At 38.1% G+C, this 144,179-nt stretch overlaps 1 protein-coding gene across 3 annotated transcripts; it reads left to right on the top strand.

Moving 5' to 3' along the window:
* The first annotated feature begins 18,396 nt into the window (after positions 1–18,396).
* On the top strand, positions 18,397–95,657 carry TOX3 (TOX high mobility group box family member 3). Of its 3 annotated transcripts, none has more exons than XM_005152217.3 (7): positions 18,397–18,762; positions 69,718–69,783; positions 73,687–73,941; positions 88,251–88,520; positions 90,404–90,631; positions 91,844–91,924; positions 93,808–95,657. In XM_005152217.3, exons 1-7 carry the CDS (start codon positions 18,661–18,663, stop codon positions 94,543–94,545), a joined length of 1,740 nt encoding a protein of 579 aa, XP_005152274.1. In that variant the 5' UTR covers positions 18,397–18,660; the 3' UTR covers positions 94,546–95,657. The 3 variants fall into 3 exon arrangements, with proteins under 3 accessions (XP_005152274.1, XP_012985286.2, XP_030907684.1); XM_013129832.3 differs by having other exon boundaries at positions 73,690–73,941; XM_031051824.1 differs by lacking the exon at positions 18,397–18,762 and adding an exon at positions 69,429–69,497.
* Positions 95,658–144,179: the final 48,522 nt, after the last annotated feature.

Raw genomic sequence — 144,179 nt, forward strand, 5'->3', positions numbered from 1 at the left:
TGGGACTTCTGCAGTTTTCCAGCTGTGTAATAGGTACCTGGGGAATCCTGCCTCAGACAGATAGTCTCTCTCTCACATACTGAGTTTTTAGTTATACTGGTCCTCAAGATCCATTTAAAGTCCAGAAGTAATGAGATGGACTTTGTTTCAGTAAATGAGATGGAGCTGACTGACAGTGGTGAGGCCCTGTGCATTGGGGAGGAGCTTGAAAACCAGTCCCTAATGAAAGTTAGGATGTAGGGGATCTCTTACAAAAAAATCTGAAAGCCTGTGGGCAGTTTTCTTTCCCATAGGTAACAGCACAAAGCACAGGAGCATTTTATAACTTTTCTACTGTGAAGCCTAACCTAAAGGTCTCTGGACTCTTCATAAAGGTTACAACCATCCTCACTGTGGTTCAGTTTTGCAGTAATGACTGGTGTATTTCAGCAGCTTTGGGTTTTCTCAGAGATAGGCAAACCCAGAGATAGGCAAACCTGAGTAGGGAGACATGGGACCATGGAGGACAGGGCATCATTTAGTCTGCCTCTCACAGAATTCTGGGCTTTTTCCACAGCAATACAAAATTTGTTACAGTGGATTATGCCTTCAGAAAATCTAATTAATATGTCTCAAGTAGAAACGGACCGTAAGTGTTTTCTTTTTTTATACAAATCCACTGCTATCAGCCCACAGAGCAAATCCAGGGAGGTTTCTGTTTTCCATTTACTATATTTTTCAATTGATTGGTCAGTGGTGTGTATCCTTTTTCAGTTTCTTTATTCCCTCTCTTTCAGACTTGGAATATCGCATCTGAAATCCTGAGGGTAACAATATAGATTTCTTTTTATTTCACACAGAGACCTTTAAACACACAACATACCTGAACTGCCCTCCATCTAGCTTTAATTCAGTCTGGGTATGTAACCCACATCACAGACTGAACACTTTAATACTGCTTCTTTACACAATTTAAAAGGTTATACTAAAAAGGGAACAATCCTAGTCATAGTTGTGCATAGTAGATATAGCATGACTGGAGATGTAAGAATGGGAGAGTATCTTGATATGAGGTGTTATAACCAAGTTAGATTTACAATTAAATCAAAAAGAACATGAAGAAAGAAAAGCTCTAAAAAGCATGAGGATAGTGGAAAGGTTTGTAGGGAAAAGAAAGAAAAAAAAAAAAAGAGATTTTCAAAGGTAAAGTTTTGTAGCTAGAGAATTGTATCTGCCATCCAGCATGGATATTTATTCGGGATAAATAAAATTTCAGTTGAGACTGCCGAAATGCGTGTATCACTCATCTGTGAGATAATGCTGGTGGGGAAGATTGAAAGATTACAGAACAAAGGAAGGAGTGTGAACAAAATAAAAGAAGTTTGTGGAAAGGCTAAGATAAATAAGAGATTTTCTGAATAAAAAAAAAAAAGATGAAGTCACTGGAGAAAGCAGTAGAGTTTTAAACACTGTAAAGGTAACTTACCTTCTGTTGAGAGAAATGTATTTTTCAAATATTAAACATTTTGACTCAGTTTTCTCAATAAAGATAAGGATAGTACAAATAAGAGAAACAGAAACAGAAAAACTAATTAATACAGACTCTGAATACTGACAAAATCTGAGACTTCAAATAATCAACCCATATTTCTGTGGGAAGTTAAAGCAGTCAGGAGGAAACATGAAGATGCTGACCATGTCATGAGAAATAGTGTGTGGTTGAAAATGCCTGATGACTTAAAGTATAGTTAAAGACTCTTAATGCTTGGTAGACTTTATGACACACATTTTGAGTAGTCTGTGGTTACAGGAAAATAGTTTTGCACAAAGGAGGTTTGCATGTAGCAATTTCCATTATCCTTGTGTACTACATGCTTTTTTTCTAGCTTGCTGTAGAGAGGGCACCAAAAGGAGACCAAGTAGAGGTTGATGCAGAGGAGCAGTGATGAGAGGCTACATCCTCAATTCTGTCTGAGTAGGGTGTTTAATGGTAAATTTAACAAGTAGAGCAGTCAAAGAGAAGAAAGAATCTGCCAAAGCAAGGTCTCATGGTTCTTTGCTAGTGCTTGTGTTCATCATACCATACATAATCTAGCCCAAATTCTTCTATTATAAATACAGGAAAGAAAATTAGACATACGCAGTTTCTGTACAGCCAATACTCTTAAGTGATATATATCCTATTCATTATCATCATTCCATATAGTTCTAAGCACAAATGTAAATCCTCACTAAAAGGAGAAAATGCTGAGATATACAATGATATTTTTAGGTGAAGTACAGGTAATTTTCAAAAGCAGACTTAAAAATCTGAGATAACATAATGAACAGTAATTAGATAGAAAAGACCATAATCTCACAATCAAGTAAAAAATATATAAAATGTGTTTTCAAAGACAGCACAAACCAACAGACAGCAGGAAAGCTTATGAATTTTCAATAACAAAAAAGAGTGAACAAAAAGAATCACATCAAACTGTAAAATGCAAATACAGAGGCTTCATATAGCCTGAAATTGGTGAGAGATGACAGTATTATAGTAATGCTCCAAAGACTCTGGTTTTAGTTATTTTCACAAAAATGTTATTGTACAGACAAGGTTCAAAACTGATGCTAGTATGGTACAAGGGCAAAGAGACCTTAATTATTTCAAGTTAGAAATATGTTCAAGGTAGAGAAAGCAGGTCTGTAGATGAGTATAAGAGGTCATCTCATTGAGTCAGAGATAATTCAGAAGGGAATAGACAGGATAAATGCTATCACGTTAGTTGAACTCTTCTGAGAAGCAGGAACAAAGAAGTGAGAACTAAAATAAATCAATGGCAAAAATATTTAGTTGGAATTTCTTATACAAAGAGGGAGCAAGTGCATGAAATATTTCACTAATGGCAGCAAGAGGAAGAAATAATTGAAACTATAGTTTAAAGGGTTAGTGTATCTAAGGTTTAAAAAATACGGGCATTTAACATTACCATTTACAGTGAGCTGTTTTCTTTGCAAATAATTGCAAATGTTCTCTCTGCAAGGCAGCTCTAGTTTAATAAATAGTAAAAGAAGGGAGAAAAATGTTGAAATAGAAATTTAATTTAGAGGTGGTTATAATTCTGGTTATTGGAAATTTTTCCAATGGCTCCCCAGTAGGACAAGTGTGCATGTGGAAAGGGAGTAAAAATTGCTATTTACCCTGTTTGAAAACATGCATAGCAGGAGGGATTGTGTGATCACAGGAAATTTTTTGTTTTGTTTGTTTGTTGTCTTTTTTTTAAAAAAATGGTTTTACATCTGTGCAGGGTATACAAATTTTACACACAACAACTAAAAACCCAACTCAGGAATTTGCCTGTTGTGGCTCTGAGCTAAAATTGTGAGAGCACTTCAGGGATGGGTGCTTCCCAAGAGCTTCCCTGTTTAACCAGAAACTCCTCTTACACTTCATCCATGGTCCTCTTCTGCAGCACAGGCTTTGATGGATAAGTGCTAACTGAAATGTGAAGTAAAAGGGACATACCATTTTTTTTTCCAGTGGCAAACTCCTGTTTAAATTGCAAAATGGAGAATTCTGTCTGTAGGTGCCACAGACCAATGTGTGCTATATTTGTTGCTATGCTTAGTTGTCACCCAAAAGCTCAGAAGAGGCTGTAGCATCCTGCCTGGATATGGGAACTTTTCCGCCAGGGTGGTGATGGGTCATCAGATTCACTCTATCATATAGAAATCTTAATCTCGAAAAACTGAAGCTCAGATATCATGCAAGACCCCATCTATTCATCCAAGGATGGCCATCTGTATAGAAGCTGTCAGCAAAGGTCTCTATGGGCTGCTGAAACCTACATAGTCCTTTTTCTTTGAGGATATGATGATGGGCAAAAAGGTAAGTTAACTGTAAATGATGAAGCAAATTGAAGTGTAGAGAGTGACATATGACTGTAAAAGTGATTGAATATTGAATTGCTGTACATTGAAGCACTTAGGAATGTGGATTACTATGGATTTTAAACATTGGAGGGGGGGCATCTACTATCCAGGCCATGAGCTTTTGATATGTGTGCTTGACAAATTGAAATGTATGTGCATAACCCAAAAAACCTCTAAAGACTCATAACCATTCCTGAAACATGCCTAAATTGGGTTTTGCTTCAATAAGATCATAGAAAAGATAGGATTCTCCCTCTTCCTTCTCAAAGTGGGTCACGAGTTGGTTCAAATCCAGGTAACGCAGCCTGAAGAATGAGATATTCCTTGAAGAGGAAGTATGCTGTTTGCAGTACAGATCTACATCAGGGCTGCTATAGGCACATCCAAGCTGGCTTTAAATGCAATTGCTCAGCTAGTAATGTAGCAGCACTGAGCCGGCACAGGGACCAAGCTGTTTACCCCGTTTTTCAGCCATGGAACAACATTCACATCAATGAATGCAGTGGAGACATACTCAGAATAAGAATGTGGTTTATTCTTTCAATGAGAGAAGCAGCTATATGTTCAACAAAGGCTTTCCTTAGACTAATGGCCAAAGTAGGCCCCAGAGCAGCTCCTCTATAGACATAGAAGAAAGGATTGTTTGTTGAGGCCCAACATCCCCAGAAACCAGTCTGCTGAGTGGATTCCATCATGTATGAGTTCTCTGCTCACTTCATTGTCACGGGTGTTTCCACAAGCCTGCCATGCACAGCGTAACTGTAGCATTTACTACAGCAGCTGCTGATAGAGCAAATAATTCAAAGTCCTGTCACAGCTTGAAAAGAACAGATGACTACTATAAACCAGTTTAACATATATACGATATTGTTTACCAATGGAGTATAAGACAATGTGATTTTCTATAGAACCTCTCATTCTCAAGGAATGGCAAAGCATTTAATGAAGGAATGAGTTAGAGTTGTGGTTGTTCAGTCCAGAGCATGGCTGGTTTAGTGTTTCAATACAGAATCATTATGTGCTCAGCAGTAGCTCACAGGGCTGTGGCCAGTAAGGGCTGTTGTGCTGAGACAGGGACACTGGCCGTGACACTGTCTTTGTCCTCTTGAGCTTTTCGTGGTGTTGCTTACCCTCTCCTCATACAGGTACCAGAGGCAGAAAGAAGGAAATTTTTGTTAGTTCTTAGCATTTACCCAATGCTAGTGACAATAACTTTGACCGTGTGGCACCTTTAATAGTTTTTGCAAGGGCTGCAATTGGGTGAGCCCTAGTTTGTGTGTAGGAATTCTACTCCCACAACTCTTTTCTTGGTCAGCATGTGCCTCTTGTATTCTTGTGAAACAAATACATGGTCTCAGGTGGGTAGCTACCCTTCCTGAATAGTTGAAACAGCCTGGAAGTACAGTATTTGCTTTCCAGGGCAACTTGATTTAGTTGAATTTGAGAACCATTTATGCATCTAATTCATGTAAACTAATGCTCCTGAAAATTGCTGCTTTTTAAATCCAGTTTATAATATCAATCATTTTGGATGCTACTCATTTCCAGCCTTTTGGAATAGTGTTTTTATTTGCATATCTCTAGCTCTGATTTTTGGATTATAACAGTGCTGAGTTCTTTATATTTCCCAGTATTAGGTTTAGGGTATCATTATAGAAAAGCAAGACTGCTCTTCCCAGCCATAAGGTGTGTCTCACCCATGTGTTGCAAGGACATTCAAGCATGTAATGCTGAGCAAATAGTTGTGCTTGCACAATCATCTTGCATGTTTGAGCTGCACATTAGTGTGGCTTTGTTGCTTGCACAATTTGCAATAAATGTGCCTTGAAGTGCAGGGTGGTAGTAATTGCTCTAAAATACAGGTGAACAGCCTAAGGAGGCAGTGTAAGTCTGGGAAGCTTGCAGAGGGGAAATGATGCACATATTCAGTTGTCTTAGGTGAAATTTGGTTATAAACCACATGCTAAAGCAGGAACTAGTCCAAAAGGGGCTAGAACTGCTGAGTCAGAAGATCACACTGCTCATGCGACATAGAAAATCATTTTGCTCTGTTCATCTGCCTCCCATCTCTAAATAACTCATGCAAGTTTTCCATTAGTGGAGGAAATTTATTTAGTTGGGCTAATATTATTCTTCTTCTGTCTGTAAATAATACTGAGGTGGTGCTGAAATTAAAGCTTTTAACCTTTGAGATCAATATGGCTTGAAAACAATGGAAATCGCTTTTGTCCTGTGCTGTTGTCATCAGGGACACTCAAATCCTTCCCTTAGTCTGCAACAGACAGTATAGTTTTTATAATACTCTGGGTATCTGGGCTACAGTGTGTTAAACCAAGCCTACTGAGGCCTGCTGGGACTATGCACAGCCGTGGATGTTGCAAGCAGTGTGGCTCATCTTGGAATTGCAGGTGAAACTGGCATTTAGCAATGTGGCAAATGAAACAGAGCTCCAGGGGCAGTGTCTCTAACCCTGTATGGGCACTTTGGCTTTATAGCAGCAACCTGCTATAGGTGAGTGACTGTTGGGTTTCTGATGGTGGTAGCTGGAGGCAGAGCTCCATTCCAGAACACCCTGCAGTTTCTCTTACAGCGCAGCTGTCAGCACAGGCTGATGCCCAGACTTTACGAGTTCCTGACTTGTTTTTTGTCACATGCATGATATACTATGGAGGCACTGGCAATGTGCAGCTGGCAGGACACAAAGGTGCCATGGCACCATGGGAAGAAATGGCTGGAGTATGATGGAAAAATACAAAAAACCTGGAAAGACCTGAGAGGATGATTCCTCAAGTGACAGTAAAGAGCTCATGGAAGTCATCGGTTACCTAGCATAACTACTTTGGAGCTGCTGGGTTCTTAGTGCATTATTAAAGATGGGCACTGAGTGCCTTTCATTGGGGTCAGTTTTCTGGTATTTAAATACAAATGAAAAAAAAAAAGGAGGAGGGGGGATTGTCCATTCTGTTTTTTCTAATATTTCCACACCCTGATTGTTTAGGTAGCTTGCAAGTGTCTGGGAGCTTTGTCTTGAATAAATACACAACAATAGAATATTTGCAATACTATTTTCCTGATTTAAGACATTGAGGTTGTAATGGAGTCAGTGCTGGGGCACTAATAGACTTTTCCTGAAAGCCTCAAATTCCCTCTGCCTGGAATGATATATTTTTTAAGCTGAATTGTCACAAATCCTTCAGTGAGAGAATTTCAGGGCAAATAATAAACGTGAATTTTGAGATACTTGTTGGAAAATAGTAATCTATATTCTGAATTGATCAAAATGAGATTTTGTAGAAGGTGATCAATTATTTCCTCTTATCCCTCACAAAAAAGAGGACCTATACATACTGACTTCTGAAGCCAGTAAAAGCCAACCAAAGAAACCAAGTCTAGGCATTTCACAATAGATATTCACATAAACACAATTTACAGGCCAGTAAGGTCTCATGCTTGGAGCATGAGACATATTAATAGATCCTCATCTTTGCTTTCTCTGTTTTAGCCTTTTCATATTATGAGCAGAATAACAGCCTCTCTGCAGCCCACATATTTGCTGGCCAACATGTTCTGGAGCCCTGGAACAGGACAGAGATCACAACTTTGTGCTCCACAAAAGCAGAATTTCTTCTGGTTGGTCTCAGCTTTCAGAAGGCTGTTTGTTGCACAGGTCTTTCTCAAATGTGGCTTGTCATACCCCGCCTCACAGATCTGAACTTAGAAATCTGAGCGGTCTGGTTTCAATCCATGTGAACAAATGCAGATTCATCGAGAAGAAAATATTCTTAAGGGCTCTGATTCAGTCAGACACTTACTTAAGCATATCCCTACCTTCAGCCATGTGGGCTGTTTAGTTTTTAATGATACATACCTTTGGAAAAAACACAAGCTGTTCACGACACTTCATGAACAGAAAGGCTGTGTTCAACTGTTTTTCTGCTGCGAATGATTCATTCAGGTCACCCTTACACTGTAAAAGTATGGGAGCAGGATCGAGTCATGCTGAGTCCTTAAGGGGGTGGAGCTGCTCCATCACATACAGAATGTGGAAGGATGGGTGAGGTGGTGGGGAAGAAAAGGGTTGCTGCACCCTCATGCTCCAAGTCCGCAGAGCATTGTGTTGGTCACAGATCCTCCATGCCATAGCACAGCACAGGGGCTGTGCTCACATCTTCCAGTTGCTGTTTCAGTACTCCTCAGTTCTTCACTGCCCCATGGCATTGTTAGCCCTTGCTGTCACTGATGATGTGCCCTTCAAGCCATGGGCACTGCAAGTAGAGTTGACCCTATGGTCGCCTATCCACCACTCAATTCACGAAGAGTGGAAAAGAAACTTGCAGAGCTGATGCCCTGATTGCTATGAAGGGCCCTGCAGTTACCTCAGCAGTTGGATGGTCATCATTCAAAGAGAAGGGAAAAAGCCCCCATACAACAAGTTTTGAATAAATCCTTTTAAAACAATATCTGTTGTAGGAACTGCTTTCAGGGAGATGCAAATATGTTATTCATTCATTTCTGCAACAGTTCTGAGTTGCTGAATTAATAGCAGACTTGTTTTGGAGGGTGACAAGATGGGAACCAGCACTGTAATTACACACTGCTCTTTTTTGTGAGAACTGCCATAAAACCAACTGTGTTTTCTCATTACCGTCAAAGACAAACAGTGAAACAAATTTCTAGCACCTTGCCCTCCATTACATCAGGACACTGTTCCAGAATGACATGAGTCATTCAAAGTGAAAATGTAACCTGTATAAACATTATTCAGTAGACTTTGTACAGAAGAAGGCATTTCTGCTTGCCTAATTAAAGGATAATGAAAAAAAGGTATATTTTTGGCAGTAGTTGCAGAAGTACATTGCTTTTCCCTCAGAAGTCAGATCATCGTAGCACAAACAATTCACAAAAGAAAAATGTTTCCTTTCCCTCGAGATGGGTAATTAAAATCTTTCTCCCTGATCAATTCACCGAACACTGAAGGAGACATTCCATGGCTCTTTAGTACCTGGAATATATATATATTTTTTTTAAGTTGAAAAGCTGTATTATAGTGAGCTACCATGTACAGGGCTTACCTGTGCTCTTTAAATACAGCAGTGATAATCCTTATCACTGCTCTCTTGACTTTGTTTCAACATGCTTTTTAATGCAAATTTCCTAATCTAACTTGTAAAACATTTAATATTTAGAATATACTCCTTTAAGATCCATCAAAAGAGGCAAAGCTGCATAACAATGCCTGGTGCTGAAGCATTGTGAGCCTGCTACAAAGGAATGAGGTGATTCTTTCTTTCAGGTCAGAAGGTCAGGCTTCACTGCATTAATTTTGCTGAGTCTCTTTGTTATTTATAACAAACAAGGTCATTTATTTTCATTTCCTTGTATCTAATTGCATGCATCTCCTTTGGAGTATGAACTCAGTAAACAGGTGGCTGAAATGCTGGGGAAAATGCTTGAAGCTGTTCCAGAAAAAAGGGCATGTCCCACACTGGTAAAGCAGTTTGATGAGTTAGAGATTTAGTCATAGCAGGATGTGCACCTGCTTGAAAGCAAACATGCTTCTCTCTGGCACAAACAGATACATGCAAATTAAAAGAGATTATTTCACTCTGAATGGTGGGTTGATATTTAATCAAATTTAATATTGTATATTTTAAATAAAGCCTTGGTGTATATTAGTGTGAAATACAATCTCTTTCAGCTGCTTTTGATTTTTTTCCCCCCACTTCTCTTTGATGAGTATTACAAATGAATGATATTTCTGCACTAGCTGAGCCTACAAAAAGAGTATGTCTCCGGAGGAGAACTTTATCAGAGAATCTTTCTGCTCAGAACTATCTCCATGCACTGAAAAAAAATGGAATAATGAAAAGCTAGGATGTTTGACTGACAATGAATAAACTAGATCTTATATTTTTAATTCTAAAATGAATTCTCACAAATTAAAGGGCATTCATTGGAGTGATAGCAATGCGTCTTTTTAATCCAGTAAGACCCATGTTTCCAGGCAGCCTAACTGGAACTTCTAAATGTATTCATGGCAGCTTTTGCATAGGTAGTTATAGAATTTGCATTTCAAAATACAGGCACTATATGGCTAAATATGTGGCTGCTTTGTCCTGAAAGATGAGATATCTTATGGACTACCTTGATTTTAGGGGCAGTACAGAATACAGCAGGAAGCAATAATTGTCTGGCATGACAGAGCTTTTGTTGATAGCTGAGAACAGGTCCAGGGCTGAATCCATAACAGAAACAGAGGGAGCTTTTTGAGCAGGATTTTCTGTTTCCCCAAAGAACAGGAAGCACCATGCTCTGTGTCCATAGGCTCTGCAGCAAGCTCTGGGGTTTAAGAAACGAGCTCTCCGCAAGGAGAAAATGTGGGATGAAAGTTGCAGAGATGGACGTGCCATTCCAAGGGACTATTGTTTTGTCTATTTTCTAAGATTGGGTATATAGGAAGTGTTTGGAGGAGGCTCTGCAAGGTCATGTTTCTTCCTGCTCTTCCTGTCATTTGTCTGCAGATTGTTTCCTAAGAGTGGGGCAGGAAAGGCAATTTGGTGGTAAGGATTATGCTACAGCTTTCATTATTTAGGATGCATATTGTAGCCTTTCTATGAGAAGATTAGTGTCCCTGGCTTCTCTTTCCATGCATATGAAAATACACTTGGTAATTTCAGGGAGAAAATATCTTTAAATGGTATGTTGGACGAAAGAAGATATTTTGTATCTCTAAAAAAGATAAAAATCCCAAACCTTTCTTTAGCAAAATATTTGTTTCTTGAATGTAATTATGAATGTCATTGTACATTCTTCCTGACTTCAATGCTTATCTTGAAGAGTTCAGTGAAAATAAATTGTTTTCATGAAAGCAGAGAAGTCATTTGATAAATACACTGTCTCAGAAAATTGTTCCTGAAGCAGAGGTCGTTCTCTCGCTTTAAAAGAAAGAGAATATGCTTTAGAAAACAAGCCAGGGAGCATAAATAAGCATTTTTTTGTTTCAGTCAATTCATTTTAAAAACAATGTGTAAATCACATGGAAAATTCTGCATTGATTATTTTGACTGCTGTAGAACCCTGGAATAAACAGAGTTGAAATAGACTTTTATCAAAGAACATTGCATTTAGTAGCAAGTCAGGGTGTTATTTTAATGATTTTTTTTTTTTTAAATCAGGTTTTGTGATCAGATGTTTTATTAAATATTATCCATTCATGTAAATGAGGGCTGATTCTTTAAGAACAGCTTGGTACATACTGTTTATGAGCTTGGAGAAATAGTCTAGAGAACTGGATGAAATCTGTTTTCAGCTTTTCAGTGTTGAAAACCCAACCCATTGACGTATCAAAAAAGAGAACTCAGCTCTATAAACAGAAGTCTCCCAAATGAAAGTAGAGTACTTAATTTTGGAGATGATATTGTGATCACACTTCTAGAAATCTGTTTGTTAATTTTTAATCTGATGAATTTATGCATGTGTCTATTACTAAGTTCCAAACTCTATTGTACAAGTACTTATAAAATACTGGATTTTTTTTTTAATTCTCGGCTAAAATTATGCTATTAATACTAGAGTTATTAATATGCTCTCAGAAGACTACATCATTAATTAGGAGACCTAAAGGACAACTAATGAGTCCTTTGGAAGACTACTCCCACTTATGGTATGGATGTGTTCTATCCAAATAAAACTGTATGTCTACAGTCCTATCAAATGTGGATAATTATTTGTGTTTTTCCATTTATTCTCTAGAATTGGTCACTAATTATTTTATAAGCTATGCTGGTGGAAAGTAACATTAATATCATGGTAGGTCACAGTAACATTTGAAAGGTACTTGAAAACAGCAGCACTCTTAAATAATGACTTCTATTTTTATGGCATGACTGTGAAACTATACATGGCTTTTTACCTTAAACCTTGGCAGTGTCTCATGAAGTCCTTCAGTGGCTTCCAAGTGATGACCAAAAGCCCATCTCTTCCACACCCACTAACAAAAGATGTGCACTGCGGTCACTGAGAGCTTATGTAGCCCCTTCCATGGCTTCCAGGGACAGGCAGGGCACTGCTGCTCATGTCTTCCCAGGATATCACACAGACTTTCAAGGGCAAGTGTGCCCTCTCCTTTGGAAAATACAGTATTATTGCATTAAGCACAGCAAGTCATGGAAAGATATTTCCTTTATCACTCCAGGAACATCACCACATCCTTGTTTAGGTACTTCATAATGAAATGTTCATCTGAAATATATTAGAGGCTATATAGCTATTATGCTGTATATTTCAAATTACTACCTAATAGAACATTGGATGAAATTAAAACTGAAAAACAGGTATGAGTGAACCCCCTGCAGATATAAAGATTAAATGTAACCTTGATCATCTGGAAATACTCTTCACCCTATCTCACTAAGACTTTTCAGATAAGTTTCATTAAAATAATTATTTCAGTAAGAAGATTTAGTTCTACTGTAAAGTGAAAGTTTCTGCCTGAAAAATTCCTCTAGACTAATACAGAAATGTAAAGAATTTGGATTGCTCATGATGAACATGTTTTTCTTTCTGTACACACTGTCCCCGTAAATCCCCTTTAAAAGGCAGATGCCAACAGCTTTTTTTTCATCCTCTTTTAATAATTCTTTTAGTTCAAATTCAACACAGGAATGAATGTGGAAAGGGCTGGAGGGGAAAACCAAACAGAAACATACTACACAGCTTCCACAGCTTTATATCAGAAGATTATATAATTAAATTTACATATGTATATATGTACGTACATATATGTGTATGTATATATCTATCTATCTAGGTACCTACATACCTACCTAACTACACACACACACAGAGATCCATCTTTAACGAAGTTTTCAGGTCCTGCTTTAAAATAGCATCCCTGGAATAAAGGAATACATCACAACAATTTCTTGGTTTTAGTTAAAGCTTTTATTCTTTGATGCTAATCTAGAAATGGCACTGTCCCAGTCATTGTTCTCTGAAAGAAGTAAATTTTTATATTACTGGACAGTTCCTTTTTTGTTTTCAGTACTGCAATCAGTTTGTTTTTCAACGTGGTCTTTATCTCACAATGACTGTATACTAGTATGTCAGGATACTGTAACACTGCAGTCAATAGCAACAGGATATTCACTCTGCCAAAAAGTAATCCTATATTGTCCATTACACACAGGTTATTTTGGAGGGTTGTGGAATACTTTAAAGTGGCAGAAACCTTTTTTGCTGTAACATAATAACATAGTTCATCAGTATTAGTGGTTGTCTCTATTCTGTAAGCAAACACCTGTTTTTCTGTTAGAATATGGTTTAAATTGTCGTAGGTGAGTGATTTCACCAATCCAGAGAAACATCAAAGCAGGCATGTTATTTTGTTTTTCCCAGTTTCCCAAGGCAATGCATTTCCTGACTTGGGCCTGAAAGAAACAGAATATACACAAACCAAAAACTTTCAGTTGTGATTTCCCCACCCCCTGCAACACTCCATATTTGTATTTTGAAGTAATTATTTGTATTTTTTAAGGAATGACTACCGAAACTGCTTTGTATGTTGCTGTTTTTTTAATCCTTTGATCTATAGTTTTCTAGATGCAGCAACTGAGACAAAGAGAAGGTAAATGATCATCTGGCAGACAAACAGTAGACTCCAGCTCCCCTGATTACTTGGCTGCTCCCATCTGATGGCTGACATTCCCTCCTTTACTGCAGGAAACATGGTCAGTGACTAATAAGTGTTTATTGATCTCTGCCTGAGATGCTTGCTGAGAAATGTAGATATCAATGAATATTTGATCTGAATTAATGCTAAGAACAAAAGTTTTTTCTTTGCTGCCTCATTTACATAGGATATTCATGCCTGCATGATAAATATGCCAGCTGCCTCTACAATCTGATGAGAAGGGTCTGCAGTCAGATAAACTCTAAAGAATTATTATGCTGTTAATAATACTTCTTCTTAGCCAAAAGTTACTTGTGTAGTTGCTGCTTTGAGGGGTAAGTCAAAATATTATTGATTCTCAGCGGCTGTACTTGTAAGTAGAATATAGGTCTAATTCAAAGCCCTTTGCAACTAGTTAAAGGGACTTCTGATTGATTCGAGGAGGCTTATCTTATTTTCTAAACTATACCTGGTTGTTACTTCATCTTTCTTTTCTATTATATTCCCCTCTTTTTATTTTGTGCCCTTTCATCCTCCACATGTGCTCTGGTGGGAAGGGGCTAAGACACTGTTCCTTATCAGGTGACAGTGGGGATGTCGTATTCTTCCATCTCTTCTAGGTCCTGGAAGTTCTTAAGTCAATAGACGTGGGCCCTGCACTATGAAAATGAATGTCATGTCTTCTTTTAATGTTGATTCTGCATTGTGAAATTACAGCAAAGAGTCCTTGGTCCAGCTTGGTTCATTCCATCCCTTCTCCTCATTTTCCTGCCCCTCTCATGCTTGCTCTTTGCCAGGAGGGAACTGTTAGACCAGGGACATGGGGGCTGCTGAGTTGCAGGATGACTTGGCTGGCTATCTGAACATTTGGATGTCAGCGAGTCAATGTGTCTGCTCTCATCTCTGAGGTTTCTTCCTGAATGCTATTTGCTGGAGTAAATCTCCCAGTGCCTTTGACTTCTGCATAGCAAAAAGAAAGCATTACTGAGTCACTAGTACTGTATCCACATTACAGTCAAGGAGATGAACACAGGGCTTGCAGAAGATTTTGCAGAGGCTGTAAGGGTACCAGTTAAATGATAAAGCGTGTAAGTCATAACCGTTAAACACATTCTTGTGCTATGTCCTAGTTCAAAGAAAAGGACTCACCAGGCTTGTGTAGGAATCAGCTAGGCCTAGAACATTAGTATTTACCTGTGCAAGTTGAAAAGTTTTTGGTCAGCAGTAAGAATATGTGTATGAACTTTTAAGTTTGTAGGCAACTGATTTACTCCAATACAATTTCTATTCTTACATCAAAAAAGCAGTTTGAGTGCTCCTAATGGCTTTTAAGATTGAATTGCCATGATGAGTCAGAAGAAAGTGTAGCTGAAGATTGAACAAAGTCACAGTTTGTGTGTTACTGCCTGAATCATAATTGTTGACATCTGTAATCATACATTCAAACCTTTATGGAAAAATGCTTTTCAAAAAGTTTATTCAAAATCAAGGTTACCCAGGACCAGGGAAAATACTGTAGATAGATGCTTATTTTTATTAAACCAGCAGAAATGAAGGGGAATATTTACTCAAAATTGCAACACTTCATAATTCCAACTGCTCTCAAAGAAAGAAAAAATAATTAAAAGAATGCCAAAACCAAAGTTCTGCTGAGGGACCTTAAAGAGAATAGCTTAAGAGAAGAATGTGCTGGATTCCTTCCAATTGATATGCACAGAAAGATGTAAATACTTTGGCTGATCTTTAATGAACTCCTGAGATAAATATATTGTTACTAACAAACAGGTTTGACATCATGCAGATGGATTTAAAGTGCACAGTGATTACTCCAGTTTACTTATTTAATAAATTACATTGAAGAGGTGTTGAGAAAGTAAAACACACACTTGCCTAATATTTTGGTTAGTAAAATTCTCTCTGGCACAATATCACATTAAGCCTAACTTTTTGTTTAAAATGAAAACCAAAGTACCATATCTTTTCTGTTTTTCTTTAAATCACTCATTAATTTCACTGCAGTCTTACTAGCTCTGTGAAAGACTTAATTTGTGCACTGGGTGGAGGTGCCAAAAATGTGCTGGGTTCAGCTTAAACCATGACACAAAGCTAATTTATAATCAGAAACTGGATTTTGTTTGTTTGTTTTTTGTTGGAAATATCAACAAATTTCTATATTTTTGTTTCATAATTGTATGAATAGACAGCATTTCAAAACTTTTCACCAAATACTATTTTGGGGATAAATGTTTTGCCTGGCTGGAATTTATTTATTTATTTCTGACTTGTTCCATTTCAATTTTACATTAACTTTCTGTACCAGTGAGGTCAAGATGGAACACTCTGGGCTTTTCCTATTGTGCCCGTTCTTTTATTTTCAGAAAAAAATGTGTTGGGTACAGCATGTTCCATCAAAGCACTTAAAATCGCCATTATTTATGGCACCATATTTGCTTCTCTTCTGATTTTAAGACTTCTAACACAGAAGCTGCCACTACAGCACACTGTGTGCCTCCTGCCTGTTACCCCCTACTCTGCAGGCTTCTTCCTGGTTCTGGAGCTGAGGCCATGGGACAGGAGAGGTGGGATGGGCTGTGATGTGCCCCTTAAGGCAGCCTCTCCTGGGGCATAGCAGGAGTTGTGAAGAAGCTGAAGCATGCCATAGGCCACACACTGCCTGAAAGTCATGTCCTGTACAGGCCTGCAGCCTTGACGGAGGTCCTTCAAAATGACAACAGGGCCAACTCTTAAACTTGGAATCGTTTGTTGTTTCCTCCTTGCTTAAGCAACATCCCTCTGAATTCAATAGGGATATGCTCTCAGATTTATTTAGGAGTGAAGAGAACCTGAGGAGGCAGTCTGGAAATACCGTTACTTACATAGCAGAGCACCTCCAGACTTGGTGCCAATGATCTGTGCCTGCACCCTAGAATCTGTTATTGACATGTACATGTGAGGTTATAGAAAAGTTTGTCACCCAGTGAAGAAAACAAAGCAGGTATTACTTTATAAACCTCGGTTTCAGTGAGTTTGTTCTGCTCATACACCACCACTTTTCCATCCCTGCTTTGGAGGAATGCTCTAATGCAAACTTGCATTCTGAAACAGACTCAATGTCTTTATTTCTGAATGATTTTTCTCAGAAGCAGAAGAAAATTTTTGCCACAGCAATGGTGTGTGCCTGTGCGAACCCTCTGGACTTTACACTCCTTAACCACTTCCCTTCTAGCAATAAAGATTTTGCAGTTTTTCTCCCTTTGGTTACAAATTGCTTGACACAATGAATATGAAACTGGATTAGGTATTTGACAGAATATGCTGTTTTTCTTTTATACTGAGGAATTTCATTTACCAGTGCACATACATTTTCCTAGAAAGTTAATTGTAAATACCCATGTATATCTGTTTTACGTGTAACTCTGCTCTTAGTGCAGAATGTCAATTTACAGATCTTTCCATCCTTCAAACTGTGACACTTTAGGATCAATACTCAGAATAAGGATGTCCTCTGTACTAGCAGGAGCTATCTGTGCCTGCATTTACTTTCTATTTGCAAGTACTGCAAATAAGATTTCTAGGAACAGACTGGGAAGATGTACTCTTTCATATGTTGTAGCTATAGTACTGGTTTATGGTTTGCTCACTCTCTATCAGTGCACAATCATGTTTTGGAACATTACGCCCCAAGGCAGGCTGTGTCCTGGAGGGCCTGGAGTCTCTGTCCTTGCAGCCATGGATATGATGCACAGACCTTAAAGTAAGGTCTTGCAGCTGTTCTACAGTTAAACCTTGTATCCTTGTGTTATCATTTCTATTTATTTTTTCTATAATCAAGTGGAGTCAGACATTGTGGGGGGTACTTGCAGCTGTGTTACAACTGTGTAAGAATCCGCTAGACCTGGAAGACCATTCACTCCCTGCTACAGAAACCTTGAGTCAAGGGTGTGTTTTCATCCTTCCTCGCTCCTTGTATGCAGGGCAGGAGTCATGAGGTTAAGCTGCCTTTGTACTGCTTTAGTGTTTTGAGCAAAAGATCTGGATCAAGATTTTGGGTCAGGAAGGCTTTATGCAGGGTAGCAGGTAGAGCTGGGCAGCACCTGTGACCAACTAACCAAGTCTGGATCATTAGTGGCTGTTCTTGGAAGCACCATCCAGCGACTCTGAGGGCTCAAAGAGGTTTCTGTGGTCCAGGTTACTGTGTTTTAAAGTCCTGCTCTGGACAGCATGTTACAGGAATCTCTGTTTTTCTGCCACCAACCTGACGCACCAAGGCAGCAGTGCTGAGCAACGAAGTGCGCTGCCAGAAAACCATGGACAGAAAACTGGTGCAAAAAGTGGAAGTTGCTCACCTCGACCCTCCCAGGGAATCGCGCAGCCCCGCCAAGACCGGCCCGGGCGGGCGAGCACCGGTCCCGGTGGGAGGGTGGCGGGGAGGGGTGTGTGCTGGGGGAGCAGCAGGCGGGGCGGGGCGGGGCGGGGCCGGGCCGCCCCTCCCGCGGAGCGGGGCCAGAGCGGCTCGGGCTGCTCCAGCAGTCGGCCCCGAGCTGCACTCCTGCCCCGGCCGGCAGTGCCCTGTTGCACCAGCCCCGGGGCGGCCGCCCCGTCCCCGGCAGCCGCGGGGGGCTCTGCGGCTGCGGTGCGCGGCTCTCCCCATCCCGGTCACCGCCTTTGTCGGTGGTGCGGGCAGCGGCGGTCCGGCCGGTCGTCCGCGCCGGGCGCGTGGTTCCTTTGTGTACAGCAGCCGCTCCTGAATGCGGAGGCAAAGCCCATGGCTTGCCACGGAGCTTTTTAAAAATCAACAGCGCTCTTTTCCCTCCTCTCTTGCCTTTCCTTCTTCCCCCTCCCGCCGAGGCGGACGGGCACCCACCGCCTGTCTCACCTCTCCTATCCTCTCCTTGTTTACCTGCACTTTTCAGCAGCCTCTTCCCCGTCGCCCTCCGACCGTCTCTCATCCCGCTCTTCGGTAAGGCTCGGCGATACGCAGCTCCGATCCCTCGGCAGTTTGCCCGCGCCCCAGCCCCGGGGAAGGCTCCTGAAGGTGGATCTATTAAACCTCCCGGCTATCTCTCAAAGTGCACTTCTCGGACCAAAGCACCGGCATGGATGTAAGATTTTACCCGGCTGCGGGGGGCAGCTCTCTTCCCGGAGACCCCTCCAACCTGGACTTTGCCCAGTGTTTGGGTTACTACAACTACAACAAGGTGATTATTCCCGCGCGTGTTAAATTCCTCCTGCTGCTGCCGGGTCGGTTCCCGGGAGCCGCACCTCGGGCTTCGTCGGGGCGGGGAGGCTCGGGGCTGGGGTTGCCCCAAAGCCGAGGCACCGGGGTCCGCCTGGGGGCCTCCGGTCCCGGAAAGTTGGGCCCAGCGATTGCTCGCGTGATACGGGAGCAGCGGGGCCGGAACAGCGGGGCCCGGTCCCGGGGGAGCCGCTCCGCAGGCCGCTGCCTCGGCCCGGCGCTTCGGCCAAGCCCGAACCCCGACCAGCCGGGCGAGTGAATCTGGTACGCGGCCGGGAAACAAAAGGCAGCGGGTCTTCACTGTGGGCAGCCGTGCGCGGCTTCAGCTGGGACCGGCAGAACTTTTCCTCGCGTTAGAGCCGGGGCTGGTCGGGACGAGCTTTGGGGGGCTAGGGTGGCCCTGCTGGGGCGGGAAGAAGGGAAGGGACCCCTCCCTCCGCTCCGCTTTTTGGGGTGATCTAGTCTCTGACGGCCAGTCTTTAACTAAAGGATTATACCAAACAGGAGGGTTAATGAGAAGTACATCAGCTGTTAGCGCGGGAGATAACAAACGGTTTGGTGTGAGATGATTGTCAGAAAAGTTACAGTACCACTTCTACCTATTCGCACCTTATCTGCGGCAGGAGTAGTTCACGGAGTGAGCGTTACAGTCAGAAGCGATAGTCGTTTCCCAGGGGCTACCTGCATTTACAGAAATATGTTTTAACAATACGGGGATGATTTGTTTCACAAATCACCCAAATCTGGGAAAGGCAAAGTTCAGAATGACACTGTGACTCACGCTATTTTGAAAAAGACTTAGCTGTTTACACTGGGATGTGTCAATGGCACATTGAGCTATTAGCATTGGGCCCTCACACAGGCACATAAAGATCCCTTTCACACTGTGGTTTTCCTGGTGCTCTGTTTGTCCAACCTCTGGGGCCTTTTGTGAGGCACTTACGAGATGCTGGGGAAAAGAAGGGTGCTGCACGAAGTCTGAATTTCTCTTAAAGCCTGCTTTCTAAGAATCCTTTCTGAAAGAGTAGATAAAGTTTGATGAAACACGAGGATCACTTTGAGAGAGAAGTAACATGTTAACAAAAAGAAGAGGTTCAGTGGCTGAAAAAAACTTTCTCCTAGAGAAATTGCTTCTGAATGGACACCATGGGTGTACACCTCTGTAACTCTTTCCGACCACGTCCACCATGGCTGATGAGAAGTTCAAGTGAGTCAGTTTGTCAGGTGTGGGGGCTGCTTCTGTGTTGGAAAGCACAGAACCCCTTCCACTGGAGACACAGCAGTGCTGCGCTCACGGCCCTGCTTGCGCATGCTCTCTGTGTGCAGGCTGTTAGCATGCTGCTTTGTTAGTAGTTAATATAGAAAGACACAGGAGCATGAATTAAAGATGAAATGTCAGCCTTAACTTAGAATGCTGTTAAGGACTTAGCTCTAAAATCCATAGTAAATGTTCACTGTTGTCTGATATGCAAACTAATTTGGGAAACATGCAGCACTGTTTGGGAAGCAGCATGTTTACTGTAAATTTCACTTATGGTGACTTTATTGTGTTATGCATGGCAGGCATTTTTTTTCAGGCTCTGTTACAGGTTATTGTACGAGTTCTTTTTAAAATTCATTTTTATGTCCAAAATCTTTTATGTCCTCTGGAAACCAGTAGTTTGTTGTGTCCCTTAACTTGCTGCAAATGCACAGTTATATGTAACCTTTTGACTGTATTTCCCTTCATCATACAATGAGAACAGAGCACATATTCAGAAGAAGTCCAAAGTAACTAACTTTTGACCTGTTCAAAAATACATTTCAGTTGCTGTGCTTCTGAACGTAATTTTGGCAAGTCACTTATAGGTCAGGCTTCCAATCTGCAGCAGAAAATATTTTAATTAACAGAATACAGCTCATGATGTATGTGTCTTAGAATAGATATTTTTGTATGCAAATGCCTGATCGGGAGCAGGCTGACACAGCTGAGGTTGGATTGCCGCTGCTGTGAGCTCTTGTCTCCACCAGGAAAGCAGCAATGTGGTATACAGGGGTTTCAAGGAAAGAAGAGGAATTTGTGAATGAGTTCCTAGAAAGTAGGATCTTACCTGTGTTAATCTAATCTCATTTTCTGCATTGTTTATAATCTGTTAATACAGGAATCATTATAAATTGTTGGGGCTATTTTTTTTTCTAATCTGAAAGAAAGAGTATATTTATTTTGAAATCTTCTCTCCCTCCCTCACTTCCCATCCATTCCATCCTTTTTCCAGTGTTCCTAACAAAAATAAATGATCACTCTGTTAGGCACTGAGATGACAAGAAGGCATAGGAAAAAATGATTTGAAATATTTACTCTGTTGAAGTAAATGGAAGAACTGTTATGGATTTCGCTGGGGACAGTATTTCACTTCAAGTCTTTCTGAAACTCATTTGAGTATCCCTACCCACTTGTCCGTGCCTGCTTCATTGTTAGGAGCCAAATCCATCTTCTCCTTGTGACAGTGACATTGCCAGTGACAACTGCTAGGAAGCTGGAAGTGTGATGGCAAGAGTAAACAACCTGTGTGGTTGTATGTATGTGCAAAGGCAGAATTATTTATGTCAAAATATTCTCAGGATTATTAAACATAACATTGATGGCATATGGCCTACCTGTGGAAAACTATCTCATATGACAATATCTAAGAATACTGAACATAAAGCCTTTTAGTGTAAATGCATTACACCTTGTGTAGACTATGCTGTCTTCCACCTGCATGCTTTAAACAGATTTTCCCATGACTGTAGAGTCCCTTTTGTGGGTACAGTACTGGCAAAAATGTAGCAGACTGACCCTTGCAGCCCTGGGCAGGACTGGGGATCTTATATTGCCCTGCAAGCAAGGAACTAATAGAAGGAGGGAAATTGCAGCGTAAGTCCTGAACTTGTAGCCACATGTGCTTGGGAGCTGCCCTGGCCCATATCTGCAGGTCCCCTTTGCTTGGATTCCTTCTCCACAACTGCCTTTTAAGAGCAGTGTCATGCTTTTGGCGTTGGTTGTCAATACTGGGTAAGTAGACCGAAGGGTAAGGCATGTCATCTTGGGGTTTTTTTGGGAGCATTAGTTGTGAGTATACAATAGCCATTTGAAAACAGACTAATGTATGTAAGTATCCCTGCTGTTATTGGTAGCACAGCAGTTTCTAGAAGATTCCAGGTTGGGATTTTGTCTGGTGAGAGGGTGCGCAACATGCTAAACACATGTAAAGGGCAAAAGAAGGAAAGACACAGAAATACGGTGATTTGTCTAAGGTTACACAGTCAGTCACTGACATAATCAGGGCCACAACCAAGGTATTCTGAGATTCAGTCCAGTGGTTTGTGCTGAATCTCATTCACTCTAATAGGATTACTTACATGTTTAAAGTAAAGCACGTGCTTAAGTGCTTTGCTGGATCAGGGCCATATTTGATAAGTTTTCAGTTCTGGTGTGAGAGTACATAACTCGACTCTGCATGTGTCTGGCTGGTGGTGGTGGTTTGGGATAGTAGTGATGCACCTCTGCTTCATGGAATTGCCCTGGGGAAATCATGTCCGTTTCTAGAAAATTCCTGGTGTGGTGTAATGAAAAAAACAACAAACCCCACAAAAACGTAGTTATAAAAATTTCTGAAAGTTGAAAGAGACCAGCTGTTGTAAACCATTCTGCTTCTGTTTTTAGCCCTTTTATGGTTCTGCAGATGGAGAATGATTTTGGACATTCTCTATAGTTTAGTTTTTTTCTAAACAGACATTTTCACTTACTGAGTAAATTACATGTCTTGTACTAAAAATATTTGGGAAACTGCTATTCATCATAGCCAATACATTTTTATTATTATTATTATTACTATTATTACTAAAAGGACCATAATTCTTAAAACACAATTTGAAAAAGGGAAAACTCCAAAACCTAAAACGTTTACAGCTTAGTGCTTGAGTTACCATTATATTAAATTCCAGAATTCTTACTTCATTATTTGGCTGTCTACATTTTATAATGTTTATCTCTTCTACACAGATTGTCCTTGAAGGATACAAATTTCAAACGTACATACCTTAATTTAGGCACTAGCATACATATGTGAATGTCAGAGCTTGATGTTTTTGGCTGAAATATTTTGCATTTTACAAAGGAAGCTGAGGAAGGTTATCTTGTTCTTCCAGAGGTAAAGCAAAGACAGCAGTAGTTTAGTAATGTACTAAGCTGGGGCTGTAAGTAATCTCTGTAAGTATGTGTTGTTAGGAAAAAATGGATTAAAGTTATGCAAATGATTGAAAAAATTCTCTTCCTGCAAATTTGGTGTGGCTATATGTATGCATAGTTTTCTCTTTCATATAACAGATGGTGAGAGGCAATGGGTGCATGTATGCTGGTAAGGTAGAAAGTGTTGTGCTCACTCATCATGCCCTGGATATATGTTGGTTTATACTGGGGCTCTGCTGTACTACTGCCAGGGTAGCCTGTGGTGACTGGAAGCTGATGGATGCTATGGTCACTCATGTACCTGCAGTCTGACCATGGCAGAGGCTGCCCCACGTGGTGGGACAGTGCCAGAGAGCACCAAAGAGGTCACGCAAGGTAGAGAGTAGAGATGCGTAAGCAGAGACACAAATACTGGTTTTGCTGGAGACAATTTAAGGAATTTGGAACTTTCTGTTACAGTATCAACTCAGTAAATGTCATTTTAGCCAGTATTTCCAGTTGATCTTCTTGCAGAACTGCTGCTTTCACAGAACAACCCTCCCCTGCCTCTGATGTCTTGAAATCTCAGTACTGTGCAGGCAACTTCTGTGGGAGAGCAAAATAGTTCCCACAGTACTTGGCTGTCCAGTCCAGCACCAAAGATGTTGAATATGTGTGATTCTTAGTACTTGGAATCAGTACAATGATTGATGAGTATGTCCACAAGAATATAAATTATAATTTGTATCATCACCATGGTTTGTATGATGCTATTTTTCAGGAACAATCATCCCACAGGTTTCCTGATGTACTTGAAGAGCTAGCTGTGAAAGGAAGACCCTGTATGTCAAAGGTAGCAACTGTGCAAGCACCTGTGCTGCTCAGAACGAGCAGGTATAATGGCAGTATTACTTGGATTGTGCACTACACAGGTTTTTTTATTGCTCAAATAAGCAACTTCTATATCCAGTGTACCATTTGTTATCAAGACATAAGGTGTTGGTTGTATATAAAGTATACTTAGTTGATTTTTAAAAATATTTTTAGATATTCTTATTACAATGTGTTACAATTGTATTAGTAAGATATATGTAATAATGTATGGTAATATATGATGGTTGAGTTTAATGTGTAGAGATAGTCTGGAGTACTTACAGCATGTGTGGAAGTGACCAGTGGGCCTGTTTAAAATAATGATAATTTGCAGCAGTCAGAGCTCTGTATGCATGCTGTGGACATGGACAACCATCCAAACCTCTGCTCTAGGGTGAGGAATTAGTGACTGAATTCACTGGGATGACAAGAGCCTCATTCCCATAGCATTGCCTGCACTGTTGTTATTCATCCAGAGCAACTGAGTCCAGCTCAACCCTATAATGAATTATTATTAATTTTTAATAAAATCTAAAGCAGAAACACAGGAAATAACAGTTTCTATTATTCAGCAGATACCTGAAATGAGGGTGGCTAGTATCAACTGGAAGTCACTGTGGTTGTGTGTGGTGTGTGGCAAGGTGAGGCCAGTCAAATTATGACCTTTGGTTTGTGCTGCAGGCTTTTATTAAATTTACAGTTAATACATACATATATATTTGTTGAATTCCGGCACTTCCTAAAACCCTGCCTAATGCTATTGAATGATGATAATCTAATTTAAGAGAAGAATTTGTACAGCACTAATTCTATCTTTTTATCTGTAATCACATTTCTACTGCCATAAAATTGAGTACTGTTATACACACCTAATGGCAGGGTTGAGTTTTCAAATGCTTCAAACTCTTGCTTGATATCAGCCTTCAATACTGTTACCTGTCTGTGCGATATATTCATAGAGTGCCAGTCACCATAGTATCTTTGTGATGATTGCTACCAAAATTGAGAACTCTGAGGTGAAAATCTAATCAGGACTTTAGATGACAATGTCACACAAGAGCCTTCTGGTCTTTGCCACTGTGCTCCCTTCAGATGAAGACTTTGATGAGATCATGCTTGTTGCTGTGTTATTCGTTATTTATTTTTATAACAAGATTTCTATTTCATATCTTTTTTTACTGCATGTTAGCACATGTCAAACCAGTCCAAAATCCGTTTTGTTTGTATTCTCCCTGTTTGTACCTGAAACAATATATTGAAAAATACAGGCATTGCAGGGGTGCTGAACTAGAAGAACTAAAAGGAGAGACTGTTGTAATACAGCTGCTTCTGCCACAGGTACCTCAGGTATCTGAACAGTTTTTTCCTGAACATTCTGAGACATTCCATGATAATGGGCAGACAGACTGAAAATACTATTTTCATCGCATTAAAAAATGAGTTTAATGAACCGAGTGCTGGAGATCTGACTCACTCAATTCCGTTGGAATAGGTGTTCTACCAAAACTAGACAATATTTATTATTGAAAATGAAAAGTGTTTTAAATGAACAGTTCATCTAGTTTTCAGTTTGTATAGTTCATGTGCCACTTACTGGCACAGTGTTCTCTGTTTGCTCCTGCATGGCCAGTTTGCCCGGTAGCTCATGCTTTGCCTAATAGCCTGGTATAGGTATCAGGAGGGAAAAGAAAACGGTCCTTTCTTGAAAACTGGAAATTGAAAGCTTCCCTTAATATCCCTTTAAGCTTAATTAACAACAACAACAAAAAAATAAACCCTCCCCCACCCTCGCAGTGCTTGTATCTGTTTTGTTTATGTTCCTTGGAGGCTGATCAATGTGGGCATCTTACATGGCCATTAGATCATGCCTGCCTTTGGCATTTCATGGGGAGAAATTGTTATTTATACAATGTTTTATTTTTTCTCTTGTGAAGTTGCAGCCTTACTTACTGTCTTGCTCACTATGACTGTGTATCTTATCCCTCTGAGCCAAAGACTTGTAAGAGCTAAGACTAAATCATACGGAAAAAAGTGGGTTGTGACATGGTGAAGTTAAAAATGGAGGGTATATTGGGCTGAAATGCCAGGATTTGGACTGGCAACCTCTAAAGTAAGGGATCTGTTTGTCTTCTACTTTTTTTTTTTGATATTTTTGGGGGTTGTTGTTGGCATGACCTTATCTGCTACTGGCTGAAGTGAGAGCTGCAGGGCCAATAGCATGGGTACCTTCTTACTGTCCTCATCCGGTTTGCAGAGTGCATAATTGATTATGTAAAATCATTATGTTAAAGCAGAATACTGCTCAAATAGACACATTTACATTTGGATTTTCTTTTATCTGTATTTAATGTTTGAAGAGTTCTGATCAACTGGGCAACCTAACAAAAAGGCAGCAAACATGTAAAATTACCACTGTGGTAGGATTTGTGAAAAATGAAGTCTACGTACAGAGATGGTTTTGGTCTTGTTTTTTTCATTTCTCCATTTCATTTTCTTAAGAAATTTTTTCAAGAGAAAATCTTTTCTGTTCATGTCCACTCAAAATGGATATAGTTTACATTGCAAATCTGTAAATAGCTGATAATGAGAAAAAATTAAATATGGATGTATAAACACTAGTAGGTTTTTAGGTCTAGCCTGGGTTTTTTTTGTTTGATTTCTATTGAATCCATGTATGAAAACAACCTGAGCTGTATAAATAATCCTTTCTATCCCAGTGGGACAGCTCTTATATTTAAAGTCACATATAGAGGTTTGTAGGTTCAGGACATGTTTGAACACTTCAATATTGATTAACTGTCTAATTTTGATATGAAAAATTGTGTTAAGACCATGCAAAAATCAATTGCTGCATAGCAGAGTAGCTTATTTTCAGAGCAGATCATATTTATCTACTGTTCTTTTATGCCACTGTCTTTATAGTCATATGGCTTATACAAACAGATGAGTTTTGAGTGGTTTAGGATACTGTATTTCGGTATTAGTTTGCTATTAATAAAAGTGCTTTTGTTAAACTACTTTTATCAGTAAACTTTTACTGATGGAGGATTGGCAGTCCTAGTTTTTCAGCAATTTGCTTTCTTAAATAAGAATTTGATGAGGTGTGGGAAAACAGTGATTGTGTTTGCTTTAGCAGGTTAATGTTGCTACTTTTATGGGTTCTTGGTAAGCATGTGAATGCATGGTAATGATAATAGGTGGTCATGTAAATAGGGGATATCCTGGTATTGACTTTTTTTAGTGAAAAACTTGATAGTTGTGGTTTCCTACCATAACCCAACATGGTTCTCTTTTTGCCTATTATTTTGTTCGATATGGTTTGAGATACATTAACCTTACCTAAAACCCCTCTATTCTATATGTGGCAAAATAAACAGAATATTACAGAACCACTTTAAGGGGAACCAGTACTGCTCTCAACATTGTTCACAAATGTAAATACTTTGTTGGGTGCAAACAGGATAGCTTAATTAGATTTGCACTACAAAGTAATCATTAAAGTAAGTATACTTTATACCTATGTGACTTTCTGTCTGTGGTTTTCTGAGAGTGTGCAGTAACTGTATTTCAAAGAAAATGAAGTAATTTGTATAAATTTATTTTGTCCTGCCAAATCATTTACAAATGCAAGATAATATTAAATAAAGGGACTTAACAGATGCTTCTGCTGTCCTTTGCTTCTGACATTTTTAAAACCTACTTTAAGTTCTCTTTATGCTCCTGTGGTGGTGCAGCTGAGACCCGAGGAGCGCATGTGGTGTGGTAAATCAGATGTCATGTCATGCAAAGCAGCCTGGCTTCCTAAATGGTGGCTTGCATTATTGCTTCTGTGATAGAGATCTACCTGTTGTTTATGGCCTAGCAGAACTGCTGGTGAGGAAAGCTGCATTTGTTTTGTTCTCGAACCTTGGTCTAAGCCTTTTTTAACATAATAGCTTTGTGCTAGGATCTTGGATGATGCATGTAAAGCATTGAGTGGCTTGTTGTGACAACATGTAATTGTTGTTTCAAGGATTTTACAAGCAGAGATTACCTGCATTCTCAGTTTTGATGGTTGTCTTGCCTTAGTCTTCTTAAGGTAATGTTTGAATTGAACATGTGGATCTTTGGCTTCAGTGAAGTGTTTCAGGACCCCATCTCCCAGTCATCATGCCTTATGGGGATGATGACTTGCTTCTGACATTTTGCCTTTGTGAAATCAGGTTTGTGGGTACCTTATTCGTGAGAGGACCTTTGGTGTGAGCTCTGCATCAACACATTCCTTGGGTGGCTTTCTCTTGTCCCCCGGCTCTTCTGCCTGCTTTGACTTGCACCTGGTGGCTGATGGCACATAGCAAACACCTGAAATGCTCTCAGGTGGGGGAGACACCCACAACTGGGACAACCTCAGTAGATGTGCAGCTCTGACTGAACAAGGTGAAAGGCTGGCAGCATAATCTAGGGCTAAGTATAATTTAGATTAATCAAAGATCATATGAAAAGAAAACATATTAGTTCTGTTCATAAAATATGTACTCAAGCAGGCAAACCCGTAGCACTTGAGTATTTCACATAAATAGATTAGTGATAGTGTGCCACCTAAAGCTCAGTCTTGCTGTTCTACATGTAATTATTCTCAAAAGCCAGCTATAAAACTGCATTGTGAGCTTTCGTGTTCATTTTACTGCAATCTGCAACTGTAGTTTGACCAGTTTAAGTAGCAAACCCCTTTTCTAAATTTAGTTGGCAAACAACTTGTGATAGGATAGCAGCATTTTTGTGTCTTCTAGATAGAAAGTGTTTGAGTAAGGATGGCAAAGATTGGCTTTGACGTCTACCAGCACAAATATACTGCTGGTGATAACGTGTCATACAAGCATGCTGCCTATGTTCTGGTATTCTTGTCCCTAGGAAATGGCAGTTTTTCAAGGGAGGTCTCAGACTTTGCCCTTTTGTTAATAGTCTAGGAGGGAGTTTACATACCAGAGAAGAATCCCAATTCTTCACTAGATAACAGAGTGTGGGGTGTTTTTTTGATCTATATGGTGTTTTTTTGGAAAGAAAATTGGCAGCTCTTACTTCTGGGCTGCATCAAAAGGAGCGTGACCAGCAGGTCGAAGGAGGTGATCCTGCCCCTCTACTCTGTTCTTGTGAGACCTCGCTTGAAGTATTGTCTACAGTTCTGGTATCTTCAACATAGAAAGGAAATGGAACTGCTGGAGCAAGTCCAGAGGAGGGCCACGAGGACGATCAGGGGACTGGAGCACCTCCCATATGAAGACAGGCTGAGAAAGTTGGGGCTGTTCATCCTGGAGAAGAGAAGGCTGTGTGGAGACCTCATAGCAGCCTTCCAGTATCTGAAGGGGGCCCACAGGGATGCTGGTGAGGGACTATTCATTAGAGACTGTAGTGACAGGACAAGGGGTAACAGGTTGAAACTTAAGCAGCAGAGGTTTAGACTGGATATAAGGAAGAAATTCTTTACTGTTAGGGTGGTAAGGTACTGGAATGAGTTGCCCAGGGAGGTTGTGAATGCTCCATCCCTGGCAGAGTTCAAGACCAGGTTGGATGAAGCCTTGGGTGATATGGTTTAGTGTGAGGTGTCCGTGCCCATGGCAGGGGGTTGGAACTAGATGATCTTAAGGTCCTTTCCAACCCTAACTATTGTATGATTCTATGATTCTAATACATGTAACCAATAAACATTAAATCAAGAACACGACTCTTGTACAATCACACATTTTTAAAGCACAAACAATGTGTGTTGCTTTGCATCAGTTGCAACAGTCTTTCACCACTTGGAAAAGGTGGGGAAAGGCTATTTGCTGCTGGACAGGATGCATACATCAGGATACGTACAATTTCTTTGGAGATCATAGGGCCCATTGTCATGGCTAGTAACTTTTGGGTTGCTAATTAATTCCACTATAACTCTTTCTGCATCATATTTCATGAATTTGCGTGTTTATGCAGAATTATTTCTAGATAAAAGTTTTTAACGTTACTCCATCATGAGGCATAAGTGAGATGGTGATGATAAAGAGCTTATTCATATGATGACTAATTGCAGGTGAATGTTATGCTGTTATGCCTCATTCTCAGTGTTTCTGTGACTCAAAAATGATAATAAACTCCATTAAAGTACCATGGCATCAATAGGGTATTTAAAATGCATATGAAAAGTTAAAGTCTAGAAATCATAACAATATAATAGCTATTCATATGATTTTAGACTGTATAAAGTATTTGTCAGTCTTCTGAGTTTCATTTATTCTCTGTATGGGTGAGAGCTCATATGAAGCATACATTTGGTTTCTGTCCCCTCAGATGTAACCTTTTTCTCTTAAAATAAATGTGAAAATAAAAAAGGAGTGATTTCCATGGAGGAAAATCAGTTCTGGTCCTTCAGAATCATGAGCTGAGATTGATGCTTTGCAGCTACAGTGAGTACAAGCAATGCACCACAAATCTGGCACAGAATTTTGTCAGTGAGAAATCTTTGATCTTGTACTTCATTTTAACTGCAGTTTTCCCATTTCTTCTTACTTCAGTCTTACTGTTTTACTTCATATTCAGCACTGCTGTGGTACGAAGCAGTCATTGCATTCTCTGCTGCCAAAAAAGGAAATGGCTATTTGTCTGTTTAGAAAAAGACTAGAGAAATGGCAGTGAAACACCGTGATGAGAAAGAAGTGATGGTGGCTAGGGAGCACAGCTAAATATTACAGTTTGAGGGTTAAGTATTTCCAGAGAAGAGGGTGATAATACATGTTAAAATACATGTTACTGTGTTTAAAGATTTCCTATACATTTTGGAGAACTGATCTTTGGCTCTCATTTGATCACAAGAGAGAGACAGGTTCATCCTTGCTCCTCTGTTAGGTTGGCTGGTGGCATTAAAGCAGAGGAGCTCCTATCTGCAGTCTTTTTTTTTTTTTTAAATTCTAGTTGCTAGGGATCTTTGAATGTAGAAATAAGAACGCGATTTTAGATGATGAATCTCAGTATGTATTCTAGAGCTAGGCCAGTTGCTTTATTGATCCCAACTACTGAAGTTTTCCGTGTGAAGATGATTTATGATTATCTTTTAAAAAACCCCAACCAAACAATCAATGAGACAACCTGAACTTCATGTAAGAACTGATTTAAAACATACTCAGCTTTTTCTTTCTAGTGCTTACTTTATAAGATATTCCGTGGATTCAAAAGAAATTAGTGCAGTCTTGCTCCTGCACAGAAGCATGTATCCTCTTTGAAGAAGAGAGACATCTCTGGCTTTGAGTTGAGCTTCATAAACTTGCTGCAAAAAATTCAACTCAGAGGATGTATTTTGAAGAGTAGTTGCTTGGGCACTGAGCTGTTCATTTCCGAAAAGGATAAAACCAATTCTTTGTACCTGCTGACAAACCAGAGGACTCAGTACTGGTAATATGTTATGTGAGGACAGGCTGTAATGTTTAGAAGTGTTTCTTTGGCTGCTGAAAAGTATCAGTTCTACCTGCCCTCTCATCCTTACCAGAAGTAATACATCTGCCTCACTGGAAATCCTAAAAATGATCTTCTGTTGATTTTGTTTGAACCTTTATTAAATAAATGAATCACTAGTATGTTTTCCCCAGCTTAGATACCAAATGAAGCAAAATGCTACATTCAAGTTAGGAAGCTCTAGATAATCTTCATCTCTGAAGTGTGAAAGAACTGACACATAAAATTGCAGGTCTGGCGGCAGAGATTTTTTTTTCTTTTTTTTTTTTTTTTTTTTTTTTAAAATAAGTACCCTACAGTTGGAGAATTAGTTTTCTTAAGAAAAGAAGAGATAAAAATCCTGAAGCCTCTATGCTTTAACAGTAATACTGGAAACAGCAGGGTGAGAGAGAAGACAGTGTTATTACAAGTATGGCTTTATAAACACTGGCTATGAGCTTAGACTGGGAGTGAGAAGAAAGCCGTTGTCTCTTCCTGAGAAGTAAGGTCTGAAGGCATGGGGTGGGGAAAGGGGTTAGAGCTTATACTAAATATCATATACTGTGGTTCGCTGAAAAAGGAACCAGGGGGTTAATTGTACTTTTAGTTTTGCTTAATGTGGTTCTTTTAGGCTTCATGTTCACATTGCTAAACTTATGATGTTGAATTTTTGCTATGTGCACTGTGATCCCAAGTGAGGCTGATTTGGACAAGGTAAGTATAGATACGATAGTTACAGACTCAACAACAATCTTGGAGATGTGCATACAGCTAGTAATGAAAATTCATGTCTGAAGTGTGATTTTATAGTGGAAAACATTTATAAATGAGATTTACAGATGCTGGGAGTTATCTAATATCTGTGGACACAGAGGGATAACTTAATTCTTCCTTTAGAAATGATGTGTTTTTCTTTGGAGGTGTGAAGGGCCTTGAAGTGTCTGAAGGAGTAAATGGAAAATCTGTGTCCAGAAGTTTTTGAGACTGTGGTGGATGCGTTGTATCAAATCATTAGATATTTTGTCTTGAGGTAGATGTCTTGAAAGTGTCTGTCTTAGTGCCCATTCATATTCTTGAGCAATGCAAGTATGTTTCTCTTCTCTAGAGGACAATAATAGTGGATATCTTTATTTTGTCTTTAATCAACAAAAACAGATTATGTAGTCTTGTTTGTGTATATGTGATAAAAGTGGAATTACAGAATTAAGGGTTAAATTATAGATTACCCTAATACAAGTACAGCATAATTTCATTCTTTCGATCTTCCCTTGAAAAGAAGTTTATAATCCTATTTAGGTAGGAAATATATGCATTTTATACAGCTCCTTTTATCATTGAGAGAGCATTTGTGCAGGTAGACATAGTGATGAAATACATATTTTGGCTAAGTTGTAAGGATACAAGTATTTAGCTTAAAGTTAGTAAATCAGTAAATTAATTTAAAAGAATTCAGTTCTAAAAGAACTCTTGTATCAATATCTTTGTAAATAAATTAGAAGTTTTTGAGAATGCAGTGTTCCAGGGATATATGCTTTATGGTTTATCCTGTGATGTTAATTGATACCTGGTTTTAGTCCAGTACGCAACCATAACAATGTAATTTCTTAGCTACTCATACAGGGAAATGTCTCCTGTCCTCTGTTACTGATATTATTTGTTATTATTATTTATTAATAGTTATTATATCTTTCTAGCTGCTCTTACGATTTTTCCTTTTCCTATTATATGATAGAAAAATGTAAGTGGCATGTTTGTTCTTTTTAAAGATTATCTGGTGACTTCCTGAGACAGTCCTTTGATTGGAGTATGTAAAATTGAAACTTCCTTCAACTAATTTTCTTTGAAAAGTTGAATTAAATAAAAGCAAAACTGATTAGAAGTTGGTGTGTCAGCAAAGAGTTGACATGTCTTGATCTTAAGAATTTTTCAGCTGGGGTGGAATTAGTTTTGCAATTGTTGAAGAAATGGCCCAAAATGTGTGGTACACTAGTCAAAGACCTCGTAAATCTATATCTTTTTTGAAAGCCTCTTATTTCTAGCACTGAACATGGTAACCTGAAGGTAGAAGGTAATAAATACCTGCTTGTTCTGAAGATTTAAGAATTGGATGACTCTTCCTGGACACCAGTAGTCTTATTTCTAGAGGTCTGATTATTTACACTTGTAGCATGCATTCCTGGGTATTATTGATCTCTGAAGGGTACTATGAAGATTTGCTGCTTGCTTATAAGGCAGTTTGAGTGCAAAACTCATTATCAAGTTTATTTGCTGCTATTTCTTAGTTTGTTCCAGTACAGGTACATAATTTTGTGCAATTAAAATGTGATTGAAAGCTAGTATACAATTTTTTAGAGGGTTTTAGCTTTGTTGGTTTTTGAAGTATAGGTTCATTTGTTGTGGGAGTTAAACTCTGAAGTTGGTGGCTATAGCTGATGTAAAAGTTTTCTTCAAGGCCTCAATTATCCAAAGTAATGACTCTTACTTCAGCTGCTTTACACTAACAAAAGTATTCTATTTGTTTATGCTCATGTATCAAAATGGGAAATTAAGTATTTTATCTAGATGAAAAAAATGAAATAAATTCTTTTGTTTCTTTTTTTTTCCTTGTAAAGTAGGTTTTTAAAAAGGGGCTGGGAGGAGGACCTGTGAGGCTCTTTTAGCACTGCAGAACCCTGAAGCTCGATGTAAGTGCTTTTATCTTTGGCCTAATGTATCAAAATACCGTGGAGAGTTAGCAAGATGCTCAAGCCCTGAGACACTTGACTTTTGTGCAGGGGATTCAGGGAGTGGGTTTTGTCCAGCCTGGAGAAAGAAAGATTTCAGGGGATTTAACAGGAGCCCCAGGATCTCTGAGGAGATGGTGCCAGGGTCTTCACAGGGATATGAGGTGGGAGAATGAGCAGTAAAGGACACAAGTTGAAATGAAAGGTCCAGACTGCATATAAGGGGAAAAAAAGTATCACAATGAGATATTGGAACAGGCTGCCCAAAAGGCTTATCTCTATCCTTTATGTTTCTTTAAAGATCTGGCTGAAGAAAAGCCCAAAGCAAGAAGTTCCTGAATTCAGTGTGGCCTGTGCTTTGAGCAGAGGTTAGATTAGAGATTGGCTGGTGTCCCTGCCAGCCTAAATGATACTGTGATTGCACGAGGTGTATAGGTAGCAAAGAATAGTTTGATCGTCCCTGTACTGTTTTAGAAAAACATGGGTTTGGAAAAGTGGAAGTTTCACCTTTGCCTTGGGAGGTCCATGCAGTGGGAGAACCAGGCACTTATTTTGTACTCAGTATAGGTATCTGAACTCTGGCAAAGAGTTTGCTTTGAAGTTGAAGAACTAGGATGGGAATCCCACTTTTGCAGAATGTGCAGGTACATCCTGGTGTGACTGAGCTGGTCATTGTGACCCCTCTAGAGCACATGGATTTAATACAGTGGCCAGATACCTATCCCTTCGTAGCTGCATGTTAACTCTTCAGAATTCTAGGCACATGCTAACTCAATTTTTGTTCACCATAGTATTCTTTAGAAAAATGTATCCAGAATAAAGTAGTTCACCAGAATTTCCTGTAAATCCTGTCACTTTTGACACATGGAAAACCAATCATAGTAGTTCAGAACAAACTTGGAGGTGTAGTTTTCCTAGAAAAAATTCCTAGGAAATATTAATGGAAGAATGCTTCTTAAATGAAATTTTTAACTTAAGTAGGCATTAATTACTGCATTCTTAATTTCTTCTTGCTCTCTAGGTTGATTTTTTAAGGGTATGTGGAGGCTAAAGTACCCATGTATGAGAGGAATGGGGAATATGTTGAACTTTGGAATCATAGATTGAATTATTTGGTATTTTAAAGTCCTAGTTCCAACCTAAGTCTTCATGGTATGTAATTGTACCCAAAATGTTTGCATGTAGTAGGTTATTTTGGATTCCATGTTGAAGACACCAGGAAAGTATCTGATTTTTTAGAGGGTGTATATTATAGTTTGAAAGTGAAGCCCTTTAAAATGTCACATGTACACATGGCTCCACCTAATCACTCTCTGTACTGCAATAAATTAAGCATTGACTGTTCAGCGCAGTCTGAGAACAGGAAGTGTGGGACACATCATGGTAGTGATTCAGGTCATTACTACCCGTTAAGACAGAAGCCTAAGCAACTTGCTTTACTGGGGGGGCTGCAGAAAGTAACATTGAAAAGAACTCATGATTGTCTTCCAAATCCAAAGATTTCACTGTCATTGAGACCTGCTCCAAACATTGAAAGAAGTGGGAGGTTGAAAAGAAAGTATTGCTATTTTTGTATCTTGGCACATTTCAAAGTAACTTTTTTATTTGTATTAAAATATTGCATAATCACATCAATTTATTAATTAGAATGAATCAGCTTTTCCAACTTTAGAGATATTAGTCTCTGAAGTTGTAATCACCCCAGAATATGGGCTAGTATTTCTTACATGTGGAAAAAACCTGGTGCCACAGGAGGAGCAGGAGCTTTCCCTGTGTTCTTTTGCGTTAGTTAATAGAAATCCTCCTTAAAAAGGGATACTCATCAAAGAATGTTTTATGAAATAGAAAAACAGTACTTTTAAACCCTGTTGGATTCCAGGAGTTATTACATTTTACATAATACACAGTTTATTTTCATAGATGCCACAATTCAAAATAATGCATTTTTAATACTACTTGTAGAATTCTACAGATTCATAATAGCACGTGGCATGTTAATATCCTCTCTGACATCCTACTGGTCATATCCAACTGTGATAAACAGTTGTATATGCTATAAAAGTGACATCTATTATAAAAATAAGGATAATACAAAAGAATATAAACAATCCCTTGAATTTGTAAAGACTGTTACAAATCTTGAATGTTAATTTGAAGGGAAAAGTACATGCTAATGCTAAGTTTATGCCTTCAGTTAATAGTCCTTTATTCCTTCAGGAGAAAAAAATTCAAGCAGCTATAGTTTAAATGAATTTAATGAACTGCAAAGACTGACATTTTTGCTATAAAAGTCACACTTCATTTAATGAAGTAGTTAAATATTGATGCTATATTAAAATACAGGCTGAATAAAAATGGCAATATGGTTTTCAAAATAGGAATTCGAGCTAGGGTTTTGGTTTTTTTTTTCTTGTTATATTGAAAATTTCATGAACTGAGAAAAGGGAAATACAGCAGAATAACTCCATAATAAACACCAAGTGCTTTGTTGAAATAACATTAAAGTTGAAACAAACCCATAAAAGCAAGGAAATTAAGTCACTGTACTCTAACTCAGTGACTTTGTGCTTAAGCACTGAATCCCTTAAATGAATGGACACAGCATTATCATTGTTCAATGTGCAATATTTTCTAAAATTCTTCAAAATGAAGATAGATTGTAACCTTGTGCTGCAGGTGTTACATAAAAGACCTAGCCATGTGTTTACCCAGGGTGAAGGATTATACACTGGTATTGTTTGATTTTAATTCAAAGTAACTGTGCTTTAAGCGCTATGATTTCAGTGGCAGTATTCTGGCAAAGCTATGTTGCCTGTGTTGTGCCTTCCAAACACTGATATAATTTGAATTTTCAAGTTTATGTTTATCTGCACTTTTGCCATAGTAACATAATATTGATGATAGATAATGGAATATTGCTGACAAACATGGTGAGGCTCTTCCCAGCTCCAGCACCTGTATAATGGCGAAGGGAAAATAAAACGAGAATGAATCTAATCATAGATATAAACAGGAAGAATGATTGAGTGATGATATGATCAGCTTCACTTCGATGGCTTGAATTATGTTGTACTGTACTAATTCTGACTAATTCTGGCATCTGTGTCTAGTAAAATACTGAGGATGACATCTTTAGCCTGTTGAAGTCAATGGCAAAACTCCTATTAATTTCAGCTGACTGTGATTTCATTCTCAGTGGCTCACTTGTGAAACAACGGCAAATAGATTTAGTACATTGTTGTTGTTTGCTTTTTTTTTTTTAACTTTTCCCTTGGGAAAAATCTTTATTTAAAATGATTTGTCTTTTGACTTTCATGCTTTTACTTTGAAAATATAAATTTTAATTCAGGATAAACATAGTCTGATTTCTTTCTCATACCTATTATGTAAACACAAAGATGATGGAAGTAATTTGAGCTATTTTAAAAGTGGGGTATAGTTATGTACACAATTCCTAATAAAAACCAATTATAAGGAATGCAGGTTTCATATGGAAGTCTAATAAATTATTTCTAGTAGCTAGTAGCTGTGAGGTATGGTCTCTATGTGTTCGTGGAAATATGGTTTAGACATTTGTTCTCGGTTTGTTTTTTTGTTGTTTTTTTGTTTGTTTTTTAAAGAAAACATTGAAATATGAAGAACTAAGTATATAACTGTATTTGTATTTGGAAGACATACAGTATCTGTGTTTATGGTAAAGATCCTCAAAATTTTTCATAAGACGCTAGATCTGCATCTATTTGTATAGTTATATCTCCTGGTATTTTGTCACAGTCATCATGGTCACTGATCTGTTTTCTGCTGAATAGAAAAGAAGGTATAACCCAAAGAGAAACATATGGCAATATGTTTAGCAATCTGTGTCCATATGTAAGTAAGTCTAAAGAAAGAATTGCAAAAGGTACCTGAAAAGGTATTTCTGTGCTGGAGATATTCAGTAGTTACATACTAGAATGCTAGCATTAAAACTGTAGCAGTGCTGCTGTATATAGCAGTAGTATAAGGAAAAATGTTTTATTAAACACTAATTTCACTAGTTATTTAAGAAGTAGCTGGCTTTGCACACATTAGTCTCTCTCTCTTTTTAATTCAAGGTTGATGGTCTAGGTCTTGCACATTGTATTTATGAATAGGGCACTCAATAACTATGCAAAATATCTATTTCTCCCATGGGGATCTGTGCTTTGATATATTCTGATCCTTATTAAATTTAAACAGGATCAAATTTATACAGCTTTGGCAGAGATTTATTAAAATACACTGAGTGGACAGCTTGTGGGAGTGCAGTGTGCTGTAATAACATATGCCTCTTACCAGAAAATAGTAATTATTGAGAATCAAATAAATCTGTAGGAGGTTAAGTATATGTGGAAAAGATATCAATTGTAATTTCTTACAACCAGACACAAGTACTGTGTGAAGATTTGTTGCTGTATAAAGAAATGAAACACCCTTATAAACCCCTAAATACTCAAAATGTCACTTACCAACAAAGCTAATATTCATCCAGTCTTCAAAAAATGTTAATGACATTTGCTCAATAGCATTAAATTAATTATTTAGTTCTCTTCATCTGCATAAGAAGCTATAATGAAGATTTATTAAATGAACTGTATTTGTTATAAAGTTTTATAAATTTCTTTTCCTCATCAGAATTGTGTCCTTGGAAAGAAAGATCCAAAATTATGGTTGTGGATTAACCGAAGAACTTATTTTTTTAAAAGTTAAAAATATAACATCCATCACTCATCCAAAGCTGAGCAATGGCCTGTTTAACATTAGATACGTTAGCTTTTTAAATTACTATATGAGGTAATTTCACTATTCTGAGAACTGAAGAATTGATATATGGGTCAGTAAAAGCAGTAACTTCTGGCATAGTTGTGGTTTGTGTGGAGCTTCTGTATCTAAATTGGAAGGACATCAGTTTGATAGATGGACCACTCAGTGGATAAAGAACTGGCTGGATGACCACATGCAAAGAGTTGTGGTCAACAGTTCAATGTCCGGCTGGAGATCAGTAATGAGTGGTGTCACTCACAGACGGGTGGTGGGACTGGTCTTGTTCAACATCTTTGACGGTGACATGGACAGTGGGATTGAGTGCACCCTCAGCAAGTTTGCTGATGGCACCAAGCTGTATGGTTCTGTTGATACGCTGGAGGGAAGGAATGCCATCCAGAGGGATCTTGACATGCTTCTGAGGTGGGCTGATGCCAACCTCATGAAGTTTAACCATGCCAAGTGCAAGGTCCTACACCTGAGTCGGAGCAATCCCAGGCACAGCTACAGGTTGGGCAAGAAGGAAATTCAGTGCAGCCCTGTGGAGAAGGACCTGGGGGTGTTGGTTGATGAGAAAATGAACATGAGCCAGCTTCAGTGTGCACTTACAGCCCAAAAAGCCAACTGTGTCCTGGGCTGCATCAAAAGAAGCATGACCATGTCAAAGGAGGTGATCCTGCCCCTCTACTCTGCTCTCATGAGACCTCACTTGGAGTATTGTGTGCAGTTCTGGTGTCCTCAACATAAAAAGGACATGGAACTGTTGGAACAAGTCCAGAGGAGGGCCATGAGGATGATCAGGGGACTGGAGCACCTCCCATATGAAGATAGGCTGAGAAAGTTGGAGCTGTTCATCCTGGAGAAGAGAAGGCTGCGTGGAGACCTCGTAGCAACCTTCCAGTATTTGAAGGGGGACTACAGGGATGCTGGTGAGGAGCTATTCATTAGGGACTGTAGTGACAGGACAGGGGGTAACAGGTTCACACTTAAACAGGGGAAATTTAGATTGGATATAAGGAAGAAGTTCTTTACTGCAAGGGTGGTGAGGCACTGGAATGGGTTGCCCAGGGAAGCTGTGAATGCTCCATCCCTGGCAGTGTTGAAGGCCAGGTTGGACAGAGCCTTGGGTGACATGGTTTAGTATGAGGTGTCGCTGCCCATGGCAGGGGGTTGGAACTAGATGATCTTGAGGTCCTTTCCAACCCTAACTATTCTGATTCTGTGATCTTGTGATTCATTGGCATGTCAAAGTTTGAGACGTGTAAAAATTGTAACTTTGGGAAGGTAGTCCAATGCTCTCAGAAAGCGTAGCAGAGACAGATGGGTTTTCCATGTCTTTTGTGCTTTGGGTCTTCCAACTGAATTTTGCTAGGAAGTCCAGAAAAGAGGCTTCTTCAGGCACCGCACTGGTTCTTTCAGCTGCATGTGGAGTTCATGACTTTGTTTTCCATCTGTCTTGTCTGCTATTATTTCAATCTGAAATAGTTTTGATTTTGAAGCAGTAATTAAAGGTATGTAATTTATGTGGTGTAGTAATAAGCTATGATCATGATTTTTTTTTATAGATTAGGGATGTTTGAAAGTTAGCAGTATCCAAATATACTATATTGTCAATAAGAATGAGCATGATTATGTTCCAATACTGATGTGACCTTCGGGATCTAGGCTTTGCTAGAGATCGTTTAAGCAAGTAAGACTTCATTCAGACTATTCTACTTGCGTTTCTCCATGTGGTATGAAAGGAATGGAGTAATTTCAGCAGGTAATGTATTTCTCATGCTTATTGTATTAAGTGACTTTAGAGCAGATGCATTAAGATCGAGTTTGATTTAAAACCAGCACAATCAGAATTGCTGTGCTTTCTATTATGAAAGCTGTCTGGTTTCTTGGTAAGAAATATAAAACATTCATTTTGGTAAAAATCTTTATGCTTCCACAATTGTGTCCTTTTCTAAAAAATCACTGATTCACACTGTTGTAGATGTGATAGAAATCTGGTTCATTCCTTATCAAATTAGTAGCAGTTCTTTTATTACTCTTTTGTCCTATTATTCTTTCTTCTTATTATGTTTCCAAACATAGTTCAAGATTTTTCTAAGTCAACTAGTAAAACCTGATTACTTCAAGCTAGCAAGTGTATTCTATTAAAATAGCTTATGTTCTGGTTTTGTCCTTTATTGTAAGAAAAGAAATGCTGTGTATTTGTTAAAATGGAAATCAGAGCATTTGGATTCCAATCCTATATCAGTTACTGCATTGCTATATGACCTTGGGCAAACGCAAGTTTATTGTGCTTGTCCTTCACTGACTTTTTCATGAAAATGGAGATAATAATATATAGGGACCTCCTGTTAGTCCTCTGAAGCTTAATTCATTCCTATCTGTGGAGGGCTGTGGAAGACCTTCCTAGGCACTACTACAGACATTCCTATACATTCATGCATATTATTACTGTCTGTAGTATACCTTGTTCTGTATGAAGTATATATGGATATAGAATGTGAATCAGCATGTTTGACTACCATCCTGTATAATTATGACATTTTTGTTTCCCTTTATGTTTATAGTATTATATGGATGTAGAAAGTATGAGCAAATTCTGTTTCTTAAATCCACAGGTGTTTTGACTTAGGTGTTTCTGTGGGTGTCAGGATTGTTATTTTTTTAAGCAGATATGCTGTAATGGATTTTAATTTATGTGGGGTTAATAAAAACTGATGATGCTAAAGAGAGGAATTACAGTGCCAAATCACCAGAATGGCTTACATAATTATGCAGATAGCAATACTGTATGCTAGGTAGCTGCCCAGTTATTCTAAATTTTCCTATTTAAGACTGTATGGAATCAAGTAATTGTGGAATAAAACTGGGAATCTATTCCTCTGTAGTTAGAAGAAAATCTTCATCTCATTTGTTAAATATTTATAGGTCATGATTTTAATTTTCTAAGTCAGTTAAGGAAAACACAATGTTCTGCATCTAATGCCTGTTGTGTTTTCTTGGGAATATACTTATTTCTTTTGGAGCAATACAGATTACGGAGTCCTTTGCTTATAAACAGACATAAGACAGTTTCTAGTTTAGCACAGGAAATTTATTGTTGAAAAGATATCTTTATTTGTTGATGGAGACTAGCTACATTATGCTGACTTGTATTTACTTTTATTAAATCTGTGATAGCAAAATTGTAAATCTTCCAGGGGTTTTGAGTATTTTATAAGGAAAATCTTCAAATGATTTTTCTCTTCTAATGTCTCAAATCAAATGTATTGTGACAAACTATGCAGGTATGAATTTATTCATTCACCACAGTAAATCAAGTTAGCACAGTGACTTATAAAAGATCATAATCCATATTGATATATTCAGGGCCAAACAATCACATCTCTTCTTACTTTGAATTGGTGCTACTGTCTATAGGCTTTACTACAGGTCCTAATAGAAAGGAAGATTCTTGTCTGTATTGAGGGGATCATTAAGGATTTTTAAAAATCTGTATTTCTTTCCTTTTTACAAAATTTTTCTCTTGACTGAAATAGTTGGATATTTTGTATAATGCAAAAATTATATTTGTTGGCAGGCATAAAACAATTTATGTAATAATTAGGTCATGGGTTTTGTGTATGGTCTACAAAGACAGTTTAAGCTAAAGTTAGTAGTCTTGCAGTATTTGAAGACAGCTCAAAAAAGGTTCTAGAATGTCAGTGGCTAAAAATGCTCAGTTTCTCTTGAATTATGTCTATTTCCTCTTAGAATCACATTGATTAATAATCTCAGATAGTAAAAGTTTTAATATGAAGATAACGTATGAGGTACAAGACATTAGTTGCACTAAAGATAACATGCTAATTAAAAGGTTCATGTGCAGTTGTTTAAGATTAACAGTGGGCATTGAGATACTTGGAATAGAAACTTAAATTATAATCTAGTATCTGAGTGCTGTGTTTTTTTCAAAGGTAGCATCTTTTGTGCTTTCTTATTTTCTGGGGAAGAATTCTCATTATTCCTTTTGCAGGGAAGGTAGCTTGATAAGAAAATAGGCATTGTAAGCAAATGATTTACAGCAGTATAAACAGTACTGTATTGAGTATTAGTTCTGAATGCGGTTGCAATGATTCAGACCAAACAAATGTATTTAAAGTCACAGTTTAGCAGAGAAACAAAATGTAAACCTATAGTATCTTTAAAACAAGGAAGTTGGTTTTCCTCTTAGATGCTTCATTTTTAGATACAGGAGTGTTGTGTAAGCAAGGTAATTGATGAAAGTCTTAACTATTAATCCTTACAGTTTATGTGGCAACCTGGGGTCTGTCTTCTGGGCCAAACTCTGGCTCATTCTCTTAGAAAAAATGGAAAGAAGAAAAATGCAACTCCTGTGGCTCTTCTATGATTTATTCTATTGCAGTGCAATTTTCCAGCACAGCAGTTTCTACCATTCCTTCCTCTGTCCTCGGCAACCTTTCAGAAATTTCAGTGTCACCTTGTCTAGCTCACAGGAATGAAGCAAAAGCTTCTCGCTCTGGAAAGCTTTGCCTTCGTCTACAGGAAAGCTGCATGTTGGTGCTGGCTTCAGGCTCAGTGAGATCCATCTGCCACTTGTGCCATGAGTAATATAAATAAATAGCCTATGTAATGCAAGTGTCACAGTTTAAAATACAAAGATTATTTCACATTGAAAATTCATGGCTTTTGATGCATTCTCAGTGCAGGGCTATGTAGTGGAAATACACCTCTATGTTCTTCCTAGATTAAAATGAAACCAATAACTTCAAACCCGAGCAAAACTAGATTAAATGGTAGTGAAGTGGGTTTCGAATTCTCATCTGAATGAAGGAGTTACTCTGGACATTGACTGTGATCTCACACCAGTGCTAACATGCATTATTTGTTGACTCGGAAAAGGCAGCCATTCTTAAGCTCTATAAACCATTTATAAAATTCACTAATTCAAAGTGCAGTGGTAGTGTCACTTATATTTTAGTCATCAAGGTGAATAATGGAAAAAAGTCTCCATGCAAAAGAATTAAACAAATATTTAAGGAACATAAATCTTCAGTCTTGGCTTTCTCCAGTGTTACCATGGGCGGCAGCAGCAGCAGTTGCTGCTCTATGCAGTTTTATGCGTGTGCAGGGGGAGATATTGAGTTGCACATGAATACTGCCTATACAGCTGAAATAGCTTCCTATCACTAATAGTCTGCATTGTACAGTCATGCTTGTACTAATAAAAAAAATAAAGAAGTCTTAAATTTTTTGAGTCAGTCAGATGAGTTACCAGAATAAAAGCTATCAGTCACTTATGAGTGCTTGATTCATTCCGTGATTTTGTAGTGCCAAGGACTAATTCACCAAATAGCATTTCTGTCATTTAGAAACCTAAATGTTTCAGAAGTGTATACCCTAGTGTGCAGGACTGAGGCTTAGACAGAAAGTCTCTAGATCCAAAAATATGTGCTTTAAAAATCTCTGCTTCAGTGTTGCTGTCATTAAAGCCTATAGGAGCCTGCTATTTTTCTCAAAAGTGTTTACACCTGGAAAAAGTTCCTGTATTTCTACAGGTAGCCGGTAGTGACACCATTTTGCAGACAGCCTAGTAAAGAGAAGACCACAGCTTTGTAAGAACTAGATCAAAGAGAAATTTCGTGGTTGTGGATCCTGCTTTCATTTGGGGCTGTAGCCTCAAGTTTTTTTGCAGGCAAGAATCAAAGGACAGTGTTTTGCAGATCTAGCCCTAAGCCAATGAAAAGAGACTATGTATTTTAAATGTGGCACTGTCACACATGAGGAGCAAACAAATACTAGGGCATCTCCAAAGAAAGGCTATTACATCTTAACTTGTGCAGCATGAGTTAAGCATGTGGCTTTCTGTTGGTTTTGGTTGTCTAACAGATGTTGCATGAAAGAAGTAAAAGTAAATATAAAAACTTAGTTTCTACTCAGCCATTTTCTGTAATGCTGTATGAATATTGCAGCTTTTTTTGTTTCCTCCTTAGTTTGGTACACTACTGGGTATTAACATACCACCTGATGATTGAAGTTTGAAGCTTTTATCTTTATAGATTTTAATGCTTTTCAGTTTATTCTCTTTGTCCTTTCAGTTTTCCTGCTTACATTTTAGTTAGCTAAAGTCAATACCCTGTGATGATAGTTTTCTTATTTTTGTTAGACACTTGGGGAAAAGGGGTACAGACAAGTTAAGTAACTTGATCAAGGTCATGCAGACTCAGGTGGCAGAATTGGGAATTCTGAACATCTTTTCTTAGCTGTAATTCCATCCTTCCTTTCCTAGCAAGTCTCTTGTAGTAGGATGTAGAAACCTGTAACTCCTCTGAGAATGTTACAGGTGAATCAGTGGCTTCCAGGGAAGAAATTAAAAAGCTGCATTGAACGGTAATCAGTAAAAGTCCCTGGGCTGGTTACATTTCCCTGGGCTCAGGAGATTGCACTGGAGCATTGAAACTATTTTCCCCTGCCCTTGGCACAGGTTTGGTTTTCCTATGTTACCCCATTTGTGTGTCTGAGGCCTCTCTAACTCTTCAGGGAATCATGTTCAAGAAATAAATAAAAGAATCTGTCTTCCAAGAGTAGTGATTCCAAATCAGCCCTAACAGATGTGAGAATAACTTCTTGTGCCAGAAAAATAAAAAATTCACAGGAATATGTTCCTGTTGGTTATTGCTCAGGGATAGAGACACTTTCAGATGTGATTCTAACTTAAATGACACATACCATTGTTTAAAAAAGCTCAGAATGAGCATACATAGACATAGAGAGTCAAGTTAGCAAAGTTAATGTGTTTTTTTGAAGGGTATTTGTAATTTTAGAATAGTTCTTTTACTCAGACTGGACATTGTTTAGCTGCTCTTAATTTTCCTTTTCTCTTCTGCTTTCAAGAACATACCTTACCATCCAATACAGTCCAAATTAATTTCTTTAGAAATAATTAGATATCTGAACTACCAGTTATTTGCTTAAGCTGTTAAAGACATTACCCTTTGATAATCAAATCTTGCTTATGTTTTTCTTATATAGACTTCAAAATACACTAAGCCCTATAAAAAAGGTATCATTCATGAGCATTTTCCTGAAATATACTGAAACATGTGTTCTGCATCACATTACATTAAAATTCTTTTCTTGGCATTCAAAATATGGTTTGGTTCTTTTTTTCTTTTTCGAGGCAGCTAATTTGTAGCATCTGGATTTTTGAAAATAAAGAATCCATGTTTCATAGTCAATAACATCTCAGGCCTTTTCAGCCTGTAGATGTCTGGGTAACAAAAACTTGCTATGGCTGGTGCTTCAGTTCAGTGAGTGCCAGAATTCTCCACTACTCATGATTTATTTTTTTTTAACATAGTGTGGTTCCATATAAAACGATGCTCTTGTATAGACAGTGCTTATCATCTTCAGTGCAGAAATGAGTTTAATGTTCTTTGGAACAGAATGCTGAAAGCACTTAATTGAGTAGAATGGGCTGAATTGTCTGATTGCTTTGAGCAAGTGCTGGATAGTACATTGCCCTGTGGCATGCCAACTTTCAGGCTTTGAAAATACAGCCTTTAGGGAAGTTGATCTAAGTGTGGTAACAGCAGATGTTAGGACAGTTATTTAAAAGCTCAGTCTTCGAGTATTTCACAGAGTTTATTATTTTGGAATCATTATCCCAGATATTATTTCATTGTGACAGAAGTTTGCATCAGAAAATCTGGAAGGCAGCCCTTTAAGGAGTTACTGTCTTGGCAAGTCTTAAACAGATGTTTTGATTCAAAGCTGGGAAGTGTACTGTGTGGAAACACCTGTCAAATTCCATGTTAACAGGTTATTCAAGGGATGAAGGGCCTTTTCTAGGACCTTTTGATAATTTCCTGCTAAAGAGAAGTGCTGTTACAAGTTGCTGAAAACAGTATTTCAATGACACTGTCTTAGAAGTGGTCATCATCAGCTTCTAGCACAGAGTGCTATGTCCGGAGTGTTACAGGTGGTGTAATAGGAGTTAGGTAGAAAAAAAGTCTGAAAACAGTTTAAACAAGCTGCAACAAGAACTAAGGTAGATTAAGCTGCTATACTAAATGAGGAAGAGGTGATCAATGACATTGTACTCTGAGGACGTGTCAGATGCAAATATATTCCTGCCTCTAAAGGAAAGCAAGTAAGTGTAACAGGCAATTGGTGTAACTAACTGGTTTGGGAATTTAGAGCTAGTTAGTGGGGAGGATAAAAAAAAAAGAAAAAAAAAAACCCAAACTAAGCCAAACTTGAATTTTGAAGTATCATAGTTAGAACCCTGCTGTGTAGACCACAGAAGCTATGTACATGGAATACAGTTGTTACTACTCTTGGGGAGTGTAGTGAAACAAATAGTTGTGAAAATGGACAATTTTGAAATTGGGCTTCCCTGAGCTATACCTGTGAGAGACTGATGCAGACCATCTGAAATCACTCTTTCCCATAGCCCGAGTTTTTCCAAGCATATCTGAACTTGGAAAGAGTTCTTTCCTCTGCAGGAACTGGAAACAGACTAAGTAAAACTCATGAAAGTCAATGACTTTATAGGCACGATGCTATGAAGTGCTTAAATTTTGAACCTGTGCAATTCAGGTCTTTCCTTGAAAGCTTTTTTTATTGATGCATGTTTCGTAACTGAATGGATTCAGTATCACAATGCAGTATCACTGCATTTGTTAAAAGAATCAATGTGTAGAAGTCCAATTTTGAGCAAGGGAAAGCTGTAGCTGTGCATACGTAATGGTTTGACAGTCCGAGCCTGCATCGTGTGTCGGTCTGCTCTGATAGCAAGTGTCATTGTTTGCTAGGTGATTAGTTTGGCTTCTACTTTGAATGCACTACTTATTATTTAAATGTAATTCCTACTATTAAACATTCTCCTAATCACTATTTCTGATTTCCTGATAATATAGCAAGCAGCTCTGTAGTCCACTTAAGGTCCTCTATGCTTTTTCTCCTTGATGTCAGTTCATGTATCATAATGAAAAAGAGGATGAAAAAAGTCTTGATAGCTTAATTTTTCTACTACTTTTTACTGAACAGTGCTTAAAAAGTTTTACAGGAGGGACAAAAGAACATAAAAGCTTCTATGGAAACTTATTCCTTTATTTGCACTGGATTTTTCTACTGGAATAATTGTATTGAGAAGGGGCTTCAGGTGCCTTTGTTTTTAATGTCTTCTGCAACAGTAAGAAGTATTGTAATAAAAATCTTCAGATTTTTTGCCATTTTTATAACCTCTGGTAATGAAAATGTCCATTAAGGCACCATGAATATTTTAAATATGTATTCATGCTGTGCTTGAAATCCTGCCAGTCATTTTCTAAACAAAGCCTTTAACATTGATAGATACTGTTATTTTTCAAATCTTCAGTAATTTATACATGTCAAATTGAACCACTGCACAATACCTATATAGTAATAACATCTGAGTTTAGTGCTGTCTGTACACACAGCTCTCAGTATCTCTTTTGACAGTTGATAACAATCACATTGCTAGATATGTTTTTCACTGTATGCGGAATACAGGTCAGCTATTCTAATCATGGCTTCTCAGAACACAAATCCATTAACCTGTAGTGATAACCCTGCTGCAAAGACTCAACACAAACAATGCTGCATTATAAATGAGTTCATGGCTGAACTGCATTTGAAAGGGCATTCTGAATAAAGTTAAGAAAGTAACGTAGAAGAAAAATTAATGAAATTAAAGATGAGTTGCCTGCTGTCAAGGTACAACTGCTTACTGAAGTTTCTACTCAAGGAAAAATTAATTCCCACTGAAATATTGCACTAATGTATGCATAAACTCTAAGCAATGGAGAATACTTTTGCTTCTTTCTTTCTGAAGGTGTTTAGAAAATACTTCTGCAGGTTGCTTCAGTATTACTCAGTCTTGAAGAATTGAAATGACGCTTCACCATCAAGAACCATGGAATAATTCTGGCACGATAAATGCTGGTGATGGCAAAGCTGATATTATCATAACACATTGGCCTCACTTTTCGTAAAACTTTCCACAGCAAACTTCACCTAGCTGAGGTGAAAATCTGCTTCGCTTCTTGTTCTACTTCATTTCTTGAAATATGCGTTGCTTGTTTGGCTTTTTTTCTCTCCTACCTCTAGCATACAGTGATTCTGCCTATATATATGTATGGATTCTTGGAGGCAGATGATTGCTTTTTTTCTTTAATTAGGTCTTCTGGGACCTAAAGGTAGTTTCTCTGACACACCTTCTTAGATTTTTCTGTAACATTTTGTCTCTTGCTATACATAGGATCATCTTTAGGGCTGTGCTGAAATCTCTCTCTCACTTTTTTCCCCCCAACAAGTTCCTTGAAAACTGTTCAGGCCTCTCTTTCCATTGTTTCATGTTTTGATTTTTCTAGTTCACAACCTTTGAAAAACAATTGATTTAATCTTGTTGGAATCAGGTGCTGAATTCAGTAAAATTAAGAAGTTATCTTGTAACCAGAGATTCTATTTAGAGCAGTTTGTTTCATTATTAGCTTGGTATCAATCTCATCTCAGACAGAGAATTGATAGATAATGGACATGTGGCTGATTTTGAGAACCATTAGATCTACAAGTTGATCTTTCCAAGTGGCTTTGTTGAGAATTAGCTGTCTGCAACAGCTATAGACTGAACGACACCTGAAAGCCACTTGTGATGCTTTTTAATCTTTCTGTCATCACAGCGACATTTGTTCATTCTTGAGAAGAATCTGTTCATGCAAAGAAAATGGCCAAGGCGCATGTTGTCAGTGAAGGAGACATGACAAGCTTTGAACTTGGAATCAGTGCAAAGGGCCTGAAGTCTTCAGCATATCAGACATGCAAGTAATAGAGAACCCATTTTCCCCCTTCCAGAGAGGATCAGTGTATTGGTAAAGGCTTTTGCGGTCACAGATACTAGTGCAGATACACAGATACCAATGTAGGTAATACTAAAGGCAGCATAATATTGGGTTGGCACCTACGTGCAACCTAAGGCCATCAATAGCTTTCTTGTGAATTGTCTGTTATGTTGTAAAAGCCTAATGAAAACATTGCTGGGATTGTTGTACAAGTGCTCTAATGCTGATGTAAAAACATATAATTATGCTTAAAAAGAAATTCAGATCAGCATTCTGCTCGTAGACAAGTGTTCCTTATGTTGTGCAGGGAAGTACACCACCTCATCAGCAATTACTTATTTATTACCTGTTGTGTGTTCTATAGCCAAGAAATTAATGTAACTACCATAAATACACCTATGCCAGGTCTTGACTTCAAATTGCAAATGATGATAAAAATTTTTGTCCCAGCTGTGGGAAGTGTTTTCAGTATTTCAGCATAGTTCTGATACTGGTAGAAGCCTGTAAAATAACGATAAAAATAAGATATTCTGTGTTTTCCTTTGAAGACAGATACAGTTCAAATGTTTTTAGAAGAAAAGTAAAAATTTTAGTGTTATAAATCCAATTTGGCATCACTGAAGTATCTGTTCATGAAAAGGCTCTGTTCGGTTTGTGTAAAAGGAGTCTGGTAATTTTCTGGTGATCACAGTGAAATGCATCTTACCTCTGTGTCATACGTACCTATTTTCTATTTGATTCTGCAGCCTTTACTTGCATTCAGTAATGTTTTCCTGGATGAGTAAGTCCCTGGTGTACTTAGCAGCTGTATGGAACCACTCATGTAAGACATGATCAACATAAAAAAGGGTTGAAGAACTTACTGCTTAAAAGAAATCTATGTGGGTGTATTTTAATTGCTACATTACCATGACAGTCTACAATATTTATAATTCTAAAGACTTCTTTGAAAAAGAAATATAAGCAGCTTGTGCGTAACAGAAAAACAGAATGAATACATCAGATGTTTGTCAGATAAACATTGTAGATCTACCCTAATGAAGGTGTTGCAATTGCATGAATGTCTGAGATAGTTTTAATGTCAAAAGTTTAAAGCCTTCTGCTGCTTTTAGCCTTTCTGATTTCCCTAATTGATCATTAAGTTATAAATAGTCTTTCTAGGAGGTCTCCAAGTATCCTGTTAGGAGCCTGTTATTATACTGGCAAATTTGTATTGAATTAGTATTCATTTTCAATGAATTGGTATTCATTTTCACTATTACAGAATAATCACATCAGTGCTGATATTATCATATTGTTGAAAAAGAAAATAACAGGGGTGTAATGTAAAACTGCTAATGTGATGAAGCACTTATGTTAGGTTAAGAACGCTATGGCTGCTTATTCCAGCTTTCTTCAAGCAGTGATGGAGGGAGGAAATGGAGAGCATTTCCTCTGTGGCAAGATACATTGTCAATTGAATGTGTAGTTGTCTTCTGATGGCTGAAAAGGGTTATTGCTTTGCCCACCTGTGATTTGTGCCACGCTGTGTTGTTTGTTCTGGGCTGTAAGAACGCTACTGTTTCTTCTGTCATATATAAGGTGCCCTGATATGCTTTTTTTAATAATGACTAGTATCTGATGATTCTCTCTCCAGAAAAAAATGGCTCATATATATTCTTTTATGTTCACCTGAGCTTTTTTCCAAAAGGTGATAGAGCTTGTAAAATACTCTGCTAGAAAGTACAACAAGCCCCCTGAAGGTTCAAATTTGACAGGGGTGTTAGAAGGCAGGTCAAGTGACTGCCTAATGAAGATGAATGGAGAAAATTGCTGGTACAAGAATCACGTGGTGGGCGCTTAGCCCAGGTTGTTGAAAGTGTGATGGAATCTCATGGCTTCATTTATCAGTGTCATATTTGGGCTAAAAGTGAGCAGTATTGTTCTCATTTCTTCCAGATGGATAGGTCAACTTTAATATTTATTGCTCTTGTAGAACATTTGTTTGATGTATTTTCATTAGCTAGGCAATAATAGAAAAGCAGTGGAGAGAAACATAAAGCAGCTCCCTTCCTTTTCATCTGAAGTATGGCATGCACCAATATGTAAATATTTCTAAGGCTAACTGATTTTTTTTTTGTTTATTTTTCTGTTTGATGACCTGATCATATATATTAAGGAGTTTTATAAAAGTAATGGAAAAACCACATCAAGAAAATATAAAATATTTGACTTGTGGTGCATGATTGTTAATCTTTTAACTTTTCATAAGCTCTGTGCTTTCAGGAGTAGGTTTTGCTGAAGCATGTCAACTTTATATATATATATATATATATAGAGAGAGAGAGAGAGAGAGAGAAGACACAATAACACTGTATTTAAAGGGTTATTATAAGACTGCAAATATTTTAGCAAAATCAATGTAAAATTTTGGATCTCTAAAATGGAATATGAAGATGTTTGTTTCTGTCATCTTTTTTTTTCTTTGTTTCTGTCACTGCTAGTTACTTTTTCGATGATGGGAAAAGACCAGTTAATCTGGGTTGATGTAAAATTTAAAATAAATAAGGGGTCTAACTGTTACAAAATGGTAGCTTGTAGTGGTAAGCCCTGGTTTCTGTTTATTAACTGATTTTTTCCCATTTATAGGAATCGGGTTCAATGTATTTGACATATATTATTTTATACCATGGAAAGAAACTAAGCTGTTTGTGAAGCAGGTGTTGTGTTAAGTGCAGTGCAAACATCCTAGCCATATGTTTCTATAATTTAAATTAATTTGGTACAGTCATACTGTTAATCTTTAGTGACTTGTTGATTGGCATTTTGCAGACATATTTCTGGAAGGCACCCAATACCATTTTCTCTAGCCTTTCTGGCAGTAGGAGAGAGTAACATTTCCACAAATTGGAATCTTGTACAGCTCTGGGAAGGGAGCCAAGATTTAAATTAGACAATAACCTCTGCTCTGTATATAGCTTCTATTCTTCAGCTGTAGGGAAAGTGATTTGTTTAATACAGTCAGCTCTGTAGCATATAATAGACTGATATACGAGTCACTCCTTGGCAATGTGTGTTTCTTAAATTTATATAGATTGAACAACTAGTTGGTAATGTATTTAGTTACAGTTGTGCAAACAATAACTATTAGCAGAGCTGAACAGACCTAGGAAAAAGTGCATTTGCTTGGTGTTTGATAAGGATTCTACAGAACTGTTGGATTTTAGAACAGTCTTTCACTTCATGTGCAGATGAAACAGTTTCATAAATGAGAATATTTTTTGAGCTCTGGAAAATCAAGAGAGCCTTCATATCATAGTTCTTTATTTCTTCCCATTTGTATATGTACGTGTTTATACAGTGTTCCTTAAAAATTAAACTTAACATCAGTCCGTGTTGTAGCTACATGATGAGGTTGCAGCTATTTTTGTTTTGCCTTATATATTTTTTTTCTCTGTTCTTAAAATCTGTCATGCTGTCAGTGGATATCCGTGAATGCAAAGAATTCTTTTCTTTCTGAACAGTAAGGATCTTTTCTTAGAAGGAGAGCTCTTTACACCATTTGGTTCATGTTTATTTAAAAGCTTAAAATCATTAGACCAAATCTCACTTTTTGTCCAACAGAAAATTGATTTTGCTAACAAAAATGGTGTGGCCCTGAAAGAGAATATTCAGAAATATGCAAATTAGTAGAGATAGAAATCTATTTGAGCAGCTGAACAAAGCAATCAAATTTCTCCCATTGAAAGTTTATTTAGTTTTACTGTGAACAATTTTGAACAAAATTATAAATGCTTAATGAAATAGTTATTTTTATATGGAAAAGGTGTTTCTTTTTAAGCAGAACTATTTTGAATGCTCCTCATTTTTCTGCCAGGTCTTATATTTACAAAATAAAGCACATCGTAAATATTGAACAATACACAGATACATTTCCTAACAGTTTATAGTATGCTGCATATTCTGGGTGGGTTCCAAGCAGTAGTTAGTATAAATGAGATGACAATCAAAATTATTTTTGCAACGATAACCTGTTATAATGCAGTCTCTTATCTGAAGCATCAACTTGATACAAGCCAGATCTCTTTTCTTAAGCTTTAACTCTTACATGTGTAATTTCCCTTGTCCTTAACTAATCCTGCTTCTGTATTCATAAGCTTCTCGGTAGTGCATGATAGCAAAGCATAATTTATCCGCTGCTTATATAAATCTTAATCATCACTGCTTTCCATTAGAGCATGTGCATTTTATTCCCTAGTCAGGAGTGAATTGTGCACAGAATATCTGATGTACTTCAATGAGTAAATAAGATTTTGTAAATACCCAGCACATCCCTTCCAGGCCAGTTTTCTAATAATTCAGCTTCTGTATAAAAGCTGACTTTTCAACAAACTAACCTGTAGCCAACATGATGATAACTGGAAATTTGACCATTTCTATCTGTAAATAAATGTGTGGATTCATAATGTGCCATGTTTGTCATTATAACTTGCTTAAGGGGTTCCTTCCTCCATGTTTCAGTCCTGCCTCAGATGAATAAGAAACTTTAATAACATTTACCTTCCCAAATCCTAACAAGTTTAGTGTTTCATTTTTGTAGTAGGATGTCAAAACAGTTTTATCAGCATAAGCAGAGGGATACTGAGTTATAGAGCACCTAACTAAACAAATGAGTGGAGGTTTGAGGCTTGGTGCATGACAAAATCTCTGGAACTTGAAGTTGTTTTAACCATGTGGTATTGCTGACATCATGACTTTGAGTCATTGGAATGTCTGATTCTCATTAATGCTGAGAGCTGAAATGGTATCCTTTATATAACCATTTTATGGATGCTGGAGATGCTGTAGATCTCCTTCATTGTTGTTGATGATCATTCTAATGTTCAGATGACCAAGGAACTTCTGGTGCAAGGGCAGTGTGTGAAATTGTCGTATTCAGATTCTGATAGCTGAAAAAATCTGTTCACAAGGTTGAAGCACTGTGATATTCACATGCTGAACACTGCTATCTGAAGAAGACAGAGGTTACTGACACCAGCGTGGGTGTATGCTTCTGAGAGATGAAGAGACTGGAACGGCACATGACTTTCCCCAGATTTGTGTGTAAAGAGTGAAACTTAGGAGCAATGAACAAGTGAACACAGTAGAAAGAGAATTTGCATTTGAGAATGGTGAAGCATTAATATGTAGAGAGACTGGGTATTCTCTCAATTTAGTGTAATGTTTATGAAGCATTTAGTGTATACATCTCCTTAGGGAATGTAATCAATAAGTGTACCCTTGCTCACTCCTCATCCCCTTTTCACACATGGTCAGGTATTACAACATGACAGAAAACACTTCAACCTTCAGATGACATGAAAATTGATTGCCCTTTTGTTTTTTTATAGTAGCTAATTTAGCTACAGATGATATTCCAGTTACTGGAATATAACACACAACCACCACCATCTGAGTCAAATGGTGCAGCCTGATTTATGTTGCAGAGAACCCTTCACCATTTTTCTCCCTTTTAAGTACCACTACAAATTTCTGCTCTTCATAGATGACCCTTACACAAGCTATTGTTTGCATTTTGATTTTGAGAGATATGGGGGTTTTGGTATGTGTATACATACAGAAGTGGAGGTGTTTCTTATAACTAGTGGTTTGTATATACATTTTGATGAAGGTGAGATTATACCACTGGAAGCGATTCCTATGTCACTTATAAGCTATCATTGTTACTTTCAGGGCTGGTAAGTGAGGTCTATGAAGCACCATCATGGCATGTCACTGAGGGTTTCATATGGATGAGTATGACATGGACAGCTGTGCCATGCTGCTGGGGAGGCAAAACCATAACATTGTAGGGGAGACAAAGGAAAAAGACCTTTTCACTAGAACTACTAGTAGTCTGGAATTACAAGATCATCTTAAATTTCATTTTCACTGTTACAAGTTGTCAATTTTTTTCAAAATATGCAAAAATAATGTATGAAACTGCATATAAATACATATGCTTTGAATTGCTTCTAGATGCTTTCAAAATCATATTTTACAATATACCAGAAATTTCTAAATGTTTTTTAGTCCTTTGCTGTGTGTTAATCTTCCTCAAATTTTATTTTCTTTCCTCTTACTAGTTTTCAATTTATTTTTCTTATCTATTTGACAAGATAGATTTTATTATCCCATTCTAATAATCATTCTCTTACTATACCTTTCTATGGGCTTTTCTTCCACTCTTTCTCTGCCTCCTAGTACCCACCCAGTACAGCATTTTATAGCATTTGCATATGATTTTTTTGCTATCAAAACCAGGCTATGTATATCATATTTGACAAGTCAGTTCTCCCATTAAGCAATACATGTTTTTTTTTTTGTGTTAACAAGTTTGGTTTTGTTTGTTTGTTTGTTTTTTTATCTTAACAAGTTTTCAAAATACCATTGAGCAACCTTGTTTAGATCAGCAAATGAAAACACACCGGAGAACTACTGTAATAATTCCAGGGCAGATCAGGCGATTACACACAAAACCATTATCTTGATGGTTTGGTTGGGGGTTTTATAAGTTTAGAAATCACTGTACAATAGAATATCATCAGAAGTGATTCCAGATGCTTATACAAATGAAGAGAAAGTAATGATTTATCGTACAATTTGTTTTTTACTGTGACCAATCAGTTATTTCCCGACTCTTTGTGGATATATTCATCTTTTGGTGCCTAGAACATAACATGCTGTTCTTCTCATTCTGCCTTCTTCTTTGTGTTCACACTAAGAGTATGTAGCATCTCCCAGTTCAGGCAGAAAAAGGGACAGAAGGATTCTGTGGTAGAGCAAAAACTCCCCAGATATGCGGAGAAAGAAGCAACCAACCCTGTGGATTTCCTTTGATTTGCTCTTACTGAGGTCATACAAAGTGTTTCTCATGTTTCATGCTCCCTTGCATGGTTATACATTGTTTCATTTGCTTATGAGAACTGGACATGGGATTAGTACTTCTCAGCTCTTACACAACTGTGATACCACTGAAACATAATTTGCCTGTGTTGTAAAACTTGGCTGAACTTATTATGTGATTCAAAATATAATATAGGAATGAGGCAGCTGTAGCCGTGGGCATTTGGAAATAAAAACCCCTGAATGCGCAGGCTTTTCTGAGAGTGCACTGAACCCAGGTCTCACTTCTTCTACACAAAGACTTCTGATTTCTGGGATATTTTCTATTCTAAAAGTGGGATGGAATGAGAAGGTTCAAGATATAAAATAAAAATGAAAGAACTCCCAGTAGCTTGCAGCTAGTTGTAGCAGGCATCTGTCTGCCAAAGGCACAATTTATGGTACAGAGTATGATTTGATTTCATCAAGATGGTTTCTGTATCAAAAATACTGTCTCAGAGACACCCAAATAAATGTTTCTGTAGTGCTTGGATCACCAGCATGCCATCAGCTAATAATAAGAACCTAAGAGTGCTATATGAATAGAAGCTTTAGGCTTTCCCTGTTTAACCTCAAATTATTAACCTGGTTTGTAATTAACAAGTATTCCTAGGAATATCTTGCATAGTTTCTGAATATTCAGACAAAGGAAGTTTATGGAGAAATTACAGCTAGTTCATACATGCAATTTTAATTAATTTAGTGTGAGGTGTCCCTGTCCGTGGCAGGGGGGTTGGAACTAGATGATCTTAAGGCCCTTTCCAACCCTAACTATTCTATGATTCTATGATTATTTTAAATTCAACTAAGAAATATTCAACTTCTTGCACATCTTTGGTGTGAAGAACGTAAGATTGAATTGTTTCAGACCAGTAAATTAGGAGAGTATTTTCAGAGTGTGAGTTGTGTGCTGTGGAACAGCTTGGCAGCAGAAATGGCACTAGGATCTGCTGTCTCTTATACTTCAGGAAAATAAACTTAAGAATTTGCATGCATCAAGGTTCAGGCTTGCTTACATCAATACATGAAGGGTAGTACTTGACTATTCAAGAGAGCTTTTATTACCATTTTTTGGTTTACATTAAAAAATATTGTTTGGGGTTTTTTTTACGACATCTGAAAATTATGAGAAGAAATTACATTATTAAGATGTATGGTGTACTTTTTAATATGCACTTCATTCTAACACTAATTAGTCATTAGTATTTTGAAGCATCAGTGCTGAAGATCACCTGAAGACTTGAGGGGCCTGACTTTCATAATTTCTTGCCCTGCACGTGTGAGGCTATGGGTCAGGTTGAATTTAAAATCAGATTATAAACAAGAGCACCTTGTTTTTTCTTAACTAACTAGTGTTGTTTTGCTCAATAGAGGATTTCATAATTTTAGTATCAGTAATTTCATGGAGTTTTTTAATTTTTCACAAAGTGAAGGTTTTGAGTGAAACTCTTAATTCCACTTGTCACAAATGGAATTTGCTGTGTACCATTTGTGTGTCCTCAACTCTCAGCAGAACCTCAGGGACTGCAGTCAATAGCAGAATTTCTGTGCCCACTTACAAAAATAAATTTAGTGACCCAATTAAGTGAAGAAAATGCTAGGATGTAGTCATGCAATTAAAGTAGGTTACTCACCTACAAAATAAAGTTTCTACTGTCCAAGATGTTGCCTTTAGATTGGAATAAAACAGTGAGAATTTAAAGATGCATAAATTAAGCCTGATTAGTCTCAGTAGTATAAACTAGGAATACAAGCTAGCGTGAGGGATTATTCCACTCTCAAATTTAATTCTCTTCCACTGTTATTGCAGGGTATTGCATCCAATTCAATCTTGCACATTTAAATAAAGTTAGTTGTTGCTGAAGACTCCTCAGAGACCTCCCTGCTATGGGATTTGTAATCCATCCCCAACGAAAAATACTGAATAAATCCCTCGGGTTTAAGGTTGGTATAAGACAAAGAAACTGGAGGAAGTGATGTGCCTGTTTACAAAATGCGTCTATGAATGTGTGTTAAATTGACAGGGTAGTTTTCCCAAATTGGAGAATGTCTTAATCTGAGGAAAATTCCCAAATCTTGTGCCTTTCAGTCATTTTCTTATATAACCTCTGTTCTTACTAGGATAGCATATAAAATCCTTGAGCTTCATCTGTGCTTTTCTGATCTTCCCACATAGAAGGGCATTGCTTATTGCATGCTGCAGCTTAGAGCTTTGCTTGATGGTAATCATCCCTGCCTCCAGCTCTGGAGCTGGTGTATTTTGGGGTGGCTTTTCTCTGTTTCTCATTCAGATGTGTGTGTAATAGAAGCAGAATTACATCCTGCAGGCTGTCTTTGCAGTAGACAGGTTGCTTTGTACAGCTTTGCATATAATGAAGTAGAGTTAATATAGACTTTTAAATAAGGCAGTTTTTTATTCAATTATGATTAGTATTTCTAAAGTGAAAAGTATTTGATTTCAGAAAAAATCACAGAAACCCACAGAAACATGACTGAGAGTTGGGTTATTTAAGATTTTACATTTGTGCTGATTTTAGCCTGAAAGTGCCTTGACTTCTCCATTATGATTATTATAAAATGTGTACGTCTGCTTCACCCTTTCTCTATCAATTTTATATTTAAAATGCAATATAATTTGCTAGTGTAGCAGAGCTGAATCACAGTCTAGAATGGAATTTACAATTTTTGCTGGAGTGAGTGAAATTTGGTATAAGATTTTGAGAAAAGCTACTTACTGCTCAATTGCAGTATAATCACATCACTTTATATTCGTGTGAGAAAATGTTACAGTAATCTTGAATATAGTGATATAAAACTGTTTCTTGGGATTCTAAGAAGAAAATGCTGTCATTATGTTAAGAAATACTTTGGTTCAATGGTTAGACAGTTTACATAAAATGAAAGGGGGGGTAGACATGATTAACACCTTGGTTGTATGAACTTAATGCCTCGAAGAGGAAAGTGAAACAGAAATGTTTATATGGTGAAAACAGTTCTATATTTATGCTTTTTTTTCCCCTTAAAAACTATAAAAAATCCTGAACAGCAGTTAAAAATAAACTGTTGAGGGTAAAAGAATGCTTGAATAGAGGGGTGTAGTTGTCTTATACCCATGCTGAGGGGAATTAAAGAAGAGCCCTTAATACTGACCTCAGTGTGTTAAGACAGGAGGGGCCATGGTGCTGCTCTAGGTCAGAATCTCACTGTCTTTCAGGTCTCATGTGTGCTAGAGGACTCCTGTCCCTGAACAGGGCACAAGCTGGTGGACTCCTGTTGTGGCACAAAGTTCTGGCATTGGTGCTTGTATCAGCGCTGGAGGGCTGTGAGAAGGTAGATTGGCAGCCCCAGAATGAGGTTCACAGATTTGTTTTGGGTCTTTCTTGCAAGATACTTTGCAGTACCATGTGTATGTGTTGCAGGTATTTTAAAGGCTGTTGATCATAATCCATTTTCTAAATGTCATGGAGAATAGAGGCTTTTCCGCCCTCTCAGAGGGTTATGGAAAGAGAGCAATTGTGCTTTACCCTTTAAAGCAGTTGTGGAAAAAAAGCATAGTTCAGCTGGCATCTGTCCTCTGATGCCATAGGAGGTAAGATCTTACGAATTTGAGCTATTTAGAGACATGTACCTTGTAAAGTACATGCATTGAATGGATTCTGTGAAACTGCGCATTTGAGAAGACCTTTCTCCTGCGGAATCCAAATTGCCACAAAGCTGTAAAAAAAATACATAAGCTTACATATAAGTATGCTCTTTCTGTGTTTTAGCAATACATTTCTTCTATGACATTTATGTCTAGTCTGGTTTATTCCAGCAACAACTACATGCTCATGAGCGCGATCACAAAAATAATTTCATAGTTCATCACTGTAAATGTCTCTAGGTTAGAAAGCAAAGAAAGAAAATATGTTCTTTAAATATTCAGATATTTTTAAACAAATACTTGAACTACAGTGGCCTCTCCTTGGCTTTGTTACTGAATGTGTTTATCTTAACATTTGGTCCTTTCATCTATTTTAAGCTTCAGACAACAACAGGGTGTGATAATAGCAAATTTACTTTAGGACTTTTTGAAGTAACATCTGCAGATCTTGTGGAGTCTTTTTTTATGTGAAACTTAGTGGGTTGCTCTAAGTTTTATATTTGTGTTAGCCTTGTACTGAGGAAAAGTAGTCTTAGTATATGTAGGTGGGTGCAGAATATACCTAAAATCCATATTAGGTTCTCCATTTTACTACCTTTGAATGTAATGTAGGCAGAATAGAAAATCAGTCTTGTCTACAGAGAGCCAAAATGGTAAATTAAAGCTCTTTGCGCAAGTGACAGGAAAATACTCAGTATGTTTATCTTGGAGAGAACTTTCAATAATCAGACTAATTTTGTAACACTTTAAAGTTGTACAGATATTACAACCAGGACTGCACTTTGGAACACCTTTTAGTATTTAATATGGAAAAAGTAGCATTAAAAATCTGACATACATTGAATTGACTCAACTGTCAGTCAATGGATTAATACTCTGCATATTCCTATGAAGTTACTTCTTGCTTGTAAAAGCTTTTATAGACTGTACCCTTCTTAAGAGATCTGAAAATGTCTAACATGAGACCATTAAATATTCATTTCATTACTGTTCTAAGACTCACACAGTATCACACTTTACAAAATATCATTCAGTTACAGATTTGGCCATGGAACTCACTGAAGGAGTTCATAATAAAGAATTTGGCTGGAATCAGAGAGATTAAGTCAGTGCTTTTTATTGTTATTGTCAAAGTTTTTATTTGCTGGCTGGAAGCTTTTAAAGTAACTTCAAATATTTCATTCTAATTGCTTTCCTAAAACTGTTAAGTGTGCACTGTCTGAAGGCAGTGTGTCTGATGGAGATCTGAGGATATATGAGTAAAATATCAGTGTCTGTTTTTTTCTTTAGCGTCTTGCTCAAGTATTTTATCCCACTATTTTTTTTTTTGTCTCTCAGCAAACAGAATATGTGTGTATACATATGTACATGCATAGACACATGTATATAAACACATGTGCAACAGTTAGTGTGACAGATGTTTAAGCCTCAAAGGTTGGAATCTAAATGGTCCCCTGAATTAAAGGCTTTTAAGATTTTAAATGTCAAAAGACTATGAAATATATTATTGTACAGGTCTTATGTACAGATTCAATGATTAGTAAACCACTGATGAGATTATTTGCCTAAAACTCAGCACTGGTGATGTGGCTGCAGAACTGGGTGCTTACTTACACATTTATTTTAGCATTTTGTGCTCCTGTTGGCCTGTTGCTTATCACTGATATGTTGCTTAAGTAAATTAAGCTTTCTGGTGAGAAATCCCATATAGGAGCTCCTTTTGTTTTCAATGGGGCCAGAGTTTCCTCCTGAGTATTGCAGGATCCTAATATGGTGTGTTAGATGTGGAAGAAATAGAGAGAAATAACTGTTGTGTAGTAAGTTTTGGTGTCTAAAGTCACCAAGGCTAACACTTGCTGGGTAGTTTTTCACGCATACATGAAGAACTTTCCTAGGCAAAACTTAGCAGGAAATGAACCCCCTTCCACAATATATTGTCTACTGAAAAGAAGAATAATACTGTACTCTGTCTCAGAAAGCTTATTTCCATTGTACTATGCTCTAATAGTCACTAATTGAAAATTTGTGGTAAGAATATGAAGGGAAAGGGTCAAGTATAAATTTGGCATATATAATACATGTTACCTAGTGGTCCAGTACTTCATGAAATTCTTCAAAAAGTTTATCTTTTGCTGACAAAAGCATTACGTCTGTGTATGTATCCATACCCATGTGCACACACGCACATAGCTGTTACATCTTTGATGTAACTTTGATGTATCTTTGATACTGACATTTGGTCAAAGACTGACCCAGATGGCCTTTTAACTGCATCTGGTCCAACTCTTCACCTCCTTTATTCTCAGTGATGCAATTCTTAACCTCCAATAGCTGCATGTTGCCTATAGTAAATAATACTTATTACATCTGGCAGTGAGTGCTGTTTCTTCTACAATGTTAGCATTCTGCTAGAGAGGTGCAGAAATTTCCATGGGTAGCTACTTAGTGTCAAAATCACAGATACCATTTTGAATTCATTCTGGGCTAAAATTACTTCTTTATTTACAAGGTATTAAAATTCAGGTTTTAAAAGATGCTTCATTCACCTGTAACAATATAAGTCTCTAACAACTTTAGTGGTTTTTGCTCTGTCAACCAGGTACTAAAATCTGCCTTGTTGTTTCTAACTAGTAAAAATAAAATAGAACACTTACATTTTATAAAATAATATGAAATTATAAATATTGAAACTGTCATGAAGGGGCTGCTTTTCCAGAAAAGAACACTCTACTGCTATGAACACATCATACTTCAAAGCTTCTACAGAGATTGGCTGGATATCCAGAGATTCTACAGAGATTGGCTGGATACCACAGAAATGACTGGAGAATTCTGTTATTTTTATGTTCATTGAGAAAATAAATTCTGTTTCCTGATGAGGAAGTCCCTAATATTTAATTTAATACATCTTGTAAGGACGCCGCTGTTCATAGATGGGGATAGTTGAGACTATTCAAGAAAAAGCCCCCTCTGCCAGCCCTCCTCCCACTCCTTCTACTTCTGTTGCCAGAATAATTTTAGTGTATATTGTTTTGTTTGGAGTAATCAGGCTGAAGGAGCATTAGTCCAGCTTCTCATCTTTTAATTACAGACAGTTTATTGTCTGTGCTGTCCCAGTTTCTGCATGGTTCCCCACCAGCCAGCTAGACTTAGCAATCTCCATTAATTTAATTTGGCATTTCATTCAATCAGGCTGTGAACATGATGAATTTTTTTTTTTTAATAACACAATGCTCATTCTTAATTGATGTCCTTATCAGACATTGTATTTGCCAGAGCTGTAATTATTGGTCAGGCAGCAAAATCAAATCTGCCCAAATGCAGTGAAGATGTTCTCTGGTGAAATTATTAAGATACAGTACTTAGACCTGTGAAGTAATTTAGTTTTTGTCTGTAATTACATCTTTTGGGATCGTTATCTCTCTTTTTACTCGTAAGGATAGTGTCACCTCAGAGGAACTAATTTGCCAAATATGAAGTTAGAACTGAGATCCTTGCCATAATATGTATTTGTGCAAATAGATATTATTCTATACACAACTAATGAGCAAGCTCACACCATAAAGGAATGATTTTATTAATGGCTGTATTTTAAAAAATATGGTTTCTAATTTTATTGCAGGAACTGGAAGTGGGATCAGTTGAGGCTGCCATAAACTATAAGCAATAAATTGGCATCAGAATGAATAGAATTTGGGTGTGCAACTGCCTGAAGTATATACACAAGTGGATGTGTAGTTTTGTGACAGAACTTGTTTGGAGGTAGTTCTGTGGGCAGCAATTCAGCATGAAGCCAGTGAGAATTTTGTCTGGAGATACTATCCCGAGAAACTTTAAACGTGTATTTGCCTTAAACATTAAGTAGTAATTATGAAAGGACTGCTAGTGTCATGATAACAAAGCCTTAATTGTGTTTTGCAGTAAGGATTGGGGTAGGGCTTTCTGTAAAAAACAAAGGTGCAGGGAGTGGGTTCAGTAATAACTCTATTAATTTTTTTTTATTTATTCTCAGATATAAGGTATGTAATGTTTGGATACAGGATTACAGTCATTCCTTTCAAGCAAAATGTAAGTCTCTGGATTAGTTAAGAGAAGATTATAAAATGTGTTTCATTCCTGTTCTGGATATATATTTGGTTTGACCGTTTCGTTTGGGACATTCACATTCCATAATTTTGGTGGTATTGCTTGCTGGAACAATAACCCTTCCAATGTTGTTGGTTTTTTTTTCTTCCTAGTGGTTGCACTATTAAATTAAGTAGCAATATTATAAAATAATTATTTTGAAAATCTAATATATTTGCCTAATAAATTTAAATTTGCTGTTAAGCATAAAAAACATCAGTATTTTAAAAAGTAATTTTTGTTTCATGGAGATTCTCAGATAAAAGTCTGGTCTTCTCTGTGTCTGGTTTTAAGTTACTAATCCGTTTTGGTATTTGCACTTTTTAGGAAATGAATAGTGGATGTGACTTCTAATGTTTTTCACATTAGAGTTACATCACAATTGGGTTGGTTTAAGGACAGAAATATACGACTTTTTAATAAATACTAATGATTGAATGTCACAAGTAAATTAATTTCTCCATTAAAATCCCAGTGGCAAAATTCCCATTAACTTTTATAGGTTTAAAATATTACTCTGTGTGTCCATAACACCTTGAAAATTAGTTATTTGGTTTAGTTTTTATACTGTTTTTAATATTATGTGGTGTAAACTTTTCCTTTGCTTGTTTTGTTTCTTGCTGTGACTTTTGACTTGTCACAGTTGGAAAAGAAGAGCCAGAGAGTAACCACTGCTTAACCTTTTGAAATGTTCTGAAATTTTCTTTCTCAGTAGGAATTCAGACTATGGACATTTAATCACTGTTTTTTACCCAAGCCCAAACTGCCAAGGTTTTCTGTGACATTCATCTTATCAGACTTTTCTTCAAATAACCTGTTCATCAGCCTCAGCTTTCATAACCAACCAATTAGTAGGTTCTTTTGAGTGCAGAGGGTGGCTTGAAGCCTGGAGTAGCACTGTGCTATGCTGATTCAAAGTGGCTGATTTGCAAACAGGAATTATAGCGTCTGGTCAGGGATGTTTGATCTATGAAAACGTGGAGTCTCTAGAAGTGGGGCAGTGCTACGGTTTTTATATCCCTGGTCCAGGGCAGGAGTTGATTGGGTATTTGTTAGGGCATGTATTAGTGAAAGAATAGAGGACATGAAATTCTATTAGCTTTGCAAATATACATTCTTCCTAGAAGAGATGAATAAAGCTAGATGTTGGGCTTCAGGTTTAGTAGTCAAAACCAAGAGAAGAGCTTCAATAAGCCGTTATAGAAATAACCAATTTTCCTGACATACTTTATGCAAGGTATTGGTAAGCAAACATCCAGTCTCCCATTACAGTCAATTTCTTGGGCATGGATTACTGTAGGTCCAAGATTCAAGTGCTTTTGCAGCATAAAAGACTAGGGGACTGAGTTGTTGTAGTATTAATGTAATGATTCACATGAAGAATGAAAGCTGTGACTCACAACAAGTTCAGAGCTGGTTTTGTTTGTTTGCAGTTAAGCTCATGAAATCAGGATATGCCTGTGGTTTCTGTTGGTTTGCTGTTGTGGTACTCATGCTTAATGTATTAATTAAAACTTAAGATGGAGTTCAAACTCTTGAAACCAGAGGAAACAAACAGCAGTTTGTAAGGAAATGGTATATGTTGCCAAAGGAAACTGGAAAGATTTTGTGCTTTTTGTTGTAACAGAGCAAGTGTGCTCTGAGATCCTTAGATGCAAAAGGTTATACAAAACTGTGCTAATTGCAATGGCTGTGTGATTGACAAAGCATCCCAATGCCAGCACGAAACAAAAAGATAGCTGGACCGGGTGCTGCATCTCCCTTCCTTTCCTTTCTTTCTGCCCTTTCCTGTCTTTCCTTCCTTTCTTCCCTTCCTTTCCTTCCTTCTCTTTCTTTCGTTCTTTCTTTCATTCTTTCTTTCCGTCCCAGGGAAATACAACAGGTGAGACCCCACAGTAGTATATCTGGGCAGACCCAATTGCTGAATCTCACCTTGGATTTGAATACCTGCTGTCAACCATAGAAATGCTCTGGGATGTTTATGAGGAGCATGAGGAAGAGATCCTTTAGAAAATAAATGGAGAAGAATGTTGACTGCAACAAGAGTCATTCCACAGAAAAACATCTTTCCCAAATTATCTTACTAAAATAGACAAGAACCCCTTATTCTGTTTAGAATGATTTATAACTGTTCCCAGCTGATCACAAAGTGTTTCTAAATTAAAAGCCATTAATTATAGCCTTATATAGATACAAAGATATGCAAGAAGTGCTTTGTAATTCCAGCTCTGCACTTCAGGTGAGAGCTTTTTAAATTACTTGGACCATTGGAGCCACCTTCTTGACTAAATGCTGAGGGCCCTGTGTTTCAGTACTCATCAGTGCATTGCAGTGTTAACATTGTTACTGATTTTTCTCATTTCTCCAGGGCAAATACTAATTAATGGATACAATTCACAGCTGATTAGCTGTAGTTTCTTCAGTAATTACATTCGCAGACTAACTGTTCAGAAGAGGATTTCTAACCCAGTTCTTATTTCACTCTAAGCTTAATTTGTTTTTTGAATTGTTTAGGTCCTTAAGATAATAACCATTTTATTTTCTTTTGTTGTTATAGGTACCGTTAGATAATAAGGAAGTTTAATCTTAGAAATACTCACAGATAATTGTATGCCTTCAATGGATTTCTACTTCAGAAACAAAGAAATGATTTTAAATAATATTAGTTATGATCCATACTAACAAAATCCTTAAATATGCCACATTCTGACATCAGTGCTTGAGTCATGCCCAATAGGGTATTAAATATTGTAGCCCAAGAACAGAATGAATCAAAGGATATGTATTTGTAACTTTTAGCTTTGACATTTCTCCTTACATCATTTGCTTCCATAGTCTTAATAAAGTGAAAATTGTTGTCACTTTCCCCCTTGTTTTACTTAAATAAGACTAAAAGTAATAAACCACTTGGCAATCAGAACGTAGTGCCAGTGGTGTGAGGAATATATGTGGAGCAAAACAATGTAGAATTTTACTCTTCAAAGTAAAATCAGTTGCAGGGCCATTTTGAGGCAGTGGAGCCCCTAAAAGGCTAAGCTCATTAAAATAGGAGAGAGTTTGTTCCCACTTATTTATCCACCGTTAGAGCTACACGTATTGTACCTTTGCACTTAGGGATAATTTGAAAACTTTTTCTTTTGTTTTGTCACTGTAGAAAGAACAGCTTTATTGAAGCCATTTGAGCTTTTCATATAAATCTTAGCATGCCACTAACTGACATGAGAAAAATCTAGCCTGTCGGTTTCACTGGTGAGCTGAAGTACTAATGTCTTTGTGTGACAAATCCCCCCCTTCCACATCATTATGTGCCAAACAGTAATTTGAATGTGAGATTTTACTTGAATTTTTTAATTTCCAAAAATGGGTGACATCTGAGCTTTTTAAAAATGGATGACATTACTTGAGTATCTGCGTAGCTGGGGATAACAGAGTTTTAATAGCTATGAGGCAGCCTACATATTTTGTTAAGGCCTTTGTTGCTTAACATGTGTTATAGGCTGAAAGATTCAGCATGTTAAGTACATAAATGGAATTTCATACTTCAGAATGAGGAGTCTCATCTAGTGTTCCTTTTCCTCCATGATTGTATTCTGATTTTGTTGTTGTCCTGTCTTATCAGTCAGGCAATTTATCACATACATGAGGCTCCAGTTCTTCATGTCCATCTTCCTTTCTTCATATTCTATCACTATATTTGTTTTTTGTTTTGTTTGGGGTTTTTTTGTTGGTTTTTTTTTGTTTTGTTTTGGGGTTTTTTTGGTTCTTTTTCTTGTTTGGTTTTTTTCTTCTCTTTTAACTTTTGCTCTTACTTTAAGAAATGGATTCTGGAATTTTCAGAGAAGGAGCCATTCTTGCAGGGATAACTCTGAACCTCTGCTCTAGGATGCTGGAGGAACCAGAGGGAGTCAGGGACTGAAACACTTCCGTGCTAAAAAGAGTCAGGCACAAGCACTGCAGCAGTGAATGGAGCTGGAGCAAAGTGGTTTTCCTTTCAGGACATGTTTGGCTGCTCTGAAAGTACAACAGAGTTTCCTGCTTGCAAAGAACAACTTGTGCAAGTTCATGGTTACTCATTCTCATGCACTTGTTTCAGAGCTTATGCTGGTGGTGGTGGTGTTTGCTGTTGTTGGGTTAGGTTGGGCAGGCCCACCAGGATTTGGCAAGATGAAACAAAGCCTGCCTGAAAAAAATTGGTTTACAGACATCAAAAGCGGGAGTTAAGGGAAGAATGCTTAGTGTGGCTTTAGCAGCAGTAACGTGGCAGGGACAGCACAGGGACTTTTCTGATTTGATAATCTTTACAGTGTGCCCTGTGCTTGATAGCAGAAATATGAAAATGTTAAAGCCTGTGATTTGGCACTGTAGTGGTAGCTGCGTGACGTGTGTGTTCCTTGAAGCAAAGGCTACACCCCTGCCTGCTCCAGCAGCACATGCAGTAATAAGTTACCAGACTACTTGCTCTTTGGAAGTGCTGTTTAAGGGAATAAGGCACACTAAGTGCCAATTAACCAAATGCTGATAATCTCTTTCTCTTCAATGCTCAGTCTGTAAAAGAAAAAGTACTTATCTTCTGCAACAAATGTTCATAGTTGAGAATTTGGAGGAAACTATAGCATCTGAGAGGATCCTTTCAGATCACGTTTGTGAGAGGAGTTGCACCTCAATGGGAGCAAGTAGGCACTCAGCCCATTCCATCCTGGATAGATCTCAAGGTCTCAATGTGATACAGTTTCTCTGATTTGCAAAATCTTCTGGTGTTAGTGTTCACTGGGCGCATGGGGTTGCAACTGGAATGAAGGGTAGACAAAGGGGGATTGTTTGGCTTTTAAATTTTGTGCAAAGAATGGGAGTTTAAGAACAATGCTGCAGATTCTCATTCTTCCCCTTATTGACCTTCATTTCTTTAAAAGCAGGTCTACTTGGAATAGTAATATGCCAGCTACGTCTAGCTGAAGCAGTCCTCCAGATCACAATCATCAGCATAAATATTATAATGCATATCAGAAAAGATGTATTGGAGTCCAAATGTCTTCTCTGGAGAGCAGTCTCTTTCTAATGGACACTTAATTGGCAGAGTCACCTCTAGGTCTGTGAGGTGGTTTTGCTACATGGACAAAGAAAGTTGAAGAGATACACTTCGATATCTTCCAAGTACGGACTTGGGATACAGAGTATGTAAAAATAATGATAATAATGATAATGTTGAATCCAATCTAGTTCTGACTTCAAAGAATATCTGCAAGATTACATCTCATCTGTTTGTTGTTTTGGTTTTGTTGGGATTTTAGTCGACTTTCTCTATGCCAGTGATGGGGTAAAGAAAAGTTTATGGTGGCATTCATTAAAATCCAAATATTTATTTTTATTTCAGTTTGGAAACAATAACAACTACATGAACATGGCAGAAGCGAATAATGCATTTCTTGCTGCAAATGAGGTAGATGTTTATCTTTTTTATCTATGCTTATATTCTGCTGTTTACTGTGATAATTTAACAGACTTTGAATGGATGAAGAGTGGAGTGTTGAATTTCTGTGTGTTTTATGGAGCACAAAATAAAGACATTAATGAGAAAGAAAATAACCTGACAGCTCTCCATTACTAGTCAATTTAGCTGTCCATAAGTCTGTTACTTACATAGAATGTCAATAGAAACAAATCTGCTTTCTGTATGAAAAAATATTATAAACAGAAGAAACAAAAAGCACAGTAGGTTTACACTTTGGAAGCAAGCTTAGTAATAGTCATTACTGACTAGTGGGCTAATTTCTGTTATAGATTCAAACATTTTAATTTGGGTTCTTAATATACATATAAGTTAGAAAACCAAACCCAATTTTGTAGCCTGAAGTGCATGTGCTTCATGAAGGAACTTCTGTCCAGGGTCAAGAACAAACCCTGGCACCAGTTTGGTGTAGCCTGGCTGAGTTACGATGGTGATGTGTTTGGTTGCTGCCTTTGAGAATGGGAACAGGAGGAAGGATGGCTACTACAGTCCATGTATTTTTTAGAGCAGTGCTACCTTACAGCCAGTGAGTAGACTATCAACATGCTAATACCAACCCAAGCTCCAGAGCTTTTGCTCATCACTAAGATCCAGTAGCTCTTATTCCAAAGGGAAGGATGGAAAATGTAAGGTGCACTGTCTAGTAATGTGCACAGCAATATGGAGAAGAGGAATTAAGTATTTATGTAGGGTGCATGCCATAAATTATCTTTCCAACGTGAAAAAAAGTTAGAAGATGGGGCAGCCTTGCTTTTACACGTTGTAAGTGGAGATTAAGTCACAGGTATTCCTGTGCACTTTTTAAAAAGCAATCTTGGGGAAAATAAGCAGAAAGTTGAAACAATAAATATGAAGGTTAAAATTTAGAGTTGTATTTTAAGAATCATTTATTCAATGGTCACCATCTCTTTTTACCCAGCAAGACTGCTTAGATAAGGGAATATTGTTTGGCACTAGCTCCAGTGTTATTTGTGATAATGAACACAAACCCCATCTGTAATGACAACATGATGTTTCTTTCTGTAGGATTTCTTTCCTACATTTGAATCAAACATTGATGAAAGCTCTGCTGCCAGCAGCTGTTCAGAGACAATTTAATTCCAGCTGTGATAATTCACCGTGTCAGACATTGGCTGTTATGTGTTGATACAACAGTTCTCCATATTTGCATTTTTATCAAAAGGAACAAATGTTTTGAACATTTCAGTACAGATGGCATTTAACCATGCACACAGTTAAAAAAAAGTATAAGATATAATTATTTGAAAGTTAATAACTTTAAAAAATGTGATTGATAAGATAAATCCCACAAATATTATACTATCTTTTGGTCATAACAGCACCTTCCTGGAGTCCCAGATTGCATACTATTTAGGCCCTTTTTACAGACTGAATGCTGCAGTGATTTGGATTCAAGACTACTTCACTAAGGGGCTTGCTTTCTTCTCAGATTACATCTGTTTTATTCTCAATCTTAGGTCCATTATATGCTTTTAAAAAAGAACACATACATATTAGGACGAGTTATATAGTGAGAACTGAATTCACATTCAAAAAATGTTCAGATATTCATCAGTTTCCTCTTACATTTGTAGTAAGCTGTAATATTAAGATGAATGCTACTTTTCTAAGTAAAATACTGTATTATTGTCTAGCTGTGTTATAGATTTATACAGCTGCCCTGGCGTTATTGTTAGACGAGAAAAAAAGATCCAGTTCTTATAATTACTATCTCATAAATATGTCAAGTAAAGAGAGGTTCAAATGTACTATAATAATACTGATTTCACTGAAACCTTTCGCTCGAACCAAGGAAAAAAAATATGAGTTAAGTGTTAGTGTTTGCATTATAGCATGACCCTAACTTTGCAATCACTGCATTTACAGTGTATTTAATTGTAGTGGTTTTACATTAACATGAATGTAGCTTTCTCACTATGATTTTGGGCCTGAGCACTGCTGAGCTTGAAGCCCATTTTATTCCTGTAAATAATGCCTTAAGAGTGTAATCCTAGAGCACATTCAGGCTTAGAACCCGCACATTTGCTTTATGTTTTCTGTCTCCATGTCATGATTACTAGGACCCATTTTAAAGCACCTTAAATATTTATTGAAATAATATTTCAAGTGTTAATTACAGTGGTAATGAAAACAGCCAAATGCCACATATCAAGAATGAGTGTTTATCCGTATTGTTAATGTGATATGTTAGATTTCATTAAGCAGTAATGGGGTAGCAAATGAGTCACAAATTACAGTTGCATCTGTTACTAGACCACATTAGTGCCAAAATAACTGCAAATGCAGCCATAGGGTTCATTAGCCAACCACTTCTCCTGGCCAATCCATCCTTTGTGTTTGTGAACTGCAGGGTCCACAGGAAGGAAAATTCACACCTTTTGTAATATAGCAGCAGGGAAGTCAAACGTCTCCCTAATCCAGTCCCAGCTTTCACATCCAGAATTAAGTTGCTGTCTTGCAGTCTGAGCAAGATGGGTAGAGTCTCAGCAGAATTCTATGGTACTGCAGACTGGAGCAATCTGGGACCTCATAATTTCTGGTGTGAGACTGATAATGACAGCTGACAGGTTCGATATGCAAGTGAAGGCTTTTCTTGTGTTTCAGTTTCCATCTTTTCTCAAGTGGTTATTAATTTATATCATCATTAACAGTTTGAAGGATGACAATTTACAGTAGTTAATGAGCTCTTTCACTGAACTTATCATTTTTAAATTAGCTGGCATTAAGTCACTCATTCAAACAACGTAAATAATACATAACTCCCCCCCCCAAACTCGAATCCTGAACTAATGCAAACAAACAAATCCCGGAGCAGTTTTCCATGTCCAGAACAAGACAAGAGTGCCTATTTTAGGACTGCCAACTGCCCAGTTTGATCAAGACAGTCCTGATTTGGGTACATTTAAAATGGCCTAATTTCAAACACTGAATTTCTATTATTAACTAGCATTGGACCTGAAATAATATATGAAAGTTCATTTAACTCACAAGAAATTTGAATAAGCATAGCTCATTTGTTTCCCAAATAAAAGTCAGCAATGTTGAAGCCAGATATAGACTCCCCTTGAATAAAGATTATCTTTGACAGACACATGCACACGTACAAACATGCACAAACCCTGAAGATAATTGGCAGTAAATGTTTTGCTCAAGGCATCTTAACAGGTGTTTAGTTCTTAACAAACCTACTGTTCAAACAAAACTGGCTTGCTTCAGAAAGTACTGGAAGCTGCTGCAATCACCTTCACTCTTTTATACATGTCTTTCCTCCACATTACAATCGTTGCTAAAAAGGGTGCATTGTGCTTTTGGGATGGAAAAGAAATAAAGACCAGAATTATAATATGTCATGTTTATTAGTGCATAAAAAGGAAACAAAAGGTGTGAAATGGTCAGTGCTGAATTAATGTTGTACGTGTGTGTGTGTGCACACTACAAAATTGTCAGTATTTTATGAAGCATGAGAGTAATGTAAGCTGCTTGTGCTATTTTACTAACATATCAGTAAAGTGGCAATTTGTTATACAGCCAAATCCAATGTAGCTGATATTCTGACTAGCAATAGACAGATGTTGCTAATTAAGTAGGCATTAAAAAACTGTTAATACTGATACTCCATTAAAGCCATATGATAATGAGACTTAAATCTTTAATCAGAATGATCCACAAGCCCCCTCAGCATACAAAACTTAAAAATTCTGTTGCAAATAGAGTTTGCATTTGAAATCAGAACAAGATTTGGACTGCAGGTCTGGAGGGGGTCGCTGAAAGCCATGTGCCCAACGTGTTTTTCCTTGTTGTGTCCTTTTTTAGCAGACATTCCATACACCGAGCCTTGGAGATGAAGAGTTTGAAATTCCACCCATTACCCCCCCACCTGAGTCAGACCCCACCCTGGGGATGGCAGATATACTGATGCCTTTTCAGAGCCTTGGTGACCAGCTGCCTGCACAAGGAAATGAATTTACACCTCAGTTTCCCCCCCAGAGCTTGGATCTTCCCTCTATTACAATATCCCGCAATCTTGTGGAGCAAGACGGCATCATCCACAGCAATGGATTGCATATGGTAGGTCTGGTTCTTTGTATGTTTCCGTTGCCTAATATCGTCTGTCAAAGCACAGTAATACAGATTTGTTTCATCTATCAGTTTTAATTGACCTTTCAGAAGATCTGATAATTTTCCAGTGTTTTGGTCCAAACAAGCATTTGCAAATGTTCTGCATCAAGCACGGGCGTGTTCTGTATTAACACTGACATGTGTTGTTAGTGTTACAGAGCAAACAATGATATACTATTATTCAGTTCCCTTAGGCAGTTGGCAAATGGTTAAGGGTTTAATATTGGTGGATTAAGGAAGATAAACATGATTGTTAAAGTACAGCACAGTGGTATACTGTGTGTAAAAAGATCTCTTGTGAAGAAGCAGTTAGGTTTTATAAACATAGTGTTCAAATTTTGGGAATGGACTTGGAAGCCCATATCCATTGGCATCATGTGCATCCCAAGCACTGCTAAATTTCACAATTGTGTTATACAGTTGACACTGGCATCAAGAGTTGAAAGACCATTTTGTTGGTCACGGTGAGCTACAGCACTCAGAAGGAATTGCTTGTCTGTATTTCAAGTACAGGACCCACATCTGACACCTATCAGGATATTTTGAAAGTGCAGTATTGAAAGCAGCTCAGAAAGGGAGCCAGAGACAGTATGCCAGCAATAAAAAACATTTTATTTACCTATTTTTCTGTATATCTACAGGCTAAATCTGTTTAAGTTGAAATAGATTATTTTTTATATTTTTTTTTAGCTTAAGGTAGAATGATACGGATGCATTATCTTGACCATACTGAGAATACAGGGCCATAAGAAGACTATGTCCTGTCTAGTGTTCTTGCTGACCATAGAGGGTGAAGCAGTTTGAGCCTGTTCTCCTGTTCTAGGCTGTTTCTAGCATCCAGGAATGGGAAGTGATGATCTGGGTGTGGGGAAGGGCCAACTGATTGGTACACTTAGGCTAATTCCTCTGATAATTCCTGTTAATTACAACAATCAAAACCAAGGCTGCATGGAGTCTTCTCCAGAATCTATACACATTGTATAGCTCTGATCTCATTGTGAGAGCATATGGGTGGTTTCCACCTATATTTCACTTTTATTGAGGGATCTCTCTGCTTGGATTTCTCTAAGCGTTGTGCGGTAGTATTCATACTCACAGTGATGAGACACAGCTGTGAGTCAGTTTATCATACTTAGCATTTTAAACTCAGTGGTTAGAATTGGAATTAGTTTCTATATTGCATATTGAAGACAGAGCGATTGTTTAGCTTGAACAGATATTTTACATCAACTTCTGATTAACTGTTTTATATAGGACCTTTTGCTAAACTTTCTGTAGTGAAAATACAGATTTACTGCTGGACTATAATAAAAATTGTGTTGTCATGTTTATGATTTCATGTACTTTTTTATTATTCTGGCAAGTGAAAATTGATTAAAGATTTACAAATCAACATGCAGCAAATATTTCTGTGGAATTCGGCAGGCTTCTGCCTAAATTTCAAATTTTAATGCTTCTTTGGAGAGGAAACTTCATGAAGAGTAGCTAGTACAGAACTAAGCACAAACTGCTGACTACTTTAGAGGTACAGAATTCAGTAGCTCCATAAATACAAAGCAGGAACTGTCTAAAACAGGCCTTGCAGGATACAGTGCTTCTTTTCAGATCCTATTTTGCATTGGATTTTGTATGCACTGGATATTTTGGGCAAGTACTAAAGAAAAATCAGATTAACCTGAGAGTCACGAATACTATGTGGAAAACTAAAGTAATGGAGCATGTGTACACTGAATACAATGAAATTTGGTGGACTTGGAAGTCCTGGGGTAAAGGAAAGATTGGACTTGATGATAAAGGCAACCTAATTGATTCTGTGATACTATGAAACTTGCTCAGAAATATGTAACAAATATCATGGGTTGGGTTAGTGTTGTGTTATGTGTATAAGTATCTCCTCAATGTTATTAAGTGGTTTGCAACCTGACCCAGTTTTGCCTTTTAATTTTGCATCCTTTCACTGAATGTGATTCTTCCATGAGTAAATACTGTCACCTAAACAGTTCCAGCCAGTAGAGGCCTCCTTGTACGTCTTCTTGCACTGGGTGAAAGTTTTTCGTATTTTGCTTCTTTTGTAGACTGTGCAAGGTAGAAATTAATGGTATAGTGTATGTTAACTTCAGTAGTGAGAGTTTGTTCCCATACCGGTCAGAGATCTAGAGAAGCTCATGCTTTCTCATCCCTTATAGTCCAGTGGCATTTTTCTAGGGTGATTGCCAGTTCAAAGCTGCAGATTGGTATCTTGTGTGTAGTTTTGTTGCAGAGAATTGATGAATTGAGTAATTTCAAATGGATGAGCCACATAGTTCATGTGTCAGACACTTCCCCACAAATGCTTGATTGGTTTTATACTGTGAGCTGGAGTAGCCCCTGCCATGGTGTTTTAGTCAGTAGTCATCTTCTCTTGCTTGTAAATGCTGGGCAGTTTCAGGAAGTTTAAAAACATTAACAGAAGGTCTTTACATAGGTTCTTGCTGAGCTCACATAGTTCTCTTTAGTGTTCAAAATTTCCGGGCAGTTAATCTGTATTTCAAAAATAGAAAATGAAAGCATATAATCTTTTATGGGAAAATGTGACTTTATTAAACTGGTAAATATTTATTTATTAATACTATTAGAATTAATCTTTAAATTAGACATTTCATGAATTACCTTGCCTTGGAGCTATAAAAACTTTATTACAGCAATAAAAAAATGTAAAGGAGGCATTTTAACTATGAAATTTCATTTCATGGTCAATTGAATTTACTAAATTTACTATATATGAAAGAACTAAAGATGGGGTTGTAAAATAATTATGATGTTCATATAGACTTACAGAACAATGTTCTTACCCAGCAATACTTGGATAGTCTTGTTTAAAGGCTGTATTAGTAGTGTGTTGCTAATCACTAAAGCTTCTTTACCTGAATATAAATTTAAATTATTTTAGTATGAACTGCAGAGTTTGTTATCTTGTGAAACATTAACGAGCTTTCCTGTAAACAATATGTAATTTATATAAATGTAGTCCTACCCTGTTGAAAAGTCCAGTAGAAGAATTTCACCTTGACGAAATGTCATGAGAGTTTAAATCACAAATGTTGAAAAACTAAAACGGGCTTGGACAGAATTATGATTAATACTGTGTGTCTTTGGCTTTTTTCTATGTACTACCTGACCTGTTCAACTATAAACTTGAATTCAGAATGGTCAGAGGCATGGTTAAAAGTAGGTTATGTCAATGTTTTCCTGTGTCTCCCTCAGGATATGGAGTTAGCTAGCCATCTTGTAATACTTCTGCAAGTATCTCACATATTTCCCACAGGAAGACCAAAAATATAAGATTCTGGTTTTAACACATCCTTTGTCTATTATTATATTGAAAAAAATCATTAGTGATGCCAGAAGGATATTTATAAATGTGGCCTAGCAATTATTAAAATATTGTATTGATGAGTTAAGATTTGTTCATATTGTTAAGATAAACATTCTATGCAAAAAGTGACAATTTGTCACAATGCTAATTAACTTGATTCTCATTTGCAACAAGCACAACACATTTATCTTAGTTAACAGCATTTTTCTACATTTAAGAAGGGACAACTGCAACAAAAAAAGGAGATAAAATGGAGGCAGTTTGATTAATTTTAATATTTTAATTATATGCAAATGTAATTCTGATGTTCAGAAATGAGTCACTGAAAAATAGTGTTTTGATGTACATTTGACTTGAAAGAACATTTGAATTTATATGATGCAAATATTATCCCCATAAATACTTGAATATAAATAAGTGGAAATCAGCAGCAATGCCCTCATTAAAAATCAGCCCCCAATATTTTACACTAATACTCTGTTTTCTGCTGGGCTACCCATAGAAAAATTATTTTAATCTGCAAACTGTGGCAATTCTATAAAATTACACTTGTGCTCCTGAGGGTTCCTTTTTTTAACACCTCTCTAATCTGCCCAGCCTGCTGAGTAGCATTGACATCAGTAGTACATCAATTTCAGAAAGTGGATTATTTTTACTAGACAGCTATTGTGACATATTGGGTCAGTCATAAATGAAAGATATTCATGCAAGCATGCAATACTTGTAATGAAGTCTCACTCTGACCTTCTGTATGATTGATTCTGTAATTTAGTTTTCTCAGGCAGTGCCTGAAATGAAATGAAATCATGTTGAACAAGTTTTGAATACCCACAGTGCACCAGGAGAAGAAAAATCTGCAGCCCCAGAGGCTTGAGAGAGAGCAGCTGAACGATTTGTCTCCATGCTATTATAGCCTTTGCCAGCATTCAACATTTTTTTCTTTTTCTTTTTCTTTTTTTTTTCTTTTTTTTTTTCTTATTTGGCTTAAGTACTTAATTCTGCAGGTAGCTGTAAATGGGAAAATAAAATACTGTTCAGATTTAAAATGACAGGACAGGAGTATGTGCAGGGGACTGATAAAATATCTTGAATAGAACTGACCTTTCATGTAGCTGAAAGTTACTGGGGGATTCATCCTCATAATTACCATATAGATTATTTTTATTTCTTTCCTGCAATGAAACATTTCAGAGAGCAGGAGTGCTGATTAAATGAAAATTGAACTTGTTAACATTCTTTTCAGCTTAGCCTGTTGTACATAACAGAAGGTTAGCTTTGATGGATTTCAAAATTCTCTTTCTGATATCTAAGAAACAGACAGTAAAATAATTGTCTCTTTTCAGTTGGTTTTTTTTGGTCTTTTATTCAAAAACGTACAGATGTTACAAACCCAGACAGATAATTTTACATATATTGCTCTTTGTATTACTTGTGCTGTTAGAGAAAATGTGTTTCCTATTTGTTGAAGATTTGAGCCTGTTTATATTTAATAATTGTTGCCATGCCATCAATGCATTCAGGATTCTGCACAGATAAGGCTAATTCATAGTGGAATATGCTCATCTTTAATTACATTGGTATTTAGAAGTGGCACTGTGCTCAAGTCAAAGACACAATGGTGACTATTGCTTTTATTTCAGGAAAAGATTTTAATAAGCAGCTCAGTGATGTGGCTTTAAGGAGCTGAGTTGCAAATTTGCCCTTTTTAAAGGCTGCATACAACAGCAATATTATTAACATTTTGAAACAGTGATGCCTTTTATTTGAAGGTCTAAATTTTCTTTAGTAGTTTGAATTTCCAGATTATTAATTAGCTTTAAATAGAATAGATTAACAAAAGATTGCAAGAATAAAAGCTAAAAAAGTTAATTTAAAATTGGCAAAAGACAGTTATTTCACTACTCACTAGACTGTGTGCCTCTAATTTGTATGTTTAATTTTCCTTTACAATGAAACTTATTTGCAAATTTCTCTTTTAATACCCACTCTGTAATCTCCTATCTAGAAAGAATGGGGTAGGTTTTCAATTAATACAATATTATAACAACATTGTTTAACGTGTTGCAAATGAAACAGTTATTTCATGGGTCATTAATGTGTTTAACGCCTGGAATGGGCTATTAAAACAAGCCCTTGTTATTGTTATGAACATGTTTATTGTCATCTTTAATATAAAACATGCAACTAATTCCAAAAGGTTATAATTACCCATTTATAAGAATGGCAACTGTTCTGACTAGAGAGATTATCTTCAGAGTTTTCTTATTTCTATTTTTTCTTTGGTTACTTTGGTGGATTAACCAAAGTTGAGTTCTAAAATCAACAGTGTCATTCCAGCTTGTGTTGGACGTTCTCAGCAGAAATGGTAGCTGTTATCACCATGGTTTTAAATACTTTTTGGCACCAAGAAAATTAATCTCAAAATTAAGTAATACCAAATTAAATGATGCTCTGGTGGCTCAAATCAGTAATATTTGGCCATATACAGAACCTTTTAAATGGTGGTGGATGCTTTGTAAAATTAGACCGTTAAGACTATGTCGGGATTTTGCAGCTCTGGTGTCCACTGTTAACTCAGCGCTGTGATGATCTGGTTTCTGTCACAGATCTGAGCTGTGTGATTTGCTGATGAGCTTTCAGATCTTTACAGAGTCCTATTTCATTTACTGGTGTAAGGTTAAAGATGTTACTTTAGGTCTAATGATGTGGCTGCGTGTTTTTAGTTACTCTTCAGGGAGTGTATACACAGCTCATGGGACCTTGGGGGGAGGTGGACAATGGGCTGGAAACCCTGGAGACAACAGACAGAGGTGGCTTCATGCAACGACTCTAACGTGATATGAAGACAGTGCTATCCTGATGATGTACTAAGTAATAGGGGTTTAATAGTGTGTAGATTTTCATGTCCTCAGTGACATTGTAGTAATCAGTGTGGATAATGTAGTCACTTTTCTGAGAGACATGCTCTTCCCTCCTTTCTCATCGATACAGCACAATGGGCCAGCTGTTAATAAGCTGTTATGGCTGGAGAAGGAAATGTATTCTGGTGTTTTAAAAAATTGGCAACTCATAGTAACTGCAGGGAAGGACCTGTCCACAGGAAACAAAATGGCAATAATTGCCAAAGACACCTATCTGAATAGCAGTTTCTGGTGGTGTTAAAAATGAAAGAGTGATGCCAGTAGATTATTACATATTGAGATACATGAGGGACTTGGGCATGAAAGAAAAGAAACACGGTAACATTGTCTGAACAGTCAGGAAAAAAGACTGTAACTGGTTTATATTAATAATGCCTAAATTGAGAACCGTCACCTTTGGAAAAAATTGTGATGTGCCATATGAGTATGTGAAAAATTACATAACCCTGTGGGAAAGCAATCAGGAATTAGGGAGAATCTCCGATACTCTTGAGAACTAGCTCAGAAGGAACACAGACATATGATTGTGGATACTAGCTGAGCCTTAAGCTTCTGCCATGGCTTTAAACTATTCTGCCTCTGAAAATCAGGTGTTACTTTCTTAAGCCAGCCAAACGAAGCAGATGATGCAGCTGGTCTGGATATGTTGTACCTGGCCAAGGACTTCATTGGTCCCAGCCACCCTTGTTCTCATGTCATTTGAAAACTTCCTTTGCAATTCCTGCTATTCCCTACTGTTGACACCTGTGTTTCCCCTTTGACAGCTTATGCAATACTCAGCTTCCACTTCAAGTTCTCAAGCTATGAAGAAGTGCTAAGTGTCTGTAGAGTTTTATTCTATGTTGTCAGGTAGCTAGAAAGAAAATACACGGCTCCGGTAATACAAATGATAACAAGACTGACTTTTCTGATTTGCTTTATAAGCCAACAACAAACAAATAAAACCGAAGCAAAACCCCCAACTTGCCCCCAACCTCTCCCCCCCCCCAAAATACCCCCCAGAACATAGCTACCAACACTCATAGCAGTTTTTTAACAAGTGCTACGTAACTCCCATGTCTGTCCCCCTAACAATTTCTTGCACAGTTGTTACCTTTGATAATTGTTAATTGTCATGCTTTCTTGAAGTCTCTTCCCATGTTGCTTACTGCATAAAAAAGAACCTTTGAAGTCTGCCTTTGATTTGGTAGCTGAAGCACCTGAAGTTGTAGAGGTTGTAACAAAACTGCTAACAGCATTTATCTGACATTCTGGGACTTAATTTTAAGTGAATTTGTTTGCAATGTGCCTTTGCTGTTTGCATACAGCAGACCTAAGCTTGTACTGCTAATGTGAAGAGAAACTCATCATGCCAACCAACTCATCAGATGAGAGCCCAGATCTGTGATCTGAGTCACACATGTATTGTGATCATGCTGTTGGGTACCTTGTCCAAAAGGAGTGTGATTCAATATGCTTTAAAGTATGGTAGATGTTTGAGGAGAAGAGAGTGAGAAATATGTTCTAAATGCCTTTGCAAAATGGTGTAAAATTCTGTTGTAAAGAATTAAGTGATGCTAAAGCATCCTTAGCTGCTGTTGGTGGGTGGAGGGCTGTAGTAAGCCTGTGATGCTGTCCATCTGCAAGAGCACAACCCTTTCCAGAGCAGGAGGACTTAATAGCAGCTGAGGCAGCCAAGAAGCATTGATCTTTCAGCCTACTTTGGGGACTGCATGAGGGAGCGACAGAGTCAGAGGAAAGTAAATGGGTAAGAAGAAAGTTCCCAAACAACAACCCCTCCATTTGAGTGTGATGAGTCATCTTCGGTAGGAATTAAAAGCATTTCAGAGAAAAGTCTTTATCTCTTACTGCAGTAGTTCTGTGATTTTTGGCCTAGCTGTGAGCTTTAGTATTACTTCACCATGTAATGCAGCATTTTGTTAGAGATAGCTGAGCATGCTGCAAATGGGCAGGTACCAGCAGAGGCCACAGAGGTGTTGCAGAGGTGCCCAGACCTGGGACTGGAGCAGTGTTGGTCAGCAGGTGCTGAGACCGGTTGGCCCCATCCATCCCTTGGCACCTTCTTGCTTGGCATTGCGCCTCTGAGGTGGTGCTGTGCTCTACTGCCTAATCCCCAAATGTGGTTCCATGGAAGAAACGGTTTTAACTTGTGATTTGGTGTCTCACAGCACTCTGACCATGTCCTGGAACAGGTCAGGTCTGCTCCGAAGGAAGGTCTGTGCCGCAGAAGAGAGTGTGAGGAACATGGGCCACACGAGGGGCCACTGCAAACATGCTTGCAGGTCAGACTCCAAGGAAAAGCAAGGCACAATAAATTAGAAAGATTCCAATGAGACATGTTTAACTTGGAGGTTGCAGCCATGTAAGAAAACTCATATAGCAGGAGATGAATTTCTAGAGACATCTGTGATTGCCAGAACAAAAGGAAATAGTTGCTCAGTTTTGAGGACTACATCAGTGGGCCCTCATGTTTGTTGTTTTTGTGTTTTGTTTTGTTGGGTTTTTTTCTTCTCTTTATGTCTCTGCTGTGGTGTATGTGTTCTGTGTGAACAGAAAAGAGTAATTTTTGGTGTAGCTGAACTTGGGAAGCAGACAGACCAAGAAATGGAGTATTCTTCATGTACTTCAGGGAGCAGAATGCATGTCAGTCTCTTCTCATCAACTGATGTTTTAGATCCAGCTGCAAGCATAATTTTTTACTTTTTTTCCTGAATGTACATGTACTGTTTGTTGAAGTCTTTATTTGGGAGTTAAATTAGGCAAGGCTTACTTTTCAACAGAGACATGAAGCAAACCATGAGAGTTTTCTCATTGCCAGAAAAAAGAAATTGCTACTTGTAGTGAATCTTCTGATAGCTGTAGTTTGACAGATCTATTAGTGATGGCAGTATCTGTGGAAGGGAGAGGAAGGACAGTTCCGCAGTAGTGGCAGGACCAAGTGCAACTCTTTGGTATTCTATTAAGTAAGGATTTAATCTCTGACAGAGGAAAGCATCCTGTTAGTTTGATTTGTTTTGATTGGCATTGAATTCCAATCTTGTAAAAATCTAGATAATTGGATTCTTTTAGCTATACTTTACTTGTGGAGAAAACGAGTATTAAAGTTTTCTTCTAGATATATGCTGATTTACCGCAAAGGGAGTCATTTACAGACAGGGACAAGTGAGGATTTCACTCTACATTGCAGTGCATTTCATTCAACTTAAACATATAATTTAAAATATTACATCAGCTTATGTTACACTGACAGTGACAAATTCCTAAGGCAATAGAATATATAATGTTTTAAGTCAGCTTCTGAAACCAGGACACAGTGAGGATAACCATAAATTCTGGGTTTTGCATGGATATTTTTGTTGGCAGAGTTCCCATTTTCCTTAAACTAGCTCCTGTGGTATAGGATCAGATCCTAGCCCTACATGTTCCTGTAGGCACTTTCATGGGCTCAGTCCTGGCATGGCTACAGAGTCTAACTAGGGAGCTGTTGCCTATTTAAATGATTGAAGGCTGTAGACACTGATTTTAATCAAGATTTCAATGTTAGTCAAAATGTTCTAAAGAAGTAATTTCCTAGTTATATTTTTAAATATAATGTTGACTACTCATAGAGATTAAAATTGTAACAGGGATAAAACAGGATAAAACTACTGCATATAAATGATTCTCAAAATGCAGGGTGAGTGGGAATTAGGGCATATCACGATGTAATGGCTGGATGCATTTACCTGTCAAAACAGATACGAGCTGTATTACTAGCTGTATTAACTAGTGGATACCTAATGAGTTGATAACAGAAGAATGAACTTTCTTTTATTTCCTTAATTTTTCCCTTAGTACTCAATGGTGTGTTTCACTTCTGCTGGCTCAGGTACAGTAATTATTGAAAAACACCTTGGATCATACTGTATAAATTAAAGCATGGGAGTTCACACGTTACTTTTTTTAGTCTTGTTAGTCTGTTGTTTGCTTTCCAGTGGCTGTTGAGGAATTAATATTTTGTCAATTTTTTACTTTTACAAATCAAAGCTATAGATATGGCATATGCCGTGAGAAGTGTACTTTGGCAATATGACTAAGTATGACTTCTTTGGCATAACTGTCTAAATAGATTAGAATAGTTGAGAGCAGGATAGTTTGATGGATGGATATCCTTATGGTTCCTTTGATGAGGCCTAGTACGCATCAAATGCTGAATGTCATTTTAATGTGTACTTTTGGAGCCCTGTAAGAGAGTGGTGACAGAAATCCAACATGCCTAGATAGAGTTGCCATAAAGTCATTTTGAGAAGGGGGAAAGATTTTGGACCATACTTTGCCTCCTTTATCCATGTGTATAACTGAAGAGACCATAGAGATGGCTGACATTCCCCTCAGTAAATGTATCTGTACTTTAGGGATTTTTGTATCAGCCACGTAGGATAACAAAAGAGAGATCCAAGACAAAGTCATTTTAGTCTGTGGAGGAATCACACGAGTTATTTCTCTTTAGTTTTCTGTTTCACACATTATGTCTTTGCCTGATTGTCATGCTGAGTAGATCAGTGATTGAGTTTCTTGCCTGACTTGTGTTTAAAATCACCAAGTTTTGCCTAGCTTCAATCCAAGACTGTAAAGCAGAAAAGGCTCAATCAAAACTTGATTCTGTCCGCTTGAGAAGTTCATGATTTTTTGTCAGAACTAATCTGTCATTTTTCGCATAATGTTACAAAAATCTTAAATGCTTATAATGCTTATGTATCACTTTTACGTCTGGTTAAGTTTATGTAAAAGAGCTTGTGATAGTCTTTAAAATTTTCATGGTATTCTCAGTGGATTATTTTGAATTCATGAGCTTTTCAATTTCCATGTAGTAATGCAATTAGGATATCATGTGGATATTTTAGTGCACTTGTATTTCTATGTGTGCCCCTGTTATAAGATGATTTTCATTGTTAATCACTTCTTTGATAAACATTTTGTTCATAATGAAATGCTGCAGATCCTTTAGGTTCAGTATTGGTCTTTGTAGTGTAAATGAAAATATAAGAGTTAAGATAATTGATGGAAATTTTCTTTTCTTGATTTCTTCTTAGAAGATTTTGTTTGCTCAGGCGCTATGTACAAATGCTGTGGACTTTAATATTGCTATTGACTAGCTCTCCTACCTTCTTGCTACTCGTCAAACCACTGTCAAACATAAAAAATGGGTTATACTTCCTTGTCTGAAAGCTATTCCATAGGTACATTAGGTTAAGGCCCACAACATCATACCACACAGTAAAAAATTAAATCCCCATTCTTTTTCTATTTTCTAAATATTGATTAGCCATGTAACTTAAATTAAAATTACAGAAAATACATTGTTTGGCAGTATCAAATGTACATAAGCGTAAGTGCATGTAAATTATAAGAGATTGGAAATAATGCAAAATATTTTATTTCATCTGATATGTCATGAAATATATATTTCATGTCTTGTCTGTCTGGTTCTAGATAGCCAGCTACAAAATATTGTTTCCACTTTTAGCTTTTAATAACGATTTTAAGATAAACAAAACAAAAAAAAAACCAACAAAAAACCAACCCAAACAAACAGACAAAAAAAGCTTAAAAAATTAGGAAGAGATCCAGAAAAGAAAATCTGGAATAAGTGGATGTAAAAAACTGCACAAACGTCAAATAGTGTCAGAAAAAGTAAGAGTTAAGAATTCATGGGCTTGTGTATAAAATTAGATTCTGGGTCAGTGCAAGTCAAGAGAATTTAGTCTCAGTAAAATCAGAGATGCAACCAAGATGACAAGACTTAGAGTAAATGGTTTGTAACCCATGTCATCACATTTTGTTGCCTCAGTGTAAAAGACAAAAAAGCCTGTATTGTGTAACAATGAAGAGAGAACAAAAGCTAGCCTTTTAGGTGGAGAACACCTTCAACAAAGTACTGCCTGAAAAATAATGAAAAAAGTTCATCTGAAAAAGAAATGGTCATTCTGATGATCTGCATCTTTGCTTTAACAGCAGAGATTTTCTTCATGCAATAAAGTAATGTCTGTAAGCTAAAATGAATGGAGTAATATGCAGAAAGTGATATCCTTTTAGAAAAGACTTCGAATGACTTCCAGATGCCACTGCCAATACAAGTCACAGTCAAAATGACCCTGTAGTTAACGGTAGTAAATTTTCACAGAAGGGTGCCCTGAAGCAAATGGGTATTTCAGCCAATAAGTCTCATGTTTTGATCTTTCTGTATCAAGTGCTCCACTTTTGCCACATGCATTCATCTCAAAGGAAGTACACTCCTTTACCGAAAATATTAAAACAATTTAAGAAGTAGAAGAAACAGCATGGTGCAGTATAGATGATGAGCCAAACTGATAATGACTTGGGGAGCACAGGGGGAATGAGGGTAAGAGTGCATAGGATCTGGATTATGAGCTCGTGGGGTTACCTTCATCTGTACTGGATCCAGGTGTATCATCACATGTACTTCAATGCTAAGGATTCCTTTTTACTGCATAGGCATCAGCAGAAAGACACATGAATACCGAGTAATAAGATTTATTGCTACAGGGAAGCAGGATGCTGTAGCACTTATACATAAGATGGATGAGGCAGGTTGTGCATCTTCTCTAACACATGCATTGCTTCTTTGTATGGCTGCACCTGTCCCATCCAAGAAAAGACTTTCGGGAGCACAGAACCACTATCTCTGTTCAGGAAGAGTTGTACAAATGTACAAGGAAAGTCTCTTGGGCTAAAGTTACCTCAATGAAGACACAGATATTTGAAAACTGGTTTGAGCTTATTTTAAGAAGAGAGCACTGGGAAGGTCAGACACCGTTGTGGAAGTCCAGTGGACTGTACACCAGGGGCCCAGAACTGCTGCTTTGTTCTGTGTCATTTCATTAAGGATCATTGCACCTGCTACTAATTGTAATGCAGGTTATTAATAATGAAAGAGTTTTCAAAATCTAATTTATTTCTCATGTTGCTGTCTGTTCAAACAATGGGTATAGATTAATCAGGTTGCTGAATCAATTTGTGAGCTATTTATTGTTTTCACTTATTAACTGTTGAAAAAAAAATCTGTTCAAATGTTTATTCATTGTGTATTGATCTGTGTGTGGTTGAAAATAAGAAAACTGAGTTGTTCATAGGCAGATTCCAGTTGGCTTTTCCTTCAGGGTCTTGCTTTTAATTTATAAATGTGGTAAGTGTTGTGTAGATGTAGAAGAAGACATAGTTTGTGCCCTCAGGAAACAGTAGAAACACAGCCATGCAAGTTCTTGAGTTTCTGAGACATGAAGTACAAGAAAAATGAAGTCAGAGATTGGTACATAGCTTGCTACTTCCATGTGTGTTTGACTGCTAGATTAAAGATAAAAAAGTGTAGTTTTGTGTGGTGGAACAAAGATTTTTAGGAGTGGTTGAGTACATTCTCCAGTGTGCTGCAGTGTCTGCACTTGAAACCTGTCCGGGCAGTGTTATTTGTTTAAAACAACTTTAAAATCCCACTCAGACAGGATTGTTTTATACCTGCTCCTGTTGCTAGTAACAGCTAAGAATAATTGATGTCAGTAAAGGAAAAATGGTTTTCTTTCTGTATATGTTCCCTGCCCTGGTTTTGTCTACTTTCTGTATTTGATGGCAGTTTGTGTCTTCTCAGTTACAGTGTTTTTCCCATGTCATCAGTCAGCCTGTTTCCCTGTTGTTTATCTGGGTATTTCACACTGCATCAAGGGAAGAAATGGTTAAAAATGGGGATTTTCATTCCACAGATAAGCCCTCATTCACAACTGGGGGGGAGAAGTGAAGTCTGGAGCAAGTGTAGAAACTGATTCTGCATTTAATTTACTAAAAATGCATCTAATTCGACAAACAAGAAACAAACCAAACTGCAAATTGACAGTTCTGCAAGTCAGTTCTGTAAGCCTGTGAAAGTAAATTTACCTGATCATTCTATATGGTAACTGCTAATGACTAAATACTGTTTCAATCTCTTTTAGGATCAGAGTCACACACAAGTTTCCCAGTATCGCCAGGATCACTCTCTGATTATGAGATCTATTGTCCACATGACTGATGCTACTCATTCGGGAATTATGCCTCCTTCTCAGCTAACCACCATTAACCAGTCTCAGCTAAGTGCACAGCTGGGGCTAAATTTAGGAGGCACTAATTTGCCACACACTTCTCCCTCCCCACCTGCCAGTAAATCAGCCACTCCTTCCCCATCCAGCTCTATAAATGAAGAAGATGCAGATGAATCAAATAGAGTAAGTTATTGCTGGCACTGTAGTGAGTAAGCTTTACATGTCTATATGTTATATTTTCATGAATGTGGCAGGTGGCAGGATCATCTCAGCTGCAGTTTGGTCATATAAAATACAAATGTTACAGTATAGTGAAATATGATTAATTTCCTGTTTAGCCACTTCAGACATTTCCACAATAACTCCATAGTGATAAATGTAAAAATATACATAGAATAATTAGGGTTGAAAAGCACCTGAATATAATCTGCTCCCAACCTCCCTGTTATGGGCAGGGACACCTCACACTAAACCATATCACCCAAGGCTTTGTCCAACCTGGCTTTGAACACTGCCAGAGATGGAGCATTCCCAACTTATTGGGCAACCCATTCCAGTGCCTCACCACCCTTACAGTAAAGAACTTCCTCGTTACATCTAACCTGAACTTCCCCTGTTTAAGTTTATACCCATTACTTCTTGTCCTATCACTACAGTCCTTGATGAAGATTCCCTCTCCAGCATCCGTGTAGGCCCCTTTCAGGAACGGTACTTCTCCAGAACATGTTTTGCAGTCAGGTACTTGCTGAACCAGAAGTGATGTCTTCATAGTTGATAACTTGCGGAGAAATTTTCTTTCGTGAACTTCTCTTGTTGCCTTCTAATCTCATGTAAAGTTTTAGCATCTAGAACACTGTTTCCAGAGCTCCATTGTGTATTGTAAATACCCTGACTGTATATATATATATATATATATATGTATATATATGGTTTAATACTTTCATAATTTATTTCAGATTTTATAGATTTAGTGAAACTGGACAATTTTGTCATTTTGGTATTCTTTAAAGTCATATAAAACATAGATGCATTTAGACGGAAATAAAATAAGCTTTCTTTTAACTGAAAGTTTAGTCATTTTACACTTTGCTTTAAATAAATCTGTTATAAAAGGAAAATTTTATCAACAAAACAAAGCACAAATGTTATCATAGCAGTATATTTAAAGGGCATAATTTAGACTGTTCCATGACAGGATTTCTCATCAAGTTAATGGAAATTGTGCATATGTAAAGATCATTACACAGGATCCTTAAAATATCAAAGTAAAATGTATATCATGGAGATATATTTAGAGCCACATTATTCCCTTGTTGCAATAAGCTGTGCGGAGCTCAATGAAAGATGGTACAGGGCATGAGGTGCATGCAGGTACCAGAATTACCTGTATGCTGGTGTGCTTCTGTTGGGGTTCCCCATCTCAGGGGCAAGAGGGAGATGTAGGAGCAGTACCAGTGCCTGGCAGTGACCTGAGCCTCCAATGCTACTGCATGGGCACCTGACCCTGCACTGGGGCAGCGGAGGTGTGTGCTGGACACAGTGGGTGTTTGCTGCAGGTGGATAGAAGCAGCAGATTTGCTACTGCTTTTTGCCTGAAGGGTGGGCTTTTTAAACTCTGACCCATGTCTTATTGACAGTCTGAGTGTGAGAATCATTAAATGCCTCCAAGCTCTTCTCTTTTGAGTCTCTGCTGCTGAAATTACATCTTAATAGAAAAACATAGACTGCCAATTCAAAATATACTGTAGTTTGGTTTTTTTTTCTTTAGTTATTTTTTAATGCAAATTAGCATTGGGGTGTATTTTTTCAGGTCAAGTTTGTAAGATTCGACTCTCAGCCATGCTTACAAGGAGTAGTAACTATTCATACATTTTGTTCTAGTAGATCTGGTGAAATTAAGAACTGTTTGGGAGGAGAAAGGCTTGCACAATGGGACTGTCCAAAATGTTGCTTATATAGCAGTTTTATCCATATATTATTAAACCAGACTGTCAATAATTTTTTTCATAATTAACCTGACTTATTTCATGCATATATTGACTGTTCTTGCTGTTACTATTTTTTAGGCTACTGGAGAAAAAAGAGCTGCCCCAGATTCTGGCAAGAAGCCCAAGACTCCTAAGAAGAAGAAAAAGAAAGATCCCAATGAGCCACAAAAGCCAGTGTCGGCATATGCCCTTTTTTTCAGGGATACACAAGCTGCAATTAAAGGGCAGAACCCGAATGCTACATTTGGAGAGGTCTCAAAAATAGTGGCTTCTATGTGGGACAGTTTAGGAGAAGAACAGAAACAGGTAAAAAAATGATGCAGGGCAAGAAGTAAAATAGTAATCCTTATAAAAAATATCCTCTTACCTTTATTCTGAGTGGAACATGCTACTTGCTGGTGTGACCTCTTATTCTTTAGAGCTATAATGATTTTTGAACTTGATGAAGACCTGGTACCTAAAAGCATTTTCTTGTAAGAGGCAGTAGGTAGTATTAAATGGCTGTGTTTGTCTTCAAATTTTAAAGGGCAGTTTGTAAAACATCTCAGGTGATACTGTCCTAGAGTCCTGTTCAGACTGTCTTTTGATGATTCCTATTTCAAAGCTCTTGTTTCCCATTAATCATGTTAGAAAAGTGGAAGGTACAGCACATTTAGTATTTCTCTTTGATCTGCCTTATGAATTTGTTACAAAGCGTATTGATTTCCAGCCTTTGAAGGCAATCCTCTGCCTCATTACAATGTCGTGTGTAAAATGTTATCTCCAACTCAAACTTGGTACGGAATGATGAGTTTTATTCTTCCTTGAGGGTTATTCTTCTTTTAACACACATGTAACTTCTACACATGGATGGAAGTGGAGGGGGGGAAATCCTCTGAGGCTATTTTCTTGTTGGTACTCCTTACAGCTTCTAGTAACAGGTAATGGAAGCTGTGATGAAAAAGTAGATTTTGCATAGGACGCTTTCCAGCAAGATATGAATGATCTTGTTTGTCAAATACATTTGGAAACCTTCAGTGTGATCTAACAAATGATGGTGAACATGATTTGAAGGCAGACTTTATTCCCTCATACTGGCTTTGGGGAAAGTGAAATGTCCAAGCTTTATGAAACAACTTTTCTAAAGATGTATTCTTTGATTTGTATTTTGAATGTTTAAAAAAATATTGCATAGGCACCTTTGGCTATTTTATACTACTGCAGATACTTCTTAGCATCTGAAATACACCATGTTCTAATATCGTATTTACTTAGGGTCATTACGATAGTATTTCCTGGGGAAGTGTGCATAGGTAGTCTTGTCAAACAGTTGGCTGTTCTAGCCACATTTTTTATTCACAATAAATAAACATAAGTTCTGCTCCAGTGGTAGACCTGAAAGTCTGTAGCCAGGGAAGAAAAAGCACATGTAACAGTACAGTATTAAAATGGGTTTTGAGCTCTGTTTTTTGTTTCTTTGCATTCTGTCAAAAACACCTTAATAATTGAAGTTGGCGAAACTGTGTTCTCTTTTAATAGGTATATAAAAGAAAAACTGAAGCTGCCAAAAAAGAATATCTAAAGGCACTTGCAGCCTATAGAGCAAGCCTTGTTTCTAAGGTAAGTCTAATAATGCCTTCCATGCAATGGAATTTAGCTTTTGGCAGTGGTGTTTAAATATTGGTAGTGGGGGGTGTGGTGTTATGCAAAATAGAAGTAGAATCCTGGGAGTGCATTAATACAGCTCCACAAGATGTTGGTCTGCTGCTTGAACCCTGCTTAGTCTCTGCAAAGAAAAAGTCATCTCTCCAATGGCACAGTAATTATTACCAAACAATAACTTTGCAAATGTACATCATCCTTTATCTATGGTGGCAAAATAATGCAAAAGTAAAATTCAGTCATGAAAAATACAGTGACCACCTGACATTAATATTTGCAAGCTATTTGCAGAGTTTTGTTCTTTCCTCAAGTGCTCCTTCTCAAAAGATGGACTTGCTTTGTATGGAGCTGGAGAGCAGTCACTGCATGACAAAGCTTAAGTAATTCTTGCAGGTGAGGGGAAGAAATGTGTGGTGGCTCTGAATTTGGAGAGTGCCTACAAATAGACTAGCTGGCACAAAGCTATATGGAGTATTTTAGTGGATGCCGAATTAAAATGAAACTTGTGAAGAAAACAGAGCTCTGCTGTCTCATATGAGAACTTACCTTTTTAACCAGCAGCGCTACACTGGTTGTAGATCTGTTGCTTCTGAATACCATAAACGGAAATATGCTTATGGACATGTAAAACATGATTAAAAGTCATTCAAGGTAGTTATTTCTCTACCAATGTTTCATAAAGATCAATTACAAAAATATCTTTGATCTCAAGAAAGCAAGAGAAGGAAGTGATGCTATCTAACTCCTGATGATGTTTGAACATACAATTGCAGAGCATTAGTAAATCACACAGAAAGCTGCTGTGTGTTTTAATTAGTGATTAAACATGCAACAGCAGATGTTATACATGTGTTCCTGAAAGCTGGAAAATTTCTTCTCCTTGTGTTGAGAAGCTGTGTTTTTCTGTTGTCTCTAGGACTTAGATAATATTCTCAAAGTGTTTAGTATCACTCCTAACTTCAATGGCAGCTGGAATTCTAGATACCTTTGAGGAATTTAGTTTTTCAGTCCTAAGTGCCTTTTTCAAAAACATCAGAAATAATTTTCTCCCAATATCCATGGGACCTGGGCTGCCAAGTAACTTGTGGGAAGACTAAGTGGAAATTGTACTCTAAGTCCAGTTTTCATCTCATCTCCTTCAACTTAAGACATAATTGCTGTAGCTTTTTTATCCAAGGTAGTTGCTGAGCGTAGGGATGCAACTTATTGCAATAGACCTTTTTGGACTGTAGTTTTCCCTCATATGTGTCTTATCACAAACCTCCAGGACACTGACAAAAGGCAGCATCCCCTAAGCCAGGCATCCCCTGATGCAGCTGTACCCCTTCCAGGGTATTCAGTTGGATGTCTTGATAGTGTTCCCTTAGACTTTTGTTTCTTGTAGAAACCTTGGTCTTGATTCCTTATATGTGAAAATCTACAACAAGCAAATTTTAAAAGTTGTGTGAGAAGTTTTATTGTTTGTAAACTCTTATGCTGTAACTAGTGCGGGGGCATATGTTTCTGCTGAGATTTGTCTTCCAAAGAACAGGGGGTTTCTGAAAACATATAAATATAGAAAGTGTTTGGCCTTTTTTAGCTCTTTCAGCCACAAAATGTATGTGACATCTGTGACTTTCTGGTGTTGAACAAGGGCATGAGTTAGTTTTTTGTCCAAGAAAGAACTTGATGTATGATACAGAGACAGATGAAGAGGTTATACAATGGTTCAGTGGATCAGTGATCTTTTCTGATAGAAAACAAAAGATGAAAAAGTCTTCCTAAATGTGACTTTTATTTCATGTAAATGGTAGCAATGTCGTTTTTGTTAAAAATAAAATTAATTTCTTTTCCAAACACAGGCTGCTGCTGAATCTGCTGAGGCCCAGACAATTCGTTCTGTTCAGCAAACTTTGGCATCCACAAATCTGTCTTCCTCCCTTATTCTGAATACTTCTCTTTCTCAACATGCAACAGTGTCAGCCTCTCCGCAAACTCTTCAACAGCCCCTTCCAAGAGCAATAGCTCCAAAACCTTTAACCATGAGACTGCCGATGAATCAGATTGTAGCTTCTGTTACAATTGCACCAAACATGCCAGCAAACATTGCTGCCCCATTGATAAGCTCTATGGGAACAAATATGGTGGCAATGCCGTCTCCGTCTCAAGTCAGTCCATCAATGCAAAGCCAGCAGCACCAGATACAGCAGCTCCAGCAGCAACAGATGCAGCAGATGCAACAGCAGCAGCTGCATCAGCATCAAATGCATCAGCAAATACAACAGCAAATGCAACAACAGCATTTTCAGCATCACATGCAACAACATTTGCAACAGCAGCAGCAGCTTCAGCAGCATATTAATCAACAGCAAATGCAACAGCAACTGCAGCACATGCAGCTTCAGCAAATGCAGCAGCAGCAAATGCAGCATATGCAACATCAGTCACAGCCTTCTCCTCAGCAGCACTCTCCGGTAGCTTCTCAGATCACTTCTCCCATCCCCGCTATTGGGAGCCCTCAGCCAGCACCTCAGCAGCACCAGTCACAAATACAATCTCAGACACAGACTCAAGTGTTATCACAGGTCAGTATTTTCTGAAGAGAAATGATCCTGTAACATGGCTTTTTAGTGGTGAAGGGGATATGAAATAAACCATATTTAGCTAAAAATTTTAAATTGTTGATGGTAGTTATGCAGGGATGCATAACAGATCAAATGATGCTCTAAAGTGTCTATTAGATAGGCAATAAAGAACTACCATGTAGCTGTGTATCATCTTTTAGCTGACTATAAATCATTTTGTTTAAAAAAAAAAGCAGCTGTGCTCTTTTTCATGTGATGCCTTTTTAATTTATTTAAGCTTTACCTGCAATATGTGAATCAATGGCCTAATAAATACCTGAACCTTATGACTGCAAAATGGCCTTGCAGAGTTATAAGATATAATCTTTCTTTTTCTAAAAGTGAGTAGTGCACTTCAAGGCAGTATGAACTCATGAAGCCCTTAAAGCACAGTTGTGACTACCTGTAAAATGATGATTGGTTTTCATACAATCATACTTGTATAACATGAGTTAGTTGATGGCATTTTTGTCATGGAAAAAAAAGAGTAAATCACAGATTTTTGCCAAAGCTCTTAAGTTTTTTCTCTCCTACATGTCGTCAGAATGCAAGTAGCTGAACTTAAATGTTTGAAACAACCTTTCACTTCATTTCTCCAAATAAACCTATCATAGTTTGTAAGAAGATATATATTGACATTAACACTCTTAGGTTAATTCCAGTTACAGAACAAATGTGAATATTATATTCTGTGTTGAAGTGATGAGTTTCTGATTGAATACACTGTATTTTTAAAGGGGAATGCACTTAAATAAAACTGTTATTACAGAAAGCTGAGATGAAAGCCAGAGTTTTTAATACGCTGTAAAACCAGTAGAATATTTAAATGAAACTCCACTGAATAATCAATGTAAATATTTTCTTTAAAAGTTGTAAGTTTTCATATCATGTGTTGTAAAGTTTTCATAAATGAGGCTTTAATGTAAACACTGGTAACATGAATTATTAATTGCTACATTGCTTATTGTGTTTTTATGCTGTTTTATACTTTTTTATGAGTTATGATAGCAGCAATTAAGTTGTTTGTATTTTGCTTATCTAAAATAAATGCTTTTATCTTGCTATAGAATAAACACATTTCAGTAAAACCGATGAGCCATGAGTCTTTGATAGAAAACCGAGAAACGCTTACTTATGCAAACACTTCCTAGGAAAATTTAGTTCATGTTTTGGATATTTTTGTGCACATACTGGGTAAGCAGGTATGATGGGATCCAAGAGTGTGATCAGCTCTTGTACCTGTTGAGGAGCTGTGTATGTCTCTGAGAGAAGGCAGGTGGTAGAGTTGCAAAGCATTCATGATACCCTGTGTTGCATTTATCTGCAGGAGCATCATAGAGAGCCTGTCTCTCAGCAGTGGTGTTTGGAGATAAGCACAAATTGTGGTTTTCTTTGTATCTTTCCATTTCAGATGTAAACACAGCTCCTGCCATGGGCTTCCCCTCTGTAAGCCCCCAACTCGGAGTTCAGCTGATCCTGAGTTGTCTGACTTTTATAATAAAAATAGGACATGGTAGAGGAGAGGTGGAGAGGGTGGGTATTGCATATGAGGGGTTTGGAAACATTCACATTCTATGTGGTGTTAGGTTATTAGTGCTGTTTTGCTCTGGAAAAAGAGGATAAATTCTTTATTTTCTTCTTTCTCTTCCTTGGCTGCAGTAACTGTGCAGCAAATGCAGTCTGACCACTATCCCCAGTTGTCTGGCATGATTAATTACAGCATCTGTCCTGTCAGAAGCTATAATGAAGAGGTCTTGATAAAAATTGCAAATTACTACTGGCAACAATCTTAAACTGCTTATGATAAAATGAAAATTAAAAACAGCAAGTGTCAAACCTGAGCAGAATCCTAATCCTGTTTGAGGAGATGTCTGTGACTACCATGCTTGGACTACAGCAAAAAAAAAATAATGTAATACAGATCCCAAAAAAGTTGCAGCCAGACTTGAGGGAAGAAGTACTACACTGTGTGAGTTTATTAATAACAAACTCAGCTTTCAATATTTCATCATTCTCAGTTACTCAGTTTATTATATACAAATATTGAACCACAAGAGAGTCTAATTATAAATGTATAGATTTCTTAGAGCAGAAAAAAATCATGTATAAATTAAAGATTTTCTTAATAGGTGTTAGTTGACAGCTACCCCTGCTCCTTATAGCCTTAGTATGATATCTACTAATGTCTGGGACAGAGGATGTTTGTTCCAGGCATGAGGAAGTCTGCCTGCGTTAGAAATGGCTGATTGGTAGAGATTTTTGTGTGTGTCAGTTTTAACCAACGTTACATAACAAAGGGAACCATTTTATAGTTGTTTTGGAACCTTTAGACAAATGTCTTCAGAAATAATTGCTGAACTGTATGTGACAGTAATTGTGTATTAGTTCTATAATTGTTGTTTTGAAGACCTATGAAGTATCGTTGGAAAAAGGTCACTAATGATAAGAGTTAATTACAACTGAAGTCTGTTTTCAACTATTTGCAGTGAGAAGCAGGTGTTATTACACTCATTAAATGGTTTCATAAATCCTGGGTTTTATCACATTTGATTAAGAGCTGCTGAACTACTGATGTTCAATTCCAGGAAAAATAGTTTTAATTACTGCAGAAAAAAAAAAATCATCAAGCAGGACCATACATTTTAAATATCAAAATTTGAATCTTGAAAAACTGGAGCATCTCCCTGCTTGTTACAAAATTATAATTTACATTACCCACGATAGCATATTGCAGAACATCTTGTGTTTCAAACTGTGCAAGTTGGTGTTCATATTCCCCAAGTCTAAGGGAGTAACTTTGCTATCATGTCATAAATAAAACTGTTAATTTAAATAGTTTGATATGCAATTTATGCAGGAAAATTTCAGTATCCATATGATTTCAGTGTTTGCATGGTTTAAAGAATGTTTTCCTTCATATCATTTACAAGCATTTAACTGCTCCCTTCTTTTCCCAAGGTTTCAGATGCTTTATCACCCTGGTTAACCACATTCTACTTTCACATTAACTCAGGTTGACACATGATGAAAGAACATAAGGAGGTTTAATTTTTAGCTGACACAGGGTCATTAGTTTCTAACTTGCAGAACAAAGCCTTTAAATACCTCTGTGCAACATACTCTCAATTTTATGTTATCACCTGACCATTGTAATTTGTAGGACAGATGGATTAAAAATCTCAAATTTAACCAGAAGTTTTGCACTGACTCTTTTCAATGGGAATTGACTATTTGAATGGTTCCTTTTCCATTTCTCACTTCATGGAGTATTTTGCAGCAGTGGACTTCATTCTAACCTTTCCCTCCCCCCTTTGTTTGGCTTTTGTTTTGCAACAGCTGTTATTATCGTTTTTGGTCAGCTGTGATTGCTGGAGGCAAAATAGGACCAGATGGTGTTTTGCTATGCATGAATGGCGAGTTAGAGGAGTTTGGATTGAATAGGCCAAGTTTGAATGGTGTCTATGCACCACCTGCCCTCTTCAGCAGCAGCATACACATCATAGGAGCATGATCTGTCTCAGACCTACTAGAATTGGATGGGAATGGAGAGAGCCTCCTTGGATTTTCTCCATATTTATTGATCTTCCATGCACTAACAGCATAATGCAGTACACAGTCAATTTGAGTTAATTGGATATGACACAGCATGTACATATAATCTATCACTGTAGCTTCCCAGTACACTTTAGGTTTTTCTGCCACAGGAACATGCAGTATTAGCCTGCATTAACAGGCTAAGTGGATGGAAGTAAAACAAGATCATTGTAGGACTTGGTTTAACAAAATACACTGTAGTTTTAAAATGATACCCCTGAAACTGCCAGAGATACAGTTAAATAGGAACATTTTGGATTTGATAGACTGGACTGAGTATTTGGGTGCAGAACTTGATATACCTCATTCCTATACTTTTTTGAGAGGTTTACCAACAAAATTTAACTGAAGAGCTAACTAAAGGTTGGGAGGCAGTGTCAGTAGCAATCAGTAGTGATGGACTGGTGCTGGTTTTTATGCAAAAAACCCATAGACAGGGGCGTGTTTTTATGTGGAGGAATCTGCTTCATAGCAGAAGGGATATTATATCAAACAAGTTCTTATTACTAGCCCCTAAAATTAAAATTAGGCATCCAAATTGTGTTTAGAGTAGCAAAGCGCAAACTGGTCATAGGGGTAGAATTTAATGTTACAGGAATTTAAGATCTGTTGTATCCCCATTAAGGTTGACTGAGAGACAGTGCAATACGTAATGTCTGGATTTTGTCGAATAAAATGTATGTGTTACAAACAGTGAATATAATGTATAGCAGTAAGATACATTACTTGAATTGTTCCAGCAACTGGATGTTTAAAAGCCTACTTACGTATGTAACTGGGGGTTGCTACCATGCTCTGCCTAAGTTGGCAGGAGCTGCTCACTTGGTGGCTTTGTCTGTGGTGTCATGCTTCTGACTGAGTTACTTTATTATGAAAATTGCATTCAACTGAAAAAATGCTAAATATTTTCAAGTGCCTGTGGGAAAAGCTACGTTTGTATTAAAGGATTTGGTTCTTAAAGTCACCAAGAAGTTAATGCTTCTCAGGTGCATCTGAGGGAGACAGTTTTCAATTATATTACTAAAATATTTCAGAAGAGAATGCGTTGCTTTGAATGAACTGTTCTGGTGCTTGAGTAGGCTACATTGGAGATTATAATGTTTACCTTAGTTAAAAAGCAGAAGTGGTATTTTAAATAGTGAGGCTTTTGTCCAAGTTCTTGGAGCATTAACATCTTCAGCCGCTACACAAACCAAAATAGTGTGGAGTTTTCTTACAGGGTTTGAAATGAAATTTATTTTAATCTTCTAAGTTGATGCAGTGTAGTTAAATGGGCAATTTCTACATATATAATTTATTTTTTTTCCCCTCTGAGAATATTTTATTGATACAGGCACCTTTGGTCTGCTATTTTCTCCAAACTGTTGTTGCTACATTACCTTAACTCTTCTGCTCTAGTTGAAATAGAAAGACTTCGATCCAGCAAATCACTTAAAATTAGTGGATAATTCATGTATATAAGTAGTAATTTCATTAAAGTGACTACTCACATGCTCCGTTACACAGTTGCTCAAGTGCTTTCATAGATCAGAGGTCTAATTGTAAAATGTTGTATTTCTTTTCCAAACAATTCTAAGTAGTGATAACAGGAATAATCAGAACCTAAAAGCAACATAGCCTACCTTGTATTTTCTGCATTTCCTTTTGTTAGATTCTATTCTAAACAAATCGCAGGTTTGATTTTCATGTAGAGGTGTCTAACCTTTGTGCTGGTTCAGTGACTGTTGATCATCATAAGAATTTACATACTTGACTGGTGATTTGTATACTCAGTTACTCAGACAGATATTTACAGTGCACAGCTCTGAAAAACTATACCTGAATCAGCAGTCACAGCTCTTGGTTCAGCAGATATCTTGACCACATATTTGTATTTACAAGACAGAGAAGAAAATGCAGGCAAACAAAGCACCGTTCTGCCTACTGGAAGTATTTGTGAAACCTGAAGGATATAATTACTACAGGCTGTTATGTTTTTAATGCTATATCCCATAGTGCTCTGATAACAATCATATCCATCTTATTAGCATAACATATATAAGTAATAAATCCCATGTGTTATGCTGGTGGTTGTAGGTGCTTAATTTTGTAATTGTTTTTGGACTTTGTTATTCATGAGAATTGACCATACAGCAGGGATATTTAAAAAATAATAAGTAGCTGTACCATTGCTTAATTTCTTTCCTCTTCCTAATTTCGGAAGTGCTGAATATTCAGTGTCTGAAAATCAGAGCTCACTTTCAAAAATTCTGCTGTGTCAACTGTTGGTCAGGGGTTTCTCACTGCTGCATGGATGTATGTGTGTATATGTAGGTGTAAACTGATAGTGAGCAGTGTTATAGTGAGTATGTATTCCAACCTCAAGTAGCAGCCTCTCTGTGTGCTCTGCACTGTGGAGTCACCCAGATCATATTCCCTGCTCCTCTCAGCTGCTTCTCATTTTTCTTATTGTCCCTATCTACATTTCTCTCTACTTGGCTAAACAGAACAGCAGCCAGGGCTTGCTTGCCCCATGCCAGGTCTCGCACCCTGCTTCTACCTGCTCATCGCCTATGGAAAGCTCCTGAATTATCTTCTCATCTTCCAGACTCCCTTCTTGCTCCTCCTATTCCTAGAGATTGCAAGGCAATGAATACATAGTCCACATACATAGTGGGATAAAGAGATGTCCAGATGTGTGTGCTTAATTTTATGTGGAAAATCTCTAAAATATATGTAAATATAAGGTGTTCATTAGGGAATTTTGGGGGTAATATTTTAGGTGTTTTGCAGCATGGGGTTTGGTTACTGCTCAGATTACTGTGGCTTTGGCAGAATATAGATGAAGCTAGTGATAATTATCATCCTTGCATAAACAGACTTTCTCCCTTAAAATATTGTGGCAGACAAATCTGTGTTTTGGTCATTTACAGCAGATAGCATATTACAGCAGATCTTGAGCTCTTGGCGGAATACATGTAAATCCAAGTGTCAGTTTAGGGATAGTTGTGTTTCTGTAAGGAATAAGCAGCCTTTCTTGTTTTTTAACACTTTCATTTTTGTTCTTTTTTTTTTCTTTTTTTTTATACCAGTGTGAATTAAATCCTTATCCTTCACTTCAGAAGATGGCCAGAGCTTGCTGGCAGGCTTGGACAAATGAAGCATCTTTGAACAAAAATATTAATAAAAACATAATATTCTCACATTCACTTCTGTTGAAATCAGCTGAAAAAAGCTGCACATGGCTTTAAAACCAAGGCAGAGTTTGTTCCGATGATTTCTTTCAGTTTTCAAAGCTGCAGCTCAGCAAAAATTGATACCTTACTCTGCACCTCTGCCAGTTCAGCTGCACAAGAGGTAGATCCCCATTGGGAATGTGCACCTGGCCTAGTGCTCACAGCATGGCTGAGGGAGTGGGAAGCGGGTGTAGGTCCCTCTGTGCAGGCTCTGTTCTCATCTTATTTCACATCACTTCAGTGGAAGATATAACATAATTTCCAGGCAGCAATGGACCACTGCATATTCTTGGCCAGGTCACTATCAGTTGCAGAACTAAATAAGAGATTGTGAAGCCACTAGAAATAATCGCAGCAATTTCAGGGGGCTTTGTGGCAGGGCTTAGCTGAAGATGGACAAAAAAATGCAGCCATTATGATCATGCTTGTAATTTATTCAAATAATGAAGAAATAATTCTTGCAGAAAGAGAGATCATTTGAAGGAGGGGGAGGAGCAGTGCTTTTATTCCTGAATTGAGAAAATGAAAACTCTTCAGTATGTGTTGATATCATAGCAAAGTGTTTCCAGGCTCAGTGCATGTAAACAACTTCCACTGAAATCTTCAAAGTGCCTGTGCAGAGCATCTGGGAAAATATTCCTGATTTAAATGCATTAAGCAAAATGATAATGATATTTGACTTTGGTTAATAACAGAGGAGAAATATAACACTTTAGATTGATTAACCTTCTGCCATACAACACAAAGTCAATGAAATCAGAAATACTTTGTTCTTTTTTTAAATTTGCATGAATTGTAGTGGGGTTTCTTTTATGGGAGCTTGTGGTTTGATTTTTTTTTTCTTATTGCTATCTGTATATTTTATCTGAAGTTTGTTTGCTGCTTTAGAGCAACATATTTGTCCACTGTAGATAAAATACATACTTTGTTCAGCTCCTTACTGGAGGTCAAATTCTCTCGAGGAGAACAAGTGTTGGTTGTGTAGCTGTCAAAAGAGGGTTTAGTGCTTGACCCTAAGAAGGATTCAAAGCCCAGATCTCTCTTTTTTATTGCTTTTCTTTTTCATTGTTTGTACTTTATACTTAAGGGGCCTCTGCAAAGGGGAAAGCCCCTGCTTTGGTATTCACAACTAGCAGCCTTCTACTGGAACACCTCAAAAGCTTTTCACAGCAAGAATTTAGAAACCACTTCTCTGTGTCAGCCGCTGGTGCATAATCAACCCTGCACACAGAGGGGTTGGATGTGGTGGTAGTGGATGGAGGAGGAGTCAGGGATTTAGGGCATATGCATAAATGTTCTTGCAATAATCAAATACTGGAAGTATGTAAGCATGGCTGCAATGAAGCGAGACTTTGACTCCAAATAGCTAAGTTGCTGAATTAATGAGGTTTAAAGGAATACAGAGACAATAGCTGTTTAACTGGATGCTCACTAGAAAGTTGATGCTACAGTTTCATAGAACTATGCTCAAGCAGAAGTTGTGTCTTACATTCTCTACAGATGGTGTTTATTATAGTGTACACAAACTCAGTGTTGGAAATAACCATAAAAAAGCCTGAGATTTTATATAATTATTCACAATTACTATTTTGTAATTGGAAAGCAAAAGTGTTATATTACATTTTATTTTATAGAACTACAGTGCAATTATACCTGGTAATAGCTGTTAGCAGTATGAGGTGCCTTATGTGTAAAAAATGCAAAATACTTGTAGTATTCCAAACTGGACATGATTTTTGGCTGACACAAGTGTAGTAAAGGTGAATTTCAAGTCCTTTCTGTCCCAGCAAGACTGCTGGCCTTTTTTTTTAATCTCTTGTAACTCACAGTTCTTCAGGGCATTCCAGGGGAGGCAGAAGCACAAGACAACCAAGCAAACAGATGGACTCAGATACCATGAACCTTAGTATCAGAAGAAGGTAACCTCTTTGGAGAGTTACGTAGTTCTTGTGGGAGCCTGTCCATGGAAGGGCCATAGTTCTTGTGGGGTAATTTCAGGTGATTGCAGATGGAAGTATGGCGCCTGCATGAGCCCTCCTCTCTGCTGGGAAAGACATGAAACCAAAATAATCTTAGGTAAAGGGCAAGACTAGGTATTTTCTCATCTGCATCTCTTGGTATAGAACACATACACTATTCTGGAAAAATTTCACACTTAAGAAACCCTAACAAGGAGCAATTGCTGCCCTATGCAGAGCTGAATATGGCTCTATCCCATCCAAACTCAATCTCAACCAAAACTAGGACAAGCAGAGACTCCAAATAGGCATTCATATGGGGAAGCCTGGTTTTAATCACACAAGTCTCCAGCCAGCATCTGGGGGCTGAGGAAATGCACAAGAGCACTCTGTATCAGCATCTGGTTCAGCAAACCAGAAGCATTTCACATGGTACTGTCTCAGCAGAGAGCACAGGCCAATAAAAGCTGAATAAGTCAAGAAACCATCCAGAGAAATAAAATAGCTTTCAGGTTACTTGAGAGTACCAAAAATTGAAAAAGAAAGAACAATCCTTCAAAATTACAGACTGTGTAGGCTTTTATGTGCAGCAAAAATTCCTCCTGTATTTGTTGCTCATAATACTCAACTAGGAACAAGAAGACAGGTTTGCAGAGTCCCTGCACGGTGCAGAGCACATGTAGGCACTACTCAAGCTATGTTCTTGAAGGCAAATGTTATTTTCCATTTGTTACAGCTGGTTCAGTACTCTTTTCATGCAGACTTGAGGCCATGTCATTCGTCTGTGATGCTCATTCTCAACAGCCAGGTGGTCCCAGCCAGGCAACGTTGATGGTAAAGTGGCTTTTGGGATCATCATGGGTAGTCCCAGAGACACAAGGAAATCTTCACCCTGTGAAACAGGGTGCTTGGTCCTCTGCTGTGGGTTAAGAGTATTTTCACTGCTGGCTGCATCAGGTTTGGGGAAATAAGAAGGTGCTTAGCAATGCACCTGGTTGCAGGTTTCCTCTGAGCACTCACCTGCAGGGTCACATTGAGCTTTCTGTTCTGCTGCTTTACAATGCACCCTGAGCAGGGCCTCAAAGGAAAGAAAAACTTGTCTGCATGGGAAAGGATGTGTGCTGCGCTGGTGCTTGAGGGTGCTGGGAAGAACTGCTGGCAAGGAGGGACTCTGGGGTCACCACCATGGCCATGGAACTGGTCTGTGCATGCAGCTACCCTGCAGCACTGGCTCAGCCCTAGGCACTGCCTGCACCCCAGCAGGCAGGCTGTGAAACACCAGCATGCACGCAGGCTGTCAATCAAGCCACAGAAAGTGCTAGCTGGTGACTTTTTATTGCCTTCAAACACCTGCACTAGAGGATCCAGAGCTTCAACCAATATGACTTTATTAGAAAGGACTAGCTCAATGCATGTGCAGAAAATGTTGTGTTTGCCTTGTAAGATTAAAAGCCTAAGGAAGAGAAGGAGGGACAAGAGGGAGATGATTCCCAGGCTGCAATCCTGCACTTTGAATTGTTTGATACCTTTCTCTTTCTCTTGCAAAGCATTGTTTAAACTGCAACATCCTGGGGACAAGGGTAGTTTGCTCTTGGGATGGTAGGTATTCTAAGGTGGAACTGATCTGTCCAGTGGCCTCAGTATGCTACTGAAAAACAATTAGCAATAAGGCAATGAGGAGAAAGGTGGGACTTTCTATCATTGATTGGAAATGTCTGTACAAACCAAGCAGTTCCAAAGGTTCACTGCCGTTCTCTCTGTGCAGTTTGGTGAATGAAAGGAGCAGTGTTACTAAATGGATGTTCAGATGGCTGATTTGGTGATGGATGTTCAGATGACTGATTTGGTGATGGATGTTGTGACCGGGATCAAGTATGGAGCACCAACCCCTGTGGGCTGGCATGTTTGTATTTCAGCCCTTACTGTCCTTGCAATGCAAAAGCATTTGTTCAAGCCTATTCGTATTCAGGTGATACTGACTTAGCACGTGTTTAGATGTAAAAATCTGCTTAAATTTCATAGATTTTTATTACAAAAAAATTATAAATCCCAGATCAAATAAAACTAACCCAATTCTCCTACAGGCACCAATGGACTCTGTCACCTTTTGAACCCAAAAATAAGGGAATAGTATCTGTAGCCTGCCAAGAGACCATTTCTAGTTGCTGGTATCCTTACTCTACTTTGTTCTTTCTGGATTCAATGACTTAAGCACATGCTTAAAGTTAAGCTCCTTATGAAGCATGTTCTTGAGTAGGAAACATAGTTAAGATTTAGGAACATCAGATAAATCTGCTCATAATTTATCTCTTCTTTCTCCAGACCTTGGAAATTAAAAAAAATAAAATTCCCAAAGGATTTATATTTTATTATTGTTTTGGGTTTTGGATCTGTTAATGATTTCACTTTATAAAAGGGAAGTGAGAGAAAACATTTGTTACTGAGGTTTTTGTTAAAACCGAAGAAGCAGATTGAATAGGTGACTTCATGAAAAGATGAACCAGGTTGTTATTATTCTTGGTGATTAATTGAAGTCTGGGATGTTTAAATGCTGATAACTGCACCTGTTTCTTTAAAACATCCATCTGGGTTTCCTGTGTGGAAAAGCACAGGGTGAGTGGCTGATTGTCTACAGCTCAAGGCAAATATTGCTGTGACTAAGATTTGCTGGTCAGGTACTGAAAGAAACCGAATCCTTGGAACAGAGTAGATAGGTGATTCCTCTGGGAATTAAAGAGCACTTGAACAAAGATGCATTAACCCATTACAGTATCATATATAGCATTTCTATCCTATGGTTTCAGTTTAGTGCCAGTGGGGTTTTAGCCATCAGCTCTTGAAATCAATTGTAAAACTAGCAATGTCACTGGACCAAATCCTGACAGAGCAGGATTACTTTTGTAAAGTAAAAGAAGTATGCCTAGATGCCTGCTGTAAGTGAGGTGAAGGAAGTCTTGAATCAGAACCCAGTGCAGTCCTGTTTAGCTTTGCAGTCCTACAGGAACAATTGTGAGCAATACTGAGCTTGTGGGATGGTTGGTGTTGAAAGAGCTGATATTGTTTCTCTTTGAAGTACAATTTGATTCATGTATTCGTGAGTACAGTGTCTCTCTTTCCACACCTGGCAATTAAGCAGCTGAATTCAAAAAAAGATACTGCCTGATATTTGGTCACAAAACAATTGCTGTTTTCTTCTATCTTCACCTAGCAGTGGGATTAGATTCCCTTCCCTACTCTGTTTCCTGCTTTTGGTCCATATACAGCTCTTTGAAGCAATACAGGTTTGCCTAAAGTATCCCCAACTGTCGTGGTTTAAACCAAGTCCCCCAACTCCCAGAGAGTTAGGAAGGAAAATCCAAAGAATGTAGCCCCCACGGATTGAGATAAGAACGGTTTAATTGCTAAGGCATAACACAAAACCCCTACTGCCATTTACTACTACAAATAATAATGATACAGCAAACAATAAGTGAAGAGAATACAACACCCCACCAGCCACCAACCCATAACTCACTCCACCCTGCCCGGCTGAGCACTTTCTCTTCCGGGGCTGGCCTCGTGGCGGCGGGTGGTATCGTATTCTCTTCCTCTGTTTGTCTCCTCTAACATTGATTTGTTATTGGTACCGGTAGTTATTTCTGTTATACCTTGATTGCTGGACTGATTTTACCTCGATCCATGGGAGTTGTATCCCTCCGGCTCTCCTTCCCATCCCTCCGGGAGTGGGAAGGTGAGGGGGGGGAGGGGAAACAGAGGGGGAACTGTGCAGATTTAGTTTAAACCATGACACCAACCCACAGCATAAACCAAAACCAGATGTGTTCATTGAAGTGTTTTGTACATCATAGCTACTTACATTCTTATTCATCTGGCATTTATAGAGAAAACCTGTCTTGGTATCTTGAAGACACTTTTAATGAGTACACATCAAGAATTTCCAACTGCTCTTATGTTGAAAATGCTTTCCTCTCTATCTCTCACAGAATCATGTTATTTTACATTTTAAAAGGTTCTTGCTCACCTTGACAGCACCTAGATTGTAAGTAATTATTGGCTATTGTAGTTGGAAAATGAAAGTGGGTAGAATTTACTTCAAATCTGTTCAACTAAATAAAAAAGTTAACTTCTGCTTAAAAAATAAAGAAAAATAAACCAAAAAATCCCCAACCCTTCCCACTCCCCCAGAAAAACCAAAACCAAAACCAAAACCCTGCCATATAGCTACTGTACTGTCAGCTAAAGAAAGGTTAAATCCTGCACTCCTTGTCTGTAAAGCACCTGTACCAGCCGTCTCATTGTTCTTGCAGAACATATATTCAAACTGTTGGGCTCTTCCTGACAGGGTGCTAGAAGTTTGTATGGGTTCAAAAGATGGACTGGTCAAACTCATCAAGGAAAACCCATTCAGGTTTGTTCAATGCCAAGATGACATTTCTTATCATCTTTGACAAGATGGGACATTTGGAAGCCACCCAGATAAAATCTGTTGAAGACTGGAAGGTAAAATGTGAAAATACTATGTTGTGTATGTCTTGTGCTTACTCTTGTCCCAGAGCAGCTGATTTTGGACACTGGAGAATGGTCTGGGTAAATCTTTGCTATGCCTATTTTTAGTTATTATGTTTAAAAGAATAATTTTAAAACTACTGCAAAGGTTGCACTTGGGTTTGGGAAGTTTCAGAATGGGGAAGGTAAAGCTGAATTTTGTGAACAAACTTCATAGGCAAAATCTGTGAAAATAGGAGGCTAAGTAAGTGGGCAAATTTACTGTATCAAGCCACGAGGATGATCAGGGGACTGGAGCACCTCCCATATGAAGACAGGCTGAGAAAGTTGGGGCTGTTCAGCCTGGAGAAGAGAAGGCTGAGTGGAGACCTCATAGCAGCCTTCTAGTATCTGAAGGGAGCCTACAGGGATGCTGGTGAGGGACTATTCATTAGGGACTGTAGTAATAGGACAAGGGGTAGTGGGTTAAAAGTTAAACAGGGGAAGTTTAAGTTGGATATAAGGAAGAAGTTCTTTACTGTGAGGGTGGTGAGGTACTGGAATGGGTTGCCCAGGGAGGTTGTGAATGCTCCATCCCTGGCAGTGTTCAAGACCAGGTTGGATGAAATCTTGGGTGGCATGGTTTAGTGTGAGGTGTCCCTGCCCATGGCAGGGGGGTTGGAACCAGACGATCTTGAGGTCCTTTCCAACCCTAACTATTCTATGATTCTATGATTCTAAGTTAATCTTTTCCATGACTCAAGCCTAATTGCTGAGCACTGAACAGTAGCTACTAACTTTCTTTATCAAACTGTAAGTACATTAGTATTATTATTTTATTTTTCAAATATTACTAAAGTTGAGTACACTCAGCTTTTGCTCTGCCAAATTGGTCCAATAAATCTCAGTTTCAATGGGAACAGGGAAGATCCTGCCTGTACGTCTGTAGTTGTTTGATCACAACTAGCCAGATGACTTTACTGACCTTCACAATTCAGTATAAGAAAACAGTGCATATTTGGTCATAATCTTGTAAAGCTTAACTTTTCATTTAAAAATATTTGGAGTGAAGAGGAATAATAAACTTTCACTATCCACATTAAATAGATAATTAAGAATATGAGTATTAAGAAGCTCAGTTTAAAGAGCTGCTGATTGATTTGGTGCAAGTTACCGTGAATAAGGTCTTCAGGGAGGAAAACGGGATTATAATTTAAAGATTGTAATTCAATGGGTTAGAATCTGTACCATTTCCCATTCTCATTACATTTGCAAGAATAAAGCACTTCTGTCACACAATTTAGCAATTACTAGGGTAAAAGAGATTTCTCCTTTGTGTTATTAGTTATTTTCACAATCATACAGCCAATGCTAGCAAGCATCCAAAACCATTGTTATTTTTAATGTAGGTTGATGACATGCTTCACTGTCTGGCAAACACGACATAGAGTGGTAAGGACCATGCCCCATAGCATGGCATAAATAAAAATCTTACTTCCATGGTTTAACAAAATGAAGCAAGAAATCTGCTAGAAAGCAGCATGTTTCCCACAGTGACCCAGAGAGTGCAGCAGTGATATAGTTAAGGGCTTCTGGTTTTCTGTGGTGTGGTTGCCCACATTTTGAGCACTTTTCAAGTGTTGCCACTTCAAATCCAGTTGGGCGGGTTTGTGGTCAGATCACTAAGAGTGGCTTTTGAAAAGATTCCTTGAAATGGGAGGCTTGGCAGACTCCTAGCAGCTCTCTGGGCTTAAGCAATTTAATGCTGATGCCTGATGCCTGAGATCTAACATACAGTCTGCTCAGTGTTCATAGTTAAGGACAAATTTGCAGACAGGGAGCAGAAAAATGACTTGTTTTTAACTAGCTATCGCATATGGCTGTTCAGTTTTTGTGTGAGGTCTTTACAGAGAGATCTAAGACTTGTTTTCCAAATTCCACCAGCAGAGAATATGGCAGTTCTTATTAGGAAACAAACACAGCTCTATTTATGCAGAAAAGCTGTCTGTTCATTAATGATCTTATGTAGGTAATAGCTAGCAGTAGTGATAGTGATTCATTGCTTGGAACACATTTACCCAAAATACTTGTATTTATTTTCAGAGAAGATGACATATACTGACTTGTTCAACACAGAAATAAAGAAATATCTGTTGTTCTACAGAGCAACTGTCTTTATTCTCTCTTTTCCTTTGTCCCTTAAGCATTAGAGTATGACTATTTAATTAAAAAGATTGAATGAGAGATCAAGTTTAATTTTTTCTAAACAATAAACTCCAACATATCCAACAATGTCTCATGCCTTCCTGGCATTTTGACGTACGCCTGCAGCAGAGAGCCTATTGAATTTGGTATGTGACTAAAATCTAACAAAGAACACTGTCTACTGAATTCTAAATCTGCTTGGTTAAATCATTCGATGTGCTGTACAAGTTGTACAGCTGAAACTGAAAATAAGCAGAGCCTTTACAAAACACAGTCAAGAAGAAGCTCAGCTAAAATTCTCAAGACACAACTTAGGAGCTTTGGGGTAATTTTGACACTACAAAACCCACTGAAATTGTTACTTTATATGAATTCATCTTTCTTTCTCTTGCTACTTACTACTGCTCCATTACTACTTAAATTAAAACTGGTATGAATGTGTTTGGTTGGATCCTTGCAACCAATTGCCACAATGATTGTTATTTGGGTAAATACATTATTGCAGTAAGAACCCTGTCCAACTGGGAAATGGAATTGGCTCAGCACTGACATCCATACAATTAGACAATAAATCCTTCTTGTGCAGGATGGAAAAAAAAAAAGCCCTCTGCTGAAAAACAGAAGTCCTCTGTTCCATTTCCAGTACATCTCTCTGTTAGACTGTAATTCTGCAGGGGAGACACTGCCATGTATTGGCACATTGTAAATAATAAATAAACAATAAAATGGTACATTATCACATTTAAATAACAAATAAAGAAAATAGACAACACCCTCTGAACTTTGAGAGACCTATGAAGACTACATTTCATGCTAGCTAGGGCCTAGAGGAATGGGCAACACAAGATGAGAACACTTAGAAATCTGGTAAAATGCTAATTGGTATAAATATTAGGCTCTGCATCTTTGGTCAAACTCCGTTGAAAGCAGTGATTGGAAATACAATGTGAGGATATTTATGAGCTGTTTAATACAATAATCTGAGGCCATGTTAAATCTAAATGACCTGTTCCACATGAAGATTGCACCCTGAATTATATCAGAGCAGTTATAATGAAAATAGCAGGTGTCCTATTGCTTTTTGGTCAATTACCATACTTAATGAATGGAGCAATTTTTTTTTTTAATTACAATTTAATTACCAAAGATTGTTCAGCTCACTTGCAGCATCTGTTTTTCTGCAAGGGCCTACTTTTGAACCCATTTTTTTTAAAAGTAAGTCATCTAGACCACAAAGAGCTTGATCCAGCACCATGAATATAAACTTCTGTACCCAGAAGGATGGAAGATAAGCCCCAAGGTCATCTGCTTTTTCTTATGTTTCAGGCTAAAACTATTGCATCCACCTCTGAGCTGAAGTCTTCTCACCTCCTCACTTTTTGCCAGAGTTGTGTTTCTCAGTGCTGAGCTTATAAGCAGCATGTTTCTTTCTATCAATGACCATGATCACCAACAGCAGTAGCCGATTTCAGGCTGTGAATTCTGCACACATGTAAAGTCTTATCAGTTGAAGAAGGTTTCCCCTTCAGTACCCTCCCTGCATGGCTGTCCTGACAGCTCTTTCAGCTGCTGTGCCTTAGCCAAAGTGCTCAGGCAGTACTATTAGCTTGAGCACTCCCAGCCTGGTGGGATCTAGCCCAAACACAAGGGACCCAGGTCTTACAGTTGTGATGTCAGGATACCAGAGAGCACTTCACTGTGCTTTGTAGCCTTGGTGTATTCATTGCAAATATGCTCATTGCTCACTGTGCAGTAACTACCTGTTGTACTGAGATGCACTCCTGATAGCAGAAGACATCAGCTCAGTAGATCAGCTCTATGGTCTGACTAAGTAATTACAGGGATTCCCCTCTGGCCTTAGAATCTATTATCTTAATACTCATTTATCCTAAAGCTATTTTACACACACACACACACACACACACACACACACACAGAGCAATATCAATGGACCTTAAGGTCTGAATATTTGTATCCCCTTTGAGGTATCTTTATGTTGTTAGAGTGATGCCTCAGTAACCTTCGTGAGAATGAGGAGCTCCGAGTTCCAAGTTGGCTCAGGGGGTCAGATTTTGTTCATTTCTGTGGTTTCCCTTCTCTGATTAATACATGTGGAATGTTTGGGAGTACTTGTTTTAATATTGCATTAACATTGATTTATAAAACCTTGCTTATCCTTTTCATGCTAGGGATTGACTAATTAGTGACATAAGCCATAGATGGCATAGATGTGATGTGAATTGATATTAACTTGCGGAGAAATGACAAAAAATTTAAAAAAAAAATCTAAAATGGGCTGGGCTGTAAGCTTGCAAATGATTCCTAGTGGCCCACAGATGGACATCAGATGTCTCTGTAGTGTTGGTGAATCTCAGCTGGTGCAAACCTGGGTGGTACCTGGAGCTCAGTGTGAAAGTAGATCTTGACCTAATGGCTACCTATTCATGTTATTGTGGCTGTGCTTCCAAGATTGTTTTCTTTTCTGCAGTAAAACCTGCAGTAGGATGGTCCTGATGAGCAACATAGACATGCACACTCTAGTAGCAGCCTAATCTTTCTTGTAGTCTAAACATGATGTAATAATAAACACAAATTCATGGTGGTTACTTGGATTAGATGAACACCTGCTCACTAATCTGTTTTTAAACTGCACAGTGGCTCTTCGTCGTAAGCTTTTCACTTGGGTGAAAAGATAGCGAAGAAGGAAAAGAAAGCCTACCAAACCCAAACAAAAGAAATTCAGATGCTCCAGATTCCTGCTGGATAAACACCGGCATTCAGTGCTCCCTGGAGCACAGCACACTGCCCTGCACTGAGCCCTTCATGCAGCTAATGTCTACCCAAATGCTTCCTACAGAGAGGGGCTTTTTTTGTTTCATTGGGTAATAAATGCAGTGTTACAAGCCATGACTTATGGCAGGAGAAAAGCAGACACCCGAGAACAGATTCTGCTGTTGCAAAATTCCACGGCTGAGAAATGTGCCAGGGAAAGCAGAATTATGACCAAGGCTTTTCCAGCTTTCCTTCTTGTTGTCTTCATGGCCCAGTAGAAAATTGAGACAGCTGGAAGTAAGGAAAAAAAAATAAATTGAGCTTTATTGCTTTTCAGACTAGTCAGATGGCCTTTAGCAATTATTGTAAGAAGCGAGAACTGTTCCTCTCAATGGATCTGTTGCAAATCTGTTGCAAATCTGCATATCTATCATGATTGATCTCCTAGTCCCGGGTGTCCCAGGGTGGTAAACGCCTCCAAGATCTTCTCACTTGCAAAGCCACAAATGCAGTTACTTCCTGCAGGTATCCAAACCATGGCCCAGTGCAAGGAATAGCAAAGGAAGACAAGCTAAGCTTAAACACTACAAAAAAAAAAAAAATAGTGCCATTCATTTTCAACAGCAAAGTGGAAGCTTTTCAAAGTAAACAGCAGGGAATAACTTTCGCTGCTGTTGGGTTTGAGTTATTTTTTCAATTTTTATTTTGAAATATGGCAACTGCCAGCATACCTGTGCTAAGGCATATCCCCATGTATTCCAGATGCTCCCTCTGCCCACAGCTTTTTGGAGCAGGTGGTTACAGCATGGTCTGGCCACCCCAGCTTGGAAACTAATGTGGAGTCCTGTGCTGACCCTGTTCAAAGCAGGGTGCAGGGCTCAGCAGACCAACAGTACCAATCATGGCAGCACCCAGTCCTGTGGCACAAGTTCTTCAATAAGGCAACAGGCTCCTTAGAGCATATTGCTTTGGATTGCACCATATTGCCTTCTGTTACCCTGCATGAAGCCCTAAGCTGAGCTGACATAGAGTAACTTGGGGGACCTTGATGACGGATGACATTATATGATGCAGTGAGAAAATCAAAATTTGTCTCTCCTGGCTTCAAGTACTCACTCCCTCCTGCTGCAGCCACTGTGCAGTCCAGCTTTCAGCAGGTTATCAGCAGGGTAGGTGTTTGGAAGAACTGGGATATTCTTATTAAGCAATTTCAAATCTCATTAGCAAATTTTCATAAAGTGATAATGCAGTGGCAATATTAGCCCTATTAATCCTATATGAAAGTCACTCTTATGATAGAGAAAAGTGCCAATAAAAACCTTTCATTTTGTACAGGCTAATAGCACATGCACCAGCGTGTTCTTAATGAAACGATATAGAATTTTAAACTCTCAGAATCAGTTTAAAGCTTTGGAGTCCAATGAATTAATACCAACAGAAACAGTTTTAAAGCTTCGTTTTTACCTCCATAAAAACTGCCAGTACTTGCTCAAATCAAGAACTGTTTGGTTTAAAAAATCCACAAATAACTAAAACCAGCTCCAAAACTTTTCATTTAAGCCTGACAGGCAGAAGAGATTTTTGTTGTTGTATAGCTCCAGATAAAAGCAGCATCTAGAGCTACATTTCAGTTGCCAGGACAACTAACCACTGCTGACTGCAATGGGGAAATCAGTGTGTGTGATGGATCAGCTCAACCATCAGTTTTGGTAGCAAAAAAAATAGCAAGGCTATGGTGATTTCTGGACAATGTTCATACTTGGCTAATACTTGATCTGAAGAGAAAAACAATAGGGCCACCATCTGTTTCTAATTTCATCTTCAGATCTTAGAGGTTTTTTTTGCAAGGACATGAATTACAAAATATATCCAAATGCCGATATAAGCTACTGGCTTTCCTCTTGCTTGGTCATTTTGCTCATGGTATGAAACCTGTTTTGTAGACTACACCACCTAAAGCCCATATGAAATCAGAAACCTTGTCTCATCGTATGACTGACTCTGGGGGGCAGAAGGAATAGATACAGGGCAACACTTGCCCTTCTCCCATCTCCCAGCTGGTGGGTCATAGCAAGATGAGCCAACCCTGTCAGCAAATAAGTGAACCCTCTTTGCCGCAGCAGACTTGTTCATGTTGTGCCCAATACAGATTTCTTGCCATAAATGCAACCTCATACACAAGCAGATACTTTGAGGAAGGTATAAAATCAACTGTATTTCATTTCAGGCTCAGACCTGCATCCTCTCCATATAGGGAGCATCAGCTGGTACCAAGGCACAGTGCAGAGCTGTGCTGGATCCAAGGTGGGGTCAGTAATTAATTCCAGCAGTGGTTACTGTTACAGATGAGGACTGATTTATGCACAATGAATTTAACCAGGTGTTGGTTTCTCTTTACTATTTCATCAATAAGTGCAAGCACATACTGGTTTGTAAAAAGATCAATAGTGTGGGGTTTTAATTACTTAGAGAACATTATTTACATCACTTATCCCATGGTCAGTCAGGTAGTTTTTGTTTATAAAAGGGACTTATGGGGTAGCGGCTGCTGCTGCAGCCCCAGTGGGGCTGGTTAACTGTGAAAGGAATGCCACTCCTGTGAGTGTTGTGCAGTTTTGTCAAGAGATGTAGATAAATGCTTCCTAGAAGTAATCAGTTTCTTTAGTTTCATATTGCATAAAGAGTTTCTAACTTTAAAGGCTCTTTTCATGAATGGGAAAATATGAAATCAATTCCATTTATCTGAATGAATCTTTCAGCAAGCTCAGGGTTTAGTGTGGGGGCACTGCAGGCAAAATGTAACAAATTCAGTAGCATAAAAATGATTAAAACATGATGAGCAAGGTTACAGAGATAAAAACTGAGAGGGAAAGAGTTGGAAAACTGAAAACAAGAAATCCATGTGATACTAAAGGGTTTGTCTATTTTTCATGTTTATTTCTGTGTTCATAATTTTTTGGTCCATCATCTATCTCTGTCAATTTGAAAAAGAGCTATACTTAGGGTCATTTATACAAGGCTATTGGAGGCTAAAATTATGCAGTTTCAGTCAAATATACATGAATAAAGACTATAATTTCTGATTAATGACATGTGACTTCAGTGTCTTAAAGAATCATCTTGCCATCCAAGCTTTACAAAAAGGTTGTGATGTAAGGCCTCTTCTATAATATATCTACTTTTCCACTAAGAACACCGCAGTAGCCATTTTGCTCACATTAAAATCTATGCTTATTATTCTGGTGGTAATTGCTCCACAGATTTTGAGATTGCCAGGATAAAGAAATGTCTGTGGGATCTGAAACTGCACTACTGAGGATGGTTACCAAGCTTGTGGGTTTGGTGACTTTTCTTAATTTGATTTTATTTTAGTTAGAAGAGAAATCTTAGTCTTTTATTGGGGAAAAAAAAAATCCATATAAAACACTAATCTCCTGCAATGGAGTCCAAAAAACACCACACATGGCATTTCAGCATTAATTACTGTATTTCATGATTCACCATTTTCCTTATGTCCCTGTGCATAATGTATCCTTTGTCTAAGGAAGCAAAATGAGTGAGAGTTTAGAAACTTAAGAGAAATGTCAAAATGAGAGAAAGGAGTAACAGAGGGGAGAGTTGCCCATGCCAGGGGCTGCATGAACTTCCTTGCAACCAGTTTGTGTATATGTTAGTGTTCACAGGGAAATTCTCATGGCTTCCTCAGAAGCAGTGCCAGGAAGCACGGACTGCAGTGTGCCATATGTTCTGTTACAGCCTCTCAGCTACTTCCCACTCCTGTGCACGGACTGAGTGTAGCAGCCATCGTAAAGGCTGCCCCCTTTCAAAGCTGTTTTTCCACTTCAGGAGAGATTACCCCTCTCACAGGAAAGTTTTGCTTTGAGGGGAACAGCTTTCTCTGCTGTTTTGCCTCCCTGTGCTTGTGACTGTGGCAGAGTTTATTGTCTGCCAGAGACCTTGGAGTCTCTGGGTATCCACAGAGGATGCTGCAGAGAAACCCTCTGTGCTGCTGCATCAGTGTAAAGGCCCCTCTATATTAAGATCTTTGTAGTAGTAAGAGCAACATTAGTGAGTGTTGATGCTCTCCTCCACATTCCCAGTTCTACAGTGGAAATGACAGTGGTTAGGCTGCACCTGTATTTATTAGCCACCAATTTTTTTACTTGGTATTGTTGTTGGTAACAAGTGTTGCTCCATCAAAATATATAAGGGCTTCTCTGAAGTCTGATTTCCACACAGAAACCTGAATTGTTTTCCCTCTTCCCTGAATGCAATTAGTAAGACACACTTCTTCACTTGGGTGGCCATAAAACAGAGGAAAGTGTGATGAAGGACAGCAGTATCGGAGGAACTGGGGTACCTTCTAACAGCCTAGTTTACCATACAGCTGGGCAGGCAATAATGCAACTCCTACCCTGGGTCACAGAATCATAGAATAGTTAGGTGCTGCATATTTGCGCTTGCATTTTCTACAGCAGTTTTCTGGTCTTAGCCTTCTATTAGCAAATCTTAGCAAAGCTGCAAGGTCTTGGACTCCACATTGCTACCGTTTGCTAATTGTGCTAACACCTGTGGTACAGCTCTATGTGTCTTTATTGCACAGCAATAAAAACAGACTTGGGATAATCCAGTAGAAAAGCCTAACAGACAGATGAATCGATATTTACCACATAATGTCAGAACAGAGCTACTGGTCCAGATTCTCCCCTTGGAACATCCTAGTTTTACTACTTATTTCTCTTTTTGCTGTGGTTTATAAAACTGAATTTGTAATTCATATGAATTCCATACAATGAATGAGAGGAATGGCAATAGTAAGGAGTATACAAACTACAGTGTGAAAATTATTAAAAAAAAAAAAGTTCTCTAGGGCATATAATTCTTTTATATTTCTCAAGAAGATTAAGGTACAATTTTGTGTTGCTGTGTAGGTGCACAACACATTTTATACTTCCACCTCTCTATTTTGTTGGTTCAAATTACCTTAACCTTGGGAATACCCTTTGACCCAAATGGAATAAATATTGAGATAGACAGAGTGCTCATTGGGAACTGTATTTTCAGCCCCATGAAGTGTCACTGTTGTTGAACGTGCTGAGTACTGCATGGGAAGTGAATGATTAATGGTCCATGACAAAAAACACACTGGAAGAAGTAAGCATCTCTGGGATGGGACGAGTTTGAAGCCCACAGTATCTCCAGGAGTCTCTGTTAGCTAATTTTCTGTTATGCTTTTGTTTCTAGATGTTTCTTTTGTAAACGCCTTCTGTTGTTCTGCTTCCTGCAGTGTTTGAGAAGTTGCTGAGGTACTGTTCTTCACTCTCCCTTCCCAGCTCAATTGAAGTTTTAGGTATTATCCCTGTATGCCTCAAATTGTGATCACAATCCAGGTGTTCACACAGACTAGGTTTAAAGGAAACTTTCCTAAAATGAACCACCATTTGTCTGAAAGTAGAATGCTATTTTCTCCCTTTTTTTTTTTTTGCATTTACTGTACACGGTACTGTTACTACAGAAGAACCCGTGTGTTTGGTTGTGATAATTTATGTAGTGTTTAGTGGTTAAGAGCTACAGACATGGTCAATGAGCTAACTCTCTCACCTTCTGCTAAAAGATATGTTGTGTGAACATGTTTGTGCAGGTCTCAAATGGCTGCAGAATGTCACATCAAGAAGTGCTGCAGTGGCTCCAGGGTGGGCATGCATTTTCAGAGATTTGTTGTGAGGTAACTGCCTCAAGAGCTTGGATGACCAATTAAAGTTATGACGGTTTCTTGTAAATTAGCCTATGTGATGTGCATCAAATCAAAATTGTTAATATTGTATATGTCTGTGAAATGTGCGCACACACATGTATAAAGTCTATTATATTAATGAGTATTCAATTACTATCAGTATTATTAGATAAGTTTACCTATTGAAAAAAAAAAAAAAGTAGTGCTTAAAACATGAAAGTCTTCCTAGGAAAATAATTTACGTGAAGGAGAAGAAAATAAGAACAAGAGGAAAAAGTCAAGATCACAAACCAAAGGAAAAAGATTTGGGGTGATCAATAGCCAACAACAGTAAAAGTAGTGAGGAATGTGAAAACCCTCCTATTTGCATTGTGTAGTGCAACATTGTCTTATTTTATGCTATTTTTTTTCTCTGCAAATCAAATGGTATCCAGAATCATGGCATGATATAGTTGCATCACCTCTCATCCATTATGTTTAAAGACCACAACACAGGGCATCTGTAATAGAGGATTGTACATATTTCTTGTGGTTCTGGTACTATTAAAGCTACTTAGGTGTCATGACTTGTTTATTTATGAGATCATCAAAGCCACTTAATAACTTTCTCTTGGTTACTTGTTTACATCTGTGTAATACAGAGCCAGATTGTGCAGCCCACAGTCACATCAGTGAGCACTTACTCATGCAAGTCGTGCTACCGACATAAGGGGTTCACAATCTGGCCCATAATGTATCAAAATACACGAGGCCAAGATCTTACCACTTACAATCATGTAAATCTGGCTGTAATCCATTTAAGCTCCAACTTAGGTACCTAGATATAAATCAGTGAAATTTCGTTGGCTTCAGTATTTGATTCAGTAGAGCTACTCTGATTTACGCTGAGAAGATCAGGCCCATTAGATTTGCAATTTGGAAATGCATTTGCTCCACTGCATGTCTAAACGTTACAATAGCTGAAATTAACATCACCACAAAAAAGATTATTTTCAACACTGGCTATTTAAAATATCTCTTTGCACAATATAAACACAGAGAATTATGTCAGAGTTAGAAGCCAGAAGGTTTAAGAGTCACATATGTCTTAACCTTTACACTGGCTATGAGTACATCAGTTCCTACAAGATGAACTGCATTATAAAGTAAATAGATCTGCTTTAAAGAAAGGTCAGGACACATGTTCTGCTAAAATCTAATTTCAGTCTATTGCCCTATAACCTACTGCTCTCTGGAATACAACAGATATAATAGTAAAGAGCCTGCATTTAATTATCTGTGATATAAAGCCTCCTTATCCCCCTGAGAATATTCACAAGAATAATAGAAGGCATTCTCAAAATACTGTGTTTAGTTCTGTATAGTGAGTGCATACTGGTTAATTCCTGCTTTCTGGAAATATTATTGTAGCACCTCTTTTCCCCTTAATCCAGTGTTATATTAATTCTATGTCCTGGAAGACTAGATTGTTTTACAGATCCAAGCAAACTGTATTGCATACAATTAGCTAGTGGTAGGTTCTTGTAGGTGCATTAAGAGCAAGATTTGCTCATCATCCTTATGTATTAGCTGTTTGCTGCTGCCTAAGATGAATTTCATTAGGATTCAACAGCTTAATATTATTTTTGCTTGTTACAAGACAGAAGAACTTTAAAGTGAAGAGTGCTTGCTACAGTCTCAGTGTTAGCCTGTCAGAGAAACACCTAGATAATGGTGGAGACTTACATAAAAGAATAATTAGATAGGTTTGGTCATAACTATATGCTATATAGTCTTGAATCAATGTGTCATTAAGAAAGCAGATAGATCATAAGTTAATTTTTAATAGTGATCATTCAAGCACCTGCCTGAAATGTTTAAACAATTTTCAGGAAAAAAAAAAAGAGAAAAACACCTGTCTAGGGTTTAGATCTAAATAAGGAAATTTATTACCTCGTGTATGACACCACATATATTGCTGAAAACGGGCATGTACAGACTATATTCTGAACTGATACCAACTGGCCTAATTACTGACTAAATTGAAGTCATTTTACCAGAACACAACAGCTGAGAATCAGGCCTGAACTAGAAAAACGATCCTTCTCACATGAGTTCCAGGAAGGACTGAACTGGAGGATGCTTTGAATGTAAATGCTCCCTAAGAATTAGCATATTATCAGAGTTTAAGAGGTTTATAATTCTATTTTTGCAGATGGGTGAGGATTGATTCCCTATAGTTTGACTCCAGAAAAAAACTGAGCTGACCACATTCAGAGCGCACACTTATGCTTTGGTTCCTCCATCCGTCACCAACTTCAGATATTTGCACATATATTTCCCTTGAGTCTTTTCCAGGGAAGATAGTGATAGTCATTTAAGGTAGTATTCTATAATCTTTAGATGACACTCACCATTCCCTTTGAAGTCCAAGGTGTTCTGTGGAAAGAAAGAAAACTCTGGAAGAGGAAAAGGAAGAAAAGAAAAAGGGAAAAATAAGGAAAGAAAACATGATGGTTCCTAAATACGCCTCAGGAAAATGGATAGATTGAGTTCCTACATCTGTGAGTTAGCTTGGAATTGGATTAGAATTGTTATGTAAAAAGATGTGACATTTTCTTTTCTTATGAAGTACTTTACTGTGTTGTTGTCTTGTTAGAACATGCTGCTTTTGTAGAGTTTGTGGCAGAAGAACCTCGTGAGAACACATTGCTTTTGGCATCATTGAGCAGCTGATGTTACATCCATGAAGGTCCTCCCTGCTGCCAGTCCCCCAGTAGCTGAAGCACATGGAAGGTCTTGCAAGAACCAGATGATTAAATATTTTGCTATAAGCTCTGTCAGGCACTGTAAAATGAAGAGCTCAATAGCACTCTGAATCTTTCAAGGAAAGTAATAATAAAGGAACAAACAAACCAGAAAATGGTAAATACTTATGATGTCAACTGTTTCAGTCTTGCTCTTTACTGATTTCCTGGTCACATATCTCCAAAAGGCCACCACACCTGCAGAAAAACTAAATTACAGAATGAGGTACTGGCCCACTGGTAAATGCAGATATATTTTTTACCTTTTCCTTTGTCTCTTTCAAGGATCACCATGGGGTCTACTTTCAGTGTGAGATTGCCCTAAAATGGCTCTTTTGTGAAGGAAAGGGGCTGAGATGACCCCTTGAGAGAGCTGGGAAGGCTCTCAGTGGCCTACCCTGTGGGCGTTATCTTGTCTTGTTTGGTAAGCCCATAGAACTGTTGCAATGTAATGCAGTACAGAAGCGTAAGAGATGCTAAAGCGTACAAATGCTGGTGAAGATGGTTTAATCATACCCAAAGGAAAACAATAAATTCCACCTAGAAGCAAGAAAAATGCTTCTAATTCTTCTTTAGGGAGCATATATATAACTAACTTTCCTATTCCAGTGCAATGAGACCCAGCAGTCCCTGCAGAGACTCCTGGTTTTACTGTTTCAAGTTTTTTGGAAACCTTAATACTTCCACACAGGAGAGTTCCTTCTGGGGCATTAAAATTCAGATCCCTAGGACTCCTCTTCCATTTCTTGTGAAATTAATGGTAATTACCAAGAATGATTAGCAGGTTCAGTGCTTATTAGTCTTTTTAGAATCCTGAAACAAATGTTTTTTTTCTTCCACTGTAACCGATCATTTTAAATTCTCTTCTTTGTCTGTAATAAAAATTGACGTTAAAGGATGCCCAAGGCAGTGTAATGAGAAAATGAAATTAGTTTTTCAGTTGGCTGGTCAAAAGCACTTTATACATGATAATAAACAGTTTATTTTACTCTTTTGCTTATGACATAATAAATGATAGAAACATTTTCTTGAAATAGATACTGCCCACTTTGCTACAGAGAACTCTGAGTTCTTTTCTATTCATGGGGTCACGTAACAATTCTGAGGAATTTCTGTTGCCTTGATCTACATTTCTTAATCACTTTTGAGTCATACATAACAATGGATCTCCACATAGAACATGACCAAATATTTAGGGTTTTTCTTTATTATTATTATTTATTTATTATTCTGACTTTTCTCAGATATGCAGGGTTAATTACACTGTGTAATCTATAAGCAAATATGTGTCAAGGTATTTCTGAAGAGTGGCTCACAATTATGTGTACTGTATCCTTAGAGCCAATCGAAACTCTGTATTTAAACCAAATTGTGCTGTTTCATTTACAAACTGCTGAGTGACAGAGGGAGCCTGAGCAGGAGCACCGTGCAGCTAAGCAATCCCACAGCATTGTGTGAGCTCATTTCTTCCTCTCTATCTTTAAACTTGGGAAATGGGGAAAATTGGGTGTGTTAATGGTTTCAATGAGATCTTGGTCCACTGATTTCTGAGGCCATGCTTGCAGATAAAAAGAGGAAAAATAGGCTCAAATAGTTGTTGAGGGTTCATGGAAGTCTGCAGCCACTTTGAGATTTGTCTCATTTCAGCTACCCACCACTGCATTCATATTTTACATGAATTGTAAAAGCCTTTTCTTCACAGAAGCTCTTTCTGAAGTGAATTTATGAAACTCTTTGAATTGTTTAAATTGATTATAGCAGCTTCTTCAAAGCAAGAAATCAAAATAGGCTAGTGTTGAGATGAGCAAGTAACATATTGATAAATGTAGTTACTTATATAAAATGGGCAAGAAAGACAGAGAAAAGATGACTTTCTTGCATATGATTCTTACAGTTCCTGACAGTTTGAACTCCCACATGCTTGAATAGTTCAATACTGGATTAGTAATATGCCTGCTCGGCAGATCCTGTGGGGCATAGACTCAGCATGAAACACATCATTCAGGATTTGCAGGACAGCTTGTAAACTGTCCAACACTACTGGCAATCCCACTCTAATCAAAGTCAAACTTGAAGACAGAATGAGTGGGGGGAAAAAAAGACCTTCTCTTATTTATGCTCCCATAAATTATTATCCTAAATTGTGATTTGTCTATTTCTGTAGAATAGTGTTGATGAAATATTTATTTGGAAAATAATACAAACTTCATTGAGCAAGCTAGAGCATGCTTGATTATAAAAGCAAGAAAGAAAAGCAGAATGAACATGTAAGGACTTAACTGAAATCCTGATAATTTATTTACTTTTACTGAAGCCCATGGCAAAACTGACATTAAATTTAATAAAGGCAGGGGGTTACCTGTTAACATCAGGGCCTGATGTTTTTCTGCCCTTAGGGAAAAGGAAAATTCTTGCTAAAGAACATGCACAACTTGTTTGTAAATGGCATGTGATTGTGCTGAATTATACCCTTTTGGCAGAAAAAAAGAAAATCTGTTGTTAAAGAAACTATTGATACCTTTGGGATCTTAACTTCACCAGTAATACTAATATTCCTGTTAACATGTAAATAGCAGCACTTTTATATGTGATAAGCTAGTTTTCACTGGAATAATCATAATTTAATAACAAAGAGCCCATTTGAATGCTCCTACTAATACATTTTCCTGTTGATATTACAGCAGTGTTCATGAAAGTAAAGACTGCATTTTGGTAAGACTAGCCTAAGGTAAGACATGCTGACCTGTATGATGAGTGCAAATCTTAAAATAAACTGTGGGTACGAATATATATTAGAAACAGAGACCTGACACCTGACCTGATGCTCATGAATCCAGCAAATAGAATCATAGAATAGTTAGGGTTGGAAAGGACCTCAAGATCATCTAGTTCCAACCCCCCTGCCATGGGCAGGGACACCTCACACTAAACCATGCCACCCAAGACTTCATCCAACCTGGTCTTGAACACTGCCAGGGATGGAGCATTCACTACCTCCCTGGGCAACCCATTCCAGCACCTCACCACCCTAACAGTAAAGAATTTCTTCCTTACATCCAGTCTAAACCTCTGCTGTTTAAGTTTCAACCCGTTACCCCTTGTCCTATCACTACAGTCCCTAATGAATAGTCCCTCACCAGCATCCCTGTAGGCTCCCTTCAGACACTGGAAGGCTGCTATGAGGTCTCCACGCAGCCTTCTCTTCTCCAGGCTGAACAGCCCCAACTTTCTCAGCCTGTCTTCATATGGGAGGTGCTCCAGTCCCCTGATCATCTTCATGGCCTCCTCTGGACTTGTTCCAACAGTTCCATGTCCTTTTTATGTTGAGGACACCAGAACTGCACACAATACTCCAAGTGAGGTCTGACGAGAGCAGAGTAGATGGGCAGGATCACGTCCTTTGACCTGCTGGTCACGCTCCTTTTGATGCAGCCCAGGATGCGGTTGGCTTTCTGGGCTGGAAGTGCACACTGCTGGCTCATGTTCATTTTCTCTTCAACCAACACCCCCAAGTCCTTCTCCACAGGACTGCCATGAATTTCCTTTTTGCCCAACCTGTAGCTGGGCCTGGGATTGCTCCGACTCAGGTGTAGAACCTTGCACTTGGTATGGTTAAACTTCATGAGGTTGGCATCAGCCCACCTCACAAGCATGTCAAGGTCCCTCTGGATGGCATTCCTTCCCTCTAGCATATCAACAGAACCACACAGCTTGGTGTCATCAGCAAACTCGCTGAGGGCACACTCAATTCCATTGTCCATGTCAGCGACAAAGATACTAAACAAGACCGGTCCCAACACCAATCCCTGAGGGACACCACTCGTTACTGATCTCCAGCTGGACATTGAACCATTGACCACAACTCTCTGAGTACGACCGTCCAGCCAGTTTTTTATCCACCGAGTGGTCCACCTATCAAATTGATGTCTCTCCAATTTAGAGACAAGGATGTCATGTGGGACAGTGTCAAACGCTTTGCACAAGTCCAGGTAGATGATGCCAACTGCTCCACCCCGTCTATCAATTTTGTAGCCCCATCATGGAAGGCCACCAAATTGGTCAGGCAGGATTTCCCCCCAGTAAAGCCATGCTGGCTGTCACCAAGTACCTTGCTGTTTTTCATGTGCCCTAGCATGCCTTCCAAGAGAATCTGCTCCCAGATTTTGCCAGGCACAGAGGTGAGACTGACTGGTCTGTAATTCCCTGGGTCATCCATTTTCCCCTTCTTGAAAATGGGGGTTATATTTCCCTTTTTCCAGTCGTCAGGAATTTCACCTGACTGCCATGATTTTTCAAATATGATGGCCAGTGGCTTTGCAACTTCATTCGTCAGCTCCTTCAGGACCAGCAGATGGATTTCATCAGGGCCCATGGACTTGTGTACACTCAGGTTCTTAAGATGGTCTCAAACCAGATCCTCATGTACAGTGGGCCCAAGGTCTAGGTTTTCACAATCCCTGTGTTCACCTTCCAAGACTTGGGTGGTGTGATCAGAGCCTTTGCCAGTGAAGACCGTGGCAAAGAAGCCATACAGAATCTCAGCCTTCTCCAAGTCCTGTGTAGCCAGTTCTCCCGAAAGCTTCCGGAGGGGGTCTACATTGTCCTTAGTCTGTTTTTTAGCCGCTACATACCTATAAAATCCATTCCTATTATCTTTAACATCCCTTGCCAAGTTTAGCTCCAACTGGGCCTTAGCTTTCCTAACTTGGTCCCTAACTTCCCGGACAACATCCCTGTATTCATCCCAGGCCACCTGTCCTTGCTTCTACCTTTTATAAGCCTCTTTTTTCCTGTGGATTTTTCTCAGCAGCTCCTTATGAATCCAAGGAGGTCTCCTGGCCCTCTTGCTGCACTTCCTTCTAGTCAGGATGCAACACTCCTGAGCTTGTAGCAGGTAATCCTTGAATATTACCCAACTCTCTTTGGCCCCCCTGCCCTCAAGGGCTATATCCCATGGAACCTTGCTAAGCAAGTTCCTGAAGAGGCCAAAGTCTGCTCTCTTGAAGTCCAGGGCAGTGAGCTTGCTGCATGCTCTTCTCACTGTCTTGAGGACCTTGAATCCGACCATCTTGTGATCACTGCATCCAAGACTTCCCTGGAGTGTCAGATTTCCAACGAGCCCTTCCCTGTTGGTGAACACGAGGTCAAGCAGGGCACCTCTCCTCGTCGGCTCCTCTATTGCTTGCAGAAGGAAGTTGTCTTCCACACAATCGGGAAACCTCCTGGATTGCTTGTGCCGGGCCATACCGTCGCCCCAACAGATGTCAGGGTGGTTGAAGTCCCCCATGAGAACAAGGGCCTGCAAGTGTGAGGCTTTTCCTATTTTTCTGTAGAGTTCTTCATCCACAGGTTCCTCTCAATCAGGCGGTCTGTAACAGATAACACAGTAATGTGTCCCATCACCGACTTCTCCTTAACCCTGACCCACAAACTTTCTGTTAACTGATCACCTGTCCCCAGACACAGTTCCATACTCTCCAGCCTATCCCTAACATAAAGGGCAACTCCCCCTCCCCTCCTACTGGGCCTGTCTTTTCAAAAAAGCCTGTAACCTTCCATTCCAACACTCCAGTCAAAGGAGCCTTCCCACCATGTTTCTGTGATGCCTATTATATCATAGCCCCACAGATGTGCCCACATCTCTAGTTCCTCTTGTTTGCTGCCCATGCTACGGGCATTTGTATAGAGGCATCTGAGCCGAGCTCCAAATGAAGCCGTCTCATTGGCTGGAGCGGCTGGAAGGTCACTACATTGCTCAGAGCATTTATTATAGGTGCTGGCAACTGACTGGGTGTGTTGGGATGGAATGATGCTCCCCTCCCCCAACACAACTAGTTTAAAGCATCCTTGACAAGACTGGCAAGCCTCCCAGCAAAGCCACTCTTCCCTTTCTTTATCAGAGCAGCTCCACCAGCCCCCAGTAGGCCTGGCCTACAAATGTGGGCCCCATGCTGGAGACACCCAAACCCTTGACTATGACACCACCCTTTTAACCATTTATTACCCTGTCCAATCCTCCTAACCTTTGGAAGGTCCTCCCCTGTGTCTTGGAGAATTCTCGAAAAGACTATCTGAGCTCCAGAGCCCCTGACCACCTCTCCCAGAGCTCTGTAGTCCTTCTTTATACTCCTCAGGCTACTACTATCTATATCCTTAGCACCCACATGTATCACTAGAAGCGGGCAATAGTCCATGGGACTTACTAGAGCAGGCAGCCTCTCCGCAACATCCCTGATCCATGCCCCAGGTAGGCAACACACCTCCCTTGCGACCGGGTCAGGCCGACAGATGAGCGCTTCTGTCCCTTTCAAGGCAGAGTCCCCTACTACTACAGCTCGCTGATTTTTCCTGGCGGCACCAGTAGAGATCTTCTGTACCAGTGCACCAGCCGGCTGTTTCTGGTGCATTTCTTCATCAGCCCTCTGCAGGACAGCAAAGCGGTTCTGGGTGGGTACAGCAGATTTAGGAGAAAGCCCCTTGCTTTTAATTGCTCTCCTCCTCCTTTTGTTGTGTTTTTTTGTTACTAATTCCCAGCTTCCCTGATCAACAGCCTCCTTCTTTCCCCCATGAGTTAGAGGGGAAGCTTGAGGGCCCTGTGCTGTTTGGGCCTGGAGCAAGCAGTCCTGCTTCCTCTCAGCTTCCCTGACATCTTGCAGCTTACTGACAGCATCCCGCAGCTCAGCCACCTGCTGGAGGAGGACCTGCACCAGGGAGCACTGAGTGCAGCCCTGCCCATTCTGCACCTTTCCCTCACCAGACCGGTGCAGGCACTCTCCACACTCCGAGCTCTGCACCACAGCCTCCCCACTTACCGGCTCTGTCTGGGTGCCTACGCTGGCCACCACCGGGGCAGCCAAGGCAGAGCTCCCAGACCGGACCCTGGTCATATGGCGAGTGCTCACCATCCCGCTCGCCTGCCCGCACAAACTGCCGCGCAAACTGCTTGACCAGCTGTTTGCCTGCTCTGTTCACCGCGCTCCCTGGGTAGGTTTTTAACCCCTCACAGTTGGTGCCACTCTTCCTGGCTCCACCCCCGGTGAGTCACCTCCTCGCAGTAGCTGAGCTCTTGGGCAAGTCCTGTTGGGGACTTGATGCTCCCTCCTCAGTGGCTCTTGTCACTCTGAGGTGAGGCTCCTGGACGCTGATCTCCCCCCGCTCCACTCTGGTGTTACAGGTGTCCTCTCTCAAGCCACTCACCTCAGCAAGTCAATAAACCCATGTCATACTGCAACAGGCAGAACATGAACATCAAGATTCGAAATAAGGAATGGTATCAGTTTGTCTTGCAAAGACTCCTCAGGTGGTCACCTGCTCCACAGAGGTCAGACTCCCTTTGCCAAAGTGGGATTTTTGACAGATGTTTCGAATCTGTCCTCAAAAAGCTCTGCAGGAAGCAGTTGTATCTTACACTCTCAAGGGGCTGCCCTGTGCTCCTCACTGTAACCATCACACCTGATTCCTCTGTGCCAACATCTTCGACAAACTTTTGAGGACTACTGCTGATCTCTCCCTCTTTCTTTCTTTCTGCTAAACTGACTTTAGCTTAATTTTTCTTCTTGAAGTCAGTGGAACTCAAACCACCTGAGGTACCACTTCTCTGCAGGATATTATGAGGACAATTAAACATTAAATGTGTTTAACAAGGAGTACAGTAATCTGTCCGTTCTTTAACGTCCCTAAATTACAGCATATCAGCTTATACAAATGCAGACTACTTGGATAGATTATTAGGTGAGATTTGGTGGCCTCTGTTCTGCTCACTATTGCAAAACTGGTTTGGAAACATTAGGTACAGATATTTCATAACTTTTAGGAAGCAGCTTACTTGCTGTTCAGGTAATTGAGTCAGTCTTCATAGATATCACTTGTGTCGATGTGAGGAAGCACAAGAAACATGAAAAGAAATGTGACCTTTACACAAAGGTCCATTTTCTCTGCTGAGTAATGGATATTCCAGTTTTCAGTGCATCTCTGCTGAGATGGGGCTCTGCAGAGTCTGACAAAAGCCTCACTTTCCCAGCTTTAAATCCAAACCAGGGAGGATGTTTCCTTACCTTGGTCCCCACACAGACCTAGAGATGGCTGAGGAAGGTAGGAACATGAAATTTCAAATCAAGCTAATGCAGTAAGACTGATTACCTCACTCATAACTTGACATTTACTCCATCAAACTACAATTTAATTAACTTTTGTCATTCCAGATATATTTCCTGAGAGTCATCTAATTTTGGATGCAGTGAATACTCTCTTAAATTTCTCAAGATTACATAATTATCCAGGAATTTCCTTCAGATACCCAGAAAAACTTCTATCAAACATGAACATTATGGCAGCAAGAGAAACTTGAACCAATAGTGCTATAATTAAAATACCAGTTATTCCACAGATATTTCAGTTCTTTTTCTTCAGTGGTAAAAATTAAGTGACTTTCTGAGAAAAACATATTTCATGCTATGTATTCCTTGATTTTATAAGACCTTAAATAAACTCTAAAGGTCCTGAAGGATGTTCTGGAGTTTGCTTTTCCATTATGCAAAAAATGCAGCTGTTTCCTAGCTTTCTTGAAAATGAGCAAATAGGTACATTATCTAAAATAATACCTATCTCTTCTTAGTGTCTGATATCAACATTTCATTTTGTATGTATTATTGCCAAAGTATTCTATGTAATTCAAGTGTTTGTCATAAGTTAGATGACAAATTTAGTTAATTTTACCTGATTATTAATAGTTTTACCTGATTTGGATATCTTCCACATATCTCTGACTTTCAGTAATTTTCCAGGAAGCTCAAGGAGGAATAAATGACCTCCTTTTTTTTTTTTTTTTAAACTCAGCTATAAAAACTAGAAGTGTGTGAGTAAAAAAAAAAAAAGAGAAACTTTTTTTTGGAGGGGAAGCAGACACTTTTTAGCACTCAGTATTGCTTCTCCATTTCTGGCTCGGCCCACACTCATGTGTAGTGTCCATACGGATGTGGTTTATGGGTATATATGCTCTTCTAACATACCATAATATTTACCTTTTGCATTTCAGTACAACATCATTAATTTTATTAACCTCCCATTCTCAGTAAGTGCCAGCTGTCTTTGGGTTTCCAAGGCACTCAGATCTGATAAGCGAGCTCTTGTGTTAGCACTGTGACAGTCAAAGGTCCATGTCAGGTCAGGACCTCTGCTCTGTGGGAGAGATAAACTGATTTAAAACTACCAGAGGAAACAAATAAAGAGAAAAATTGAATTTATAAAGCTTATGAAATGCCATGAGACATGTTGCAGCCTTTTGGACAAATGCCGAATACAGTTAACCTGAATGAAAAAAAGAGAGATAAAAGATCACCTGCTACTAGAAAAAGACCTGGTGCTAAGGATGATTGGGACATAATGAGATCTTTTTTAGCTGTATCAGCAATGATGCTTTGATTTTCTTGTAAGAGACTGGAAAGGTATAATTAGGAACATTTTTTTTTCTCTACAGATTCAGCTTGGGAGCTTTATTTAGTCCAATAAAAAATCCAGAGAAATAAAACCATCACATTTAATTTGATTTCACAGTGTAACACTTTAATATTTGTCTTTTTTTTGGTTAGGTGGATAAATCACATAACTATTAAATATGCAAGATATAAACTTCAGTCAATTAAATGATAGGTAAGGTACTATGTCAGCCCTGACTAAATTGGTATGTTATTAAGATTGTATACACAACATCTGTGGAACAACATCTTGGACATGTGCTGTGAAGTTAAAAAAGTTTGCTGGAGTTCCAGCCACTCAGATGTGTCTCCCATATGCTAGGTGATACAAACCCTGAACCTTCAGATTGTGTGGTCTGAGTACTGCAAGTCATCCCATTTACCTATAAAGTTAAAATCTGCATCTTCCTGTATTTATTTGTATCAGCTCAGGAACAGCAAGAGAGCTTAGTGGAAGGTGCTTAGATGCAGTTATCCTTCTTTCCTCATCTAAATGTTGTGCCCCTGGGGAGAATGTCACTGAAGTCATGGGAAAAGGAACATCCTTTGAAACCAGTGCTTGCTGCATTTCAGAGCAGGATTTAGGTCTGGACATTGTCTTTCAGAAGCATGAGCACCACTTCACCTCTTTTGTACTTTCCCAATAAGAAGTGCTTACTACTGAAGTTAAAATGTAACTTTTAAAAACCTCAATCAGATCCTGTAGCTAAGATTCAATGGAAAGATTCATGATGAAAAATAGGGTTTTTTCCAAACTATCAAAGCTGGCACAGTATTAAATGTGTCACAGAAGAATTAGTATTATCTCTTTCCAAATTCTTTTCCTAAGGTTTCCTGACATGAACAAGGTATTAGGCAAAAGGGAACAGGTTAAGAAAATGTAACTAAATTGTAGATCTATTTAAAAATAAATCAGAAGTAAATTTATTGTATACATCATAATAAGGAATATCTACCAACTCTCAGTTTTGCATTTTGAGATATCCACATTATGCTGATATTAACATCATCGGGAAGAGCTGTAATGCTGTGTAGTAAATAGTTTTTCCAGTGTCTCCATCTGCCCAAAAAAATGGATCGAAATAAGATCATTCTTTTTCCTTGTCTTTTCCTAATAAAATGTTGATATTTGGATTAGTGTCATGGTTTGAGCATGTTTTCAGGGTTTTTTTTGTTCAAGGTTTTTTCCAGCCAGGTGGAGGAGGGGAGTCCGGGAGGAAGGAGAGACAGGACACCTGACCCAGGCTAGTCAATGAGGTATTCCATACCATAGCACGTGATGCCCAGGATGCATACTGGGAAAGAGAAAGCTGGAGGGAGAGAGCTCTGGAGAAAAATGGAGGAGGGAGCACATGGTGCTCGGCCGGGCAGGGTGGAGTGAGTTATGGGTCGGTGGCTGGTGGGGTGTTTTATTCTTTTCACTTGCTGTTTGCTGTATCATTATTATTTGTAGTAGTAAATGGCAGTAGGGGTTTTGTGTTATGCCTTAGCTATTAAACCGTTCTTATCTCAATCCGTGGGGGCTACATTCTTTGGATTCTCCTTCCTAACTCTCCGGGAGTAGGGGGACTTGGTTTAAACTACGACAATTAGTAAGAGATGGATTCTTCAAAACCTAAAGTAAACAAAATCTGAAGAAAATGCTTGTGTTTGAACTTGTAACTAGGCTCAATAGGAAATCAATAGCTGTTCCATCTTCAACCATTTTCTGAGGAGTTTTAAGGTAGTATTATAAAATTTGCAGAATTTGTTATTGAATGTGTCCTGGGTTCAGCTTAAACCATGACAGAATGAAAGCAGAAGATTTTGATTTGGGCTTTTGCTCTTCTCTAAGATATTTTCACAGGAAGAGAATTGCTGGGAAATACAGCCCAAGAATAGCATAACTTACCATTTCTAAAGCAGATACAAGTCTCACAGTTGTAGTGTCTTTCCAAGTACACCACACATGGATGGTTTTGTTTCTGCTCTGACAGTCTTATCCAGCAAATACAAAGTAAATTGCATTATCTTGGCATTTCCTACTTTAATTTCTGCATGGCTAGAGTGCTTTTCTCCTCCATTTTTGCTAAGAATGGCTGGAATTGTGCAGAGATCTGCTAAGCTTTACCAGGAGATGTTGCTTGCCTATTGAGAAAACTGGGCAAAAGCATGATCAGACAAGTGTGCACATTTGACATCTTGCTCTGCTCTTGGAGTGCTGACTCCTTTGTCAGGGACAATAACATCAAGGACGTGACCCTGTGAGGTAAACCACACATTCATTCAGTCTCTAAGCTCTGCTAGCATGTTGGCTGAAGTATGACCTTTGTCAGACCCAGAGATGTAATTACTCTGAGAGTTAATGATAATTGGTTTATTGAGTTTAATTTGATATCATTAAATCTTAATGCAGGAACTCAGACAATATTCTTCTAAAGTAAGCATTACGATTCTTAGTTTATAACTTGTATACAACCTCAGTTTTACATCACTATTTCTCAGGTTTTGGATTAACAAAGTCCACCACTGAGGACATTAAAATTTTAGTTCTGCTTACTATTCTCAAACTTTTCCAAAGTTTTGGATGAAAAACTTGATAAAATATTTAATGATATCATTAAGGTTAATTACAATTTCAGCTATGGTAAGAGACATGCTGTAAATGATTTAAAGAATAATAAAACTATAGAGGTCAAAAGAGTTGATAAAGGAGGTTTCAGTCATCATAATGAATAATGAGTTGGAATAATTAGACAGTTTTAGTGATGATTATCAGAAACTAACATGTGATCTCACTGTAGAGTTTCAACTGCTTTTAAATGGGATTACTCATAAGGTTTTCAAAAAGGGGCAGCTTAAAATTAATAAGGATATTTTTTGTCATTGCTAGGACTGCAACTTATTATAGTATATTTTTATTTAAAGACACAGAAGTTTAGATGTCCTAAATAAAGATGGAGGTAGTTTTTTGGATTTGGATACAGAAAGTAAGAACATGACAACATTTTGCTTATGAATGCATAATGAAGACACCCACTAAAACAGCATAATACTTTTTAGGGATTCTCAGTGAAAAAAAAAAAAAAATTCCTAAAACAAATGAGAGGAAAATCTTGGACATGTGATCAGTTACTTATATTATGGCTGGGGAGCTCTTCACAAAGTCTTTTTTGTGCCACTTAGAAAGACTTAAAAAATTAGCCCATCCATCATTTATTCCACTACTATAATATTAAAAGGGATGGAGATACTTAACCTGCATAATTATAAAATTTATTTTATAAAACTTCAATTATACAAAATATGATAAATTCTAAAAGTCCTTTTAATCAATATTTATCCTAGAGACAACATTAAGCAATTTCCTCTAAGAGATTTGGGAAAAAGAGAATCCATACAAGTGTAAGCCAAAACCTGATAGTAGAATTGAACATAAATTTTAAAAGTGTGGGAATGCCTTTGCCTCTTATCCACTTCAACAGCCATATGTAAACCTCTGTCCTAAGACAAATACTGGTATAGCTGCCTTTTATCAGGTCATCAGGATTAGAGATGGACAAAGCCCATGCTGTGAGATCTGCTGTGTGAGGCTGCCACTCTGCTCAATCACATTTTCACAGGTGGGCTCAGTAAAGTTGCTGTTGAAGTCAGCTGAGTATTATTTTTACTTTAGTTAAGTTTGGATGATGGAAAGTTATAAAGAGGCTTATTGTAAAGCAGCAGTAAGAATGTCACTCGTTTTTCTTATTTTCTAGCTGAAAGTTAGAAGGATTTGAAACTCATCCAGGGATTTGAAACTTCAGCAGTTTCTTCTCCTCTGATATACTTCAACCAGACAAAGAACATTTTCAAGATGTATTATGACCTTAATTTCTCTATATAAACTATTATCTGCTCATTATTGAGCTATAATAAACATGGAGTCCTTCAAGGACATTTTCCTCCCTAGATCACTTTCAGAATGAGTGCTAGCAAAATTGAATCAAGGGTATATTGTCAAGTGGAATAATTTCAGGATAAGCAGAGTTTTCTTTGAATTGTGGCTGGCATCTTGGATAAATGTGTGTAATTTAAAATAAAAAAAAAAACAAAGCTGGAGTTTAAGAGTGAGCTTAAAGGGGGTTCCCATCACACATTAACTCTGTGGTTTTTACTACATATCTTATAGCAAAACTAGTCATAACAGTGTTATATGATGCTCTGTATAATATGTAATATGATAAATCAGATTACAGAAGTTAGGTGGCTATGTATGACCAGCAGCAGAAAAGAATCCACATAAATAAACCAAAGTTAATTAAAATGTTAGCAAATATAAATAATCCAAGGCTAGTGAACGTTGTTTCATTTTAAATTAATAAATATGCAAAGGTAATGTTTATAATTAAAGCTATAATTTATCTTCATGCTCTGCTTGTTTAATAACAGTGGTAACAATGTTACATGCAGAAATGTAGTAATAGATTTGTTTAGCACTGACATTATAAACAAATGTCTCAGTCTATTTATTCTAAGTTATGATACAGATTCTTTTCACATGCATCTGATGGCCTTTAAACTATTTAAAATGAACTGCATTAATGTAATCTAATCGTGATACTGAACATAACATTTCAGTTTGAATTATCCAGAATCCATGATCCATTTTGTTACTTGCAAAGCACTTTATACGTTTATGATAATGACAAACCTTGCTCTGTTATTTAAATCCCATTTCAGATGGGATTTTTTTTATTATTTTATTTTTTAAAACAATTTTGGTAGTAAAATACAAATAGAGAAAAGTCAATGCTTAATAAGCCCTTTAACAAAGCAAACAATTCAGCTTTTTATGACATTAGCAAATAATAAAGAAAAGATCTGACATTTACACTTGATGAAATTTTATGCTATAACAGAGATGAAGAAAATGGAATGGAAATCACACATGATAAAACCTGTCCATGAAATTCAGATGGGTCTTAAATATAACTACTGTTCAATATTTTGGGAGCTCTTTGACTTTACTGAGGTCCCTATTATTTTACTGGAAAAAAATCTGTCTTTTAAAGTCAGTTCTTCAGCACATGAAAATACACTATTTAGTTGGAGCCATTCTGGTAAAATAAGAATGTGAGACTTCAGGGGATTTATTCATGTAAGGAACAGGCAAGGTAAAATGTATAGAAATATTCAAATAGAGGTTCGTAGGAATTAGAATTGATTTGATATAGTAGTCACAAGAATTGGATTTAGTTTTCCTGAAAACTTCTGGTAAATGTTCTGGGAATTTGCATTTAATCAACTTGATTTTGAATTCAGAGTATTTTATTTATAAGTGGTCTAGATTTTCAGCTCATGTGCCTATGGCTGTATTCTCTGGTGTTAGAATATTACATGTGATGCTAGGAGCAGTTATGCACATTACCTTATTTCAGTGAATTTTTTTTCTGGTTAATTAACCCTTTTCCACAGATGAGATTACTCATGTGTATGAAAATAGCACACAGAGGACTTAAAGATGAGGTGAGCAGCTACTAGCACCTTCTTTTAAATAATAAACGAGATAGATCAATTAAATATCAGGTTTATTTGACTGGACTTTGAAGGCACTGTTCAGAGTGGCTTTCCTCATCTGCTTTGTTAGCATCATGGTTCCACATAGCTGCAAAATCATTTAGCCAGTTAATGCACAAAGCAGGGCCCTGCATATTAAAAGGAGATGACTGCTAGAGCTCAGTATCATAGAATAGAATCATAAAATAGTTAATGTTGGAAAGGACCTTAAGATCATATAATTCCACCCCCCCTGCCATGAGCAGGGACACCTCACACTAAATCATGTCACTCAATGGTCTGTCCAACTTGCCCTTGAACACTGCCAGGGGTGAAACATTTATAACTTTTTGGGCAACCCATTCCAGTACCTCACCACCCTCACAGTAAAGAACTTCTTCCTTATATCCAACTTAAACTTCCCCTGTTTAACTTTTAACCCACTACCCCTTGTCCTATTACTACAGTCCGTAATGAAGAGTCCCTCACCAGCATCCCTGTAGGCACCCTTTCAGATACTGGATGGCTGTTATGAGGTCTCCACGCAGCCTTCTCTTCTCCAGGCTGAATAGCCCCAACTTTCTCAGCCTGTCTTCATACGGGAGGTGCTCCAGTCCCCTGATCATCCTCATGGCCCTCCTCTGGACTTGTTCCAACAGCTCCATGTCCTTCATGAACTGGAACTTATCGACTGGCTGGTCTAAATTAACAAAAAAAAAAAAAAAAAGGACAGCAAAACATATTAAGTATCTGAATACTGAAAAATAAATTAAGAGAACGTTCTGGATTTTATGGGTTTTCTTTACTTCTGATTGTCACAAAATAAGCTCCACAGGAACTGTGTATACATAAGGCCATTATTAATAAATTGCCATTTTAAGAAAGCACTTTTAGAATTATGTCATACATTCCTGTGGGAAAATATCTTTTGAAAACTTCACCTTCAATGTCATAGCCAGAAGAAGTCAGTCCTTAATAGATGAATATTTATTTACTTTTCTGTGATGGTTTAAACCCAGCCGGTAACTCAGAACCATGCCGCCACTCGCTCACTCCCCCTCTTCTTACACCCCTGCTCCCGAAGGGATGGGGAGGAGTATCAAAAGAATGTAACTCCCACAGATAAGAGCAGTCCAGTAACTAAGGTATGACACAAACCACTGCTGCTGCCACCAATAACAATAATAAGGGAAATAACAGGTGAAGGGAATATAGCTGCTCACCACCCACTGACTGATATCCAGCCTGACCTGAGCAGCAATCTAGCCCTTCCAGGTAATCACACCCAGTTTATATACTGGCCATGATGTGCTATGGTATGGAATACCCCTTGGGTTAGTTTAGGTCAGGTGTCCTGTCTCTGCTTCCTCCCACCTCCCCCTTCCTCCCTGTCAGAGCATGACTCAGAAAGTCCTTGGTCAGACTAAACATTACTGGGCAACAACTAAAAACATTGGTGTCATCAGTGCTGTTCCCAGATTGAAAGTCAAAAACTCAGCACTGCACCAGCTACTAAGGAGGAGAAAAATGACTGCTACTGCTGAACTCAAGACATCTTCATATCTGCATATTAACATAGAGACATAAAAGGCTGAAATACAGCTGATGTTGGTAGGGGATAGGGGTGGGGAAATCCTCACCACAAAGCTGAATTTACTCTAGAAGTGTTTCCTTATAGAGCAAAAAAAAGAAAAGAGATGAGAAAAAATCTAGTGAAGCATGGAATGTATAGAACTTCACAAAGCTGTAATCAGCAAGCAAGCAGGTTCTAAACAGGTACATGAGATGGTGTTTTAAAAATTGGTATACAAGAAAATAACAGTCAGAAGTGTCAGAGAGTCTGATTTACATTGTGGCTTTCACTGAGATTTTGGTGTCTTGGATACTGTCAGGGTTTTGAGGCATGCACATGATGTTTGGCAAAGAATAGCCATTATATTTAACCACAAAAGAGAACTGGGAGCTAGGAGCTCCTGGGTACTAATTTTCAGTCCCAAGACTGGCTCCTTCAGTTGTATTGGACAACTTATAACTATTCAGAGTCATTTTCCTTGCTGTAAGCGTGAAGTCAGTGATTGGTTATTTGATTATCTTTAAAGAGACATTGTATTGTTTAACTGATGACAACTGAAGATCTTAAAAAAAAAAAAAAAGGCATGCATTTCAGATAACTTTAAATTGCCATTATTAGGACAGAACAAGAGAATATTCAGACCACTGTTTTTTAGATGCTGCGTTATGACAAAAGAAAGGCCTCCTAAAAGGTTACTTTAAATAGTGCATTTAAGGATGAAAGAAAGAACATTTTTACAAGAAGTTAAACAGCAGGTTTCAGCTGTGTCATTCTCTTTAAATGATCTTTTGTAATAGGACACAAAACAAGAAAGGTACCCTCAGAAATGGTACCACGCCATTTTCACGTTGATTGCAGCAAGTGCTGAAAGTACCGAGCATTCTGTGTAAAATCAATGTCTGTGAAGGGGGGGAAAAAAAAAGAATAAAAGACGCAGGAGCACAAAGACTTTGGGATTTTTCCTTTTAGTGTCTCTCTGTGAATGAAGATGTGCCCAGTAAAGGCAGGAGCAGAGGCCAGGAGGAAGGAGGTGGACAATAGAAAGGCTATCACAGGTTGCAAGGGGTAACGCAAGAGGAGCAGCATCAGGACGGAACATCTTCATTAATTTTATCATGTATTTACTTACCTAAATCTTCTTGTGTGTTCACTCAACTTGATCCCATTCTGTGATATCCTTAAAAATTTATAATAAACATCTCCCTTCAGGATAGTGAATAAAGAGAGAAGCCTGAACTATAGAAAACAAATAACCAACAAAGAAAAAAACAACAAACTGCAACCCAAAAAACAAAAAACCCTCCCCAGAAACAAAGGGAAGAAAGGAAAGCTTGGTTCAAAGCTATCATGGCTGGTACTGTCTGATAGCACCTGAAACTGACAGTCACAAAACTCATATACAATATAACCAAATAACTTCAGTACTCTTTCACTAGAGAACTCTCTTCCCTTTCTTCTTCAGAAAAACCTTTTTACAGAATAATTATTAAGGCAGGCCTAGGGAACTGGGCTCGTTTCAGAGCTTTCATTTTTAGAAAGACTGTTTAATATTTATAGAAAGTTCTTGTTAAGTTTATGCACCTGTCAAAATACTAAATTATACGATAGTGATTGCAAAATGAGCTATTTATCAGACAGATGTCTCTACCAAACCTGGAGTACATAGATATGGAGGGGCAGATCCCCTCCCCCTTCAGGGTAATGGTGCTTTATTTATTAACAACTTGCCAGGGAGTGGTTATATTTAACCCTTCTGGCTCCCAAAGTTGTGTGGGTTGAAGTAGATCTCCAGAAGAATGCCCTGTCCGCCATAGGAGATACAACACTAATAACACTGTCTTGAAAACAGGAGACTTTTGAAGCACAAGTGTCTGTTCTGATGTATAGCTCACCTTCACATTGCCAACAGTGCTCTTCAAAAGGTTCTTAGTTTTGATACTGGGTGGCTTCTTTCTCCAGCTGTGGCCTTAGGTGTGCAAAAGTAATGTAAGGATACATTTTAAGTGAAAGACACATGTTCTCATGAAATAATTCTATAATCAACAGCATTTTAGAATACTCCGTAGAGGTGTTAAGAGTCTGACCTCAGTCAGCTGTAAATTGTAACTGAAAAATGCTGTTTGTTACTTCTAGGAACAGGTCAAGGTGTCAGGAGCCTGTGTGAAGGGGCAGAGCTTGAGTCAGAAGTTGTAGCGGGAGAGGATGAAGATGTGACAAGTTGAGTAACAAAAGGCATTGGTAATGCCATAACCTATAGTAATTTAAGCAGTTTGCTATAACTTTCTCCAGATGTCTCTGAATTTATTCCTTGTATTTGCTGGGGTTTTGTTGGGTATCCTGGGAGCCACCTGGGCTGCCTGCACTACTAAAAGATGCATAATGAAGTCTTATTTTCATCTTTAAAGATCAGGTCCTGTGCATCAGAAACCCCTGCTTGTACAAAGCTGGATATATATAGGAAAACAAGTGTGCTAGTCCTAGGCCTTATGTATTTGGATCTGCCATTGAGGAAATGTGGCACTTTCCCTTCAGCAAAGGAAGTACCTGTTCTTTTACAGTATCTCAAAAAAAAAAATAAAAATTCAATGTCTCTATGTCCAAACTAATCTCATGCTGCTTTTTTTTTTTTTTCTTAAGAAAAAAGTATTTATTTAAGAAGAATAAGCTGCATGGGTTTCACTCTGGAGAGAAATTCTTTGTAAATACAACTAAGACTTTCTAATCCTTGTTATAATAAAATCCACTGATCTGGTATATATCACAGTTGTTGCTTTTCAGCAGCACAGTGTTTCCTGCATGATCCATGGAGCAAAAATTCTCACACTGGAAAAAAACAAGAAAAGGGAGAAGGTAAAGTAACTGAATTCCTCCCTCCAATGCAAACCCATACCAGTTTGCTAGTAAGCTCCCTTGAATGTGCACTCAGAAACTAAGAAGTAAACCAATAGCAACTATCTGGCCGGCAAATCACCACCTCTATGACCCAGAAAGCCTGGCAAAAATCTAGTAAATATATGTTTAGAAGAATGCAGTTTTTTTCATAAGTCCTTACATACAAAAGACATTAGGGATTTTTCCACAAATTATTGAAGTATGTTAGCATAATAGAAAAATATAGAGCACATCACTTGAATGTTATGCATATCTGTACTTATTGCAGTTACTTAATGTGTAATATTAAATACACTGGGGACAAAAATAGTTTTGTACTCAGTTTGTATTTGTTTTGATTCTGTGTGATGGATTATGAATTACCATGCTACTGATATACCTATGCAAAAATACAATGCAGTAGATGTCTAAATATGAACTGAAGTGAAAGTAAATTATAACTCCTCCTGATGCTTCTTACGATTTTCTGCATTATAAATAAGAATGATTTATTATTGTTTCACCTACTGCTCTGCTAGTGATGGATCATAATAATAGATCATCATAATTTTGAAATCAGAGCAGAGCTGTTTTTTCTTCCATATAATTCAATTTTAACTCCACTACTGAGCTTGTTGAATATCATAATCCATCTACTTTACATTACATTTTATTAGAAAAAAGATACGTTAATATATCTGGTAGCTCTTCATTACTAACATCTGTTTATTAGACTTCTCTATTAAACTGTCCAACATACCTTTTGCTCATCTCATTATGTTTTCAACATGACCCACATGGAAACTATGAAGAAAAACAGATGCTATGTATTGGAACAGGACCAGTATTAAGAAGGAAGACTTCCCCTTCTGTATGTGCAGTATATCTAAAGCAAAATTGTTGCACCATTATTGTAAATTTTCAGATCAATATGGTCTTATTGCTATAGTATTCAGTGGTTCAACAAGAACTGTCTTTCATGTATTTAGTCTCTGGTAGTGCTTTATATGCAGTTATTCTATATATTGCCCCCATTTAAAACAGCTGCTCTGTGTCCCATCCAGGTAGTCTTCTAGATGTGGTACAGACTGGACGAAGATCTTCTCTTCTCCTTTGTATGAGTTTTCATATGTTCACCTTTACAGTGGGAAAGCTCTCATGAAGCAGGAGCATTCCTGCAATAAATCTAGCCTGTGGTAGGTGCATGAAGCTTTAAATAATTTTGACCTATGGGAGTACATTTATATGAAACAGGTTCACAAAGGATTTCCCTCAGAAGACTCTGAGTCTCCTTCCCCTCTTGTGGTCACCAGATTCTCCTCACACAGCTGTCATCATGCTCTGCTTTCTTTTTGATGCTTCAGCAACCTTCACCCCCTTTCTTGCTAAAGGCCCCAGCATGTCACTGCAGCAGATGCTACGTAGCTAATGAGTGGCTGAAGCAAGACTCTCACTGGCAGCTAATAAAAACTTTATATTTGAATTGAAGTCCTTTCCCTAGAGAGAAAACAGCCTTCTCCAGCTTCACCAATAGCTACAAGAAGAGGAACTGATGGATCTCTTGGTAGAACAGATCAACATCATCAGCCATTGTTGTGTTTGCTGTACACAAAACCCTCAGTGATAATAGTGACTGACTCTTTTCAACAGCTGTCACCCCCATCTATAAATACAAGGCTGTGTCTTTTAAAAATTTGTTTCATTTTAATAATTTTATTCAATTAGTCTGTGGCTGCATCCAAAAACCTCCAGCTGGTTCTGCAGCTTCCTTTGAAGGGGACTGTGCCAGAGCGACTCTAAAAAAGAGCTGGCAGATGAATTTAAACTGGCTGCCAGAGATGTGGAGCTGGTCACTTCAGCTCTGTCTGACTCCATGGAGAACAGAGGAGCCATCTTGTACAGTAGCTCTGGTTGTGAACATCTACTAGAAAAGCACAGAGCAAGGTCTGCAGAAGCATATGTGACAGTATCTACAGGACATAAAGGGCTTGCTCACCTTTGCTGAAGTACTAACTTCAGCTGGTGTCAGGAGCTTGGGAAAAGGAGAGAGATACAAAGAGCCTGTGGTGAAGAACCATTCATTTCCATATGTGTGTGCATACCATGACCTAGAAAGTATTCTGGGAATATTTCTGTCCTAGGTTGCTTAATCTTTATTTTTAAAGGCTATGAATGATTTATTGAGCTCTAGACAAATTATTTTAGTACTTAATTATTTTAGTTTAAAAAAAATGTTTAGGCTATTTCTGACTTAACAATTAAGAGTTTGATAGTTCACTTTCTCTATCCTGTGTTTGCCCATTAACAGGCTGGGTGGGTTTACTTGTTTGGAAGGATTTCTGTGAGCATACTGCAGTCCATAAAATGTTTTCAAATTATTTTCTGGTTGTTGGTATTTCAAAACTAGAGGTGTTCTGCCTGGACATAACACCACCTACAGTTTCTCTGACACCCTGTATGGAGTAGTTTCTTTTTTAATTTGGGCAAATGAATATTTATGGTGCAAAGAGCATTTTCTCTGAACATTCTGCATCATCAGTTCAAAATATTTGTTATGACTGTATCTACCATTAAATTGTAAATGTATGGAAAGCAGGCACAGAGTAATTGTGTGGCTGCCTTCACTCAACCCCTTTCATAACAGAGTTTCTATCATCTAGCAGCTATTGAGTGACTCTGAAAAGAGATTGATGGTGTCAGACCTGCTTCTCAGAAACAAGCCGCTGAGGTCCACTGCAAGCATGCAGTAAGAACTCACACTAAATTTCAGGTTTTTGAGAACCTGACAAAAGGAGGTGAGAACAGAGTAGGTCAGGATGTCCTGCCTTTGTCACAATGACTCCTAATTGTACCTGAATGAAATAGTAGGGCAAAAGAAAGTAACATGCATAACGGTTGTTTGGTTTATGTGCTCTCTAGATATTAAGACATCAGTCTCCGGAGCTATTTTCATTAAATGGCCCTGAGAAGGGTGTACGTTAATGAGTCGATATAGTCTCACTTTTTCTTTTCTGTAATTATTTTTCTTAGAATTCTTATTCTTTGTATAGGAAAGGAAATTCATATGAGGTTTTATATCCAGTTCTTGTTTACTGAATAACAAATAGATATGAGCATCTGAAAACTTTCACAAAAGCCAAACTTTAATGGCCCTCAGAAACCTGAATAAATAAATAAGGAAAATGAAAAGGAAAAAATAGAAAATCCTGGAAGCACAACTGAAATGGATAGATATATACAGTTTTTAAGCTCCTGCTTCACAACAGAATAACTCCTTGAGCAATAATTTATTTGTATGCCATTAATTAGAAGCATAATTAATTCTTGTAGATTATAAATAATGGTGTGCAAACTGTCATTCCCAGTAGATCAAACAGAAATAATATAAACATTCTTAAAAAAACAAGTATAGCTTGCAATGAAACTA

Source organism: Melopsittacus undulatus, chromosome Z (assembly GCF_012275295.1).
Source record: "Melopsittacus undulatus isolate bMelUnd1 chromosome Z, bMelUnd1.mat.Z, whole genome shotgun sequence".
Lineage (NCBI taxonomy): Eukaryota > Metazoa > Chordata > Aves > Psittaciformes > Psittaculidae > Melopsittacus > Melopsittacus undulatus.

Excerpts from the sequence above, each read along its gene's own strand:
- TOX3 (XM_005152217.3), top strand. The coding sequence starts at position 18,661 with ATGGATGTAAGATTTTACCCGGCTGCGGGGGGCAGCTCTCTTCCCGGA. Across the intron at positions 69,784-73,686 it reads CATTTCTTGCTGCAAATGAG|CAGACATTCCATACACCGAG; the intron begins GTAGATGTTTAT and ends GTCCTTTTTTAG. Across the intron at positions 73,942-88,250 it reads ACAGCAATGGATTGCATATG|GATCAGAGTCACACACAAGT; the intron begins GTAGGTCTGGTT and ends AATCTCTTTTAG.